The sequence below is a fragment of the Peromyscus eremicus genome, chromosome 8a, assembly GCF_949786415.1.
Source record: "Peromyscus eremicus chromosome 8a, PerEre_H2_v1, whole genome shotgun sequence".
In the NCBI taxonomy this organism is placed as follows: Eukaryota; Metazoa; Chordata; class Mammalia; order Rodentia; family Cricetidae; genus Peromyscus; species Peromyscus eremicus.
Genome location: NC_081423.1, coordinates 15,960,449 through 16,104,627, shown reverse-complemented (window position 1 = coordinate 16,104,627; position 144,179 = coordinate 15,960,449). Strand labels below are relative to the sequence as shown.

Genomic DNA, 144,179 nt, shown 5'->3' with positions numbered 1-144,179 from the left:
GGCAACGATCCTAGGAAGCCTCAAACGTGGGGTGACCGGTCACTTACAGCCTGATTGCCGCCCACGGGAGACCCCCAGCAGTCCCTGAGGGAAGCGGAGGCTCCGGGGTTGCTGTCTGGGTTTCAATGGCAACAAGCCGGCACAAACTCTTCAACTCCGACCACAGCCCGCGGCGCCCTTGGAGGCCAGGCTCGCCCGCGGCGCTAGAAGTGAAAACCCACGCTTTTCCTGCAGCTACCAGTCCCTCGGTCTGAGAGCTCAAGCCCAAGAAGTCTGCAGAGACGCCTCCGGGAGCTCCACACCGCCGCACTAGCGTGGGTTGGCTCTAAAAAGCACCGTTTTCTCCTCGCCGCATCTTCAATCATTGCCCCACTCCACTGCCACCTGATTTTTCAAATTATCACCTCCTGAGACGGGATCCTGAGGGACCTCCAGAGCCTCCACCTCTGCGCGCGGTTGATGCTGTAGCAGTTTGCGGGCGGTCAGGGCAGGTGGAAAACGGTGTTACAGGAGCTTGGAGATGAGGAGAAAGAGGACTAAGATAAGGAAAACCACTGCAGAGGTCGGGAAGCGGCTCCCGTCAGATCCATCAAGTTGAAATCACAGCAAGTGAATGACCAAAGAGAAACTTCGCTTTGGAAATATCCCCGCCAAACGCTAGAGAAAAAGTGTGCACAGAAAAATATAACAAATTTTGAGTGCTGGCAAAAATATAAAGGAGCCCGCAGAATTTCGGGGAAAAAAAAACACATTCTACAATTTGACACATTTTTCTATAAGCATACAAACAAAATCTGCAGAGGATGTACTGCTTCAAGTCTGTGGCAGACCCTGGACCGACTAACCTGAAGGGTTCATTAAAAATGTCAGCGTTTTCTATATTACTCGGGCCTTCCACGAGCTTTTCCACGTGCACAGACTCATGGGACAGTATACTTACCACCCTGTTGATTGTATTCCAATTATCATGTCTCAATTAAATGGATCGCGGTCAACACTTGACCTGCATACAAGGCCCCTGAGTCCAGTTCCCAGCACTGGACAGAAACAAGTCGACTTTAAAAAATAAAAAAGCCTTGAGTAAGGCGACTGGCATACTAATTCCTCTCTTTTCACATTTGTTGTTTGGTTTTTAAGATGCGGTAACTATTTTTAAAATAAAGATAGTCACCGGTCCGACTGTTTGTTTTATCTATTGCTAAGGAAACCAACCCAGCGGGAATATGGTACAGGCTTCCTCTGCGGGTGTAGGAAACAGCCCAGATTGTTCACGCTCACAAAATTCTTTGGAAAGAGAGATGTTAACATTCAACTTTGGTTTCTTCCTTTGGATATTTTTCTTTTTTCTTTTTTTCTTTTTCTCATATGTTTAACCACAAAGAGAAGGACTTAAGTTTTTTTTTGGTGGTTCTGTGTGGTGAGCATATCTCCTCCGGGAGCCTAGGACAGCGGTGCTGAGCAGCAGGAGGGCTTGCAAACACTGTGGTCCGGCTTCGGCAGCTCAATCCGGCTCTAAGCAAAGGCAAAGAGGGAGCCTGTGAGAAAGTGGATTCTGAAAATGGTGTTCCTGTGGGTTCAAGAGTAGCCTCTGGAGAAACATGACAGGTAGAAGAATCTAGGACTAGTGGCCACAAAAGTTCCCACCATAAATAAGGGGAGCCACGCATGATATATTTCTACTTACTGTACCCCAAGATAGGGAAGAGACAGTTCAATCTCTTTTTTTTAAAGATTTATTTATTATGTATACAGAAGAGGGTGCCAGATCTCATTACAGATGGTTGTGAGCCACCATGTGGGTCCTGGGAATTGAACTCAGGACCTCTGGAAGAGCAGAGAGTGCTCTTAACCTCTGAGCCATCTCTCCAGCCTGAGTCAGTTCAATCTTGTTATTAAGACTCTAGATCTAGCTGTGGCTTATCAGGTGCCTAGCGCTCCCCACCCACCCACCCAGGGACTGATGGACAAACAGGCCTAAGTTAGAGGCTTCTAAACTCTTCCAGTCGGGGCAGTACCTGGGTGTGGAGGGAGGGGGGCAGGTGACCACACCCTTCTGACCAACCTCCTTCCCACTCAGTAGTGGAAGGTCACCACAACACCCTCAGGTGCACTGATAGATGCTGGCAGTTGTCTGTCAGTGACCTTCAGGTGGGCTCTTGGGACCAAAGGCCACTTCAGGGAAAGGCTGGAGGGCAGCTTTGCTGGAGGGTGGCTGGGATCAGATCCTGCTGGACAACCCCCCCCCCCCCTCCAACACACACACCCTTCGGAATCCTTTCTGATCCACATGAAAAGTTCACTGGACAGTCACTTAGGCTCTCTGCCACAAACTACACTCACCTTTGATTTTTAAAATTCCAGGAGAGGAAAAACACATACATTTACATTTTTAACAGGTGCCTCCTAGGATTCTGGTCCAGATATTTCCACAGCCCTAAAAGTACAAACAGAACCCCGCTTTCCTGGAGTTGCTATAGTCCACTGCGATGTTTAATTCCAGATGCTTCCTCCAGTCTTCTTCCTTCGAAGCTTCCTTTAACATTTTGTTAATCCTTAATTTAAAAAAAAAAATCCATAAAGTACAACACGAATGTAGTGGCTCACACCTATTATCCCAGCATTTAGGAGGCTGGGGCTGGAGGATTGCTGTGAGTTCAAGGCCAAGCTTGGCTACAGAACACCAAACAGCAATAAAAATGGGTAGTGATGGTGGAGGACACATGTCATCTCAGGACTTGGCAGGAGATCCAGAGCTCAAGGCCAGCCTTGTGAGACTCTGTCTCAAAATTAATTAATGATTAATTAATAAGTGCTGGTGATTGGTCTTGGTCGGTAAAAGGTGGTTGGTTGCTAACGTGCCTGAGGATCTGAGTTCATGCAAGGAGCGAGCTAGCTAGCTCCAGTAAGTTGTCCTCTGACACCTCCCCCCTACACACACATAAATGTTAAATAAATAAGATCCAAACTATCAGTGTAGCTCGGTGGTAGAGGGCTTGCCTGCATACACAGGGCTCAGGAAAGGAAAGGGTCCGCCTGCGGCTTGTTTAGATATATATGATGTATCACAAAATGTACCCATACTGACAGATACAAATTGAACTCTTTCTCTTATGTCTGCAGTTCTATTGGGATAACATGATTTTTAACCTGTCTCCAAGATAAATATACTGGGTTGTTTTTTAAATATTTTCATTCTTAAAAAAAAACAAAGTGCAAAGAAAGCATTTTATTTGCATACACGGGTGTATCTGCAAATAGATACTGGAAGTGAAACCATTCCTTCAAATGGCTTGTGCATTTTACGTGTTGACAGAACCAGACTGCTCCGGGGAGGGTTTTCAATTTACTCTTCCACACTGAACCACACAGACTGAGCAGAGACCATCAAACCTGAGTATCAAGCCCAGGCATCAGGAATGCTAGGCCAGCAAGTCCTCTTCCATTCAACTATGTCCACAGTACAAATCAGTGTGCACCTTTTTTTTTCCTAATTTTGCTCAGCTTTATCACTTGTTGGGAAGCTAGGGATGCCAAATTTTTTACATTTGTCAATCTGATATATAAAGTATTTACCTCTCTGATATAGTTAACATTTGTTTACTTTTTTCCTTTTTATTTACTTTCTTACCTTTTTTTTTCAGCAAGGTTCTACTACTCTTGGCCAATTTTCCAATTGTTCTGTTAGGTAATTTTCTTATTGAGTACCAGAACTCTTTCTGTGTGTATTATTAAAATTCATAATTTTGTCATGTATTTCTAGCATTTTCTCTCTGGATTATTTTTTCTTTGGTTCTATTTATGGTATTTTGGGCAATGTTTTTAATGCCTCATTCACCCTCAAAAATAAGCAAACATTCCAAATTATTAGCCTTATCATGAATACCACTTAGAAATCACCATGTGTCTGTTGTGTGCAAATTCAGGTGCATGCGTGCCATGGCACACTTGTGGCGGTCAGATGACACCATGGGTTTCTAAGAATCACACTCAGGCTTGCTCGGGGAGCACTTTTACTCACCTGGTCAGTGTGAGTGAAAGGGTAGAGAAAATCAGAACAAATACCCCCAAGGGAGTTGACTCTGGGTCAATTTGGAAGCAGGTGGGAGTCGTGACTTCTCTTAGACAGACACGCAGTCCTTTACCAGGTGGACTGTGCCTTCCTTCTCTGGCTTTCGATTCTTCCTGTTATTGGGATAACTTTGCACAGATGGCTGAAAACAGCACCCAGGAGGGAAGGCTCTCTGCCTGGCTCAGCCAGCCTACAGCCTTGTACCTTGGGGTAGTGGAAATCAAAAACCGGGCTAGCAATCAGGACCTCCACTATATGGAGTTAGTAATCCCTGATGACTAGAAAGCACACACCGTGAGTTTAGCACGAAAGGAAAATCTGGCAACTTTTTTAAAAATCAAGAATTGGGCTACAGCAAGAACAGAATATTACAGGAAACTCAGTCCCCACTGGCGAAGGACAGGATTGAAAACAGAGAGAAAAGAGGAAGGTTTTCCCAGTCCATGCAGGCAGGAGTGGACTGGAGAAAGGAAAAGGTGAAAACACCCAAGAGTGTTTTCACTAATGACCTAGTAAACAAAAAACGGCATAAGCACACAACTGAATAGTATTTAGCTGCTAAAAAGAAGAAAGTGCTGATTAATGTCATAGAGTGAAGGAACCTGGGTATCAACATTCTGCCAAGTGAGAGGTACCAGACAGAAGAGGTCACATATTATATGATTTTGTTTGTACGAACCACTCAGGAGAGGCAGATCCTTAGAGGGGGGAAGTAGATTAGTGGTGACTGGGGAGAGAAGGGGGGAGGGGGAAGGTTGCGGGTTTCATTAGAGGGAGATGAAAATGTTCTCAAATTGATTGTGGTGTATGGTGAGTGAATTAAATCTCAATAAGGCAGAGGGGAGAAAAGGAAGTAGTTACACCTCAAATCCTCTCTCTCTCTCTCTCTCTCTCTCTCTCTCTCTCTCTCTCTCTCTCTCTCTCTCCCTCTCTCTCTCTCTCTCTCAACTTTGTGCATTCTCCTTCTATAGGACAGTGTGGCAGTGTGAGCGGGCGACTTGCTTTTTCCCCCCATTGATAAACAGGAAAACATGCCCAGCTCTAGAGTCAGCGAAGTAACCCCAATGGCCATCGATGCTTCCAGTCTGAGTAGCCTGGAGCACGTCACTCCCTCCTGTGACCTCATTCTCTTAGCCAGGTAGTCTGGTAAGAGGACCCGCGACGCACCTCTGAGGGTGCTGGCTACAGCAGCGAGGAGGAGGGCTGGGTACCTGCAGCCCGGGCTTCCCTCGATGCAGAGCCGGGCGGCCCTGCGCGACCAGCGGGAAGGAAGCCCAGGCCAGGCCGGGAGGCGGCCGCTGCTCATCCATCAGCCGGACGAAGAGCAGAGTCGCGCTCTCGGACCTCTGTTTGCTTTCTCGCCAATTATTGCTGCGCCGCGGCCCCTTTGTTGATACAGTAGTCCGAAAAAGTGCTAATGTTCATTTATCAGGGGGCCCGCCGGGGACTCCCTAGAGTTGCGATTCTTCCCAAAATATAAACACGGGGCGAGCGTCCCAGACAGAAACCCCCATCTGTTTCCCCGGCGCGGGCCAAGAGAGCGAGGCGTTGTTGAAGATAAAGCTACGGATAACGCCGCCTGTCTCCAATGGACGTCTCCCCGGCGCATTAATGACATTCCGGGTGATAGTTGCAGCTTATCTTTCAATTAATCATATATACCTTTCGCGGCCGGCGCTGCTGATTGCAGGAAGGGGCGGGGGCCGCGGCTTGGGCCCGGCCGATCGCTTTTCAATCAATAATAATTTATTTACGCAGAATGCGCTGGAGTTACCCCGGAATTTGACTAATCCTAAAGCACCAAGCCTTTAAAAGGCAAAGAAATAGCCCCACAGATTTTCGCTGTCTCCTCCAGGCTCCTTTTTGTCTCTGCTCCCTCGGCTGAAGGTTGTGTGTTTGGCCAAGTGCTTCCTAGCGACCAGGTTGAGCCAGCCGCCCTTGGGGAGAAAGACGCACCCCTAGGGCCCCAACCATTGTAACTTCCGTCTAAGTAAAATATATATTACATTATATATATTAATATACATACATATATTCCTTTGGTACTGGCTTGAAGACAGCCAGGACTGAAGGCAAGTTTGGAAAGTGCTCTGGACAGCTCTCTGCGAAGCCCCCACGGGTCACCCCAATTCTATTTTGTCTATTTATCTCACTCTGTTCCACTTCCTCTCCAGAGAGAAAGGCCAGAGTCTTTTCACCAAGGTTGTAGGGGGTGGGAAAGTCACTAATTTTGTTCAAATTAGAAGGGTTTTCTTCCTTTTTCTTGACACATGACCCACAGATCTGTCAGCTCTAGGAGCCCTTATATCCAAAAATAGGTGACAAATCCTCACCATCTTGATTTGCAAAGGAAATGCCCCTCTTCTTCAGAACTATCTTAAAAAAAAAAAACTTAAAACAGGGATCCCCGGATGCAACCCCGATGTGTACCCCCCCCCCATTAAATGGTAATATTTCAGGCGTCGGCTCACACTAATCTTTCAAACTGTCATCGCGATCCGAGGGCCAGCCGATTCACTTAACAGGGCTCCCAGGACCCTCGCCCGAAGCTGTTTTCAGCAAGACATTTAATTGAATCGGATGTGGCTCGTTTGCCAGACGTCACCGCCTGGGTGATAGGCATCCCATCTAACCCACAAAAACCAATCTTCAAAAGCAAGGAGGGTCCCCAGCTAGGTTTCTCAGAGCAGTAACTGTAAAGTGACCAAAAGCCACAGCAAGATGAAAAAACAAAACAAACAAAAAAAACCCCAGCAAAGTTGCAGATTGACCAAGGAGAACTGGGGGTGGGGGGGGGAGGTGTGGAGGGACAGAGGTTGGTGGTTTTTGGGCCCCCACATCTTTGGAAAGGCTTCCTCTGCAGTTGGAGCTAGCAATTTCAGAAAACTATGCCGCCCTTGGGTTGAGATCTCATGATGACTGCCCAGTCTGGCGCTGAAGGCTGGAGCCTGGAATTGGGTTTCCTGGGCTGTCTGCTTCACAGTCTGCCTGGAGCTGGGCCCTCCTTTTCCCTCAGCTGAAGGCCCAAGGCCCTGGGAGTTTGGGTTTGATGAAAGGCAGGGAAAACCAGGCCTATGCTGGCTTTAGTACGGCCTAGATGGTTGCCCGTGCCCTCCAACAGGTCACTGTCCTGCAGGAGGGACAGTTTCCATTCTGTACTGACACAATTTTACCCCTCTGGGCTTTAGACTCATGACTCGGGAGTGGCTTGTTTAGCTAACCTTTGACCCTACACCCCCACTACTTTTTCTATTCCAAGAGCATCTTCTGAGGTGGCCAACTAGCCCTCCATATCCTTCGCCTCCCCTGCCCAAGCTTGTACAGTGTCAAGCCTTCCCATACCTTTGATGGGTAGCGTTTGCCTGGAGGCCCTGTGCCTTCTCTTCGAGATTATAGCTGCATAAAGCTCCAGTCTGCTGCGTGCAGGGGTCTGGGAAGACCCCAGTGTCCCTTAGATCCAGGCAGTTCTCTTAGGACAAGACTTGGGCTCCTTAAGCCCTGACAGTTTTCAGACAGAAGCACCGTGGGACTGAAAATGCCCCTCCACCTGCTCTGTGGAGTGGAAGCCTTGGTAGGCCCCCAGGGGCCTGGAGCTAGAAAAAGTCCGGGGATCTTGTTGGTGGCCCAGGAGGAATGGGAAAGACAGCTGCTGGAGAAGAGGGACAGACACCAGAAGACATCTCTTCTGGGAGCTGAGCAGAACCTGGGTCGGCTCCCTGGCTGAAGAGTCAGTTCCCTGGTGAATGGTTCTCCCTGGAGAGGCGCTTACACAACGCAGTCTACTTCAGGTGGCCCCTCCCACCCCACAATAGCCACTTCACCTTTCCATTCAGCCCGACTTGCTCAGAACCCCTTAGGGCCTGCCTGGACTCCTGGGTCGAGATGGGTCCTGCAGGTCAAATTAAATACTCCCACCCCCAAATTCCTAAATTGGTCTGTTATCATCATCCCAGAACAAGTGTCTCCTGGGAGCTAGCTTCTCTTCCTAGTCTCCGTCAGACTTCGGGAATCAGCATTTTAGTAACAGTCTTGATCCCTGTAAATAACCCCCCTCTCCTGGCTTTCCACCCCATCTTCACTAGCCCACTCGGTGATGGGTGCAGAGGAATATTTTTCAAACCTCAGACCCACCCCAACCCTGAGCTTAGACCCAGCTCAAAAGAGTCGGGTATTTTCTTTGAGTGAGTCTCGTTGGGGTTTTCAGGCTAATGCGCAGCAATCTCCTGCAGGGGCCAGAGACTCTTCCAAATGTGTCTCGGCCCCTTTAAAAAGCTGGGCAGGATTTTTTCCCCCAACCCTATGTCTATATTAGGTGACGCAGAACTGCCCGTCGCTCCTGTCATCGAGGCCCCTGGCCCAATGGCAGGCTGAGTCCCCCTGCTCGGTCCTGCTCCCGCCTCTTCTGCCCCTGGTGCTCCGCGCTACCTGCTGCCCGGCCACATCCAGGGCAGAGAGGCGGGTGCGCGGGCGGGCGGGCGGCGGGCACCATGCGGGGAGGCTGTCCCCGGGGGTGGGCAGCGCCACTCTCTGCCGCCCACCTGGCGCTGTGAGACGGGCGCCGCCACCATGTTCCCCAGCCCTGCGCTCACACCCACGCCCTTCTCAGTCAAAGACATCCTGAACCTGGAGCAGCAGCAGCGCAGCCTGGCCGCTGGGGACCTGTCCGCGCGCCTCGAGGCCACCCTGGCGCCCGCCTCCTGCATGCTGGCCGCCTTCAAACCCGAGGCCTACTCCGGGCCCGAGGCGGCAGCGCCCGGCCTAGCAGAGCTGCGCGCGGAGCTGGGCCCCGCGCCTTCGCCCCCGAAGTGCGCTCCTGCCTTCCCAGCCGCCCCCACCTTTTATCCTCGTGCCTACGGCGATCCTGACCCGGCCAAGGACCCTCGAGCAGATAAGAAAGGTAAGGAGAACCCAAGTCCTTCCTCTCTGGAGTCGCTTTCATGCCCAACTCCCTGGGCCAAGAAACCCTGGCCTGGCAGAAGCACATCTGGGCTGAAGGCTGGGCGCGGGGAGTTTGGAGTCTAAGATCCAGGCTGCCCAGTATCTTCTCGCTCCGCAGGCAAGTTCAGTGGAAACGCTGGAGTTAGGGGGTCAGGAAAAACAGAGAGAGAGAGACTTAAAAATATTGGTTTTGGCCTACAGAGCCCCAGTAGGTTTGGGCCTTGCTCTTGGATCTGTTACCAAGTTAAGCTATCTAACAATTTGCGGTAGAACAATTGTTCGTATCAGAGGGTTAAAAATCTCTTTTGGATTTACGCATATTTTGAGATTGAGAATTGCTAACCAGAAAGTTTAGCCCGCGGGTCCTGGGCCTTGCGGAGCCCCTTTGTGCCAGAAAAGGAGTCTGGGAACAGGGTCGTGGTTTTGAGATGCGATGCTGTAGACCTCAGGAGTTGGATGTGGCTTTGTTTCTTCCAGCACAACTTCCAGGCAGGGCCAGGCAGAAATTCTCTTCCGGGAAATATTAGAAAACACGTAACGAAAGAAGACGCTGGGGAGGGGGGAGAAGATTCCCTAAGGTGGCTGTATACAAAAAGTTTTAGAGCTGGGGAGGGTGTCTGGCCTGCTTGCAGAAGGCAGCGGCACTTGGGGAGACCCAGGCGCAGCTCCGAGTCTGTCTGGGAAAAAGACAGAGGGGCCCAATGGCTTCCCTGAGCTAGGAAAGCATTCGTAGGTTTTTCTAGGGGCAGAGAGAAGGTCCAGGAACATCTGAGGAGCACTAGAATTGACTGCCACCGACTCGGATCCTGCAGGACCTGTGTAGAGGCCTCTGCCTCAGTCCCCACCACAGTTACTGGGAGGTCAGGAAGTTGCACAAACAGCAGCTGGCAGCCCCACTGGGAACCTCCAAACTCACACCTTTGGGTCTTCTAGATCTTTAATTGTTTAATTAAAGAAGCTGACCACCGAGAGTCAAACCGAAGTATCCCTGATGTCATTCACCCCCGAGCATCGTTATGATTGTATTTTCTTTGCATCCAGAAAAGCTAAGTCACAGACTGCCTTTAGAACGCGAACTACCCGGGGCGGGGGAAGGGGCAAGATTTCTCTTGTTTCGTTTTGTCCTGCAGCTTGTAGAGTGTCTACGCCACTTAAGCTTTCTCCAGATGCGCGATTGCGCCAACATCGGACCGTACGAACCCCGGGCACTCGGCGGTGAGCCGAAACCAAGCTGGGCGCCCCACGCAGGACAGGGTGGCATCCCCACCAGAGCCCGGAGCTCCTGGGCTGGCGGCTCAAACCGACTATCTCTCTGCCTCCCCTCCCCTTCAGAGCTGTGCGCGCTGCAGAAGGCGGTGGAGCTGGACAAGGCCGAGACGGACGGCGCCGAGCGACCACGCGCGCGGCGGCGGCGGAAGCCACGCGTGCTCTTCTCGCAGGCGCAGGTCTACGAGCTGGAGCGGCGCTTCAAGCAACAGCGGTACCTGTCCGCGCCCGAGCGCGACCAGCTGGCCAGCGTGCTGAAGCTCACGTCCACGCAGGTCAAGATCTGGTTCCAGAACCGGCGCTACAAGTGCAAGCGGCAGCGGCAGGACCAGACTCTGGAGCTGCTGGGGCCGCCGCCGCCGCCCGCGCGCAGGATCGCGGTGCCCGTGCTGGTGCGCGACGGGAAGCCCTGCCTCGGGGACTCGGCGGCCTACGCGCCCGCGTACGGTGTAGGCCTCAACGCCTACGGCTACAACGCCTACCCCTACCCCGGCTACGGAGGCGCGGCCTGCAGCCCCGGCTACAGCTGTGCCGCCTACCCTGCCGCGCCCCCCGCCGCGCAGCCCGCCCCCACCGCCAACGGCAACTTCGTGAACTTCGGCGTCGGGGACTTGAACGCCGTGCAGAGTCCCGGGATGGCGCAGGGCAATTCGGGCGTGTCCACACTGCATGGCATCCGAGCCTGGTAGGAAAGGGACCTACTCCCACTTTTAGAAGGGCGATGGCTCCGGGGAAGGAAGGGCTCCCAACTATGACCTGTCCCTCGGATTTCACAAGCACCCTGGTGCTGGCCTGGGAACTTTCTCCGCTCCATCCCCTTTGTTCCCCGGTGCGTTGACGCAGCCTGGTGTCCCGGCCCCGGGAGTGCTCTTTCTGGGCCACCGGCACCCCCGACGGATTCCACAATGGGACCCGGAGTCCGGGTGCGCGGGCCTAGAATCCCAGAGCCTGGGCCCGGCGCCCGGGCCCTGGTTGCCTTGCCGCCGCCCACCCACCCGTATTTATGTTTTTACCTGTTGCTGTAAGAAATGAGAACCCTTTTCCCATTAAAATGAGTGCGCTGACGCCCCACGCGTGCTTCTTTTAGGATTTCCCAGCGCAGAGATCGCCTCCAGGTCTCAGGCGTAGGCTTTCACTGGACAAATCCATAGATCCTCTACCGATGAAAGTTAACGCACCCAGCACCCCTCGCTAGGCATTTTCTGAGGTCCTCGTATTTTCCAAGGGGCAGCCTGTTTTCAAGGTTAGCTGCGGAGGGCGCCATAGGTTTTATAACTTAGCTGTGAGCAAATAGATGTAGCCCAACCGGTCAGCTTCTTCTCCCTTCAGAGCGGGAGGGCGCCTAGGGAGCACAACCTCAACTCCTTAAACCCTAATCGCGACCAGCACCGTTGCTGGACGTCTTATTTAACGCCACAGCCCGTTTTACAGATGGAAGAGCCAAGGACCCTTGTCTAGGTTCCCCTTGACTCCACTCCTCATGGAAGCCCCTGGGGGTCCCCTGTCAGCTTCAAGAGCTTCCCAGCAAAGCTGAGCACAGAGAACGAACCCAAAACGGTGGGAGATGGCTGTGAGTGTTGGTGCCTCCAGAGGGAGACCCTACAACCTGGTCGGCACCTTCCCTCAGAATGCCGCTGGTTTTACTGTAGTTCACACAACTGTGATTGACCAGTGTAACCGCTCTGCTGTTCTTTCCAGGCGAGAAAACAGGTTTGGTGAAATGGGGTGAAAACTGACAGCTATGGGGCTTACCCATTGCGCCTCAACTTTTTATACCAGGGCTCAGACTTCAGCTTCTCTGTCCCCAGCGTTAAGGGCCAGATAACTAACCTCATCTTCGAAATCAGGATGGGGTCCTGGCTTTGTCCTCTCTCTGCTCTGGAGCAGTGGCTTTTCAGCAAGGGCCAGGCCCAGCGCCCAGATATGCAGCCTCAACATTGCTTGTGGAGTTTAGGACCGGAGCTCTGCAGTGAGCCCGTGATGCCCAGGCCTAGAGAGGTTGGGTCAGGAACCAGCACTTTGCGGCTGTGGAAACCAAGCGGCTTGCTTGCCAGTTCACCTTCTAACCCCATCGTGGAGGGGAGGACTGCACGCCTGTCTCTTAGGGTCCTAGAGAATGCGATGCAGTTGCAAGCAGACAGTTGCCCATGGCAGGGCTCTGGGCTGTGTGAAGAAAGAAGGGTACACAGAGTGTGTGCCCTCTCCCACACCCGAGACAGTCAGCACAGCCTGTAGACAGGTGGATGTATTCTGCTCAGCTGCTAGCATTCCATTTCCTGGGTCTAAACTAATCCAACCTTCAGCGGCCACTGCTCCGGCCCCAGGACACAGTTGTGGATCCCACCAACTAAACTGACTTGACACACGATTGTTTTCCTATTTTCTTTGTAACTCGTCAGTGAGGCTATCAAGTGTGAACTTTGTAGGTGACAACCTCCTGTCACAGTGTCAAAGGCCGGACACACCTGCCAGTGTGCACAGACACCATGTGCACGTTCAGGGTCCCTGCTGCTGAGTGCTAGGCAGTGTGGTTCCATCTCTCAAAGGGATGCCCTGAGGCTTGTACCAGCTCAGGTAGGGCAGCACTCACCACTGATCAGCCAGGGAGGCCTAACACACAGTCTAATTCACAGCCTGGAAAATCCTTCAGAAATCACCTACATTCTCACTTTTACAAAGATTAAGTTTTGCCTCTCTGGTTCTTGCAGAGCCTCGGACCTCTGCAGTCTCTTTCATCTTGTATTTGTGCGCAATAACATCGGAACAAGATTTTTTTTTTCCATTTAACATTATACATCACCCCTGCTTTCCCCACTCCCCCAACTGCCAGAGGTGGTACCCAGAGCCCTTCACACACTGGGCAAGCACCATGCTGCTGAGTCACATCCCCAGCCTTGGAGAGTTCCAGGAAGTCTCTTCCTTTGCAACCCCTCTTTCAGGGGTCAGCAGAATGACACCTTTTTGTTTGTTTGTTTTTGGAGACAGGGTTTCTCTGTGTAGCCCTGGCTGTCCCAGAACTCCTCCATAAACCAGCTAGCCTCGAACTCAGAGACCCACCTGCTTGCAGGGGTTAAAGGCATATGTAAACCACTAGGAGCTCAAGAGACCTGTGGCTAGCTGACGCCAATGACAGAGTTGTCCAAAACCAGACTCTGGGGTGGGAGTGTAGGGGAGAACGCTTCCTAGACGGTCTGCAACCTAAACCGTTTTCCCTTGTGTTCAATGGTCAAGGTCACAGCTTCTCTAAAGGAGAAACTGCAAATGGCCCAGAGCCCTGATTCGAAGCTTGGGGGGGCTGTTATCTAGTAAAGATACAGCTGGGCGGTTCTCGAGGCTCACAAACCTAGCGCAAGCGAATCCCAGGCCTCGCCAGCAGGCTTCTTACTCTCATTGGCCAGCAACCCAGTTTTCTAAGCCCAGTGGAGAAGCACTGGGTTTTCAGTCCCAGCTTCAAGGCACTCCTGGGTCAGGAGTGTGCCAAACTAACACACCGCACACCACCCCCGACATTCAAGTAGGTTTTCGTTGTTTTGTTTCTCAATTGTTGTGTGTGCAGGATAAGAAAATTTAACCAGGACAGAAAACATGGGAAGCAGGAGGGGCCTGTGAAGAGGCAGAGTTCAGACATGGGGAGGCTCCGGAATGGCATCCGTCTTGTGCCACAGGGGGCAGTGGAGAACACAGTGGGATAATCCCATTTATTTAAAAAAGAAAGAAAGAAAGAAAGAAAGAAAGAAAGAAAGAAAGAAAGAAAGAAAGAAAGAAAAGAAAGCCGGCGGAGGTGGCACACGCCTTTAATCCCAGCACTCGGGAGGCAGAGGCAGGCGGATCTCTGTGAGTTCAAGGCCAGCCTGGTCTACAGAGCGAGTTCCAGGAAAGGCGCAAAACTACACAGAGAAACCCTGTCTCGAAAAACCAAAAAAAAAAAAAAAAAAAAAAAGAAAGAAAGAAAGAAAAGAAAACACTCAAACAGACCATGCACAGTTTAAAAACATTCTGAGAAAAACAGTAGCAGTAGAGGAGGTGAGCTCCTGGAATTGAGCTCCAGCAGGTGAAGCCAGGCCACTGCTCCTGGGCACACCAGTCCCAATGTTTGGCCAGATTGGAACACTCCCTGTCTTAATTAGAATAGCCCCGCCTTCTTTATTAACATTATCATTACTGTTTTGTGTGTGTGTTTGTATGTGATGTTGTTTGAGTGCAGATGTCACCACACACATGTGGAACCCTGGGTTCCAGGATGCAGCTCAGGTCCTGGGCCTTGCCCTCCTGACCCTGCTTCTCTTTTTGCTTCAATTGCTCCAGAAGCCGACACCTGGTTGTGTATCTGAATACCAGTATTTAGACAAAGAGAGGGGCCCATCAGCCCCAGACCAGAGAAGCACCCACATGTGGCCCCTCGGGTCTACAAGAACACACCTTTCCCTGCTTTCCAAAGTATTTCTCCCCAAACTCTCCTCACCCCCAGCAGGTCTTGACTGGAGACAGCAGCCCATGGTCCCCATGTCTTGTAGACTGGGCTCCCGGAGAAAGGAGCCTGTGACCTAATGTCATTTAGTCACAGAGATGACTATTAGCCCTCTTCATAGTGCTGGGGAAACAGGTGAAAGTCATCTTGCTCCCTCCCAGGAAGGAGCAGGGACTTGCCCAAGGGCACACAGCTAGAGCTTGGTTCCAAATTCCAGCAGCCCAGCTCCAGGGCTCAGGAATCTGGCACCAGTTCATGCACTGCTCAGGGCTGGTAAAACACAAACACCAAAAAGGTCGGTTAGTCAGTTAAACAACACAGTGATGAGTTAGCTCCCACTTGGTGGGAAATTTCCTCATGGGCTCCTACACACCTGGGAAGCATCTCGGGGGAGGGCATGATACTTAGGCTCCCAGATTGCTGGATTGGCAACCTAACCATCTTGCTCCCTTCTGCTGCTTTTCAAGGGAGAGTTTGCCCCCAGAGTCTTGTGAGCTGTCAAGAGACCTCACAAGCTGGTAACCCAGAGCTAGCACAATGCCCCCCACCTCTGCCCCCACTCCCTGGCCTCACACCCTCTGGTGCAGGCTGGGGGTGGGGTGGGGTGGTGATGCTAACTGCTGACTCTGCACATCTCTGTTGTCATCTTCCAAGGAGGAAAGTGACACCCAGACAAATTAAAGACATCACTGCCTAAAGCCACTCAGGTTTGAATCCAGAAGGTTCCAGGAGAACCAGCTCCATAGGCACTCCTCAGCAGTCCTCAAACTCTCCAGAAGACACACACTGCCCTGGAGTTCCTGCCTGCTCAGCTTCACAATGGATCCCTAGGCCAGGTTGATGACCAGGCGCCCTGGAGGTGGGCTCCAGGTCAGAGACACAGCCTGGTAGCCCTCAGGACCCTAGGGAGTCTCATGGCTTCACAATGAGATCCTGGAGAGAGAGAGAGAGAGAGAGAGAGAGAGAGAGAGAGAGAGAGAGAGAGAGAGAGAGGATGGAAGGGACCTACTTGCCTTGACCCAGAAGACAAAGCTAGCCCTGTGGTCTGTGCAGCCCACCTCCCGCATCAGAGACATTATCTTTGCCCAGATCCACACTGCGCCTTGGCACCCTGCAGGAAGAGGAGGGAGACCCAGCCCGTGGGGACGCACTGTGTCGGTGTTGCAAGGTCACTCCTTGTGCCTTCATTGTACAGTGGAAAAAAGTAAGGATTTCAAAGGTCTTGTCTCTGGCCCTGGCCCTGGCCCTGGCCCTGCATTTGGGAAGTAGCTAAGCCGAGGGCTGACATGACAAGCCCTCTGCTTCCTGGCACACCAGCCAGCCTCCAACTAGGCCTGACTGAACTCCAACTTGGTGAGAACCATACCTGGCACAGGTTGGCTCTGCTGCTCCTACTGTTAGAGGGTTTCTACACCGGTAGTGGGGTGAAGGAGGGCTCTCGTTGCCAGGGAGGCCCTTGGAAGCCTTGCACAACCTCACATGGGAAACATGGCTCCCTGGTGACCTTACTGTAGACACCTCCTTGCAATTGAAGAGCTTGGAGCTGGAGAGATGGCTTGGTGGTTAAGAGCACTTGGTGTTCTTGCACAGGATCCAGGTTCAGTTCCCAGCACCCACGTGGTTCACAGCCACCTGTCACTTCAGTTCCAGTGGATGATGCCCTTGTTTGGCCTTCTCAGGCACTACATGGACTGCATGCAGATAGTACACGCTCCCAATTCATAAAATAAAAATAAAATGAATTGGTTTTCCCCCATTTTCTCCCAAATCCATCAAACATGACAAGTGTCACCTTATCTGGCCTCACTGGTGACTATATGACTCCTTCCCACCATCCAGTTTCCTAACTGACTAGTACAAGCACCTACAAAAGCCTTTGGAGAGACTTGAGGTTTGTAATACATGAATGCTTGGTGCTTTATGATGCCTCTGAATGGCTCCAGATCCCCGGTAATCCCAAAGTACTCATGATGCCAGCCTACTCTGTAACTTCAGAAGTTTAGAATCGAGAGAGGAGGCTGGATGACAGTTAGGGCACTGGCTGCCCTTGCAGACGACCTGGGTTTGGTTCCCAGCACCCACATGGAGGCTCACAACTGTTTGTAACTCCAGTTCCAGTGAATCAGACACCCTCTCCCAGCCTTCGAGGGGCACTGCACTCAGGTGTTACACAGACAAATGTGGAGGCGAAACACTTGGACACATAAAATATGAGCAAAGAAGAGTTTTTTAAATTTTAGGACAATTCAGAGGAAGTATACAGGTCTAAAACTAGCCGAGATTGTACCAGGCTGCTGTGGGATGTTTTTCTGTACACTGTGAATAAGTGTTGCTCTGATTGGTAGATAAATAAAGCCATTTGGCATATGGCAAGGCAGGTTATAGCTAGGCAGGAAATTGAAGAGAGAGACAGGAAGAAAAAAAGCAGAGGGGAGAGAGACGCCATCCCACCATCCAGGGAGGAGCATGTAATGGCACATAGGTAAAGCCACGGAATATGTGGCAACATATAGATTAATAGAAATGGGCTGAGTTTAGTTATAAGAGCTAGCTAGCAAGAAGCTTTAGCCATAGGCCATGGCCATACAGTTTGTAATTAATATAAGCCTCTGTGTGTTTACTTGGGTCTGAGCAGCTGTGGGACTGGGCAGGACACAGGAAAACTTCCAACTACATTTGGTGATCGCCATTGAGCATTGATCTACATAGACATAAAAAAGCTTAAAGATTCTGAACACACAGAAACAGAGCCACACTAGGCTTTCTAGTCTCACAGTCTCATGCCAGCAGCAGCATAGAGACTTGTCTCCCAACAGCTGCCTATGAGATGGAGCTGGCCGCCAGCCGCCAGGAGCTAAGCAGCATGGTGGATTCCCACAGCAGTACACAGTGGTGTCTCCAAGCTGTGCAGCACACTGCATGGTGGATTTAGCTTTTGCTAGTACAGAAAAAAATAAAAGAAAGAAGGAAAGAAAGAAAGAAAAAAGGTTTCTATGCTACAGGCTGCTGGATGGAGGCATGGACCCACTGCCTCCCAGAGTTGGCAGAGAGCATGGCTCCCAGAGCTGGTGGTGAATTACCTCAGCCATGTTGGGAAGCTGAGGTGGACAGAGTTGGGAGCCAAAGCTGCTGCTTCAATACTAGGCACTGCAGTTTAAAGCAATAGATTCACAATAAGTCAGATTCAGGTGGAATAAACCCTAAACAGTTTACAGTGTATGTAAAAATGTATGTAGGCTTAGAAGAGAGAGGAAAGTGAATATAAACAGTTATATAAAGAATTCGTTTTAAAAAAATAAAATCTCTTAAAGAGACAGTAAAAGTAATATAAAAAATAAGTCACATAAAGATGGAAATCACACATAGACTCTGGAATATGTTGTCTTTGGGATTTTTAACTACAGAAAGACATTTGATTGTAAAGGCTGCTGAGTTAAGACTATATATATATATTTTAAAGGTATCTTGACTTCAAAATTTATGTCTAAGGATACGTTGCTTTGGAAAAGAGGTTCTGCTTTTGTTTCCACAGAACAAAATGATGAGAACCTATGGATTGCTTCCAAGCTAATATGGTTTGATCAACCAAGAACCCCTGAAAGGTCTCCAGTGACAGCCATGGCCCACATGATCCAACATCCAAAACAGCTTCAAAGCAACTGACTGAGACAATGCAGCCTCACAGACTACTCCAGTCCGGACTTGACCATAATTCTTAATTTTCTCAGGATCCTCATAAGATTACCAGCACCCCCAACCAGCAGGAAGTAGTATGAGAAGCTACTCCCAAATTCCCTAAATATTGTTTATAAATGTTTGTTTTTATTTAAAAGGGGTTGATTATAAATACAATCTCTTTCTAAAAAAGAAAAGAGGATAATATAGATATGATAGAATAAAAGGGTAGATTATTGAACCTACTTTTAAAGAGCAACAACTTGTTTAAAAAGTTTTACATTGTTATAGATTTTAGTTTATTACAAATTTAAAGTTAATTTTGTTATACTGTATATATATTTCTACTCTTGTTTAAGGTTTTATGTTTATGTAACTCATTTAAATTGTAATATATAATTAAGAAATACAGATTAATAGTTAATCATCTATGATAATCAAACTTATAATCATATTAGTTGTTTTTTAGGTATACAAAGATATATTTCAGATAGATAGGTAATCTTCAAACACTTCAAAGACCTACAGAATATGACATTTTAAATGTTTTAAAAACTTAGACTTTCCTGGACAATGAGACATAACTGCTCCTGGCAGAACCAATTTACTTCAAAGAGGAAGATGGGCATCAAAGACACTCCATATGGAGTTTATCTTCTTGGCAGAATGGCCATTTGGGCAAGAAATTGCTCTTGCCTGTACTGCTTGACAAAATGTTGAATCAACTGGACATGCAGGACCCATGGAGAAATGACCACTGAATTTGCCAAAACAAGGCAAAATGGCCCTTCAGGTTCCTGCTTCATAAAGGAGACTGTCAAATATTCTACAGGACACAGGGAGAAGTGACTAAAAAACTCTAGACCTATTGGCTGAAGATGGATACCCCAACGTTACAGAGGAACTTTGGATAACTGTCCAGGTAGCCAGTGGTGGCACATGCCTTTAATCCCAGCACTGAGGAGGCAGAGGCAGGTGGATTTCTGTGAGCTTAAGACCAGACTGGGCTACAAAATGAGTTCCAGGACAGGCTCCAAAGCTACACAGAGAATCCTTGTCTCGAAAAAAACAAAAATAAATAAATAAATAAATAAATAAAAAAGTTAAAACCTTCCTTTTTGATTAGACAGAAAAGGGGGAGTGCTGTGGGATGTTTTTCTGTACACTGTGAATATGTGTTGCTCTGATTGATAAATAAAGCCGTTTGGCCTATGGCAAATCAGGTTATAGCTAGGCAGGAAATTGAAAAGAGAGACAGGAAAAAGAAGGGCAGAGGGGAGAGAGATGCTATCCCGTGCCATTCAGGGAGAAGCATGTAATGACACATAGGTAAAGCCACGGAATACATGGCAACATATAGATTAATAGAAATGGGTTAAGTTTAGTTATAAGAGCTGGCTAGCAAGAAGCTTGAGCCATAGCATGGCCATACAGTTTATAATTAATAAAAGCCTCTGTGTGTTTACTTGGGTCTGAGAGGCTGTGGGACCAGGCAGGACACAGGAAAACTTCTGACTACACCAGGCTTTTTCTTTTGAGCCACCAACCAGCTCCCAAATCATGACATGGAGACTCCTTATTAGTTATGAATGCTCCTTTCTAGCCAACTCTATTAACTTAACCTGTTTCTCTTTATGTACATTTTGCCCCAGGGCTTCTTACCTTTTCTTACTTTCTTGCTATCTCTATGTCTGGGTGGCTGGCAGTTACCTGGCTTCTAGCTCCTGTGTCTCTGTAGCTAGAGTTTTCCTGCCTGGCTCACAGTCAGGACAAATCTCTCTCACCCGCCAGTCCCACAGCCGCTCAGACCCAACCAAGTAAACACAGAGACTTATATTGCTTACAAACTATATGGCCGTGGCAGGCTTCTTGCTAACTGTTTTTATAGCTTAAATTAATCCATTTCTATTAATCTATACCTTGCCACGTGGCTCGTGGCCTACCGGCATCTTCACATGCTGTTTGTCATGGCTGTAGCTGGCAGTGTCTCTGACTCAGCCTTCCACTTCCCAGCTTTATTCTCCTCCTTGTCCCACCTATACTTCCTGCCTGGACACTGGCCAATCAGTGATTTATTTATTGACCAATCAGCAACACACTTGACATACAGACCATCCCACAGCATGTCTCCTTTATTCTCTTCTCCTCTTTAGCCTACATTTCTCCTCCTACTTATTCTCTCTGCCCACCAGGCCTGCCTATCCTTTCTCTGCCTAGCTATTGGACGTTCAGCTCTTTATTAGACCAATCAGGTGTTTTAGGCAGGCAAGGTGAAACAAATGCAACACGTCTTTACATAATTAAACACACCTTTACACAGTTAAAGCAATATTCTGCAGCATAAACAAATGTAACACATCTTTGCCTGGTTAAACAAATATTCCACAACACAAGATAGTCTTAATAAGTGATGTGGGGAGGTCCCTATCAGACAAAAGTGCAGGTAATGAATGTCACAGCGTGACGCCAGGGCAGATAGACCAGTGAAACAGAGGAGAGTACCCAGAATCTGAGACGGGTATGTTTTTGAAGGTCAGTGGGGAAAGTGTGGACTTTCTATAAATGATTCTCACATCCAAGAACCAGCCCAGCCCAGCCCCACTAAGCCTCTGAGGATGGTTACTTCAGAGTCATGTGACTAGAAGTCTCCATAAGACTCAAACCAAATGAAAACAGGTCCCTACCTCATACCACTCACAAACACATCAGGGCTGATTAAATAGAACCTGTGCAGAATAAGCCTACTGAACATTTACAGATAATGTTAGAAAACGTTTTTAAGACCTCAGAGTAGGAAAAGAATGCCTGAAAGACTGACCACAGCATTTAAACGGAACTCCCCAAGACACCACCCACAGAGTGGGAGATGAGAAGTTGCAGTCGGAAGAACTTGGTCAGATATATATAAAATCAAAAACAGAATTAACACCCTGGATACATAGTAAAATTCTGTAACTCTTCCCTGTCATTGGAGTCTAGTCACTGGCTTCCCTGACATTAGGCCCATGAGCCTGGCACACTCCTGCCTCAGGACCTTTGTCCCAGCTGCCCCTTTACTAGGAATGCCCTTCCCTAGAGAACTGCCTGCTGAATGTCTCCCCTTTTCACATCTTTACTCCAATGTTTTCTTATCAGAAGGTCCATCCTGGGTATTCCATTTATTTTGTTTTACTTCAGACAGTGTCTCTCTATTATATAGCTCTGGCTGTCCTGGAACTCACTCTGTAGCCCAGGCTGGCCTCAAACTCACAGAGATCTGCCTGCCTCTGCCTCCTGAGTGCTGGGAATAAAGGTGTGTACCACCACCACCCTACCTAAAAATGTTTCAATTTATTATTATTACTGCATGTCCATGATGTGTGCTGTGGGCACACATGTGCCTGGTATATTTTGGGAATAATTTTGTGGAGTCCATTCTCTCCTTCTACCTTTATGTGAGTTCTGGGGATCAGGCTCAGGCTCTTGGGGCATCACTTTGTCTGCTAAGCCACTTTACTGGCCAAGAATGAATTCTTTACTCTGATTTTCAAAGTAAAAGAAACATACTTCTAATTGGTGGTAATTCTAATACTGAGGAGGCAAAAATACTATAAGTTCAAGGCCAGCCTGAGCTACATGGTGAACCTCTGTCTCAAAGAGAAAGGTGAATCAGGGAGGCCCCCCTCTGGAAATGTTTTTTTTTTTTTTTTTTTTTTTTTTTGGTTTTTCGAGACAGGGTTTCTCTGTGTAGCTTTGCGCCTTTCCTGGAACTCACTTGGTAGCCCAGGCTGGCCTCGAACTCACAGAGATCCGCCTGGCTCTGCCTCCCGAGTGCTGGGATTAAAGGCGTGCGCCACCACCGCCCGGCCGAAATGGGTTTTTTAAAAAAAGATTTTTTGTTTTAGTATGTGCATGTATGTGTACCTGTGCACAGGTATGAACAAATGGGCACAGGCACATATGAAGGCCAGAAAACATTGGAACCCCAACAGCTTGAGTTCCGGGTGTTTGTAAGCTACCTGATGTGGGTGCTGGGAACAGAACTCAGGTCCCCTGCAAGGGCAGTAAGTGCTCTTAGCCCAAGCTGATCTACCTCTCTAGCACTTCTCTCTCTCTCTCTCTCTCTCTCTCTCTCTCTCTCTCTCTCTCTCTCTCTCTCTCAATTTGTTTTTGTTGTTGTTGTTGTTTTGTTTGTTTTGTTTTGTTTTTTGAGACAGGGTTTCTCTGTGTAACCCTGGCTGGCCTGGAACTCACAGAGATCTGCCTGTCTCTGCTCCCAAGTGCTGGGATTTTTTGTATAGTTTAAATAATTTTTTAAACTATACAGTTTGCTCATCCTGCTTTGCAAATTGTCTCCCGCCCTCTGTCCTGGAATTTGTTCAACACGGACTTCCTGGACACCGCAAAGGACATGGTAGGCCCGTGTTCTCATCAGGGACTTCAAAAGAGGGAGAAAGTTTTGAGTCAGAGACAGAGTGTGACTACAGGGGCTGGGGTTGGAGTCGCACAGCTGGGAGCCATGACCTCACAGAATCCAGAAAGTAGAAAAGGCAGGGCAGCTTGTGATACCTGGGTTTGGGCTTCTGGCTTCCAGGACCGTTAGGGTCATGAATTTGCCTGATGCATCACGACAGTTTGCGTTAAGAGAAAGCAAATCCTCCCCTTTCTGGTCTGTTCGCAGGGCAGCCCGGGTGATCTGCTCAAAGCCAGCATCAGCCAAGTGTCTTCTGGTGCTTGGATGGCCAAGGCAAGAAAATCACTCTCCTGGGCCCTGCCTCAAAAAACCAAACCAAGTCAAAGAGTGACAACCCCACATCTCACTCCCTGCATGAGGGAGGACCCCAGCCCACCCCCCCACCTCCCCATGCCCACCTCCACCCCCAGCCCTGCCTCCCACTGGCAGGCCCCATTGATCACTCCTGGCCATCACCTTAGCCACACCTCAGAGATCCTTTTGTTCATAGCATGCCTTCCTCCCACTTGGCCTGTGTTCCTTCAGGACTCAAATGCCACTTTCTCAGAAGGAATGTGCCTGAGCCCTGTCTGACTGGGTTCTGAGTTCTGAGATCTGCTGCCTGTGTGCTGGTTCAGCAGCAGGCATGGGGACAGCAGGGACTGTGTTATCAGAGCTCACGCTATTTGCAGTTACAAAGAACCAGGCTGCACCAGCCATACTGCCGTGCGCGCTCACAGTCACTCTGCACATAGACGCTGTCACCCTGTTCAGTTTTTTACAGCTGGGGCTTGAGTCTCAGCCCACAGAACACAGAGAAGAAGCAGAGCCAGCAGGAATCTGAGTTGGCTGTCTCCAGAGTCCATGCATTTTTGCATACAGGTCCACGGCCTCTGAGTGTTCACTGTTGCTGGGCATACAGTAGTTGCACAATAAATATGCAGCACATACAGGGATGTGATCTAGAGGTGTCCTGTGTTTGGATGTAGTCTGTGTGAACTCCAAGTGCCATAGTCCTGGTGCCACCGTAGCAATATTAAGAGGCAGTGGTGTGGTACCTTTAAAGAATGGAGCCTACAGAGAGGGAGGTTTTGGGGTCACTGGAGACATGCCTTTGGAAGGGAATAACATAGTGTATACAGGACCCCAGTTGCCCGTGGCATCCAGCCTCACTGCATGATCAAGCTCTTGCATCTGCCATGACACGATATAGCCGGGGGGAAGCCTCACCAGGGCTGTGCCACGTGCCTTGGGCTTTCAGTCTCTAAAAGCATTAGACAAATAAACCTATCTTCTTTATAAATTGATCAACTATGTTGTTTGTTTTGAGACAGGGTCTCATTGTGCAGCCCTGGCTAGCCCAGAACTTTTTATGTAGAAGAGGCTGGCCTTGAACTCACATATCTGCCTGCCTCTGCCTCTTGAGCGTGGCGATTAAAGACTTGTGCGGTCACATCTGGCTCAACCTGTGGGATTTCATTACACTAACAAACAACAGATGAAAAAAAAAAAAAGGTGCTCTGTAGACCAGGCTGGCCTCGAACTCACAGATTTGCCTGCCTCTGCCTACCGAGTGCTGGGATTAAAGGCGTGTGCCACCGCTGCCTGGCTGGAGGGTGAAGTCTTAAGGCTGAGAATCTGACACGTTCTGTGGAGAAAGTAAGACCGAGCAGGCATAGCCACAGAGCCCACGGGAATGAAATGCCCAGCAAAGCTCCAAAGATAACAGCACCGAACTATGTGGAGCCACCTGGGGCCCGACTGCCTGCCCCAGGCCACTTTGTCTTCATTAAGTGCAAAGCCCGAGGAGTCTCATCCTGCTGCAACTGAAACCGAGTCCCTGAGTGGTAGTGTTCCCAGACAAGGCAGAGCCACCTGGAGAAGGAGGGTTTTAACCCTGACAGTCACCCTCAGAAAATTAGCGCCCTGGCCCCGCAGGAATCATCTTCAAAGCCAGAGAATTGAGTTTAAGCACACGTGAAGAATGGCTGATGGAGCCCCAACCAGATGGCTGGACTGCCCATTCTCTCGTGAGACAAGGGGCCTGTTCCATGCAGCTGTCTAAGCTGTGGGCTGAAAGCAAGACCTGGAATTCACCCGCTCTTTCATCCACAGCCTCTGGGGTCTGCGGTCTGGAGTCAAGTGCAGGTTGAGCCGCTGAGACTGTGGCAGGTGAGGCAGGCAGTTAGCCTCCGTGCCCCGCTGCTTGCTCCTCTTTCAGTCCCTAATCGTTTTAGCAGCAGCCTTGCTGTCTTCCTCGAGCTGTGCTAGCGGGAGCATGTCTCTCTAAAGGACCGGAAACGGAGCCTTTTCAAAGGCAAGGTTCCTGCTGACTACAGGCCCCACTCTCAATCCTCTCTGGTGTTAGTGATTCATAAGGGACCCTGTGGGCAGGCCCAAGCACGTGGAAGCAAACGCTATGCTGGGTACCAGAACATTCTGCAGTGAAGGAAACTCCTGACCCCTGGAAAGTGTCTGAAGGTCACAAAGCAACTTGACTGGGTACCAGAAGATGGTAAGATGGTTGCTGTGATCAAAAGGGGGTGGGAGGATCCTGCATTGGACAATCTAGGCAGGGGAGGGTGATCGTGCATTGGACCACAATCTAGGCAGGGGAGGGTGATCATGCATTGGACCACATGTCTGATGATCACCCCACAGATCCTCAGAACAGCTCTGCCAAGTGCTCCCATCAATCAGGACCAGCCCTGGTCCAGAATGGACCCTGAATATATCACCCTGTCCCTAAGAGCCACATGCTACCTTAGCGTAGGATCCTGGTCAGTCAGGTCCCCACCCTTTAATTTCTCATTCTTAGATGGATAGAAAGACTTCTTGGGCAAAGCTGTATGTGACTTGGTGAGTGCAGACTACCTTGCTGGTCTCCAGCATCACAAAGCAGCCAGGAATAACTCATCAATAGTTGAATAGGATTCACCCAGTAATAGCCCAAACACTTGGCCTTGAACTAGGCAGTGGGGCAGCTTCTTGGGTATGAAAGAGTTCTTTTTTTTTCTTTTTTTTCTTTTTTAAGATTTATTTATTTATTATGTATACAGTGTTCTGCCTGCATGTGTGCCTGCAGTCCAGAAGAGGACACCAGATCTCATTATAGATGGTTGTGAGCCACCATGTAGTTGCTGGGAATTGAACACAGAACCTTTGGAAGAGCAGCCAGTGCTCTTAACCTCTGAGCCATCTCTCCAGCCCCCTGAAAGAGTTCTTTTTAAGTAGGGATGTGTGAGTTGGCTAGGGACCTTGCTTGTGCACTCATTTCTGGATGGACAGGGATGACTGTCTGTGGGAGGCAGAGCCCCTCTATCCCCCCTAGGCACCTCCCCCAAACTCAACCAAGTACAACCCAGCAGGAACCAGTCCACTCCGTGGCTGTTGTCTGCACCCTGGCCTCTGGTTCACTGTGGCTGTTTGGTCACTTCTGTTGGTCAGTACCACAGTCAGTCCATGACATCCCACCAGCTGGAACATCAGCCCCTACCTCTCTCTTTGTGGTAGTTTGAATGTAACTGACCCCCACAATTTCACAGGGAGTGGCACTATTGGGAGGTATGGCTTTGTTGGAATGAGTATGGCCCTGTTGGAGGAAGTGTGTCACTGTGGAGACAGGCTTTGAGGTTTCCTATGCTCAGGATACTGCCCAGTGGGCCAGCTGACTTCCTGTTGCCTGCATGATGTAGGACTCTCAGCTCCAGCACCACATCTGCCTGCATGCTGCCATGCTCTCTGCCATAATGATAATGAACTAAACCTCTGAAACTGTAAGTGAGCCCCCTCAATTAAATGTATACTTTATAAGAGTTGCCATAGTCATGGTGTCTCTTCACAGCAATAAAAACCCAAGACACCCCTCTAATCCATTCTCGACACTATATTGAAAACATAGTCCCCTTAATCCCAGCACTCGGGAGGCAGAGGCAGGCGGATCTCTGTGAGTTCGAGGCCAGCCTGGTCTACAGAGTAAGTTCCAGGACAGGCACCAAAACTACACAGAGAAACCCTGTCTTGAAAAACCAAAAAAAAAAAAAAAAGAAAGAAAGAAAAAAAAAGAAAACATAGTCCCCACGATGGTCTCATTCAAACTGCCAGGGCTTCAGGTCACTAGAGCCAAGGCTCTACACCTCGGTATGGGCATGTATGGTCATGTAACACTGTCCATAGTCTTCTGGGAATACAGGAAGCAGACCACTGCTGGTGCCAGTGACGTTCAGCTCAGGAGGTGGGCTCTGCCAGTCACTGGCATCAGAAGACTGGCTCCTCTTCTCCCGTCATCTTGTTTCTCCTGTGCCATCACAGGGGCTGCAGGCCAGCAGGCGGGCCTGGGCTCTGGGCTCTACCAGGAGCGTCTGGGCTCCCTGTGCACATAAGCATGCCGAACCCCATCATGTTCCGTCTTGATCTGCAGACAAGAAGCAACCCTGTGCCACACTGAGCTAAGCCTGAGCATAGAAGACCTCAAAATCCACTCCCCACAGTGACACACTTCCGCCAACAAGGCCCACACCTCCTCATAGCGCCACTCTCTACGGGCCCATTTTCTCTCAAACCTCCACAGGATGGTAGAGTGATCAATGCCCATTCAGGCAGCCTTCAGCCCTGCTTCCTAGATGTGTGACCTTGATTAAGACCCTTGGGAGTCAGCTCCCCACCCCCTCTACAGGACTGCTAGTGGACACCTGAGGCCCAGAAGCATGTCCACAGTGGCTGTGCAAGAACTAGAAAACCACAAAATAGGTCCGCATTACAGCATCTGATCAGAATGATGAGGTCATGGACTCCACAGCTGTTTCTAGCCAGCAACTGGCCAGTGTGATCAATTCTTACAGTGAGGTCTGCCTTTCTGTTCACTCCTCTATTGATACCCCCGGGTGCCTTGGCCACATTTAACACACCTGAAAGGTATAGTGGACCAGCGTGGGCTGAAAGGGGTACAGGTGGCAGACCCAGGTCTGTCATGTGAGTGCCACACGCTGGAAGGGGGCTGGGGCCTCACTGTGGCTTTTATGTTCTATATTTACCACTACTGGTCCATCTGATCCCTGTCCAGCGCCTGACTGGCTCCCAGGGCATCGTTATCACAGGGCTGGACGCCTTATCTCCCAGCAAGGCTCAAGCGACATTCTGCTTTCAGGTTGGAACGTCCACAAATCAGACTTCAAATGCTTTCTATGTGACAGCCTATGCCCAGCAGTCTTCTCCCTGGTCCCTCTCATGGTGGTCTCCGCCCCTCCACTGTGGTCTCACCGTGGTCTCCGTCCCTCCACTGTGGTCTCACCGTGGTCTCCGTCCCTCCACTGTGGTCCCCTCACCTTGGTCTCTGTCCCTCCACTGTGGTCCCCTCACCTTGGTCTCCACCCCTCTGCTGTGGTCCCCTCACCTTGGTCTCTGTGCCTCCACTGTGGTCCCCTCACCTTGGTCTCTGTCCCTCCATTGTGGTCCCCTCACCTTGGCCCCTGTCCCTCCACTGTGGTCCCCTCACCTTGATCTCTGTTCCTCCACTGTGGTCCCCTCACCTTGGCCTCTGTCCCTCCACTGTGGTCCCCTCACCTTGGTCTCCACCCCTCTGCTGTGGTCCCCTCACCTTGGTCTCTGTCCCTCTACTGTGGTCCCCTCACCTTGATCTCTGTCCCTCTACTGTGGTCCCCTCACCTTGGTCTCCACCCCTCTGCTGTGGTCCCCTCACCTTGGTCTCTGTCCCTCCACTGTGGTCTCACCTTGGCCCCTGTCCCTCCACTGTGGTCCCCTCACCTTGGCCCCTGTCCCTCCACTGTGGTCCCCTCACCTTGGCCCCTGTCCCTCCACTGTGGTCCCTTCACCTTGGCCCCTGTTCCTCTACTGTGGTCCCCTCACCTTGATCTCTGTCCCTCCACTGTGGTCCCTTCACCTTGGTCTCTGTCCCTCCACTGTGGTCTCACCTTGGCCCCTGTCCCTCCACTGTGGTCCCCTCACCTTGGCCTCTGTCCCTCCACTGTGGTCCCCTCACCTTGATCTCTGTCCCTCCACTGTGGTCCCCTCACCTTGGTCTCTGTCCCTCCGCTGTGGTCCCCTCACCTTGGCCTCTGTCCCTCCACTGTGGTCCCCTCACCTTGATCTCTGTCCCTCCACTGTGGTCCCCTCACCTTGGTCTCTGTCCCTCCACTGTGGTCCCCTCACCTTGGCCCCTGTCCCTCCACTGTGGTCCCCTCACCTTGGCCCCTGTCCCTCCACTGTGGTCCCCTCACCTTGGTCTCTGTCCCTCCACTGTGGTCCCCTCACCTTGATCTCTGTCCCTCCACTGTGGTCCCCTCACCTTGGTCTCTGTCCCTCCGCTGTGGTCCCCTCACCTTGGCCTCTGTCCCTCCACTGTGGTCCCCTCACCTTGATCTCTGTCCCTCCACTGTGGTCCCCTCACCTTGGTCTCTGTCCCTCCACTGTGGTCCCCTCACCTTGGCCCCTGTCCCTCCACTGTGGTCCCCTCACCTTGGCCCCTGTCCCTCCACTGTGGTCCCCTCACCTTGGTCTCTGTCCCTCCACTGTGGTCCCCTCACCTTGGCCCCTGTCCCTCCACTGTGGTCCCCTCACCTTGGTCTCTGTCCCTCCACTGTGGTCCCCTCACTTTGGCCCCTGTCCCTCCACTGTGGTCCCTTCACCTTGGTCCCTGTTCCTCTACTGTGGTCCCCTCACCTTGGCCCCTGTCCCTCCACTGTGGTCTCACCTTGGCCCCTGTCCCTCCACTGTGGTCCCCTCACCTTGGCCCCTGTCCCTCCATGTGGCTCAGAGGGGGCTTTCGGAGAAATTCCTCCTCTCAACCCACTCTCAAACCGTTCTTTGGTTCTCTGAACTTTCCCCACAAAGTGTCAAATACTGTCAAAAAGGTGTTCTACTAGTCCCGTGATGAGACACCCTAGGATCATTCTTCTGAAAGCTCATACCTCCCCCAGGAGCCACTGCAGACCCTCTCCAAGCTGAAGAATGCTCCCTGGTCCATTGCAGACACTCCTCAAGCTGAAGGATGCTCCCTGGTCCTCTGCAGACACTCTCCAAGCTGAAGGATGCTCCCTGGTCCTCTGCAGACCACACTCTAGCTGAAGGATGCTCCCTGGTCCTCTGCAGACCATACTCAAGCTGAAGGATGCCCCCTGGTCCTCTGCAGACCATACTCAAGCTGAAGGATGCTCCCTGGTCCTCTGCAGACACTCTCCAAGCTGAAGGATGCTCCCTGGTCCTCTGCAGACCATACTCAAGCTGAAGGATGCTCCCTGGTCCTCTGCAGACCATACTCAAGCTGAAGGATGCTCCCTGGTCCTCTGCAGACCATACTCAAGCTGAAGGATGCTCCCTGGTCCTCTGCAGACACTCTCCAAGCTGAAGGATGCTCCCTGGTCCTCTGCAGACCACACTCTAGCTGAAGGATGCTCCCTGGTCCTCTGCAGACCATACTCAAGCTGAAGGATGCCCCCTGGTCCTCTGCAGACCACACTCTAGCTGAAGGATGCCCCCTGGTCCTCTGCAGACACTCTCCAAGCTGAAGGATGCTCCCTGGTCCTCCGTAGACCATACTCAAGCTGAAGGATGCTCCCTGGTCCTCTGCAGACCATACTCAAGCTGAAGGATGCCCCCTGGTCCTCTGCAGACCATACTCAAGCTGAAGGATGCTCCCTGGTCCTCTGCAGACACTCTCCAAGCTGAAGGATGCTCCCTGGTCCTCTGCAGACCACACTCTAGCTGAAGGATGCTCCCTGGTCCTCTGCAGACCACTCCATCATCTGTCATCCCTCCCTAAACTCTGCTCAGATGGAAGATGGGTCCTGCCCAATGGTAACTCCTCACAGATCTCAGCAATGGAACATAAGCCTCCCTTGAAAGGGTTGCCTTTGAAGGACTTTGAAGATCCCAGGAGCAGGGAGCAGAGGAGATCTTGGCAGGATCCATTAAAAGGATCCAAGCTCAGCACTAGGAAGAAGACAGAAGCAATGAGAAAGCCACACTTCTGCTGGCCAAGGACCTTGGCTCCCCACCAAAATGCATGGCTGTGGGTCCAGAAGAATGGGCCAGAGAACAAAGGTCCAGGAACAACGCCCTTCTTTCTCATTGCAGCTGAGGGCCTGCACCCTTTCCTCACCTACTCCTTTGTTGTGCTTTTGGTCAAAAAGGATTCGTGGAGGACTGGGGGTGTGGCTCAGTGGGTAGTGTATCTGTCTGGTATGTATGAGGCCCTGGGTTCAATCCCACACCCATAAAACTTGGTTCATACCTACCAGCTTAGCACTCAAGAGTAGAGGCAGGAGGATCAGAAAGCCAAGGTCATCCTCAGCTACACAGAAACTTAGAGGCTAGCCTGGGCTATTAGAGACCCTATCTTAAAAGAAAGAAAAGAAAGCAACCATTGGAGGGCCTCCACTGGCTCTGCTGGCTCTGCTCTGGGGTTCTGGGTGACTGGTGCAGAACCCCACCATCCCTCCTCTCTCTGCAGACCGTCAGACCAGCCTGAGTTCACATCCTGCCAGTACTGGGAGCGGGGAATTGTGGTCCCCAAATATCTGTCCATGTCAAGCTCCTAGAGCCTGTGAATGTGTCCTTCTTTTGAAGGGGTCTTTGCACGTGTGATTAAGAGTGCTGAGATGAGGGACTGGAGAGATGGCTCAGCAGTTAAGAGCACTGGTTGTTCTTCCAGAGGACCCAGGTTCAATTCCCAGCAACCACATGATGGCTCACAACCATCTATAGTAGGATCTGGTGCCCTCTTCTGGCATGCAGGTGTGCATGTAGAGCACTCATACATACATACATACATACATACATACATACATACATACATACATACATACATATATGTAAAAGGAACGCCGAGACGAGATGAGGTCCTCCTGCCCTACCCAGGGACTCTAAAGCCAATGTCCACTGTCCTTATGAAGGGTCCACAGAGGGAGCTGTGAGGCAGGAGCTACTCAGAGGAGACTGTGGGGGACAGCAGAGACAGTGAGGCAGCCACCAGCAGCTGGAAGGGGCAGGAAGGCTCCCCCCTCAGATTCTGTGGCTGCAGCACAGCTGTGAACATACCTTCCCACCTCCTGTCTTCAGAGCTGGGGGAACATACACTTGGCCACTTGGTGCCAATCTGTTAAAGGAACCTAGCCAGCTAACACACTGGGCTAGACAGCCCACCTTCCTACAGAGTGAACTTGGGACCACTCAGCTACATGAGCTAGCGCTGGATGGTTGGTGCCACGTCTAGCCTTCGACAGGACAGGGCTTCAGGAAAGGCCTTTCTGTTGGAAGCAAGGCTACTCTTAATGGGTTTCTAAGTGGGGCCCTGCAACCTGAAGACACAGAGCTACACTCACCTACCCCCATCTTTAAGGGCTACCTGTGGGGTACTGTCAAAGGCCTTTGGACTCCTGGACAAGAATGAATTCTTAGAGGGTGAAACATCACATCCTCAGCATTTAAGTCAAGTGACCTTGTCTGCATTTGGGCATGTGCCCTGACCAGCACATAGTCAGCCTGCCTGAGGAAGCAAACGCCAGCATCCAGCTGATAATTTTACTTAAAAATATTTTCTATGTGCTTTGGTGTTTTGCCTGCCTGCATGCCTGTGTAAGGGTGTCAGGTCCCCTGGAATGGGAGTTACAGACAGGTGTGAGCTGCCATGTGGGTGCTGGGAATTGAACCTGGGTCCTCTGGAAGAGCAACCAGTGCTCCCAACCACTGAGCCATCTCTTCAGCCCCCTATTTTTAAAATTCATATTCATCTGAAGTGACTCCTGCAATAAAATGACATACTGCTGTGCCCATAGGTCAGTGTCTGGCTCAGCCATCTCCAGAGAAGCTTCTCCTTGCAATGGATCGGAACTAACACAGAGACCTACATCTGGTGCAGAGAGTGGGAGACTTTGGAGCACTCAGTCCTCAGGGCAGGATCCATGCAGAAGAGCAGGCAGAAAGAGTGTAAAGAGCCAGGGGTGTCTTTCAGACACAACAGGATGGAATCACATATGAACTCACAGAGATGGTGGCAGCCTGCACAAAGCCTACAGAGGTTCAAGCCAGATGCGGTCCCAGCACTGAGAGGAGGAAGTGGACCAGGTTCCCACCCCTAATGAAGAAGCTATATGCAGAGGAAAAAAATCAGTTTTCTCCAATGGAGTCTCACTGGGTATATATGCCACAGCTCAGAGCAGGCCCCGTGCCCAGAAGTAGTTAACAAACACAAAATGAACTCAATGGCAGTTTTGTAGATGTTTTGTCTGGACAATTTTTGTCTTATCCGTCTTTTACTTACTTACTTTTATTTTCATTTTTGTGTTTGTGTATTTCTTTTTGTTGTTGTTGTTTCACTTTTGTTTATTTTAAAGAGAGAAAAAAAACGAAGTTGGGTGGGTAGGGAAGTAGGGAGTATCTGGGAGAATTAGGGGAGGGGGAAACATGATCAAAGTATATGAAATATGAAAAATATTAATAAAAAGAGTTTTAAACGATTTTTTATTTTTAATTATGTATGTGGGGGTGGGGTATATGCATGTGAGTGCAGATGCCCCCAGAGGACAGAGCAATCAGATCCCCGAGGGAGCTGGAGTTATGGTGGTTGTGACAGACGCAGGTACTGGGGATTAAAGTCTGGTCCTCGGCAAGAACAACATTCTAGTTTGCTTTCTGATAAACACTATGACCAAGAACAACTTAGTAGAAGAAGCAGTTTATTGGGCTTACAGCTTACAGTTCACCATTGAGGAAGCCAGAGCAGGGGCTCAAGGCAGGAACCTAGAGAACCTAGAGGCAGAAACTGAAGCAGAGACCACAGAGGAATCTCCTTATTGGCTTGCTCTCTGTAAGTCACTCAGTTACCTTTCTTATATAACCCAGGACCACCTGCATACAGTGGGTGGAGCACCCCCACAATTATTAATCTTGAAAATGTCCCATAGCCGTGCCCACAGGCCGGTCGGATGGGGACAAAGCCTCAGCTGAGGTTCTCTCCCCCAGGTGACTCCAGTTTGTGTCCAGGTGACAAGAACTCTCCAGGTGACTCACCTGGAGAAGCAGTAAGTGCTCTTAACCACTGAGCAATCTTTCCGCCCCCCCCCCCAAAAAAAAATCATTTTACTTAAAAACAACTGTAGACTCATAGCAAGTTGCAAAATCAGCTCATAGGAGTTTGTGTTCTTCACCCAGACTCCTTCAGTGGTATATACAGAGTCGTTGTCTTAGTCACTGTTCTGTTGCTGTGAGGAGCCACCATGAGCAAGGTAACTCCTGAAATTTAATTGGGGGCTGGCTTACAGTTCCAGAGGGTGAGTCCATGGTCTTCATGGTGGGAAGGGACAGGCATGGCGCTGGAGCAGTAGCTGAGAGCTTTACAACCTGATCTGCAAACAGCAAGCAGAGGGGTGGAGGGAGGGAGGGAGAAAGAGACTGGGCCTGGTGGGAGCTTTTGAAACCTCAAGGCCCGACCCTCACGACATACCACCTCCAACAAGGCCACAACTCCTAATCCTTCCAAATATTTCCACTCCCTGGTGACTAAGCATTCAAATATATGAACCTATTTTTTCATGGTGCCCTCTCCAGTGTTATGACCTATTACCCCTCCCCCACCACACACATGAGTTAAAATCTAGGACCTGCATCTGAGAGAAAGCATGCAATATCTGACTGAGTCTGGTTTACTTTGCTTAACACAACAACTTCTGGTTCTGTCCGTTTTCTTTCATTTTTCCACGTGGCTAAATAAAATTCCATTGTATATATCACCACATTTTCTTATCTATTCATCTATTGATGGACATCTTGGTGAGTTCCATTTACTGGCCGTCATGAACAGTGTAGCAATAAACAAGCCCTCTCTGTGGTAGGATTCAACATCCTTTGGGTGACTATCCAGGAGGGGTCTAGCTGGGTCATATGGCCATTCTACTTTTATTTATTTTTATTCTTACGTATGTGTGTCTGTGTGAATGCATGCCACATGTCAGGTGCCAAGGGAAGCCAAAAGAGGGGGCCAGATCTATTGGAGCTGGAGTTACAGGCTGTTGTGAGCCACTTAATACAGACACTAGGAACTAGGTTGGGGCCCCTGAAAGAGCAGCAAGTAACTTCTAATCACCGAGCCATCTCTTCAGTTCCGGGTCATTCTATTTTTAGTTTGTTTGTTTATTTATTTTAGTTTTTTGAGACAGAGTTTCTCTGTGTAGTCCTGGCTGTTCTGGAACTCACTCTGTAGACCAGGCCTGGAGCTAAGAGCTATTCCTGCCTCTACCTGGGATCTGCTGGGACTAAAGGTGTGAGCCACCACCACCACCACCACCACCAGGTATATTTTTAGGTTTTTTTGAGACCGCCACATTGACTTGTACAGTGACAGTCCCACGCCCGCAGCGATGAATAAGCACTCCTCCTCCTCCGCATCTTTGCCAGGGTTAGTTTGATTTCTGTTGTTGTTTTTCCTTTCTCTCCTTTTTAAATTTAAATTTTATAAAATGGAGTTACAGATGTTTGTGAGCTGCTGTGTGGTGCTGGGAATTGAACACAGGACCTCTGGAAGAGCAGCCCTTGCCTCTAACTCCTGAGGCATCTCTCTCCCCAGTTCTCATTTGTTTGCTTGATGTTAGTCATTCTGATTGGGGTGAGATGGAACCTCAGAGTGATACTTTTATCTGTATCTCCCTGATGGCTAAGGATGTTGAGCACCGTAAAGAATCTTTATTGGCCATCTGTGGAAGTTTGGATGTAACTGGCCCCCATTAAGCTCATAGGGAGTGGCATTATTAGGAGGTGTGACCTTGTTGGAGTAGGTATGGCCTTGTAGAAGGAAGTGTGTCACTGTGGGAACAGGCTTCTCCTTTTCTCAAGCTTTTCTCAGTGTAGAGTCAGACTACTTTATGTTGCCTGTGAGTCAAGATGTAGGGCTCCCATATTGCACCATGATGATCATGGACTCAACCTCTGAAAATGCAAGCCATCCCAATCAAATGTTTTTCCTTTATAAGAGTTGCTGTGGTCATGATGTCTCGTCACAGCAATAGAAACCCTAACTAAGACAGAAGTTGGTACCCAGGAGTGGGGTATTGCTGTGATAGGCCTGACCATGCTTTTGTTTGAAGGAATATGGACCTTGGTACTGTGGATTAGAAAAGCAGTTGAACACTTTAAGTGCTGCTTAATGGGCCATCCTAGGAGGAGCGGGGAAGACAGTGGTGCTGAGTGTGATCTGATGAATTGCGGGGACCTGGCTTGAGAGTTTGAGAAGAGAAGAATTTTAGTATGTTGCCTAGAGATCGTTCTTGTGATATTTTGGTGAAGAATCTGGCTGCTTTTTGCCCTTGTCTGAAAAGTGTGCTTGAGGCTAAAGTGAAGAGTTCTGGATTAATTGTGCTGGCAGAGGAAATCTCAAAACAGCCTAGTATAGACTTGGTTATGTCATTATTACTGTTAACTCTAATGAAGATTTATAATGAAAAGGAGCAAGTTGAGAAAGTAAAAATGTAAAATGTAAAATTTGAGGAGAAAAGGAGCACCAGGAGGTAGAATGAAGTTCTGTGTTCAAGGAGATAAACAGATTAAGAAATGCAATATTGGGAGTGGTGACCTCAGGGCAAGATCCTACCAGCTAAGTTTCCAACTTGTGAAAAGGAATTAAAGAAAAGCGTAGAGCTGGTGTGGTGGTGCAAGCCTTGTATCCCAGCACTCAGAAGGCAGAGGCTGGAAGATCTCTGAGTTTGAGGCCAGCCTGGTCTACAGATCCAGTTTCAGGACAGCCAAGCTTAGGCAGTGAAGGAAACCATCAAAACCAGTGAAGATGTAACTGAATGAGGGGGCCATGTTCTAGCCCCAGCAAGCAGCAGAACTTGGCAGCTTCAGCCACATGGTTCTGGAGTTCAGGATAGAAGAAAGGGACTATGGAATCTTCCTCTGGGACGAAGGAAAGCCACTGAGGCCAGTCATGTGTCAGCGTGTCCCTGAATGGAGGTCTAGAGAAGCCATTTCATGAAGCTGAAGTTGAAGCCTGGATTGCCTTGGTGACCCCAAGATGTTGTAGATGCCAGAGTCATGGAATACCAGCTAAGGAAAGCTGTTAACAGGGAGTGGAACCAGTCCAAGAGAAAGAAATGTGTTGCAGTCAACAAAGCTGAAAGGAGTTGGAGATCTGAAGAGCATTTTTGACATCAGACATGGAGATGCAGAGTTTGGAATTTGTCCAGCTGGTTTTCAGTCTTGCCTTGGTCCAATATTTCCTCATGATACTCTCTTCCCTCCATTTTGGAAAGGTAATGAATATCCTGTATCATTATATGTTGGAAATACATGATCTATTTTTTTTTATTTTATAGGGGATTACAGTTAAAAGAATGCATTGATTTCAGAATAGAATTTGAATTTTGGACTTTTAAGTAAGTTGGAGACTATTATAGACTATGGGGACTTTTGAAGTTGAACTGAATGCATTTTTGCATTATGATATGGTTACAAGCTTATGGGGGACAAGGGAGTGGAGTGTGGTAGTTTGAATGTAATTTGCCACCATAAGCTCATAGAGAGTGGTACTGTTAGGAGGTGTGACTTTGTTGAGTAGGTGTGGCCTTGTTGAATGAAGTGTGTCACTGTGGGGGATGAGCTTGGAGGTCTCATATATACTGAAGCCCTGTCCAGTGTCTCAGACCACTTCCTGATGCCTGCCAGTCAACATGTAGAACTCTTAGCTCCTTCTCCAGCACCATGTCTGCCTGCACATCGCCACGTCCTGCCATGATGATAATGGATTAAACCTCTGAACTGCAAATCCTCCCCAGTTAAATGTGTTTCCTTTATAAGAGATGCTCAGGGTGTCTCCTCACAGCAATAGAAACACTGACTAAGACACCATCGATGACTCTTCTTTTGAGAATTGTCCATTCAGGTCATCAGATCAGGCACTGACTGGATGATTTGGGGGTTTTCTGATATTTAATTTTGGAAGCTCTTTACATATTCTGGATATTCACCACTGTGTAGAGCAGAATTGGCAGAGGCTTTCTGTGGCTCTGCAGGCTGTGTTTTCCTTCACCTGGCAATTGTCTCCTTTGCTGCACAAACATTCTCTGATTTCATGTGCTCTCACCTGCCGGCTCCAGGAGTCAGTTTCCATGCTGCTGGAGTCCTCCAGAAAGTTCTTGCCTGTGTCTTGAAATGCTTTCTCCAAGCAGTTTTTGCATTTGAAGTCTTTAATTAAAGGCTTTGGTCCATTTTTAGTTATTTTTTTGTGGCGGGTGAGAGATATGACTCAGTTTCCATTCCTTTGGCTATTTGGGGGTTGTCTTTTGTGTTTCCATATGAACTTTAGGATTTTTGTTTCTAGCTCTGTGAAAAATGTCCCTGGAATTCTGATGGGGTTTTGTTGAATCTGGAGACCACTTTCAGCAATATAGACATTTTCATAATTTTCTGCTGGCTCATGGCTGCTCATTCATTTTGACTCCCACTTCCCATTTCTAAGTAAAGTAGCACAAAGCTATCCCTGGGGACTCACAGAGTCCTGGGACGCCTGTAGAGCACTTCCTACCTCCTAACGTATTTGTCTGTCTTAAAAGTCAGCTAGGCTGTTGGTCCTGAAAAGCAAGTGTGACCGTCCTCTTCTGTCTTCAGGACCCAGCAGTGTCCCGGCTGCACACCCACCAAGAGTGGGATGGAGTAGGAGGAGGAGCAGCATGGAACGAGAGGAGCCACTCAGGAGCTCACGTGTCTGCAATCACACTTGGTCCTCTAACCAACCCATCTTCTCCACCCTCAGGGTGGAGGCAGAGGTGGCCAGAGGTGGTGGCCATTCTTTTTGTTTGTTTTTACAGCGGCAATGCTGATGATTACAGACTGCGGAGTTGATCCAAGACAGACATGGCTGACACCTTGAAGGACTTGTCTTTGTTTGTTTGTTTGCTTGTTTTTCCAAGATTGGGGTTTCTCAGTGTAGTCCTGGAACTCACTCTGTAGATCTTGAACTCAGAGATTCACCTGCCTCTGCCTCCCAAGTACTGGGATTAAAGTCATGTGCCACCACTGCCCAGCTGAAAAGACATATTCTTTTATTCTTTTTTTTTTGGTTTTTTTTTTTTTTTTTTTTTTTTTTTTGGTTCTGTAGACCAACTGGCCTGGAACTCAGAGATTCACCTGCCTCTGCCTCTTGAGTGCTGGGATTAAAGGTGCATGTTACCACCACCTGACAGGTGACATCTATTCTTGGTTGTCAAGTTGACTAATCTAGACTTAACTAAAACTCAAAAATCTCACCTGTGAGAGATTTTTACTTAATTTGAAGGGGGAATATCCACTCCTAATTCAGATCTTTGAGGTGGGAAGACCCACCTCTAATCTGGGTCACACTTTCTGCTGGAAGCCTATGTAAGGACATAGAAGAAGGGAGTTTTTGCTCTTTGCCTGCTCGCTTTCCCCTCAGTAGAAAGTCCACTCACTTTATTTAGGGATACCCTGGCAGCAAGCAAGATTACCAGGGAAGGAGAAAAGAACTTCACAAACGGCATTATAATTTTTACCCTTCACCTCTCACACAATGAGAAAGCTGGCATACACTGGGCTGCTCTGTTTGGGCCTTTTCACTTAAAAATGTCTACTCCAGGTGTATCAGTCGGAGTCTCTAGAGGAACAGAAGCAGTAGGTCGAATACATACTCTAAAGGGCCTTTGTCAGATTGGATTCTATAATACAGGCTGCCTGCACACTGGAGAGGCTGAGAATCTGGTAGTGGCTCAGTCCACAATCTGGTGCTGAGGGTCTGGAGGATTCCCAGAGAGCCACATGGAGTCCATGTTGGAAGCTGAAGAAACTAGGTTCTGATGCCAGTGACAGAATGCAGCAGTAATAGCAGCAGCAGCAGCAGCAGCGCAGATGCACTCACCAGCAAGGAAGAAAGTGGGTAGGCCAAAAAGCACAGTATTTTCCTGAGATTTCTTCCTATCTGAGTGACTCCTAGAAGGTTCTGCCCATACTGTGCCTCTGCCTCAGTTAATCCTTTCCCAGGAATTCCCCTCACAGACTCACCCAGAGGCATCTTAGCTGATCCCAGATCCAAGTCAAGTCGATGGCCAAGATTAAGACCATCACAACTGGTCCCGATTCCTCTCCAATTCCAGCATCTTCCTCTTTATCTAAGCACATTTTCCTCCAGATGAGAAAGGAGAACGAGGCCATTTGCTTTTGTTTAAAGGTATACAAGTGACATAAGCGGCTGGCTGTGAGCGGCTGCTAAGTTTGTCCTGTGATCCTCCCGGACCCCCAGACACTGTACTATCCAGAGGTGCTCTAGTCACAGACAAGGACACCACAGCACAGAGGGTAATTTCTTAGCTCTGGGGACACAAGCCAGGGAGAGTACAGTTAGGACTCAAGTCTCCCTGACCATGTTACCATGCCCATTTAAAGAGCCAAATGCATAAACATCATGCCCAGTGCTCTGGGCCCCTGGATGTCTTGTGTAGCCTGAGCCCGCTGCTGGAGGCTGCAGAGACAATGGGGTGATAACACCCCCCAGCCCCAGGCTGCAGCCCTTCATCCCTGACAGCACCGCCAGACCGTCTATCTCTTAGATAGCTACAGCTATTTTTATTCTGTCCTTGCTCAAGCGCAGCTTGGGTGAAGCTGTGAGTAGAGGCCCAGGGAAGACCACCACTGGCCCAGGGAAGACCACTGTTAACTCAGGAAGAAAAAATAATTTGTATTGCTATCTAAAAACAACAACAACAATAACAACAACAACAACCCTTTAAGCCGGGCATGACGGCACACATCTTTAATCCCAGCACTCGGGAAGCAGAGGCAGGCAGATCTCTGAGTTCAAGGCCAGCCTCGTTTAAGAAGTGAATTCCAGGGTAGCCAGGACTACACAGAAACCCTGTCTCAACGCCCCCCAACCCCCACCAAAAGTCCTTTAAAAATATTTTTGTTCCTTAAATCACCTCTATATTGAATTCCATTGCAGAATCCTCCTCTGGGCATTTGAGGTCTCTACACCTGGCAGCACAATGGACCCAGAAAGGCTGGATCAGTAGCAACAGAACAAAGTCTTGCTTCCTGGTTTGGAGAAGATGGGGTAGGTGAAGGAAACAGAGACAGTGATGAAGGAGAATGTGACTGTCCTCCATGCTTCCAGGATCTCGGGCCAGGCTATAAATTAAATTAGAATAGATTCAGAGGAGAAAAACCACACCTACTTATGTACATGCACACTAAAGTCCTGCAAAATGAGACAGCAATTGACGTTTCTCCAGCATCTGAAAGGTTAGGCAGGGGGAGGGTGGAAATGGATGGTGATTTTTGTTATTTTGTATAGATAGCGCCATTCAGAGAGTAAGGTGTCTGGAGTGACCTTCTGCCAACACAGATGTGGACTGAAGTCCTTTTCCTTCTGCCAACACAGATGTGGACTGAAGTCCTTTTCCTTTATAGAGGTAGATGTCTTGTGAAAAACAGCTTTCAGGGCCTCCTGAGTAAGTGACTTCTCAGCATGATCAGCTCAACATATGCCCTAAAAGTTAATCTTTAAATTTCTTAAGAGTGCCAGGCATAATAGCACATGCCTTTAATTCCAGCACTCAGGAAGCAGAGGCAGGTGGATCTCTGAGTTCAAAGCCGACTTGGTTTACAGAAAAAGTTCCAGGACAGCCAGGGCTACATAGACAAACCCCTGTCTCAAACCAAACAAAGAAAAAAAAATTAAAGATTTATTTTATGTGTATGAGTGTCTAGCTTGTATGTGCCTGAGCCCACAGAGGTCAGAAGAGGCCTTCAGACTCCTTAGAACTGGAGTTACAGATAGCTGTGAGGAACTGTGGGTGTTGGGAACTGAACCCAGGTCCGTTGCAAGAGCAACACTGAGTCATCTCTTCAGCCTCCAGAAAAGTCTGTCTTGAGTAGCATATTCTGGTCTCACACATGCACATTTGGGATGGCAAAGCCTTAGCCCTAACAGGATCCAGAAGAAGTGTTAGGGAAGACAGAGCTGGGAAAAGGGCTAGGTGTGGGGCGGGAGAGAGCCAGGAACAGAGATGCCTGCGGGTCTTGAGCTCCTCTGAGAAGAAGGCCGAGCTGTCCTAGAACTTTGGACTGTTGATGCTCCTCCAATAAATGACCAAGGCTGTGGTCCATGGACCTCGGCTTCGAGACAGTGCAGGAGAAAGCAGAGGCAGTGAGATCTTAGTGGGCATTTGGGGTGTTCAGAAAATGAACAACAAAAAGTGAGAGCTGCCAGAGAAGTGGGAAAAAACCAAGATGGTGTGCCATCTGAGGGTTGGTTAGGCTTCCCAGGTGCCTGGGTGGCTGGGTGGCTGGCCCTCTTCTGCCAGCTGCACACTTTTTTTTAAGACAGATCTTCATCATGGAGCCCTGCCTGGCAGGGAACTCAGCATGTAGACCAGACTGACCTGCCTTTGCCTCCTGAGTGCTGAGATTAAAAGTGTGTGCTACCACACCCGGCCCTGACCACTGCAAACCTGCCCTCTCTCCTCCACCCCAGACACTCCTTAGGCTGAGTCCCTTTTCCCTGTACACTCACAGCTCTGTGCACTCAGGGCCCTGTGCACTCACAGCTCTGTGCACTCAGGGCCCTGTGCACTCATGGTTCTTCCTTGGTATCCTAAGCAGTGTAAATGCTAGAAAAATACTTGTCACATTGCACTATCCAGGGGATAATGACAAGTAGTCTATACATATAATTTTTCTTTTTTTAAATGTAAAGTTGGCTGAATCTGCAGATGGGGAACCCAAGGATATAGAAAGCCTGCTTCATTTTCTGACATAATAAATGAAATATTTAGTATATACATCACTTATCATCTGTTCACCCTCACCACATACTACAGCTCCACGATACATTATGTGGCATAGAACATGTGATCAGCAAATGCCTCTTGAATGAATATTCCCTTGAATATTCTGCTCTGGATTTTTAACACCATTACGATCTGCCAATCAAAATGTAGTGTATGAGCTTGTCTTGTTTAATCAAATATTAAAGGAACTTATGGAACATATCCCAACCAAAACACAGGGAGGCCTTACACATTTAGTTTTTTTCACCCCTCCCCCTTTTTAAGTGTGGGTGGGGAGAGATTAGAGTATTTCAGTCTATGGAGACATCACGTCTACAGGAGTGCAGAGTGAGTGTGGACACTGCCCCCTCATGGCTTAGTGTGGAAGGCCGCTTTCTGTACAGCTAATTGGGTAAGGAAGACTTAGACGGCTGGTGGGGGATCAAGATGCATGCCTGATGACTCCATAAATAGGCCAAATCAGACTGTTTTCAGGAGGCAAGTAAAAGGAATAGAGTGTCCAAGGGAGACTTTTAGGGAATGCAGAGCCCACGTTTCCATATTGTGAGGATGTCGACAATTAGTGGGAAGAGCAATGTTCAGACAAGAAAATCCCCATTTGATAATATCCACCTGCAGCACTTACAGCTGGAATCCCGGCAGGAATTGCCCGTCAGTGCTGCATGCTCCGCTTCAACTATAATTTGAGTGCATGATTTGCACCAAGTGCCTTTGGAGGCCAAGAACTATTTAAGAGAGAGAGTAGTAATCCCTCCTATACATACCTTATCTATGATTTTGCTTCTCATGACTTTAGCTATCCATGGCCAACCACAGATGAAAACATAAAATGGAAAATTCCAGAATGGACCAGCTCACGGGTTTTTAGTTGCACACCATCGTTAGTAGAAACCTCATGCCGTTCTGCTCCACACTGCCAATGATGGGACCAACAGTCTTCCCCGCATATGCTCTCTGCCCAGGCAACCAAGCCACTACCGCCACAGGAGGCTTCCCAGTCATTAGACTGACCGCTCAGAGCTGGTGTGTAGCATTCAGTACCATGGGGCAGTTGCTTCCATCATCCACTGTGCCACCCACACCGACACCTTTCCGTTCACAGTGTACTCAGAAAGTCAGTCTGGTGTATACAGCCAATGCCACATACTTGGTCCCAAGATGATCTGTCCCTTCAGCAGCAGCAGCTTTAATTCTTGGTATCCGCTGCTCAAGCAGGTCCAAACAGAACTGTCTTTCCCTGGCGGCTTCTGAGGAAGGCCTGCTGCTGCTGCTGCTGCTGAAGGACCCCTCAGGGTTCAGAGTTCCCAGAACTTGTGAAGCTGGGTGAAGGCTCATAACAAGGGAGCTATGCCCGCTACTTCACCTTTCCCTTTCATTCAAACTGGCCCTGTGTGGACTACCACTTTCACTGTGCGGCTGGGGACACTGACACAGAAACATAAGGCAATCTGCTTGGGGCTGTGTGGTTTGCACGCTCTGAGAACCAGTTCCAGGCCTGTGCCCTCCACTTGCTCTCTGCCTCTCAGGCAGGAAAAAGAACAAGACTAGTCAAGCTGACAGCCTGGGGCAGGGACACCTCCGGGGCTGGTCTAGCTGGGAGCCTGCACCTGGCATGGACAGAGTTGGGCATCAGCAGTACTGGCTTCTCCCTCTGTCTGTCACATTTAATCTCGACCTCCGAGAGAAAGGAGCCAGCAAGCTCCTCAGTCACCATGATGCCTCAGGCGCTGCCAGGCTGGTGGGAGAAAGACCATCTGAGCAGTTTCATATGCTGGTGTGGGCGGCTCCAATGGAGGCTGTGTGTAGTCCCTCATGCTGACACCTCCCTTGTGGTGGTGTTGGAGGGAGCATGTCAGCTTTACAAGTGAGTGTGTAATGTCTGGCAATGTCTAGGAACCAGTCTGGGGCAGCTGTTCCACGCTTCTTTAATTTTCGTCCTGTATTTATTTGTGTGTATGTGGGGGCATACATATGCCACAGCTGCCTAACTTCCCAGAGCTGGTGTTCTCCTTCCACCTGTGGGGCCTGTGGACAGATGCGGATCATCAGACTTAGTGGGAAGTACCTCTACCAGCTAAGCTATCTCACTTGCCCTCGATAAATTAAAAACATGAACGTGTACGAGTGTTTGCTTGTATGTTTATAAGTGCACTATGTGCCTGCCTGGGGGCCTAGAGAGAGCATCAGATCCCCTAGAATTGGAGTTAGAGGTGCTGTGAGCACTAAGTGGGTACTGGAAACTGAACTGGTCTTCTAAAAGAGCAGCAAGTACCATAAACACCGAGCCCTCTTTCTGACCTCAGTAATTCCTTGTTGAATAAATAGTCTACGCTCATGTCCTAGGAATCGGGACACGATGAAGCACAGACGTACGTTCTCAGAGAGATGTCCTGTAAAATCAAACATTTCTCACTCCATTAAATAAAGGAGGTTTATTCGGGGAACAGTCATGGGCTGTCTTCACCTTCCCCACCTCCCTACCCCCAAGGCTCTTCTCTCCACCAGATCTAGCATTTACACCTCAGGACCTGAGGGAGGAGGTGCATCAAACCCCGGAGTTGAAATGCTCCCTGTGGCAGCCACAGTGCTTGGCAGCTGAGTGGATGTGGACTGCGTCTGTCCCGAAGGCTTCCTTGTCCTCTCCTCCACTTGCCCTTCCCAAGCAGCTTCTTGAAGGAAACTGGGCTGCTGTGCTCCCCTCCTTCGGGTGCCCTGAGCAACAGGAGAGAACTCCGGGGAGGAGCAGCCCAGCTGGGCGCCCGGCCAGTCTTGAGAGCCTCGTCCTGAATCGGAAGCGCAAAGGGCCATAGCTGGTAGCTCTTGCTCACAAAAATGGAAAGAGGCGCTTCTTCACAATATAGAGGACTGTAGCAAGGAACAGGGCCAGGGCAAGGAAGATAAGAAGTTTGTCCGTCAGTTCACGGCGGTTGTATTTTGTGATGAGCTTCCGGCCCAGCTGGATGGTCCCCGACATGGACTTAAACTCTTCATTTGCATCCAGGAGAGTTCGTGAAGAGCTGACTGCAACAGAAGGGGAAGGAGACTGATTCAGACTGTGCCACCTGAACAAGGAAGAGCTCAATATACTGTCTGTCTGTCTGAGTGTCTGAGCCAGGAGGGTATAGGCGCATGACAGTTGATTGCTGCCTGATGTGGGTGCTGGGCACCTCTTGGGTCCTCTTCAGGAGCAGTATTTGCTTTTAACCACTGAGCCATCTTTCCAGCCCACTTATCATCAGCTTTTAGATATGCTGAGCTATCCTCATGGATGATGTCTGGACTAGAGGACAAATAAGGGTAGAAATGAAACAAGGTGGCCGTGACACCCATGAGAACAAGGTGGTAGGTTCAAGAATTTACCAAACCTTGCTGTCTACTTTGGTTGACCTGTGAAATCTTACAAAGAGCAAACTCCTTTCCTGTTTCCTACAACTGAGGGGCGGGCCCCAGAGGGACAAATTCTCTACAAAGGAGCCATGGTGGGAAGGCACTTAGCAAGATTGTGGTGTTCTCAAACAGCCTCCTCTGTGGCCTCTGGCTGGTACATTTAAAAGGAACTCACAGTAATCATCTTGCAGTGGTCCCGATTCCCAAACCTGCCTGGCAATACTAAGCCCATGAGCCCATGCTAAAAACCAGGCTCCCGGACCCCTTGCGAGCACTGCTGACAGACACCATCTCCAGAGAGGCCGGCCATTTCTGCTTTTCACACGAGCCTAGCAATGCTTCCTCTGGGAGGCACTGACGACACACGCTGTGACTAGCACAGCTGCACAGCTGAAGGAGAGGAAGAGCAGCATGCCCCTCCCTGGGAAAGACCAACTGTCTCATCTGTCCTAAGGCACACTTCAGGTGAGGAGAGCCGGAGGGCTGGGCAGAGGTGCCAGGGTATGCATTCTGGAGCAGCTCCTACTGCTTACCTAGAGTCTGCATAGCCTCTTCGCTCTGCTGCACCTGCTGTGACATCATCCTGCTGATCCCCATGAGGCTCTCTGTGATGGTGCTGGATGTCTGCGCCAAACTCTCTTTGGTAGTTTTCCTGAAAGTCCAGAGGAAGGAGCAGAAGCAACAAAAACCTAGCTTGCTACAAAAGTACCATTTTTAACCCATGACATTAGTGCTTTTTCTGTCTGTGCTTTGATATAGGGTCTCAAACTGTAGCTCAGCCTGGTCCAGAGAGTAAAATGTCTTCATCTCAGCCCACCTCCCACCTGTGAGTGCTAGGATTATAGGTAAGTACCACATAGCCAGCTAGTATACATTTCTTTCTTCCTTTTTGGTTTTTTCAAGATAGGGTCTTACTGTGTAGCCCTGGCTGTCCTGGAACTGGCTCTGTATACCAGGATGGACTTGACTCACAAGCATCCACCTGCCTCTGCCTCCCGAAAGCTGGGATTAAAGGCGTGGACCATTACTGCCTGGCTTGCACATTTCTAAAACATCAGTCAGTGTGGCTAAGGATATATGTTAAATCTACATCCTCTAGCCCTGCTGGAAGGAAGGGAAACCATGCTGTTGTTTGTAAACCAGTTTGAACTAAGTATGAAAAGACTCAGAAATGTTCAATCACTCCCAGAGAACTTGTTCAAAGAAACCGGACACAAACCTGCCTTGATGCCTCATACAATACTGAAAAGATGGAAATGCAAACACACCAACAGGGCTGGTTAATAACATAGATACTATGCATGTGCAGTTAAAAGAAGAGGCTTAAAATTGTCAGGGAGAGGGCTGGAGAGATGGCTCAGCGGTTAAGAGCACTGGCTGCTCTTCCAGAAGTCCTGAGTTCAATTCCCAGCAACCACATGGTGGCTCACAACCATCTGTAATGAGATCTGGTGTCTTCTTCTAGCATGCAGGCAGAACACTGTGTACATAATAAATAAATCTTTAAAAAACATTGTCAGGGAGGACTTGGAGTTAGCTCAGTGGTAGAGCATTTGCCCTTCATGCATGAGGCCCGAGGTTCAACCCCCATTACAATAACAACAAACAAACAAACTCCCAAAACCCAAAACCAACTTTAGTCAAATTTAGTCAGGGCTGGGGACTCAGTTGGTAAAGTGCTTGCCTAGTATGCACGAAGCCCTTGGGTGGGTCTTCAGAACAGCATAAACTGGGTATGGAGGTACATGCCTGTGAGATCCAAAGTTCAAGGCTATCCTCAGCTACACAGCAAGTTTGAGAGCAGACTGGGATGTATGAGACCCAGTCTCAAAAAAGAAAAAAAAATACTTCTGCAATAAAATGTTATGAAAACAAAAGGCCACCTCACATGTTATGTTACCAGATGTTATGTTACCAGAGCCCACAGGGACAAAGGGAAGATACCTTTGCCTTAAGGGGTCTCCTCCCTGCAGAAGTTCTGCTTTCTCCAGGTTGTCGATGGCAATTTTGCAGGTAAGATTGGCTTTCCGCCATGAGGTCTGGTTGCTGGAAGAAGAAGGGTCACACATGAGGTCCTGGTGGCTCCATTAGGCTGCTAGGCCTAACCAATCGCCCTCCCTAGTGTGACTGAGTTCAACCTTACCTCCCTCCACTTCCTCTTCTTGGTAGCCCTGGTAACTACTTTAGCACAGGTCTTGACATTTCCTCTGAATCTCTGGAAGATGTTTCCAGAATACTCTGTCACTATCCCTTTCCTGCTAGGCAGCTGGGAGACTAGGGACATGGCACTCTACTAGACACAGACCCACAACAGCTTTAGTTCCTGACAAGTGTCTGGGTGCTGTCCTTGAGAACCATGACCTAGCATTCATTCCTCCTCCATCCGTAGCACTGGAACCACCACTTATCCTATAGTGCTGTTAGAACCAACACTCCTCCACAGCTTGCTCTTTTCTGTCTATTTCAACCAGTCTTAGGCACTACAAATGTCACAGGGCACCGTGACTGGCCTATTTACTCCCATTCTTCACCTACTTCTTTACAAGCAATAGCTCAAACGTAAGCAGCACTTGAGATTAGCAGTCCATTCTTCACTGACAGACAGAAAAGGCCAACCATACCCCTTTGACAATCAAACCCATGCTCTAGAACTCTCATACGCTAGCTCAAATCGACTGTGCTAAGGCCTAGATGGAGTACTTAACTAATAGGGTGGCTTTCTTTAAATTAAAAAAAAAATGTATGGGTGTATGATTGGGGTAGGGGGTGCATGCCATAGTACATGTGTGGAGGTCAGAGGACAATTTTGTGGAGTTAACTTTCTCCTTTTTTTTTTTTTTAAAGATAGGGTTTCTCTGTGTAGCCCTGGCTGTCCTGGCACCCACTTTGTAGACCAGTGTGGCCTTGAACTCACAGAGCTCCTCCTGCCTCTGCCTTCCTAGAGCTGGGACTAAAGGCAGTTTTGAGATAGGCTCTCAGATGCCTGCACAGCACCTACCAGCCCATTCCACACCTGCCATTTCAAACAATCAATTACATCTTCAAACTGTTCACAACGGTGTTCTGCAAGGCCCAGGGGTGCAGAGCTGAGTGCCTGTCTTCAAGGAGCTCACTTTTATTAGGGAGGAAATATTACACAGTATGACAAACCCGATAACCCGATAACCGAAACTACTGCTTCAAAGGTCATTCCCTGCTTTCTTTCCTCAAACCTTCAATGCCACACCAGGAACAGCCGTGCTTTGTTTTACACCCACACTAAGCTGACCATGTTTGGTGCAACTTACTCCACTGCACACATGCAGTCCCAGTGAGTTCATGCTCACAATCTGAGAACACTTGGTGGCTTAGAGAGCCATCACCAATGTGCCAGGCACACTTGCACCATCCACTCCCATGTCTTTGTCAGTCTCTCTTAACAGCTGAGTGGTAGTCACCAGCTGCTGTTAATGAGTCTGCTACTGCAGAGTAACGCATCTCAGAAAGGAGACCACAAGCAAACAGCTGTGACAAAGGAAAACCTATGGGAATTCTGATGCAGTAGAGACTACTGAGACGGCCTCGAACACAATGGGGCTGGAAAGGTGTGTCTGCAATAACAAGACAGGACTTTCGGGTTATAGTACAAAAGTCCAACCTGAAGGGAGGAACAATAATTCATGCTGCCAGACATTGTTAAAAAAGTTATATTCCCTGGTTTAGAGACTAAGAAATGTCACATACTGCTTTATAATCAAAGATTAGCATACAGCTGCAATGTCACCAAAATCTCAATTCTAACATAAACTTATTTACATTTTAGTACATCATTGAGATAACACCACACTGAAAATTAAATTTTGGTCCATCTTGAGTAGGCTCAATTCCTGTGAGCTTTCCTCATACCAATTATTCTTGAATAAAATTTACCCTGTATTACAAAAATACCCTGTATTATAATCGTGTTTTTAAAAGTTTACTTTTTATTATTTGAATTGTGTGTGTGTGTGCGTGTGCGTGTGTGTGTGTGTGTGTGTGTGTGTGTGTGTGCGTGTGCGTGCGTGCGTATACTGCCTATGAAGGTGAGGGGCATCAGATCCCACTGATAAGAGTTAAGGGTTACAGCAGTTGTAAGCCACCTGACGCGGGTGCTAGGAACTGAACCTGGTCCTCTAGAAGAGCAGTACACATTTGAAACTGCTGAGCCATCTCTAGCCCCCAAAAGTAATTACATTGTTGCTTTCAAATATATAAAAAGTGGGTGTAGGGGTGTAGCTGCATTGGTGCTGTGCTCATCTAGCATGCACAAAAACCTGGTTTTGACTCTAAGCACCACATAAACATATGGTGGCACATGCCTGTAACCCCAGCACCTGGGAAGTAGAAACAGGAAGATCAGAATCCAAGGTTATCCTCAGCTACATGTTGAGTTTGAGGCCAACTTGGAATACAAGAGACCCTGTCTCAAAAATAAACAACAGAACCAGGGCCGGGGTTAGGGATTTAGCTCAGTGGTAGAGCGCTTGCCTAGCAAGCACAAGGCCCTGGGTTCGTTCCTCAGCTCCGGAAAATTAAAAAAAAAAAAAAAAAAAAAAAGACCCAGGGCCATCGGGATGGCTCAGAGGGTAGAGGTGCTTGTCTGCAGGCCTGATAAGCAGAGTTCCAACCCCTGGTCTCATTAAACATCAAGAAAGAGCCGGGCGGTGGTGGCCCATGTCTTTAATCCCAGCACTCGGGAGGCAGAGCTAGGTGGATCTCTGTGAGTTCAAGGCCAGCCTGGTCTACATGAGTGAGATCCAGGACAGGCTCCAAAACTATACAGAGAAACCCTGTCTTGAAGAAAAAAAAAAAAAAAAAAAAAGATTAAAATATCAAGAAAGAACTGACTCCACACACAGCTTCCACACCTACAAAATTTTAAAACACTTGAGTATATACAGTACAGTGTAAGGTTAACTCTGCAAACATATAAACACCATGAGCACTGTAAACACACACAGCTCCAAATGTCCATGCAGACTCTACTTATCTCCCTTCCCTCCTACATTTGAAACTTACTGATCTAAAGAACTTTCAGCCTGTGTGTGTTAATGACACCACTACATCACCATTAAGCCAGGTTTATTAGAGAAATACATGTACAAGCCTCCCGGCCAGCAAGTGACCCAGCAGAGAGGGCTGTAGGTTACCCTGCCTACCTGAGCATCTGCTTTTTGTGATTCTCCACTTCCTGAAGTAGAAGCTGCTTATCCGACTCCTTGTCTTGCTCCCTTGCTGATTGCTCAAGCTCCTGGAGAGGAAACAGCTGTTAGCCAGAGTGCTTCTGTTTCTAGCAGGGACACACAAAGACAACTGAAGCATCCTTTACAACAGACACTTGGGAGTGGGAGGGAGCAAGTCCAAAACAATCAAATACCCTTTGAAAACATACAGGCAAGTGTGCGAGAAAGAGAAGGAAACATGAGCAGTGCAAAGGTAAGCAGGCAACGGTGCTGGAGTGGTCAGCTCTAGCAAGGCTGCCCTGGCTGGAGCAGGCGTTACCACTCCTACAGCCTTGAGACTGCCTAAAATAAAAACAACACAAAACACAGGAGCCACTGATCCCAATGCAAAACCAGAAGGATACCACACTATTACATGTTTCCAAAATTGCCCACTTCTGTACCTACTCCAACAGAGCTTTGAGGGTTTGTGAACATAACACTGAAGCCTAAGGCCACCTGAGGCTGACCTTGAACTGAAGGCATCACAAACCCAGGACCCGCAGACGCTTCCAGCAGCAGTAAGACAGTCTGGGGATGTCCACTCACCAGCAGAGCACAAGCATGGACACTTGTCTGGTTTATTTTGTTTTGGTTTTGAGGGGGATGGCTGGGGGTGAGTGATGGACTTTGGGTAGAGGGATGATTTATCTTTCCTGAGCGGTTTGAAAACCGAGCAGAAGAGAAATGAACATAAACAGTGTCCCCAGACTTGTGATAATCCTTGGAGACTGAGAGATGTGCTCTGGTCCAGGCTGCAGAGGCTCCAGGAGAGACGTGCAGAAGATGATGAGCGCACATGATTCAGAAAAACCAAATGCCAAGGCAAGAGTTTACCATGAGCAAAGGACAGCAGACGTGACCAACAGTATCAGACCTAAGATAATGGAACTGTCATACACACACTGTAAAGATGCCACACCACCTCATGCCTCAAGTCCTATTTTTAGTTTACAAATCACAAGTTCCACTTTCAAGCAAGCCGTAGAGCTAAAACATCAACATATTAGTTTATCCAGATAACAATCTACTCATTCCTACATAAATTTGCATATGCTGGTTTGGAACAAGCATGTGTCATTTCAATAGCTCAGAAATTACTTCCAAGTTTATGCCCCCCAAAACTGCTAAAGAAGAAAAAAGAATAACTGACTGTGAATTGAAAATATATATATATATATATAACTGGACATGGTGATGCACACCTTTAATCCCAGCACTTGAGGCAGAGGCAGTTGGATCTCTGTGAGTTCGAGGTCAGCCTGGTCTACAGAGTGACTTTCAGGATAGCCAAAGCTTCATAGTGAGACCGTTTCAAGGAAAAAAAAAAAAAATGGGGGGAGAGGCAGTGCAAATGTCACCAGTTATAAGAACGAAATTTTTTGTTTGGAATTCCCATTCCCTACAGTGCAGTGACTGCACAAAGAGCCTTGTGTTCTATTTTTTGCTACATTGATCTCAGAGGAAGACTGGGTGAATAGGAAGAAGGGAGATAGAGAGAAGGTGAAATGTACAGTTTCCTTAGAAGAGGCTGCTTGGGAGTTGTCACAGAGAACCTGACATCTCTGGAGAAATGAAAGGTGTACTGTTACTCTCCAATCCAGCTGAAGAGACACAAACGCAAAGACAGACATTTCCACACGGCCAAGCCTAGCACCAACTATGCAGGAAATAGCATACTCAGAAGCCGCAGGCCAGTTCTCTTCTACTCACACACAACCGCGTCGAAATACACAAGAGACGTTCACTGAAGTGCTTTCTGTGTTTTCAGGTGTACAGAGTGTGTGTGAATGCTGAGGAAATGCAGATGGGGGCTAGGACAGGGCTAGTCATGCACTGGCCTATCACCTTGCTAGATGCCAGCAACACGTCTATGCTTAAGGAGAGGTTGTAAGCAGGGGTAAGAGCATAGTAAATATGTAAATGTATTGGCGAGGATATTTACCTAAAATTAGAAAAGATACACATGAAGGTACTTATGCAACAATGGTAGTTAGGAGTTGGAGAGCTGAAGAAAGGCATTTTAAGAAAACAAATTAGCTCTAAGAATCAAAACAAGAAGTGGCCCAAATGAATGCCTGTTGGTAGAGAAATGGCTAGAAAAAATTACAGCTAGATAAGAAGGCTGGGAGACTGCTCAGGTGCAGGTCCTCCAGACACAGGTAGGCTTAGAGACTCAATGCTGTGGCACGTCCACTCCTAGAAGGGGAAGACACTGCAAAAACTATCTGTAATCTTGCAGAAGACAAACTTCGGGAAGACGTGTAACTAACAAATCAGAAAGAGTGGCACAGAGAACAAATAAAGGCCATCACCAAGACACATAACCAAGACGAACAGCTGTGGACACACACACATACACACACAAATATAACACATAGGAAGCCATAGTTTTCCAAAGTTCCGATGGAGGAAGCAGTGCTGGAGAGGGCAATCACCTAGGCACAGCAACAGTGCTGAAATTCTAAAGTCAGCTCCAAAGGCAGAAATCACCTCATCTGAAAGTGCCTTAGGAAGGGAACACCAAGAAGCGCTCTGGAAGCTGTCCGACCTGCTAACTTCCCACCAGTTTTGGAAGAGATCATCTGCTAAGGAACCCAAGAGTTGAACGATAGTTTTGGGACATTGTCATTTACCACACACAGCAGAACCAGGTGGTTCTAGCCCTACCCAGCGATGGGCAGATTTGTAGCAGCCGTCTCTGAGGGCACAGCAGTGGATGGCTCTGCTGCTCACACGGTTCCTTCTCACTTTGAGAGAGCACTCACACCATAGTGAAAGTCAGGTGTGATAATGAGCACATGATGGAAGCTGTGACTCCAGAAACCATAAAGGGGTCACTGCAAAATAATCATAGCATGGAAAACACCCAGGACATGTTGGTTACACACTCAGGCAGGGAATGAGTGCATAGGTACCAATCTTTGTTAGTCCAGTCACCCTCGATGTAACAATGTTTACTGCTGCCTCCAGGTAAAGAGCCTGGTCAACTCTCAAGCCAAGGCTAGTCTAGGTCTAAGCTCTCATCCCGGCTACCCACCCTTTAGCTAGGAGAGGTTTGGAGCCTCACTTACCTGTATCCTGTGCCGTAACTGTTGAAACTTTTCTTTCACCCTAGTGTTCAGTTCAGTGAGCTCGCTTAAGGGTCCAGAACAATCTCGAATATCCTAGAAGACAATGAAGAGATGAGGGGCCTTTCTCCAATCAGTGACATGCACAGGGGAAAAGCTGATTTAGCCCACAACTGAAGTTGGCCTAGCTCTACCTCGTCCTGCTCACTGCTCTCCTCTGCACAAAAGCAAAAACATCATTATCACTTTCTTCATCCCTCTTAAGAGTAACACCGAGCAGAATACATAAAAGCAGGCTGGTCGCGCAGTTCAGTGGTACAGCACTTGCATCGCATGCTTGAGGCCTTGGGTTTCATCGTCAGCAACACACACACACACACACACACACACACACACACACACACACACACAGAGTATGTATTATACGTGTGTAGATAAATAAGTAGCTAGATAAACTCAACCTTGACTGAAAAGTCTAACAACGTGCTATCCAGCCACTATGAAAGGCTTAAGCAGTTTACATGTTCAACAAGAACGGGCATCTAAGAGATAGTGTGACTTCAGATCCTTCAACTCTAAAATCCCAATGCCTAAATCCCTGGTAACACGTAACAAAAATAACTTAGTCTGATCTGTTGCAACTCATAATGTTTAAAGATACTGAGAATTTGCTTCTGAAAAGAAATTCAGAATCACTAGAGCCAAGATTTAGAGCAGGCTCTAGACTTAGGCAACTATATTGAAATCCTGGTTACATCAACTTATTAGTGCAATCTTGAAAAACCTAAGTTCTCTGTGCCTCCAATTCTTCATCTGACCTAACTCAAAGTCATATTTCTCTGCATAAAATGCTTAGACTAGCTGGAAGACCATAAGAATGCAACATATGAGGTTATGCTTACTTAAAAGTAACCACAAGAACTCAAAATCTGCATCAAGTTTCTTCACTTATTCTCTAGCATAAAATCACACTTCCTCGCGGCATAGGATAAACTACCTATGGTATGGTGTTGGTCTAGTTTATCAGACAGCACTACTCCCCAACCTGTTTTTGACATGGGCTCATGCATCCCAGCAACCACAGACCATTTCTGCAGCACTGGGGATGGAAGCCAGCACCAGCTAGGCAAGCATTCACTAGCAGAGCCACACCCCCATCCCCTCTTCACTTGCTGTCAGATTGTATTGCGAGTCTCTTGAGTTCTTTGCTAAACTCAGGAGCCATTTCTACATTCAGTACTCTTGCCTATGTTAACTTTCTTCACTACTGTTTCCTACTTACACCTGCTTCCAGACAAGCGCCTCACTTCCCCGTCTGTGAAACCGAGTATGGAAGCTCTAAAATGCTTTTCCCTGGCTGGCTTTCCCCGTCCAGGTCCTAGTATGGGCAATGCCTGCCTTCTGACCCAGGACTTGGCATTCTATCTGATTTCTTCATTCAAAAAATTACAACCACGGTCCAGGTTACATTAGCTCCGTTCAATGACTCCCGTACCAGGCGGCCCTGGGTACCCTCCGGGCCCCTGAGACAGGGAAGTGGGTGTAGGAGAGCGATAGGGGAGGTGGCAGGGCGGGGCTACCGCCGAGACAGCGGGTGAGCAGGCTAGCCCCGGACCTTGGCTGTACTGCCAGGGGACAGGAGAGGGGTATGGGGATACCCGAGAGGCGGGCGAACTAACAGTATGCACAAGAAAAGCGCCTCTCCCCAGTGATCCCGGGGACCCGACCGAATGGCGCCCAAGGAACCGGCCTGGAGCAGTGCCGCCTGCCTGGGAAGCTGTGCGAAAGTTCTGGGGAACATCAAGGCAGCTAGCTAGAGGCCGCCGGAGGCCTAAGAATCTGTACCTGGATAAGCGCCTTCACCTCCAGGTCGAATTTGACAATCTCCTGGTTACAGATCCGAACGTGGACGTCCTGGGGAGCCGCCATGTTGGAGACGCGGCTATGGCGAGCGAAGGCGGCCAAACTTGAGCGCGTTCGCGTGGCGCCGGCCTGCCTTCTTTCCGTACTTCTCCGAATGTGGCGCCGGGAGATCCCGTGCAAAACAAACCAGGTTGCCAGCCCAGACCTGGGTTTTTCCTTGACACGTGGAACACGCACAGCTTCTCTCGTCGGCTCCTACTAAATGGAAAAGTGAAAGTGATTATGAAGAACCATTAGGGTTGGAGGACACAGCTCATTTGTTGATGGGCCTTCCTGGCATACTACGTGGCCTTGGGTTCTGACCCCAGTACTAAAGAAACAAGAACAAAAAAATCCGCTCAACAATGGTCATTTCCATCTTTCAGGCACCAGCTACTCTAGTGATTTTTTGTATAGGAACAAAAAGTACCAATGAGGATGCCACTAAAGTTGCATTTTTTTTCTTTAAAATTTAAAATAAAATTTGTACGGTAAGAATGAATTATGGAGTAAAACCAAAATTTGTCCAGGTGTAGAATTCAATGCAGATCACTAGGACACCTCCATCAATACAACCACGGCTCATATATAGAGCCTACATTGCCTTCCTTACACATTTCTATGGCTCTGATGTTGCCCTTTGTGTAAAATTGGATTACAAGTATCTAGCGGGAGTGGTTTTGATTGTGTCATGTGGTTTTGATAGAAACAATGTCAGTGCAAACTTCAAAGAAGGGCAGCACTTTTTAAAATTATTTCTTAGTAAGTCCTCAAGAGCACTGGCCACTTCCCCTTCCTTTCTCTCACCCTGAGGGACTCTCCAGGCTCTGGATTAATGTTTTTCTCAAACTGCACACACAGCCCCTTAGGAGGTGTAGTCCAAGCCCGTCTCCACACTTGCCTATGTTCCTACAGCACCCTGCACCACTTCCTAAGAGGTGCTCAACACCTCACTGCCAGTAACAAAGGCCTGGATTGCAGGCGTGTACATCATCAACCCTGCCAGTGTTCTCAGAAGCTAACATGATCATCAGTAGCATCACTCCTAAGGCTGCCTGGAGGGTTGATAATGTGGTAAACTCAATGCCTGCTAGTTGCTATTCATGTAGTACCAAGCAACACTGAGAGTCCGTATGTGCAGGCATTTCTACTCGGTGCTTCACTTGCATGGTCACATTTGATTAGTTCCGCTACAGAAGTGGGAAGAGGTCAGAACAAATGGAATAGGAGAAGGGTATGTATATTTTATCTTCGCTTTTCAGAGGCAGGGTCTTATGCAGCCCATGCTGGTTTCCAACTGCCTGTGTAGACAGACAACCTTGAACTCTTGATCCTCTTGACTCAAACTCCCAAGTGCTGGAATTACAGGTGTTCATCACTGAAGCTGTCAAGACATGCATTTTAACTTCACACAGCTTTCATAATTCTTTTTTTTCTGGGTATGGTGGTGTGGGCCTTTATCCCAGCACTCAGGAGACAGAGGCAGGCAGATCTTTGTGAGTTCCAGGTCAGCCTGATCTACATGGTGAGTCCCAGGGTAGCCAGGACTAGAGTTTTGAGGCTCTGTCTTAAAAAAACAAAATAGAAAAAAAAATTCTCTTCATAGTGGTTGTATTAGCTTACACTGCACCAGCAAAATGACAGAAATGCCCATCTCCTTTAGCCCACCAGCATGGTATACTAACACAGGGAGTCTTACCATCCAGTCTGTTTCTCAAAAATGCCTTTATTTTGCATCTCTCATAATGAAGGAGACTGAGAAATGTTTCAAAGCTATCACATTTACTTTGCTCATTTTTCTACTGGGTCATCAATCTATTCTGTATTAGTTTCCAGGAGCCCTTTTTGTTATTAGTATTCTCGTTGCAAAATTAGCAGAATTCTGAACTTTGCCTATGGTACTTTCTAACCTCAAAGATGATTTAAAATTTCAGTATGTCTTTATTTATGACTCCTGGACTTGGGTCTATGTTTAAAAAAAAAAATCCTTCCACTCCCCAAGGATTTAAGATTGTCCACATTCCCTTCTAGTGCTTATAATTTTTTTCAAAAAAGACCTATATATTTACTCATTTTGAAATATACATTGGCTCACAGTGTGAGATGCAGAACCAACTTGACATTTTCTAGGTTACTCAGTGGCTCCAACACTAGACAAGGGCCCAACATTTTAACCTTGGTTCTGGATGCCACACTGACGTGCTTTTTCTTCATATATTTGAGTCTATTTCTAAACTCATTATTTTAATCTACTTGCCTGTCCATTCATGCACTAAATGGCAGTCTTTATATGGAGTCTTCTGATAGGATTAAATATTTGATTTATCCTCTCCCAGCCCCAACATGTTTCAGCTATTTTTTTCTCCCAATTTTAACACACTCTTGGTTTATTTTGTTCAGATGGTATCACATTTTTAATGTGACTCAGTATCAGTTAACTTTCAGCTGGCAGGTCCTGTTCTGAAGCCTGCTGTGTATTCTAATTCACTCAAGTTTCTTCTGTGCTCTTCACTGTAATCTCCATTCAGTTTTGTACATTTTCTGTTCTTTATTCCAATCACCATTTTAAGATTAAAAACATTTAAAGAAATAGATTGGCATTCAAATCACTGTAATGTTCTGAGTACAGCTCTCCATTTAGGACACTGGAGAATCCCCCAAAGGCAGTACTGGACAGATTTTCGGCCTTTGGACCCTCACCTACCATCCTTCTTGCTGAAATTCCTATGCAATCAAGCAGCCTCTGGCAGCCAGAGCAAGCAGCTCCCCATGTCTCTACTTTCCATGATACTTTGTTCCAATAACACAGCACAACTCTGCACCTTGAGCTAGAGGCTGTCCTGAAGGGGCAGGTGCACAGCCTGGTACCCCCCCCCCCTCACGATTGTTCCAACCCCATTTTACTCCTTTTATTCATGTCTTTGTTGACTACACTGAATGGGCTTTGGATCTTTTTTTACCTTCAGATTCTAAGCATGTTATTTCCCTTCGACGTGGACGTTCTTCTCAATATTGCTCATGATTTGGCCTGGTTCATCTGAGATGAGTAGGAATTGTTCTCAGAGTGAATCAAGCAGACTGGAGTGTGAACTGAACCTCTATTACCATAAGCTGGATGTAGGGCTAGTCCCTTCATCTGAGCACAGTTGGACTCCTCTGTAGAAGGGACAAGGTCACCAGCCTCACTGGGCATGACAGTAGTAGCCAAGTACTCTTAACAGGACAACAACTAGCAAGGCTTATGGGGTGCCACCTCTATACCTAAGGACATCTACTACTTTCTAATTTTCAATCTTTTAGCTGAATTAGGACAGCACTTCCCAATTAATGTTTTTCCTTCAAATTCTTCATTGTACTACGGCTGAAGAATTCACCAGTTGATACATCTCATTGATATTGTGGAAGACCCAGCTCCCCTGGCTCCTCAGAGTTCCCAACACTGTATGAAGTAAATCTTCAACAACAATTGGCCTACAGGAAAACACATCTAACTTTGCCCTTTAAAAAAAAATGGCCTCAGTATCACTCAAATAAAGAAAGGAAAAGTCAAGTCTTATGTGTCTATGTGTAGGCCAGAGGTCAACTTCGACTGTCATCCCTTAGGTGCTGTCCTGTTCGACAGATGGGGGTCTCTCATTAGTTTAGGCATGCTAGGCTGTGGGCCCCCAGGGATCTATCTCACCTCCCTGCTGAGGATACAAGTATTTACACTACAACTTACTATTCATCTGACTGCTGGGGATTGAACAAAGGTCCTCACACTTGCCTGGCACTTTAACAAACCTGCACCTCCACGGCCCTCATCCCTTCTTTAACACTGCTACAGGATGTCCTACCTTCAACTTTTCTGCCATCCTGTCACATGCCACTCCCCTTGGTGGACTGATTCTGCAATGATCTCTATCAATCACTCTGTAACCAGCACCTACCCACACATCCTGGCAGAGTAGGTTCTCAACAGATGCTTGCTGCTAAAGAACATCCACTCCTATGCCCCCCTCACCCAGTCAGGTCTCCCTGGTTTAGGCCTTAGGCATACAGCTCCCTTAGCCTGAAGACTGTTTTGATACTTTGTTTTCTTTGGAGAAATCCCTTGTCCAAATTATCAAAGGACAAACTAAGTATAAACTATTGTTTACAAAGAAAGCAAATGTCTCAAGTAAATTTATGATACAGCTAAATTTCACTGAAATACTAAAAGCCCAGCTTATAGTGTCAATAACCCTTAGCTCTCTGTGCACCAAAGAGGCAGCACAGTTGGCTCCCCTGCTCTGTGCAGCTGGAGACTTCTGAAGGGCAGCTTGTCTTGAGGAACGGATGGCTGCTGTGTTGCAGGCAACAGAAAGGAGAAAAGACAAAATATGAGGCAAACGATTCAAAACCTTTTCTTTTCATATTTTTTATTTTAAATTACAAAGGGTGCTGCATACACTGATGATTCTGTGTCTGACTACAAGTGCTGACAGGTTAGAGGGTGACAGAAAACAAAGCGACTTGTGCATGGCCTTCTCCTGAAAGGAAAACTGCACGACTATTAACCAACGTTGAGTCATTTTTAAACAGCTCATGCGTGAACAAGATACAATTCTTTCTAGACAAGGGACAAGACTGAATCCAATAAAGTGTCACAGCTCCAGCTGGGGGTGAGGAATAAACAAAACTATGGAGTATTTATGATCATATCACAGACAGGATCCTAAGCGCAACTATTTGAAGAGGCTGCCAAACCATAGGCACACACAAACACTTGGTATTCTTGCCCTTCTGTGTTGGCAGCTCTGGAGTCACTGAACCACAAATGCTACGCTATAGAACAGACTCTAGGGCAAGAAGACAATAGCAGGCAATGGAGTACAGTGTCATCAAACATGTGGAAAGGCTGATACAGTACACATACACAGTTTTGTTATTAAGTTCTGGAAAAACAAAGGGCAAAGGGCAAGACACAGAATCAGTCCCACTCCCGGCACCCGGAACTGAGTCAACTTCAGCAGGTGTTTACACTGTCATGGAAGAGGCAAGCCCGGTTCCCACTTGGCACACGGAGACATAAACCTGGGTGCTCTTCACTAGCCACTGACTCTTCCATTCCAAAATACTATCTGGAAGTAGCTTTGAGGTTCTGTTACCTTGTTACCACCTCCAAAAGTCTCTTGAAAACAAAATGGCAATTTGGCATAGTGCAGTTCCTAGGTGTCATTTCTATTTCTGTTTACTAAGCACGGGGACTATGCTTCAACACATAATCCCACCTGCCTATGGAAGTGTGGAACTCTCAGTAGTACATTTCATCCCATTCCCCCAACATGCTTATTCCTTAAAACGAAACCACCATCCTTACAGCTGACATTCATTGTTACATCCCACTGTATTTGAAATATTAAAAAAGACAAAAACAAAAACCATGAAGTCATCTTCTCATAATGCCCTTATTAAGATGACAAAGATCACGAAAGAATCCACAAGTATTACGGCACTGTGTGAGACTCATTTGTCACGATCCAGGGAAGAACAAGACTGCAGTTCTGTGCAAAGTTGTGCAAGTGGTCGCAGTTCCATGGGAAATGGTATTCCACAAAAGACTCCACTAGAAACATAGTTGAGACCTTTTCCATTAACACTGAAATTCAATGCATTCTCAAAATTCAAGTTTCAAGATTTGGAGAGATGCTAACATTCTGTCACATAATTAATTAGAAAGTAGATGAACAGAGTTTTAGGAAGACTATATAAAGAAAAGGAACATGAGTTTTTTTAATTCTTGCTGAAGGCAACTTGAATTAATTTCTTAGGAAGTTAACTAAATCTTAGCAGCTAAAGTATTATTTAAATGTATGGAATAAAGAAAAGCACATCCATTCTTGACATTTTGGTGAATAAACTAACAGCTTTATTAATGAAGGCAAACAGATAATTGTATGAATATTGTATATAAAAGAGAAATTCATACCAATAGCATTGTATTTCAAAAGTACTGTACTTCTGTTTCTTTTAAAGAGACTTGTCATCTGTTTTAAAAAACAAACAAAATGGGTACTCTTCTCCCAAAAAGTTCTGGAAAACAAAATAGTCACTTTCAAGCAGATGAAATGAACACACCTTTCTGTAATGCAGACTCTTGCTAAGAAGCAAATGAAGTCAAGCATCAGAGAGACGCATGACAACTTCACAAAAGCCAGAGAAGGGATGTAGCAAGATTATTCAAAGATCATTCAAAAGTGGTCTCTCATACAAGTATAAAATAACTACAAAGAGAGGGAACTATGGAACCACGCCCATCTGAAATCCTTCATGATGCTTCTGGAATAGTTCTGATTCTCTTACGAAAAGGACAAAGTTAAGGTTTGGGAAGCAGGAGGGAATGAAGATGTTTCATTTAAGTGTACAAGTAAGGCACAAGATCAAGCCACACCCAAATCTCTCATGAAAGACGCGGAAAGGACAAGAACCCACACATGGTACAGCACAGCAGGCAACCACACTGACAGAAAACTCACACACGACCTGAACAGGAGCAGCCCGGCAGCGTGCTCGCATGTGGGCACAGACTAAAGAATCCAGTGTATCTGAAACCAGGAAGCAGAAGGTTCGTTGTTACTTTTTTACTGTAGTAGTACTAGAGTCAGTTTATGGTTGCTTTTGGAACAATGGGTTTATCTGAGGAGAATTCACAATGCCTTCACTTAAGGGAAGGTTCTGGACTTCATGAGCTATCTGTATACCATGTATGAACACAGAAAACTTTTAGACAGCTCTCATTGTAATGATTTCCACCCAAAAATACATGCCACGATTTTAAAAAACAGAACATGTACAACTGCTGGGGATTTTACGTACTCATGAGAACTGTCTGTGATACACTAGGTGTAGGTATTTTAACAACAATAGAGGAAGCAGATCATTACTGGCATTAAAAGTACAACCATTTCTAGACGGTTTTAAATGCCACAGAGTCCCCTGGTTAAAATGTAAAGCTGCACAGCTTGCCTATGTCATCTTAAACAGCAAGAGGATTTAACTTGCACTCTACATTTTACTGCCAGGTTTTATTTAGATCAAGTATCGCTGCAGCGTTCTGACCAGCCCAGGTTTAGCAGCAAATGGCAGGAATCATATAAAATGCAATTTTATAACAAAGTGCTTTTCTAAGATATACATACATATATAAATAGGTACAAAATAAAGTGTCAACATTAAAAAGCTCAACTATTTAAAGGCTTTCAACTATTTAACTTAAGTAGTACATATCAAACACTGAAATGCACGGGTATGGAATCTACTAAACAGATTCAAAGTCTTTTGAAATGCAAGACCAAAAAATCAAATTCTGGTTTGCAGACAATAAAAGGGTATCAAAAAACCAGAATTCCTAACAGGGCAGCTATAAAGGGGCAATTTTATAAACTTCAGCAACTGAATCGCTACTATGAAGCGATGTTCACTTGACTGCAAAACTGCCATATCTGGAACACTTTCAATTTACCAGATATACACTGTCAAGACTTCATATACTTCCATTTGTGAACCTATGCTTTGTTTCTCCCATCTAAAAAGTAAAAACCTGAATTCTACTAAGCATGAGATGTGAGCTCATTGTCTGTTAGGGTGAGTGCACTAACAGGTACATTTCCACCAAACATATGGGAGCCTTGTCACAGTTCAGCTAACATGTCAAGACAATTCTTGGATTCTTATGCTTCCTGATGTCAAAGAGGCAAGTAAGACACATTTTTGGATTGTTACTGTGTTCTAGAATTGAACCTTCATGTGCTATAGCTTACAAATGGGGAGAGGGACAGAAAGGAAAAGAAACTACTGTGAGGACCGAGGACAACTACTTTAGTTCTATCAATGGGTAATGGAGAAACAGCAACTATGTCTTCAATTTCAGGTTTTTCTTCTAGATATGCTTGCTTTTACTTTTTAAGCCACCAGTTTTCATAGTTCCAAACAAGATTTGAGATAAAACCATCAAGAAAGACAGAAGGCAGGACCTGTGGGAGGTTATAGCGCTGCCTTGACATAGGAGTTTCTCACCAAGAGGTAAAGCTTGAGCACAGTTAAAAACTGACTAATACAGCCGCTTACGTGAGCAAAGAAGAGCACCTAAAACTAAACGTGTTCATGTTTCTCAAGTCTAGAAACTACAGAAGATAAGTCACATGTAAGTCTGAAGAAAATACCTGTACAAAAATATAAAAATTTATAAATTTGTTTTAAGCTTGTGTTGATCTTTGAAAATATTACATGCACAATAATACATCAATTGGAAAAGTGGCAACTAAAGTATTAGATATTTTTAGCTTTTTTCTTTTTATATATATATATACATAATACAATAAAAATAATCTGTATTTTGGTTGTTTGGTGGAAGTATACTACAATAAGCTAAATAAACTTTAATTTTCAAAGTCAAAAACTATTTTATCAATAGCTTACTAATATGAAATATATTAAAATTTCCTACAATAAGTGCAGAAATAAAAGACACCTAAATGGCCACCAACTTATCTATCATGGAAGCAAACTAGAGGAACAGCAAAATAATATTTGTATGTATGGATGCTCCTTCTGTAGATAATTGGACCCAAACAGAAATAAAATTCACAGTTGAGTAAGATCCCTAACCCTGACCTTTTAAATGTTTTCTCTTTTTTTTTTTATACATTCATACAGTATCATGTAAGCTGTGCAAAACTTTACTTAGACTGGCAGTCTGCCATACCAGTTGCATTTGTCTTTGGTAGAAAAAATAAAACAATCGCAATAATGTGCAAGTATTTTCTTCCGGTCAAGTACCGAAATAGGAGTTTTCTAGAGCCATCTTTTTTTGTTTGTTTTTTGTTTTTGTTTTTTATACAATACACAGACTCTGTGGCATATATCTACATTTCAACATAGTCCTATATACATTCAAAAAATCTGAAAAAGAGTTGGAACAAAAAGACATTTAAACCCCATAATTTTCTCATCTATATATCTTGTTTTCCTCATTAGGGTTTTCATCATACAAAATATTACCAGTTTTAGAGTTTCCCCAAAATACAAGGCACAAAGAATATGCTTTTTTCTTACTTGCACAGACAATTTTATATATATATATATGTATTTATATATATCATATTGAGCTCTAAAAATAAACATCTAAACATGGTACACACAATGAATGCTAGGTGCGCCATGTACAAGTGAGATTAATGGCTGTGAAAAATTAGAACAAAAAAGCAGTCATTCTAAAAACAATCTAAATGGACTTGGAAAAAAATGCTTCCTCGGTATTTCTGTGTGGTTCAGAGCATAAACCCGCCTTAATACTTAGCATTATACTAATATATTCATTCTTCCAAAATGTTTTGCTTTAATAGATGTTTACAATCTGTACCTCACATTTACTTAACATGTGAGCTTCCTTTCCAATGCCAGCAGCAGGGTCACTGGTTTATGCTCTGAAAATGCAATAATCAAGTATTTTGGATCATGCTTCACTTATGCTACAAGTTCTTAAAACAATGTAACCTAATTATAAATGTTTACATAATGCTAATTGACATGCAAAACAGAATGAAAATTTACAATGGATAACGTGACAAAAACAGACATTTCTGACCAGTGGTCCAATGAGGCTGATTACACTTTTGATGCTGGTATCCTTAGTCCTACAAGGCCTCCAGTGGGGTTGCCTTCAGCAGTCTTCCCTAACACTTGGTTAACAAATTCTGAGGTTTGCCCAGCGACTGGGAGACCTGAAGAGAATAAAAGGCACACTTTAAAATACAAATATGGAGAGGGCATAAAGGACAGGGAAGAAGTCTGAAACAATGAGACTGGCCCCCAAAAAAAGCTCCACTACTTGCTGCTGAAGCCCAGAAAACCATCCTACATGGCAGACTTTATCTCCTAAGGAGACCCACACCAAGAGTCATGAAGCATTGTAAAGTGGTAGATGACACGCAGCAATACCCACAGGAACCCTAGGCCTGCTGGCAGGTACTGTTTCCTGAGCCTATGAGTTTGCCTCCTGTGTCCTTCAAATGTTTGGACCTCACCGTGTTCTGTGGTAGATACACACACAACTACAACTACAAGTATGAAAGATACATCTGATTTCTAAAATGACTGTATATAATTTAAATTCCTTTTTCTTTATTTTAAATAAAAATGAATGAATAAGAAAAGGTAGAATAGTAGAGGGAAAGAAATTAGGAAACACAGCCCAAGTATGCTGACTTCTCCATCCTATTATTCATCTTGGATAGCCAGGAAAATATTTAATGTTAATCCTTAAGCAGGTATAAGAATTTTTTTTAAGTATGAAAGAAAATGAAACTAGGCATGGTGGCACATGCTGGATATCCCAGAACTCAAGTGGTTAAGGCAGGAAAATCATGTGCTCGAGGCTAGCCTGAGCTACATAGTGAGACCTTGGGTGAAACACACACAAGAAAAATAAAATGGAATGGAAACAGAAAACACTGATTTAATCACTGATTATAAGACATATAACAAATTATAAAGATATCGATGCCACCTTAACTATTCAGTCAAGGTCAAGATGACCACTAATAGGACAAACTCACACCGTGCTCTTGGCTAATGGAATGGGAGAGTTATGTAAATTCTTGCCAAAAATGTAACTTGGGCTCAACCAGTGAATCACTTACTGCAAAACCATGAGGACCCGAGTTAGACTGCAACCATGTAAAAAGATGGGCTTGGTGGCATGTGTTTATATATCCCAGAGCTACAGAGGTGGAGATAGGAGGATCCCTGGGGCTTGCTGGCCATCCAGTTTAGCCTAATCTGTGAAACCAGACCATAGTGAAAAAAAAAAAAAAAAAGGTAGATGACTCCTGAGGAAAGATATCTGAGTTTGACCTCTGGCCTCCACACAGCCCCTACAACATATGCATGTGCACTGTGCATATGTGTGCACCTAAACACATTCACATACACACACACACACACACACACACACACACACACACACACACAATTTCACTACACCTTAAATGAAGAAACAAATCCAAATGTTGGGACACTTAAGAGAACCAATTACTTAGAATTTTCATTTAAAAAGAAAAAAGGCTGAGAAATAGAGACAAAAAGAGATATAATTAAATCTAATGAGTCACTCTCAAATAGAACACACACACACACACACACACACACACACACACACACACACACACACACACACACACGATGTAAAAGGATAACTGAGCAGGCAGAGGCATATAAGCTTGGGTTCCATACTGGAGATCACAGCAGTGCTCATACATTTAGATATACTGCTGGGACTGTGGCTAAGAAGATATACTTGCTGGATGTAGTCCTGCACACATTTAATTCCAGCACCTATGAGTCAGAGGCCAGTCCGGTCTACATAACAAGTACCAGGACAGCCAGAGCTACATAGAAAGACCCATCTCAAATAAAATAACAACAACAAAAAAATCCTTGTTTTTTTAAGAGACATATGCTGAAATAGGAATAAAGAATCATGATATACTTACAAGTTAACTCCAAATATTCTCCCAAATACACAAAGGAACAGAAATAAAACAAATAGAGTAAAATATCAGCCAATGGTAGAATGAGGTCAATGAAATACAGGCATACACTGTACTATTTCTTGCTACTCTTCCACTGTAGGATTCGAATCCTAAAAGCAAATGAAGATCTAGTAGTACTAACTTCTATTCAAACATAGAGCACTTAAAAGCGAAAACAAAATAGGAGGTGAAACTCAAAACCCATTTATGAGAGCCTTTCTCAGATGCATTCAGAATTTACGTGCCCACAGGCAAAGAGGAAGACAACATAGAAAGGAAAGGCGACCTGATTAAGAACACGAGTCAACAAAGCATACTTGGGAACCTTGACAGAGAACAGAAAACACATTTTTCAGATGCCCACAAAATACCAAACTGTAATAATATATTTTGGTAGTTAAAATCTCAACAAATAGTAATACTAGTAATAAACCAGAAGATCTAGTAAAACCAAAGTACTTCCTATCTCTGAAGGAATTTTATTTTATTCTTTTTTTTTGAGACAGGGTCTTGTGTAGCACAGGCTGCCCTGAACTCTCAATGTAGCTAAGGATGACCTTGAACTCTGATCATCTTGCCTCCACTTCTGCCTCTATGATGCAGCTTCCAGGAGGTAAACACCATAATGGAGTGGGATTCTGTGATGATAACAGCTGTCTAGAAGTAACCAATGTTTCTGCAAGCAACCTCTAACTCATCCTCTCTAAGCCAAATAAACTTACTGGTTCACCAAGATGGATTTGTGGGAAATTATTACTTTGTTCTGTTATTGGTGCCCATCTAGCTTGAATAGGTGTTATTTCATGTCTCTCCAGGAAAAATGCATAAAATATATAACCAATTGATCCAAGAAACAAAGAACAGCACAACACACATGCATGTACACACTTATGTATGTATGTATGAATGAAAATGGAGCACCTACCATGGGTAAACTACTACTTTTGCTCAAATTTAGTAAATTTAAGGTTCTGGAGGAAGGAGAATTTTCTAGACTATATAAATGATCAAACTGACTCAGAAGAGGCTGCAATGTACATCTTTCTATAAAAGAGGTATAAGACTTCCAGAAGAAAATGTCATTAGCCAAAGAGCTTCTCCCAAGTGTTCCAAGCAAAGAATTAATTAATATAAAGAATAACAAATAACAACTAATAACAATTAATATAAAGAATTAATAACAAAGTAATTAATACAAAGAAACCCCAAACACATCTAACTTTATAGAGATTCTGGGATGATAGTTGTGAGGCAATTGTTTATTTACTCATCTTAATTTTGTTATGATGACTTTTCCTTGTATTTGATCAGGATGGTATTGAACACATGAACTTAAGTAATTATGACCTCCACATTTGTGGTAGTAGAGACTTATTTCCATTTCTCCACATAAAACAACAAGTAGCCAGGCATGGTGCATACCTGAAATCTCAGCCCTCCATGACTACATAGCAAGATCCTGTTCTCAAAAGAACAAAATAAACTCCACAAAATCTACCGCTGGAAAGCTGAGCTACTCAGGAAGTTGAAAAAAGAGGATCACTTTGGCTCAGGAGTTAGAAGTCCCTGGTGGAGACACACCTCTGTCAACTTCCTCTCTTTGAGAAGAGGTCTCCTTATGAAGGACAAACCAAAAGGAACCAATGACTTGAGAATAAAAAATCTGAAGTAGTTAATAGGTAATTTCATGGAAAGCACAGGAGGTCATCAAGATCTGGAGATGAAGCCATAGGGATTTTATTCAATTAAGCTGTAAGCATTGAATAAAAGAAAGATGTAAAGAACATTTAAAAAAAAATGGCCATTCAGAACTCTGCCAGGTAGCTGCTGGTAGCAAGAAGCACTGGTACTAGAAGGAAGGGCTGGGAATGAAACTGTTAAGAACGTTGGAAACGTATGAAAGAACGAGATGGACCAGACAAAACAGCACAGAGACTGCAGAGAGCAAGCTGACATTCACTGAAAAGGGAGGCCTCCATGAAGCCAGAAACACTAGTCTGAACCTAGCCAAATGGACACTGAAAGGTGTTGAATGTACACAGTAAAATTTGTCCAGTTGTAAAGAAAACTGAAATCATGATAACCATAGGAAAATGGATCTGTTGAGCATTGTTAAACAAGGTAACTCAGAAAGCCAAAGCCTCATGACTGCATGTTAATCCTAGCTTATGTCTATATGGATGTATGGGAGTGGGGGTGAGTGGAGGTACTGGCTCTGAAACTGAGAGGAGGAAAAGAGGGGTTCAGGATGTGGGAGAGAACAGCAGGACACAAACAACATGAAAATGGAAAAGTAGCCATGAGCAGTGAGTACAAAAGGAATGTGAAAGAGGAGGAGGGAGGAGGAGAATCAACAACAAATCTGTTTGAAAATGTCCTAACAAAACCTAGTATGTTGTTTGTGCTAATTAATTTTATTATTATTATTATTATTATTATTATTATTATTATTATTATTTTGGTTTTTCGAGACAGGGTTTCTCTTTGTAGCTTTGGAGGCTGTCCTGGATCTCACTCTGTAGACCAGGCTAGCCTCGAACTCACAGAGATCCGCCTGGCTCTGCCTCCCAAGTGCTGGGATTAAAGGTGTTCGCCACCAACGCCCAGCGCTAATTAATTGTTTAAATAAAAAATTTTCAGGCTGGGTGGTGGCGGCGCACACCTTTAATCCCAGCACTCGGGAGGGAGAGCCAGGCAGATTTCTGTGAGTTTGAGGCCAGCCTGGGCCACAGAGCGAGTTCCAAGACAGGCACCAAAACTACACAGAGAAACTCTGTCTCAAAAAAACCAAACAACAACAAAAAAGAAAATGACGTAAGACATGAAAGAGGAAGAGTAAGATGGCTCAGTGTATAAAGTTACTTGCCACCAAGACTAAAAACCTGGGTTCCATTTATGGATCCCACATGGTGCCAGTTGTCCTCTGACCACCACACTCATGTCATGTCATGGGACACACACACACACACACACACACACACACACACACACACACACACACATATATACAAATAGATAATTATAAAAATAACAAAAGACATGAAGAAGGGAGGACTGTCTGAGTTTGAGGTCAGCATGGACTACATAGAAAGACCCTCAAAAAATGGAAAGGAGATGGTAAGATGGTTCAGTGGGTAAAGGTGTTCGTTGCCAAGTCTGACAATCTGAGTTTGATGCCTAGGACCCACATGGTAGGAAAGAGTCACTCCTCCAAGTTGTCCTCTGTCCTGGTAGACACAGAACACAGAAAATAAAAGGAAAATTCCTTAAGTTAAAAAAAATAAATAAATAAAAGCAGCAAGAAGAGGTGAGGCTAAGCCTTAGGGGTGGTCGTCTTGCTGAGCGTTATTTGAGACCCTGACTTCCATGTCCAGAACATGCATGCATGCACTGTAGTAGAATATTAAGGTGTGTTACTTTGGTTTCTGTTACATTTGTTTTTAACTCTGTGAAGCTGTGTTACTGTGCCCGTCTGAAACACCTGATGGTCTAATAAAGAACTGAACGGCCAATAGCAAGGCAGGAGAAAGGATAGGCGGGGCTGGCAGGCAGAGAGAATATATAAAGGGAGAAATCTGGAAAAGGAGATCTAAGAGGAGCCAGCAAAGGAGGAGGACTCCAGGGGCCAGCCACCCAGCTACACAACCAGCAAGCTACGGAAGAAGAGTAAAATTTACAGAAGTAAAGAGAATGGAAAAAGCCCAGAGGCAAAAGGTAGACAGAATAAGTAAAGTTAAGGAAAGCTCGCTAGAAACTAAGCCAATATAAGGTCGGGCATTCATAAGTAAGTAAAAGCCTCTGTGTGTGATTTACTTGGGAGCTGGGTGGCAGACCCCCAAAAGAATGAAAAACCAACAACCGTGCACACCCACACATACATCCCCTACACACACAATATGACATGAGTACTAAAAGAAAGTGATAATGAAAAAACAAAATGAGATAAAAAGGTTCAAGAAGAAGTGACAAAGAGCAGAGATTAGCAAGGGAGATCTGACATACAGGTGCTCAGGTGTCCCCAGAAGAAAGAAGCAGGGCAAAGCCAAGTAACCCAGAAACCGAGGACTCTTACATATCTAGGAAAGAGTAACAAACCACCCACCAAGAAACACTAATTCAGGGATCAGCTCTTTAACAAAAATATTTTATGCCAGAAGAGAAGGAGAAATACCATCAAGATAGTCAGGGAAAGAAAATGTGTGCCAAGCACTTTGTAACAGGTCAAACTGTCTGTCTAGTGTAAGGGAACACACACTTATGGATATGCAAAAGCTTTCAAATTAAAAACCAAAAAGTAAAAAGTATGATATTTTATGATATTAGGTTCTCCCTCAAACTAACACATGAAAACTGGGATGCTTTAAAGAAAAAGAATACTTGGAAGTTCTTTGAACAAATACATAAAATCATCCATCTACTTAGGTCAAGTAAACTGACTTACTGTTCCTGCATGCAATTTCACAAGCAGCAGTGACTGTCTAGGACAGTACTTGTTTTTGGACCTGCTTTTCATCTGAGACTGTTTTTGATTGTACTCAAGATGAGCACCAGCCTTTTACTGTGACATGCTTGGGGCTTTCTGGGACAGCAATACACTGTGCAGCACTCAGGAAGTGTGATCTCATGGTGATTCACTCTTACTGCAGCTCAGCTCCTGGCCCTGTAGCATCTCAAATTTACGTCCTAGCTATTCCTCCCACAAGCCACCAACCATCCTGGCCTCTCTGCTCCTCTCCACGGTGTACAACCTGGTCAGGGATGAGAAGCCAGATGCGTAATTTGTTAGAACTCTGTAAAATACTGAGGGTGACAACTCCCTAGCAAGAGGTGGGGGTAGGGGGTGGATGGGGCAGGAATGAAGGGGGAGAGCACAGAGAACATCAGAGTTTCCTTAAAATGAAAGACCTTCTCGTTGACTCTGGCACCACACATCACAAGCTGTGGTTATCTAATAATGTTCTCCTTACCGAGCGTGTCTTTAATGAGGATTTCAAGTTTCTGCCCCATGCTGGGTCCTCTCTCTTCTCTTGGATTCTGAACTCGGTTTACAATGTCTTGTTTGATGGAGTTGATTACAAACAATAAGTTGTCTAGAAGACAAAAACCAACATAGAATATGTCACTAACGTGGGAGAATTTGCTTTAATTGTGTAGTAAACTCTATTACATTAAGAATGGAAGGGCTGTGCACATGGCTCAGGGGTCGCACACTCACGTGACTAGCATGCACAAAATCCTGGGGTAGATTTCAAAACATGTAAGAACAAAATAAGAAAGAAAACAACAAAATAACCCAGAATATGAGGAGTGTCAAAAATATGGGTTTTCTTGGATATGATGGTACAGACCTTTAACCCAACACTCACAAAATAGAAGCCGGAGGATCTCTGTAAGTTGGTGGCTAGCCTGATCTATATAGCAAGTTCTAGGCCAGCTAAGGCTACAGAGTTGAGACACTCAGCAACAACAGAAAAAGAAAGAGAAAGAAAAAGAGGACTCCTAGGCTCTCATACAATTCAGAAGATCTAAGTAAATCCAGGAATCTGTATTTTTATAGATACAGAAGGATTTCAATGTGCAACCAATGTGAAAAACACAGATCTACACTGTGCACAAAATATAAGTGAAGGGAAATAGTCAAGTCAGTCAACCACACTGGCTAACCTAGAAACACAATTACAACAAGCAAGACCTGACCATGAATTAGTGCATGTCAACAGTGGTGTCATTTGTCTAAGGGACCACAGATCTAGACAGTCACTCTCATAGACTAGAATGACTGACAGTGGCTGCAGTAGTATTTGCTCTGCCTATGACCTTGGGCTACATGGTCGGAAGGAGGTGGTGCTTCTTGCCCCATAGGTGACCTCTTAAAAAGAAAGGAAAAGAGGCCCCTGCTTGCTGCTTCCTGGTGTGATAGGACAGCCAGGTGGATTAGTTCCCAGTCAGAACAGAGGATGAGTTCAGCTGTTTACTGGGTTCTGTGTTCATGAGTGTATTTCCTCAATTTATATCCTAATAAATTCCCTAATACTCCTTAAACAGACTTCCGTGGATTTCTTGTTTTAAGTGGGTATGTGGCTTTCTGAATAGATAAATGCAAATGAGGAGAGCCAACCTGGTGGTGGCTCACACCTTTAATCCCAGGACTCAGGAGGCAAAGGCAGGAGGATCTCTTTGAGTTCCAGGCCAGTCTGGTCTACATGGTGAGTTCCAGGGCAGCTGGGGCCATGTTGTCTCAAACCCTTTCCCCCCACAAAAAACAACAAAAGAGGAGGAGAGTTGTAGTGAGTAGCTTTTCCAGCTTTGACCTGGAAAGTACTACCACCATTGAGGCTTCAGGTAACTGTCACGCCTACCTAGGGCCTGCCCCGAGGCGGGGCCAAGACAGGAGCCCTTAAGACCCAAGATCCGGATGTGCTGGCTCTCTTGGTTCCTGGTAATCCTGGATGTTGGATGGTAGACCGAGCGAGCAGAGTTCTCCGGAGACCACCACTGGAGTGCACTTCACCTCTCCTGGACCCTGTAACCTATACCTTTACTTGTTGTAAGTAAAACCCCCAAATAAACCTCCCTTTTAATTACATGGAGTTGCCTTAATATTTCCACCAATAGAGAGCCAAATGTGTGCAGAGTTCAGGAAGGAGACTATGCAAACCAAGGAGACAAAGCGAAGCTGAAGGCTGGGGTTTACCGTATTCAGTGTTGAGGCCCCACAACTTCACTTTATTAGCTTCGTACTGGGCTTTCTTCTTTAGCCTGCAAGCTCTGTGAAAGGAAGAGCTACTATTAGTTCATTTTCCTTTTAAGAGATGTCAGAATAGATTTCCTTAAATAAGAAAAAAATTTTTAAAAATGATAGTAGATAGTAGCAAAAATTTGCTACTAGCAAACACTTCTCTTTCTTTGTAATTTTCTTCTTTTTCTTCTTTGTGTGTGTGTGTGTGTGTGTGTGTGTGTGTGTGTGTGTGTTAGAGAGCGAGAGTGTGCATGAGTGTACAATAGAGAGAAAGGAGAGGAGAGGAGAGAGAGAGAGGAGAGAGAGAGAGAAGAGAGAGAGAGAGAGAGAGAGAGAGAGAGAGAGAGAGAGAGAGAGAGAGAATGTATGTGTGTTCAGGTACATGCTACAGCGCATGTGTGGAGGTCAGAGGACAGGTTTTAAAAGTTGGTTCTCTTCTACTGTGGGATCTTGGCACTGCACCTGGTTCATGAGGCTTGTTAGACAAGTTACTTTTACCTGCTGAAGCCATCTCACTGGCACCCATCAGGCATTTTTTCTTTTCTTTTCTTTTATGATTTATTTTTATTTACACGTATGTCTGTATGAGAATAAAGCCTTATGTATGCAGGTGCCTGCAGAGGCCAGAATAGGTCATTGGATCCTCGTGGAGCTGGACTTACAGAAGTTGTGAGCACCATGTGGGTACTAGGAACAGAACTTATGTCCCCTGGAAGAGCAAATGTTCTTAACCTCTGAGCCATTTCTCCGGCCCCTAAATGTTTCTAACAGTAACTCTAAGTGTCTTGTTTACTGATGTTTATCAAAGAACTCAATTATAATTATAAAGCACACATCACCATTTATCCAAATCAACTTTTAAAAATTAAGCACACATTCAAAAACTAAAGCTGTTATTAAAAAACTAAAGCTGCTTATTAAAGTGACTTTTAAAAAATTAAGCAAGCAGCAACAGACAACACCCCAACTGTTGGAGATGTGAAGCAAGTAGAGTCCTGTCTATCGTGGTGGGTGGAGAACAGTTCTCAACCACTCTGGAAGACAGCAAAATGGATAGTTTTTTTACAAAGATAAACTATATAGACCTGGGCATTTATCCAAAAGAAATGTAAACTCATACCCACACAAATACCTGTAAGTCAATGTTTACAGCAGCTTTATTCAAACATGCTAAAAATTGGAAGGAACTCAAAGGTCCTTCACAGCTGGAAAGGAGATAAATTGTATAATATTCCTATAAAGACTGACTATTCAGTAATAAAAGAAACAAGTAGCCCATGTGACAGACTCAGACAACCCAGGTACATTCCATGTGACATTCTGGAAAAGGACAGATCACTGTGAGACACTGTTAATAATAATTAAAAAAAAAAAAAAGAGGAGGAGGAAGATCAATGGAGTCTTGAGATATGGCTCAGCAGTTCAGAGCACTGGCTGCTCTTCCAGAGGTCCTCGGGTTCAATTGCCAGCACCCATACAGTATCTATGGATCCAACACCCTCTTCTGGATTCTGGGAGCACCAGGCCTGCAAGTGGTGTATGTGTAGGCAAAACACCCATACACACAAAATAAAATAGATCAATGATTATGAAAGGCCTAGGGTGAGGGACTTGTTCTTACAATTTTCTAAGGTGATGAAAATGTTAATATATCTCATGTTGACCATGTTGGTGGTTATATAGCTGGGTATGTTTCTCAAGGTCATAATAGCATACTTAAAATGGATGATTTTTACTATTCATATACTTCAGTCAACCTGACTTATCAAAAATAAGCAAACCTTTTAGACTTTTCAGTTATACCGTAATACAATGCACTAACTCTGTTTGCCTCACCCCCAATACTTTTTCCTAAAAGCATAAATGCCATCTTCACTTAAAACAACAAACCTCTCCCCAAGAGCTATTTAGTAAATAATTTCTGGAAGTCACCTCTTCTATAAAATCTCAAGGTCTAATCTTACCCCCTAGAGACTACTCACATGGGTGAACATCATTAGAATTTACCTGGAAGCCAGCTTATTTTTTTCTTTCCTTGACCTTGGCCGGGCTGTTAAGGGAAGCTCACTGACTGGAGTCAGGTCACTAATCACTTTATTCAGCTTTCGTAATTCATTACCAATCTGGAGCAGTTTTTTAGGGTTTGGAGTCAGGTCTTCCACATCAGTTCTCCGTGACTTCTTAACTGCATATTTCCCTACAGATCATTTGAAGGGAATTTAAAGATCACTTTAGTGAATGAGACATGCAATTTCTATAGCTGCCACCACCAGCCACTTTTCAGTTTAGGTGCCCTGGCACATTTCAGGAGACACAGAACGTTTAACTTCCTAACTTAGAAGAAGGGCTAGCTCTCCCTCTGTCTAGTCCTGCTGTTAGAAAAATGAAAGGGCCCTAGGGATACAGCTCAGTAAGTGGCAGAGTAACTGGCTAGCATGCACGAAGCCCTGGATTAAACACTGTCTCAGTGCTGCTCTCCTCTAGGTCTGAACCCCAGGATAACAGTCCTAACTCTGCACACCAGGACGAAGTATCTGACATCTCTGGCTGGAACAAGAGTTCAACTGTACACAAAAATCCAGGCAAATTACCTAAACCAAGTTGTGATTCTGGAAACAAGTTTTCAGACAAAAAGGGGATCACCCTGTTTTAAAAGCTCTTCTTCAGCTCCCTCCCTCCCTCCCCTCTCTCCTTCCCATCTCCTAATTACCCCAACCCAATGAACCCCAGGGCCTCATACATACTAGGTAAGCATGACCATTGAACCACACCCCAGTCCCAGCCCATTACTTTCAAGTATCATAGTACACCCAATGGCTTTCCTAAGACTCATCACAAACTACCTGGAATTATTTACTGGACTTTACTTTTTCAGTTCTGATTTTTAAAAAAAGTCTGAATATAAAAATTTCCTGAGAGGTCGTAGAGTATAGATCTGGGACTAGGAAAACAAAGCCCGAGTAACAGACAGACTGGGGGCCAATTCTTGTCTTCCAAAATGCTCAGCAAGTGAAGTTTATGGCGTGAGTGTGCACTCTTTACTGAGTCATTCATACCTTCCCTCTGCCTTTTTGGCAGCCTACTTGGTAGTAATGTGAAAACAGAAGAAATTGTATTTAATCACAGCTTTCTGGATTCACAATTCCAGTCTTGATTTACTGTCCTAGGTGGCTTTGTCCAAGCTAGAGTCATTAGAGAGGAAGGAGCTTCGGTGAGGAAATGCCTCTTAAGATCCAGCTGTAAGGCATTTACTCAATTAGTGATCAATGGTGGAGGGTCCAGCCCATGATGGGCAGTGTCATCCCTGGTTGGTGGTCCTGGGTTCTATAAGAAAGCAGGCTGAGCAAGCCATGGGAGGCAAGCCAGTAAGCAGCACCCCTCCATGGCCTCTGCACCAGCTCCTGCCTTCAGAATCCTCCCATTTGAATTCCTGTCCTGACTTCCTTCAGTGATGAACAGCAATGCAGAAGTGTAACCCTTTCCTCCCCAGCTTGCCTTTTGGTCATAGTGTTTTGTCTCAGCAGTACAAACCCTAAGACATCTACCTAAACCATAAGCTTCTCCTGATTCCTATAAACTCCCCTTCTCCGCTCTTTTTCCACAACCATGTGTCCTTTCTTCCCCTCTGCTTTTCTCCCCATCAACTTTTACAATTCAGTCTCCCCATTAAATTAAGTCTGGGGTGGATGAAAATGGAAGAGAGTGACGAGGAAGGTCTGCTTTCTCCCCAGTGTGTTACAGCAGTCTCTTGGCCATTTCATAGAGTAAGTGGAGGAAGAGGGGATCAGAAATGATGGCTCTCCACACTGATGGAAGCTATATGTAAGAAAAAGCTCTCTTCGATGCCCTCTCCAGTTGACTATAAAGGGCTGAAAACCCAAGCACATTAAGCATTATGGTTCATTATCTCTGTTTACAGTGACACCAGACAGGTATGGTGGCATGTACCTATAGTCCTAGAATCTGGAAGAATGAGGAGGAGGGATTCAAAGTTCAAGGCCATACTGGGCTACACAGTTAGAGGCAAGTCTAGGCTACATACGAAGACCCCATCTCAAAGGCTCAAAAAATACCTCCACATACTAAAAAAGAGAAATGAGCACTAAATATTTTTGAACCCCTCTTACCATGATGTAAGCCATTTTTCTGGTACATATTACTTGGCAAGGTGTCTCGGTTCCACTCAGATGGCCTCAGAATCCTTTCTTGCTGTGATGGTGTAAGTTGTTCACTGTACTCCCAGAAGTATCTTCTTTTCCCTCTCTTCCGAGAAGATACGGAAGCCATTTCCTTCAAGTCCTCTACAGAGTCGTTTTCATAGCCTTAAAAAAAAAAAAAAAATGGTCCCACAACGGTCAAGCTCCATACATTCAAAAGTCTCTCAGAACAAACAAAAAGATCCTCTATCTGTAACTTGAGACGTTTTCTTTCATTGGAAGCATCATCTAACATGTCAAAAATACTACATCAGGTTTATAAAGTCCAGTATGTAAATCTCAAACACATAAATATCTAGAAATTAATAAACATATAACTACACAGCTATCTGACGTGAGCTTCCCTTTGATTTTTGGAAGTTAGCATGAGATACTGCAGTATCTTCACATGAGTAAGAAGACAATTAAATACAAATGTAGGAATCAAAGTGCCATTATACTAAAAAACTAATAAAAAAAAAATGGTACCAGGCACCACAATAGAAATGTAACTTCGCTGATGTCTGACTTTTTACCAATCAATTACACTGGATGTCTCTATAAATCTGTTCAGATGATGCAAAACCTGGAAGAAATGCCACCACTTGTGATACACATTGACCTTTTCACAGAAGTATTCACATATATGTGTATAATTTGAATTTTTGGAAAGTTTAATGATGCTGTCACCAATGGAAAAAAGTACCCCAGTTTACCACGTTGATTTGGGGTTAGACAGAACTGGCCTGGAAGAGTTCAAGTTCATTTATTCCATGTGTACAAGAGCAATGCACTGTATTAATTATGTAAGGTCATATCTACATGAGGTTGGTTATAGAAATTAATAGTCTGTAAATAAAAAGGTGCCATTATTATAGAATGGTACTTAGATACTGCACTGTGATTTCTGAATGTCTGCCCACAAATAGCTGTGCACACTGCTACAGTGGCATCCCAGTTTCATAAGCAACAGTGATTTTCCACCTACCTTTCATTCTATTCCTTTTGAAAAAGCAGAAATGACAGTACCCAACCAGGCTAGCAAATAAATGTACAGATCCATTCAGGTCATTCTTTAGTAGACTTGGTACTTCTTCTACAGGCAGTAAAGGGTATATCTCTTACTAATGAGAAGTTCCAGAAAATACTTAATTCTGAGCTGCTGGAACTATTGATCAAAGTTAGTATAGGATGCCTAGTAACCTAAAATGCCTTCAGAGAATGATTATCATAGATGAACTCCACAAGGCAGTGGAGGTAGGTGCCAAGAAAAATGACCATATCTTCCTTCTGAAACATGACTTTGGAACTATCCCTAAAAAGTGATGACACCTGTTCATTGGGGGAAATCTTTGAATGTTAGAATTTTATCAAGGTTTCTTCAGAGTCACAATCAGGAGAGTATGATTCTATTTACATAAAGGCAGAAGTAAGGAGACATACTGGCTCTTGGGGGTTTGGGTGGAGTAAGGGTATGACTATAAAGGAACACGAAGGACTTTAGGGGGTAATCAAAATACTTTCTGTATCTTGTTTGAGGGGTTGTTACATGAATGACTACATGCATTTGTCAAAACCCATATACCCAAACAAGGTACTCTTACAGAGAACAACCATAAACAGAGTCGGTTTTGCTGTATAAAAATTGTACCTTAAAAAACAGGATTTTAAAAAGAAGTCTAGATTGTAACACAGTGCTTAGGCACTTGTTTGGTATGTGTGAGGCTGAGGGTTTATACTCCAAGAAAAAAAAGATGAATTTTAAAAAAGATGAATTCAAAGATTAAAAAAGATAAATTCAAAGAGCAGAATGTGTCTGAGCAGTGGTGCAGATAAACCTTGTGCTTTATTCCTCACATTTATAGTGCATTCCTATGTGGCTAAACAACATAAAGAATGTAATGTTAGGTTTTTTTCCTTTTCTGACCCTCCAAGAGTGTAGACATCTATCTACAGATAATGAAGCTGCATGGGCTTCACTTCACCCCTGACCAAAATATGTCACAACCATTATAGAATATCTGTTTCTTCAAAAGCAATGAAGAACACAGTGTGACAATGAACCTTAGGTTCTTCTCTTTAAAAAAAAAAAAAGGTACATGGGCAAGTAAGATGGATCAGTGGTAAAGGCACTTGCTGTCAAACCTGGGTTTGATCCCCAAGAACCATATGGCAGATAGAGAGAGCTGACTCCTACAAATTGGCCTCTGACCTCTACATATGTGCTGTGGCATGCCCCACATACACAATAAATAAATGTAATAAAAATTTTTTAAATGTACACAAGCTAAGTGTGTTGACATATTTACTTGTGTATATATTTTATTTCAGATTAAAGGATTTTATCTTGCTTTACTTATCAACCCATCTTTGAAAAAGAGGCAAGGGTCATATTATGCCACCAAAAGAGGCATTTTTAACTGGCACTTGCTTCACAGTAGCTACACAAAAAATTACTGACTCACAGAGATCACACCCCTCTCCCCCAAACAGACAGGTAGCCAAAACAATCCTGTCTGCCTACCAGCACCATCCATAAGCAGTATTTTACAGAATTTTACTCTAGTCCAAAGCATAGGGGCAGATTTGAATCCACTTCCTCAAGCAATCCCCCTTTCCCTCCATATTTCAGTATGTTCCCTTAGACAGCATCTACCATGGCCAGTCTGCATAATTGCAAGGCCTTTTAACTCACTCAATACTCATGCAATTCATTTGACATCTCTAAGAACCTGAGAGGAAGAGATTGCCTCAGTTGCACAATCTAACATGATGAAAGAGGTCTGGCATAATTAGCAGAATTAAGATGAGTCAGGTCTTATGATTCAAGGAGCCTAGCTCTGAGTCCATGCCTCACTCCCTTACCTAACTAACAGACCGAGTGATCTAAAAGTCTTGCTCATTTAATCCAGTCACGACAATGTTTATTTCTTCCTCCCACATAAACCATTGGATTATTAGGTTTACTTATGTGTACAATCTTTTCCCAAGGAACATTTTAGGATGCCAGCTTTCTGTGGTGACATTTTTGTTGTACTCTAATAAAATTTGCCTGATGATCAGAGGACAGAGCCAGCCACTAGATTCAACACAGAGGTCAGGCAGTGGTAGCACACACCCTTAATCCTATCACTTGGGAGGCAGAGATCCATCTGGAGCTCTGTGAGTTCAAGGCCGCACTGGGCCTACATGAGACTGATCCAGTCTATGAGAGAAAAAAGAACCAGGCAGTGGTGGCACACACCTTTAACCCCAGTATTTGGGAAGCACACATGCCATTAATCCTAGCACTAGGAAGGTTGAGATAGGAAGTGAAATGGCTGGGCGGAGAAAGGCATATAAGGCATGAGGAGACAGGAACTAGGCCTTTTGGCTGAGGACAGGAGCATTTGGTCTGAGGATTTGTGGAGACAGGATTGGCTGAGGAGTTGGCAAGGTGAGAAGTGGCTGTGGATTGTTTCCTCTGATCTTTTAGCTTTCACCTTGATATCTGGCTCTGGGTTTATATTAAAAGACCATTTAGGATTTGTGCTTTCCGACCCAACCTTTTCTAGTAACGTGTCCCATAAATTTATCACCACCCCACCCCCAACTCAACAGAGTGTCTCCAGCCATATGCTTTTCAATATAAAGGCCACAGTGACCAAGCAGAATGCAGATAACATGACATGCTCACATCACTGGTCTAACATTCAGGGCCATTTATTTTTCTCACAAAATATGCTCTAAGGAACACATTCCTGTAACAGAAGTCTCCCCCTGCCACCCAAATCAATCTGTGGCCAACTTGTACAAAACCATGATTCTGCATTATAGAGACTCACAGAGGTTTCCTAGTGAGAACTTACTCAGGGTCCGAGAATCTGAGCTTGCTTTATCTAGCAGGGCTGCATAAGGGGATGATTTGGCCACGGGCATGGTTACCAGGTATTTGGAAAAGTCTATACTTGGCTGTGCGATGTGCTTTGATCTAGCAAGGGGGAGGTCTTTTGCCCCACCCCTTGACATTGTTATAAAAAGTCCTTTTGAAGAGGCAGATGGGACTGTTGGGTTTTGATCCAGGTCCTCCTGAAGCTATCCTGTGCTTCTGTCTCCTCTTTGCTATCTTTCTATCTAAAAGTTTCTTATCCCTCTCTCCTCCTCATAGGAACCCTTTAAAAGGTGGCCTCCCACAGATGGTGCCAGAACTAGGGACTTGGGTACAGAGGAAGTAAGTGGGGGAGGAATCACCACGGAAGCAGTTGGACATGTCCTGTTTTGTGTTAAGATTAAGGTGGTGGTATTTTATTCTTCGGGAGCAAAAACTGTATATAGAAAAGTTAGGCTGCAGCAAGTATCTCTATCTAGGTTTCTCTCTTTCTCTCTCTCTCACAATTTCTATCTATGAAATTAGGAAAAATTGTAGGGTTTAGGTATAGGAATATTGTTTAGGAAGAAACTTAGGGTAAGAGTAGAATTTCCCTAGTGCTGGACCTGAAAACAGTGTCCAGAAACAAGCAGCCACTGCAGACTTAGCAGTCTGAGAAAGAAAAGCCGCTATGGGACAGGGAAATAGTAAGCATATGGTATAGGAATATTGTTTAGGAAGAAACTTAGGGTAAGAGTAGAATTTCCCTAGTGCTGGACCTGAAAACAGTGTCCAGAAACAAGCAGCCACTGCCGACTTAGCAGTCTGAGAAAGAAAAGGCGCTATGGGACAGGGAAATAGTAAGCATATGTTTGTATATTCGTTTGTAGAAAGTTTGAAAACTAGAGGAGTTAAGGTAGAACCACAACAAGTACAGAGGTTCTTGGAGTTTGTAGAGGAACTGTGTCTTTGGTTTACAACTATGGGACTGTTGATGCAGATTCCTGGGGGAGAATCAGAGCCAAAATGCAACAATATTATAAGGAACATGGGACGGAAAAGATTGCCGCGGAAGCTTTTGGCCTGTGGGCATTAATTCAGGACAGCTTAGATCTAAGTCCCAAGTGGCAGGGAGAAATTTTCCGAGGTGAATACGGGTGGAACAAAACCCCCTGCTCCGCCAGAGCTGCCACTAGATGAGAACACTTTTACAACATCATTCAACCAGGGTCAGTTCCCTCTTGTCCATGAAGCCAAGTTTAAGGAACAGAAGTCTTGGGATGAGATAAGGGAGAAACTGAAGGGCTTGAGAGACTTAGTAATTTCTCTTTCTCAAAAACTGGAGACTCTTCAGATCTCTCCTCCTCAGAAGGGTACTCATCTTCCTTCTATGGGGTGGAATTAGGGAATTAGACTCACCTGGGGGATCATTTATCAGAATGGCAAAGTTGCCCCTAATTGCCTTGGTGCAAAAACCTCCTGGAACATGGCAAACCCTCACTATTAATCCTGCATCTCCCCTCAAGCTAGTATTAGGGAAGCAGCTAGCAGAGGGAAGGAAGTGCAAGGCTTTCCAACGTTCCCATAATTGAGCAGCAGGATGTCAAGGGAAATAATGTGTGAGTGCATGTTCCAACTGCTTTTAAACAACTAAAATAATTTAAAAACAGCCTGTAATCAATATGGCCCAACGGCTTTGTTCACACAGTGTTGTCAGAAAATGTTGCTTTGGAAGCCCTGCCTCCTGGGGACTGGAAACAGATGGCCAGAGCTTGCCTGTCAGGTGGAGATTATTTGTCATGGAAAAGCAAGTTTGTGGAGCAATGTCAGGCCAGAGCTGAAATAAATAAGGTCCAGAAGATTCCCATTACTTTTGATATGCTTGCCAGAGAAGACCCTTATCGAGAGACAGGTCAACAGTTAAATTTTGATATGGCAATGTATGCTCAGGTTAATGCAGCTGCCAAAAAGGCCTGGAATAAGCTTTCATCATCTGGAAGACAGACTGAGGATTTATCAAAGATAAGGCAAGGGCCTGATGAATTGTTTCAGGATTTTTGTTTCCAGGCTAATGCAAACAGTAGGCAGGTTAATTGGACATTCAGAAGCTGGACTTCTGCTTGTTAAACAGCTCACCTATGAAAATGCTTATGCTGCTTGTCAAGGTGCTTTAAGACCTTTTAGAAAGAAAGAAAACTTCTCTGACTATATTTGACTTTGCTTGGATATAGGGCCTTTGTACAATGAGGGGATAGTCATGGCTGTGGCACTCCAGGGAAAAACAGTCAAGGATGTTCTTTACCAGCAAAGAAATTATGGCTCTAGGCAAGGGAAAGCTGTCAGATCACTGTGAAGTTGCTTTGGGTGCGGACCAGATGGGACAACATGTCAAGAGGTGTCCTGAAAGGGGAAAAAGCTTAAGGGATATCAATAAGGAATGTGGGTTGTGCCTTAGATGCAAAAGAGGGACACACTGGGCTAGCAGAGGTCTATCAAGGACAGATACCCAGGGGAATCCATTTCAGGAAACAGATGGAGGGGCTAGCCCCAGGCCTCAACAAAGTAGATCTTTGGGGTAATTCTGTAGTCAGGCTCCCAGCAAAGCAATTTATTCAGGACCTCTACAGAGCAACCCCAGGTAGTGCTGGATTAGATTTCAGCTCTTCCATCTATACAGTTTGACTCCTGAAATGAGGATGCAGGCACTCCCTACTGGTGTTTATGGACCTTTGCTGGAAGGCACTGTAGGGTTATTGCTGGGAGAAGTACCAACATGCAGAGGGGGTCTTTGTTGCTCCTGGAGTAATTGACGATGATTATGTGGGAGAAATTAAGGTAATAACTCATTCAACCAAGGGAATTTCTGTAACAAAGACAGGCCAGAGATTTGCAGAGTTAATTTTAGTTCCTTAGATACAAACAAAAAATCCAGTTAAAAGGGATGAGAGCCCAGCGGCAGTGGCGCACGCCTTTAATCCCAGCACTTGGGAGGCAGAGGCAGGCGGATCTCTGTGAGTGCAAAGGCCAGCCTGGTCTACAGAGTGAGATCCAGGATAGGCATCAAAACTACACAGAGAAACCCTATCTTGAAAAACAAACAAACAAAAGGGGGGGGATAAGAGAGGAGAAGCTGGATTGGTTCATCAGATTCTTATTGGCTACAAGCCATAGGTCCATAGGATCCAGAACTCACTTTGGTTATAAACGGAAAAAGTTTCTCCGGTCTTTTAGACATGGGTGTGGATCTGTCTGTTATCCTTGCTAGTCAATGGCCTTCCAAGTGGCCAAGATGGAAACTATTACACAGCTGAAAGCGTTTGGTCAAACTCAGAGTCCTGAGCAGAGTAGCAATGAACTCTCCTAGAAAGATGAGGAAGGTCATTGTGAGATCAAAATGAGCCATAGTTACTGAAACAAGTCAGTCCAGATTCCAGAAACCAGGAAGTGTAAAAGTACAGAGTCACAAGGTAGTCACAAGGTAATGCCTGCCAGACTATGGAATGTCCTCTCCCTGGTTTCCAGGGTAACTGAACATAAAAATGCCCCCACCTGAGGGCAGCCAATGAGAAATGGTGGTGGGCAACCACTCCCTTAGAAGTAAGATTAAGCCATGATTTCTAGAAAGCCCCTAGAAGCGAGCCAATCAGAATTATACCCGTACTAGCACCCCTAAACGATGTAACCTTGTGATTTTTCCCTTCAAAAACTGAGTTTGCAGACAGGCGGGCACTTCCTCCAGCCTCCACTGCATTGGATGTATTGGACGAAGTCCCTGCCTAGGCTTGTATTGCTTTTGGATATCCCAGAATTAAACCTTGCTTTTGCATTCCGGCATGCTCGTCTTTGGTGGTCTCTCTGGGGGTTGCGATCTGGGCACAACAAAAGATGAGGAAGGTCATGAAGTAACTTTTTGGCCGTACATTTTCCCTCACTTGTCTTTCATAGTATTAGCGGGACCAGCCTTAATATTATACATCCCAGGAGCTCAGGAGAGAGAACTACTAACGGCAAAGACTATTTTCAGGAAATAGAATCTCAGCATACCGAGCTCTATAGTCCACTTGCTTTAATTCCTCTGGCATAACATCCTTTATACACAGCTCCAGTTCTGTTTCCATGTCTAGCTCCTTTCTTGCCTGATTTCTCTCTATACTTATCTATTGCTCCCTCTAAGTTCTATCTTAATTCTCTCATCTTAATTTTGCCTCATCTTGGTCCTTTTCAGCTTGTTCTTACCCAACTAGTATTTCCCCATCTGGCTCTTTTTTATCTTTTATCTCATTTTTCTAGTACTCTCTTCTAGCCCTTCAATCTAGTTCTTCCCCATCTCAGTTTGTTCCTCGTAAGTTCTTACCCGTCTAGTTTTTTCATACTCTTTTCTCTTCTTTGATCTCTTCGTGTCCTGGAAGTCCCAGTATATAAAGGGAGGGTCCAAGCTAAATTGTGTAAAGCTATTTACTTAACGTCCACCTCACCTAGGCAGTGTCTCTTTGTGGAATTTACCTTAAGTCAGGAGACTTGCCTGTGGGCTGCTATCACTGTTAGTCCTCGGAAGTTGGGCGCCCCCCTGGGTGGTGTTTCCTGTAGTCCTTGAAAGTGGCTTAGGGAGATATCTGATTCCAAAGAAAGCCTTGCCCTGAGGCTGTTCTCCAAATACCTGGAATGTGTATGTCCAGAGAGTGATCAGTCCACAGTTAGCCCTTCTTAGGGAAAAGTCAATTGGGAAAACTATGAAGGCACACATGATTTTCATAACAGAATACAGCTGATATATAACAAGCCAACTAACACCAAAAACTCCTTGGGATTTGGCTTTCTCTGGAGGAATTCCCTGATTCCTCTAGGTAGTGACTTTGCCATAACCAGCTGAGTTCTTATGATATATTCTTGTGGCCTGCAGCACACTTGACTGTAAATTTGTGGAGTCAAGCTGTTATGAGCCGTATGGGAGTATATTTATATAGCCCCAATACAGTCATCACTAAACAAAAGGTTCCTGACCAGGAGTTGGTAAAAAATAGTGATCGTCAAATGTCATCTTTGCTCCCTAAAGAAAGGGCTAATAGGGATGGATTAGAGTATTTTTAGGAAGGGTTATTAAGCAGCCTGTACTCCATGTAGATCTTATAACTTGGAAATCTGACTATCCTGTGTGGATAGATCAATGGCCCCTCAACAGAAGAAAAAATACAAGTTGTCCGGCAGTTAGTACAGGAATAGTTGGATGGTGGCCATATCGAACCTTCTAATTCTCCCTGGAATTCTCCGATTTTCCTGATTAAAAAGAAGTTAGGGAAATGGAGGTTATTACAGGATTTAAGGAAAATTAACGAGACCTTTGAAGCCTGGACTGCCTACCCCTACAGCCATACCAGAAGATACTTAGAAAACTATTTTGGATTTAAAGGATTGTTTTTATACTATCCCTTTGGCTCCCCTAGATTGTCAAAAATTTGCATTTAGCACTCCCTCAGTTAAATTTAAAGAGTCAATGGAAAGATTTCATTGGAAGGTTTTGCCCCAGGGAATGGTCAATAGCCCAACACTGTGTCAGAAATTTGTGGCTCAAGGTATCCAAAAAGTTAGAGATCAATTTCAGCAAGTTTATATTATTCATTATATGGATATTTTGCTTGCATATAAAGATGAAGAAATTTTGCTTGACACCTTTTGACAGCTTCAACACTGTCTTACTTGTGTAGGGCTAATTATCGCTCCAGAAAATGTAAAGACAGCCACCTTTTCAATATCTAGGATATATATTATACCCTAAGGAACTAAAGCCTCAAAAATTGGAAATAAGAAAGGATAGATTAATAACTTTAAATGATTTTCAAAAGTTATTAGGGTACAATCAATGGTTGCGACCTTATTTAAAATTATCTGCCAGTGATTTGGAACTTTTAACTGATATTTTAAAAGGAGATAGTGATCCTAATTTGCTCAGACAGTTAACTGAAAAAGGTAGACAGGTTCTTTTGCATTGATATTGAATGCTATTCAATATCAGCAAATATGTCATATTAATTATTATCTATCCTGGCACACACATTATCTTGTCCACTAGACATACTCCTACAGCAGTATTATGGCAAAACAGTCTTCTTTTATGGTTACATCTTCTTGTTTCACCAGCTAAAGCATTAAATCAATATTATGAAGCCGTAGCTTGTTTGGTACAGAAAAGCAGGATTGAACATAGATGTTATTTTGGCAAAGAACCAAGTGTGATTAGTGTTCCTTTTACAAAATAGCAAATTGATTGGCTTTCTCAAAATAATGATTCTTGGGCAATTGCCTTTTCTCGGTTTCTAGGTCAAATTGATAATCAGTTTCCAGCTGATGAATTGTTACAATTCGTTCAAATGCATTCATTTATATTTCCTAAGATTGTGACGAAAGATCCCGTAAAAGATGTTATGCTAGTTTTTACTGATGATTCTTCCAATGGGAGGGCTGCTTACGTTGTCAATGGAAAAACCTATGTAGTACAAACAACCCCAGCTTCAGTACAGATAGTAGAATTACAAGTGGAAAATATAGTATTTCAGTTTCTTGTAGACAGTTCATTTAATTTACATACAGATAGTCAATATATGTATAGAGTTCTTCAAGTTATAGAAACTGTTCCATGCATTGGGACTAGTAATAGTCAAGTTAGAATGCTGTTTGAACAAATTCAAGATGCTATTCACCAAAGAAAGCTACCATGCTTTGTGGGTCCCATTAGAGCTCATTCCAATCTTCCTGGTCCTTTAGCTGATGGTAATGCAACAGCTGACAAATTAACACAGATAATTGCGTTATCCCAAGTAGAATTAGCTCAACAGTCACATGCTTTTCATGATCAAAACAGCAAAGTCTAAGAAAGCAATTCAATTGTACCAGGGAAGTTGCTCAACAGATAAACAATGTGGAGTGTGTCCGAAATATTTTCCTGTACCTCACTTGGGGGTAAACCCTCAAGGTCTTCTTCCTAATCATTTATGGCAAATGGATGTCACTGATATTGCAGAATTTGGCAAGTTAAAATATATACATGTAACCATTGACACTTATTCGGGACTTTTAATGGCTAGAGTGCAACATGGAGAAGCTACAAAACATGTAATTGCCCACTTCCTGAAGTGTTTCTCCTATACAGGGATACCAAAAATTATTAAAACTGATAATGGTTCTGGATATAGTAGTAAAGCATTTCAGCAATTTTGTTCCCAATGGCAAATTGAGCACCAAACAGGCATTCCTTATAATACTCAAGGACAAGGCATAGTGGAAAGAGCTCATGGCAGTCTCAAGATGCAGCTTCAAAAAATTAAGAGGGAATTGTACCCTCAGTCACCACATAATGCACTGACTCATGCTTTTCATTCTGAATTTTTTGAATGTAGATGTCCATGAGCAATCTGCCATGGATAGATTTTGGCATGATGGCACCTGAGTGACTTTTGCTCAGGTGAAATGTAAAGGTCCTTGCACAGGATTATGGAAGGGTACTGACCCTGTTTTAATATAGGGTCAAGGGAATGTTTGTGTTTTTTCACAAGATGAAAATGAAGCTCAATGGCTGCCTGAGAACTTGGTATGGTGCATGGAACAGAGGAATGTCAGCTCTGATGACACCGTAGCTGCTGATGCTCCCCCAGAGGATTTGGAGTGAGAGCAGCCAAACCGGTATTCCTGACATTGATGTTCTATCCTGCAGTCTGGGGAAATGAGGAGACTAAGGGGGCCCCCCAGAATGCTAAGAGTTTGGGACAAAAGGTTTTGTTGTTATTTGGTATTCAAGGACTAAGATTGTAAAAGCTGTAATGAAACGGAGCCTGGGGCCACACCACTTCTGATTCTAGTGGCTAACCAATGCATAGCTCCTTTAAGAGATGGTTCCTAATTCCTAAAGAGCTCTGTAGCAGCTCAGTTACCTTGACAACCACCTTGACCCTTGGGCAGCTCTCCTAGGGAAAGCTAACTGAAAGTGCTGCTGTAACTGAGAGTGAAGTTTCAGCAACGCTTGTTTGAATTGTTGTATTCAGGAGAACTACAACGATTTTGGGTAAAGGGACCACCCCCTGGCTGGCAACTGGCTACTGGACACACTTTCACCATGGCGGTGTGCCACAACTGGCTCCATGATAGCTGGGAGGGCCTGTCGGGGAAAGTGGTTCAGGAATGGGGGGGGGGAGGGGAGTTGGTTACAGCCCCTGGCATTGGCACTCACTGAATCCCGGGGCCAAGGGAGTTGAATATAAAGATTCAAGAGCCACTGATGAATTAGGCTCTGATTTCAAACTTTCAGGGGAACTATAAGACTGTTAGAACTGACTTTTTGAACTTCGAACTTCAGAAATGGAAGTTTTGAGTTCACCTACAATTTTAACTGTGCTGACTCACAATTTATGTACCCTCTGTCTTGTTGGAAGAAAATGTAAATAATTCTGTTAAGAGATCTTTTTTGAATGTTTGCTAAAGTATGCAAAGTAATCCTATAGAGTTTGCTTTTAAATGTAAGTTTGTAAGAATTGTAAATATGTATAGTAATATTCATACTAGTTGTAAATATGTATAGTAATACTCATACTAGAATTATGTTAATCTTTTGATATTGTGGAACCATGGTTTGGTGAAGCTAAGGGAGTCTTTAAGTTTGATATAGTTGCATCAGGAGTTTATTGATTTAAAAAAAGAGCTTGGCACAGCTAAGGCTGTTATAGACATCTTAGACCCATCCTAAAAGGACATTCCACCTTGGTCATCCTCTACTCCTTTGCTGGGAGGTATGGCAGCTCTAGGGATTGCTGTGGTTGTTCCAACTACTTGCAAGCTCTTAGTAGGGACCTGAGTCAGAGCTGAGTTAAGCTCTGTACTCTGCCAGAGGCTGGTAGTCAGACATAGGTAAAGTTCTTCTTGCTAGCTGCCAACCTAAGACAGAGTATGATTGATTGATAGAAAGTGTATCTCTATGATGGGTAAATCTGATTAGGGAAGAAGGATGACTTAAGACAGATACAAATTTGCAGGCAAATGGATGGAACTAGAAAATATCATCCTGAGTGAGGTAACCCAAACCCAGAAGGACAAACATGGTATGTACTCACTCATAAGTGGACTCTAGATATAAAGCAAAGAACAATCAGACTGCAACCCACAAAACCAGGGAGGCTAGCAGTGGGGACCCTAGGATGACTGTGGCTTATAATAAGTTTTGGTTTTACTCAATTACTGGGCAAGCCTCAGTGAAACATTTCACTATTAGGATAAGAATTTATACTATCTCAAGCTGATAATAGATAGATAGATAGATAGATAGATAGATAGATAGATAAACAAACAAACAAACAAATAAAATGGGAAAAGAAAAAAAACAAACAAAGAAAAAGATTGTATTGTAGAACAGGGACTTGTATAAATCACGACTGTGGTAACTGAATTTTACAGTGCTGGAGCTTAAAAAAATTGTTAAAATAAAAAAAATAGACATAGATACAATCTATCTGAGGGGTCTGAGAGGCCTTTTAATATATTAAGAAGGAGGAACTGTAGAGACCCACAGAGGTTTCCTAGTGAGAACTTACTCAGGGTCCGAGAATCTGAGCTTGCTTTATCCAGCAGGGCTGCATAAGGGGATGATTTGACTACATATGGTTACCAGGCGTTTGGAAGGGTCTATACTTGGCTGTGTGGTGTGCTTTGATCTAGCAAGGGAGAGGTCTTTCACCCCACCCATTGGCATTGTTATAAAAAGTCTTTTTGAAGAGGCAGAAGGGACTGTTGGGTTTTGATCCAGGTCCTCCCAAAGCTATCCTGTGTTTGTGTCTGTCTCCTCTTTGCTACCTTTCTATCTAAAAGTTTCTTATCCCTCTCTCCTCCTCATAGGAACCCTTTTGTAAAGTGGGAGCTGGCCTTTGTGTATATTAGGTATTAGTTATATGGAAATTAACACAATCCTTGCCTTAATGGAATTAAGATGGAACCTTGGGCCTTCTGTATGGTATGCTGTGGCTAACTCTACCATGCTTCCCAGCTTCTCTCAGAGTCAATAAAGGCCAGCTCCCACACTGCATCTCTAGTTGGCCAAGCCACACAGCACATAAACTTATGAAGAGACTCTGAGAGAGCCTGGTATAGTGTTGCACACCTTTAATTCCAGTACTCAGGAGTACTTTAATCACAGTACTCAGGCGGGCAGATCCCTGTGAGTTTGAGGTCAGCCTGGTCTACATAGTGAGTTCCAGGACAGTCAGGGCTATAGAGAGGCCCTGTCTCAAAAAATAAAGATGATAATAAAAGAGAGAGACTCTGAGAGAAGCTGGGGAGGCTGCTCCATGGTAGAGTTAGCCACAGCATACCATACAGAAGGCCCAAGGTTCCATCTTAATTCCATTAAGGCAAGGATTGTGTTAATTTCCATATAACTAATACCTAATATACACAATGTCTAACATAAAACAGATACTAAAACGTGTTTTGATAAATGATGTCTTGATTCTCTTCTCTACCCCTCTTGTTTTTTTGCTATATCACCATAATGATCTAACTCACTCCTTGCTGCTATGATACAAAGGAAGTTAAGCTTAGAGTGGTGGTGTACACTTTATCCTTGTACTTGGGAAGTAGAAGTGAGAGGATCAGGAGTTCAAAGCCACCTGTAGTTATAGGTCAGCTTGGACTATAGTAAATTGTGTCTCAAAAACAAAACAATGACAACAAAAAGGAAGTTAAAAACACTGTATTTACTAAAATTCAAAACACATATCTCCAGTTCATACAGACTACAGGTAGGGTCAACTGTGAAAAATGCTCAGTGAGAATTACAAAATAAGCTCTCACTTTTAAGAGAATGAGTTCTTGTTCTTGAACCATGTAATTTTACAACCCCAAACAGTTGTGGCCAGTCTACAGGATAGGCTCTATTATCATTAGGCAGCTAGTCCAGAAGAGGGACTGGAACTCTATTTTGCACCTATCCTGGAACTTGCAGGCTCATCAACTGCAGCCATTTGCCAAAAAATAGCATCTCAGGAGCTAGTCATCACAAAAGGGCCTTTATGACCCTATCACCCAAACCCAGACTAGTACTCTGACAGGAGTATAACTAGCCTTATTTTATTAATTGAAAAATGTCTTCCTATTTCTCACCCACAATTTACTTTTGCACCCCTCAAGTTGCTGTTTAAATCTTTCTTTAAGAATAATTTGCACCAGAAATTGTTTTAAAGCCCAAATATCTTCTACAAAATTGTGTTAATTTTATGGTTCGAGTATGTCATTCACTAACATCTAGAGCACTGCCCAAGCAATACTAACTAAAAGAATCACTTCAAGTCAACTGAAAATGAATGTATCTAAATGCCATATTTATCCAGACACTTAGTAGTGTTATTACTGAGATCCAAGAAGAGAACACATCTACTAAGTGCCAGCTAATGCATAAAGCCACTGCCTAACTGCTTAAAAAGAGCAATCTCACAACCAAGGGTGGTATGCTATGTGACCATACAAATTACTAATCTTATATTCTCTGTATGAATCAAAATTCTGAGAAAACGGAAATGATGGTATAGGGATTGAGAGTGATCAGTTCACCCATATCTCAAAAGACTGAAAATGCAAATCTAATATGGTGAGCATACCAGCATGGTCTGTTAGAACCTCCAGGGAATAAACTGGGAAAAGCTAGAAGATATCTATCTGAAGCACTGGATAGTGGCTGCAAATCTGTAGTCTAACAGAGAAGTAACACAGAAACTTAAAAAGCAGAAGAGGTCCTTTCTCATCTTCCAGCCATAGTAGAACTGGTATCAAGAAGCAGTCTTCTGCAAAGACCCTTATGGGGAAGGCCATCACATTGAAGGCTGAACCCTCAGACATTATGGAAACCATAAAGTCCAGGATAAAAAAGAATTCTTCCTAATCAACAAAAGCTGATCTTTGTTGGTAAGCAACTCCAAGAGTGGTGTGCTTTGTCTGACTACAACATTCAAAGGATTCTACCTTCTTCTTGTGTTAAGAAGCTAAGAGAAGAAGCGTATACTACTCTCAAAAGAATAACCAGTTGGGTGGTGGTGGCACACACCTTTAATCCAAGCACTCAGGAGGCAGAGGTAGGAGTTTGAAGCCAGCCTTGTCTACAGAGTGAGTTTCAGGACAGCCAAGACTACACAGAGAAACTCTGTCTTGAAAAACCAAAAACAACAACAAAGAATGACCATAAGAGAAAAAAAGTTAAGCTGGCTTACTGAAATATTACAGGGTAGATGAAATGGCAAAATTAGCTGCTAAGAGCCCCTCGGATAAATGTACTTCTGGAGTTCTCATGGCCATTCACTTTGACAGACACTACTGTAGCAAGTGTTAAATACACAAAGAACTGACAAAGAGTGAGGTGGGGGAGATTATAGATTGCTCAGCCCATGCAGTTGGCTGCCAAGCCTAACTTCCCTTAGTTTGATCCTTGAAACCTATACATTGGAGGAAGAAAACCAACTCCACAAAGTTGTCCTCTGACCTCCACATATGCACACAGGCACACACACCTACATACATATGCAAACACATACCTTATATATATGTATATACACAAAATATGTGTGTGTGTGTATATATATATATATATATTTAATGCAGAAGATGGGGTTAACAGTGCGGCTCAGTGGCAGAGCATTTGCCTCACCAGAGAGAGCTAAAGAGATAGTAAAACAAAAAGTAGAACAGGAAAAATATAGTCCACTTTAGAGGGGCTGGTGCCACCTGGGGAACTAGTAGACTGCCAGGGAAAACTTCTCTTATTCATTACTTGAAAAGGACAGCCCAACACCATCTTAAGACCAAAGCAGCAAGACACAATTTTTTAAAGTTCTTATTTATTTTTACTTTATGTGCATTGGTGTTTTGCCTGTATGTATGTCTGTGTGAGGGTCACATCCTTGAAGCTGGCATTACAGACAGTTGTGAGTTGCCATGTGGATGCTGGGAATTGAACTTGGTTCCTTTGGAAGAGCAGAAAGTCTCTCCAGCCCCGCAAGATGCAATTTTTTTTAACTTTCTTTTTTATTTATTCTTTGTGTCTTTCACATCATGCATCCCGATCCCACCCATCTCCCGTTCCCTGCCATCTGCCCTCTGTCCTTGCAACCCCCCCCCCCACAAAATAAAACAAAATTAGAATTTAAGGTCAAAAAAATGGGGGAAAAAAGCAAGGGGAAATTGTGTCATGGAAGCTGCAGTGTGACACAGTGAGTCATACAGTAAACCCCTTTATCCAAAATCTTTACATGCAGGTGTTCATTGCAGAGAATCATTGCTTTGGTTCAAGGTCACTTCTCTGCTACACTATTAACAGTGGGCCCTCACTGGGACTCTTCCTGGACATCCACTGCTGTCTTGTGTCGTGGAGATTCTGTAGCCTTGGGTCTGCAGGACTTCCCCGCCCCCACACACCGGTGCTCCAGCAGATCCAGCATTGCCTTGGCTAGTTCACCCCTTGCAAGGATGAGTAAGGAGTGGGGTCAGTTCTCCTGCTTTCATATCCTCAGGGCCAGTTCTTCCACACCTACACCTTCAGGGCCAGCTCTACTATGTTGCCCAGTTCAGGTGTAGGGGCCACTCTTCTGAGTGCTCTAGTTGATGAGGGGCAAAGACAGCTCTCCTGCTCTTAAGACCTCAGGGACAGCTCTCTCACCTGAGGTAGAGGGATTCCCCCTGCCCTATGCCACCACATGACAGATAAGTAATGGGGATAGCTCTCCCATCTGCCTTAGGTATTGACTGGTGGGGGAAGATGCAATTTTAAAAAGACCCCTGAAGAGTCAAAAGCTTGCCTAGCCAGGTGCATTGGCACATGCCTTTAATCCCAGCACTGAGATAGAGGCAGGCGGAACTCTGTGAGTTCAAGGCCAGCCTGGTCTACATAGTGAGTTCTAGGACAGCCAGAGCTACATAGTAAGACCTTGTGTCAAGGGAAAGAAAAAAAAGAAAAACAGCTTGCCAACCCAAGACCCTTGGTGAACCATACTCTTGTAAAACACAGGATAAGAGTTACCAGATTATATGCTAACACCTGAAAAGCACACTGAAAATGTGAGAAAGTCTGTACTTTCCACAAAGTACTCAACAAGGTAGAAACATAGCTGGAGACAGAGCTGGCAAAGGAATACAGACATAGGTTCCAAGCAGCCTTAGATACTGGTAGAACCATCCAAAGACAGACCAATGACCTATGACCCTATCTGTGAAGGACTACTCAGGGTGTAATAGACATCTGGGAGAGCAAGAAGGACCACTGAGCATTGAGACTGCAACCAGCAACCAGGGGAGACTGCATTCAGACTCTACACCCCACCAAGCTCTCCCTGTTACATTTAATACTTCTTTATTCAATACCCAGTGTCAATTTAGCAAAGTTAGTTCTGCCCTTCTGTTGTCTTACTCCTATTCCTCCAATCCCCTTTCTCTCCGCCCCCCGCAAGCCTATATTCTTTGCCTTTTTATTTTCCAATTGGTAGGTTTTCCCAAAGAATACAGGTTAGCCTGATTAGCAGGGTCTCCTTATCTCAACATTATCTGACTGCATTTCTTTTCTTTCTTTCTTTCTTTCTTTTTTTTTTGGTTTTTCGAGACAGGATTTCTCTGTATAGCCCTGGCTGTCCTGGAACTCACTCTAGATCAGGTTTGCCTGGAACTCAGAGATCTGTCTGCCTCTGCCTCCCAAGAGCTGGGATTAAAGATGTGTGCTATCACCACCTGGCCCTGATTGCATTTCTTTTTTAATTTATTTATATTTTATATATGAGTGCTCTGCATGTATACTTGCATTAACAGAAGAGGGCATATCAGATCCCACTATAGATGGTTGTGAGCTACCATATGGTTGCTGGGAACTGAACTCAGGACCTCTGGAAGAGCAGCCAGGACTCTTAACCACTGAACCATCTCTCCAGCTCCCTGACTGCATTTCTTTATCTTTTCATTCTCCTTTAGATAAAGTGCCTCACTATGTCCTTATTTCGCCTTATCTATTTACTTTTCCTTCCTCTGTTTTTTTTTCTGTATCAACCCAATACTAATCACTAACACTTATTTTTCTATTTCTACTCACCTGACAATAACTAACATCTTCATCTGTCATGCTGTCAGTGTTCCTTTATTTACTAAACAATTAGAGCTTAAGGGGTGACTGTTTCTTGGCTATTACTGTAAATTCACAGTGGGCCTATATTTTGCTAGTGATTTTTTTCCTGTAGACAGTATTTTATTTTCAGAAGTGCACCAAACAACAGTATAGCAGAGCAAAATGACATCTCAATCCTATTTCAACCTAATCTCTCTCAACTGTTTTAAACACATCTACTGGAAGAATCACTGATTTAAAAAGAAAAAAAAAATCAACCAACAACCTAATCCCAGATGCATAAATCCCAATGTAAGAATATGAAAACAAAAAAGGCCACATGATCCCTCCAAAATTTCCAATCCCACAGTAATGTCCTCCAATGACCTTGAATTAGATTAAATCCCAGACAAAGAATTCCAGAGAACAAGCATAAGTATGTTAAAGGAACAAAGAGGATATAAACAAATTCCTGAATGAATTCCAAGAGAACACAAACAGCTAAATGAAAAAAATAAGTCAACACAGGATAAGAATGCTGGCTAGTTTTTAAATGATAAAAACAGGCTAAAGAAATTTATGACCACTAAATTAGCTCTACAGAAAATACCTGAAGGAATGCTCCAAACTAAAGAGAAAGATAAATCTCATGGAGGGATCTGCCAGCCTTATAAGGACACATATGTTTTCTCATTTGGGCTTCCTAGATTTTACATAGATACATAAAATCATGTATGACATGAAAATACAAGTGATACTAGGGGAATAAGGCGAACTAATATAGTTCCTCATGATGTGGTGAACACTAAACATAAAATTTTTTGTTGCTACTTATTAACAGTTATTTTGCTACTCTTATCAATCATAATGTAAATTATCTGATATGCAGGACATCAGACATGCTATTCCCAAAGGGGTCATAACTCAGGTTGAGAACCGCTGTAGTAGGGTATGAAGGGACTATACTCAGTATATATTCTTGTGTGTATATGTGGGAGACAGAGGGAGAATATGAATAAGAATATCAAAGAACTATAAACAAGGATTGCAAGTGCACCACATTGGTAAAACATCTCTATAGCATATGTAAGTCCCCAGAGGTTTGTTCTCCAGCACCTCAAAACTACATTCAGACATCCAGAAATCAACAAATTCAGTAAATCCTTACCTACCAACACTCAATGAAAATACAAAGTAAAGTAAAGTGTGGTATAGAAATGCCTCTAATTCAGAACTTGGGAGGGTGAGGCAGGAGGACACAAGCTCAATGCCAGACTGATATATACAGTAAACTTCAGGCAAAAGAGACACTGAAGTGCAAGTGAGATGGAAAGGTGGTCCATTGACCTGGGACAGACTTTAAGCAACAAGCTATCACTAAAGACAAAGAAGAGCTGTGCATACTGATAAGAGGAGTCAATTCATCAAGAAGTCAGAAAACTTGTAAATCTACCCACATCAAAACACTTAATTAGGGGGCTGGAGAGATGGCTCAGACGTTAAGAGCACTGACTGCTCTTCCAGAGGTCCTGAGTTCAATTCCCAGCAACCACATGGTGGCTCACAGCCTTCTGTAATGAGATCTGGTGCCCTCTTCTGGCCTGCAGGCATATATGCAGACAGAACACTGTATACATAATAAATAAATAAATAAATAAATAAATAAATAAATACATACATACATACATACATACCACCTAATTATATAAAGCAATAGTAGCATTACTGACAGGAAAAAATGCGTAATTTAGTGGTGAGGGGCTTAAATACTCCCCATCTTTGCAAATGGATAGATTGGAAAGAATGAGTAAGGACATAGCAGACTTGAACAACATTAAAGCAAGATGGATATACACTGAAGCTTCCATCCCACAGCAGCAAACTACACATTCATTTAGAGAATAGAGAGCATTCTCCAGGACACACTGTTAAAACTAAACTAGTCTCATAAACTTATGATGAAACATAAGTTTTTTTTTCTTCTGACAATACACACACACAAAAACCCAAGACAACAACAACAAAAATGTTCTAAGAATTTCTTTCCCAGGCATCATGATACTTCTTGTCTGTAATCCCAGCATTCAACTGGGTATGACAGGAGGTCTGACATGAACCTAAGAAAAACCTGTGCTACATAGCAAGTACCAGGCCAGCCAGGACAATACAGCAAGACCTTGCAGAAAGAGGGAAAGCAGGAGAGAGTGAGGGAAAGCAGGAGAGGGAGGGAGGAACAGATAGGTACTATAGAACAACAGCACAGATCAACTGAAGATAGTTTTCCTTTTAATTTTTTTTACACAAGTGTAGAGAATTGCACATTAAACACACAAACGTTATCTGGTTTAGGAAGAGTTTGAGTAAAAAGTACCTCAAGTTTAATGTGGAGGAAAATAAAGGAGAAGAAGAGGTGATATAGAGAAGGAAAAAAGAGGAGGTGGGAGAAAGAGTAGGGGGAGGAAGGAGGAGGAGAAAGCAAGGAAGAGAAAGAGCAGAATGGAGAAGGCCATAGATCCACCCCAAATAAGAAAACAGATAGAAGAAAACACAGGGAAAGTTTCTTGATATTGATCTGGGAGATGAAGATCTTAGGGTGGACTCCACAAGCATAGGTGATGTAAAGAGAAACAGAGGAATGGGGTTTTATCCAACTAAAAAGCTTGAGAACAACAAAACCAATCAAAACAGCAAAGAGACAGCCTATAAAACAGAATATATGCTAACAGTATATCCAATATTGAGTTACTACCCAAATAAGAACCCAACTTACAAACAGGATAAAGGACCTAAACAGGTATGTCTCAAAAGATATCCAAATGACCAGCAAGTATATGAAAACATTCTTAATACTAGTAATCATCAACAAAACACAAATAAAAATCAGAGAGACACTATACCACACTGGTCACAATGACTCATCAGAAGTTGGACAGCAACTGTTGTCAAGGAGATGGCGAAGAGAGAACCCTTGTTTTATTGTCAGTGAAAATGTAAACTGATACAGTCATTATAGAAAGCAGTTTGGAAGTTCCTCAAAAAAATTGAAAATAACCTGGCATGTCAGCATAAACCTGCAATCCCAGGGCTCAAGAGGCTGTGTGGCAAGAGGACTCCAAGTTAGAGACCAGGCAAGGTTACATACTTCAGTGCCAGTACAAAGTAGATTGCCAGACCCTTGCTCAGAAAAGGCAAGCCAGAGGCTAGGGATATGGCTCAGTGGTACAGGACTTGTCTAGCACATGCAATGACCAGGGTTTGATGCCCAGTACAGAAAAACAAAAAGAAACCAAGGGCTACAGATACAGCTCAGTGGCAGAGTATAGTTGCCTTCAGACTATACTTGCTCAGCACAGAATACACAGGTCCCGAGTCTGAGCACCAGCATCTAAAATAGCTAAATAAAAATAAAAATACCAAATGATCCAACAATCCTACTTCTCTGAAAAGATGTCTGGAGAAATGACTCAGTGGTCAAAAGCACTTTCTGCTCTTTCAGAAGACCTGAGTCTGATTCTCAGTATCCATGGCAGGTGGTTCACTGTCTGAACTCCAAGTTACTCCAGGTACTCTGACACCTCTGGCCTCTGAAAGCACCTGAACTCAGGTGAACCTACACACACACACACACCACACACACACACACACACACACACACACACACACACTCTCTCTCTCTCTCTCTCTCAAAAACAATTTTAAGATTTATATTTTATATTCATGAGTATTCTGCCTGCATGTATATATGCACACCACATGTGTGCCTGGTGCTCAAAGAGGTCAGAAGAGGGCACTGGACCTCCTGAACTGGAGTTACAGATGGTTGTGAGCCACTGCTTGGGTGCTGGGGACTAAATCCGGGTCCTCCGCAAGAGCAATGAAAGTGCTCCTAACCCCTGAGCCATCTCTCCAGCCTCACACAAAAATAATTTAAAATAATAAAAATAAATCTTTTTTCTGGTTTGTTTTAAAAGGCCAGATGTGTAGCTTTAGCTTCAGCACTCAGGAGGCAGAAGCACAGAGATCTCTTGTGAAGTGGAGCCAGGCTAGTTTGCACAGTGAGTTCAGGGATACATAATAAGATCATGTCTCAAAAAATTAATAAAAAAGAAGAAAGTTCTTGAAAGCTACATGCACTCCTAAATTCACCACAATACTCCCTAATATCTGAGGCAAATGTAGACATACAAAAACTTATGTATGCAAATATACACAATATTACTTATCCTTTAAGGCTTACATTTATGACAAGTAAATTTACTTGTTATACCAACTAAAGCAGCACAGAGAAAGACAGATTGCAAAGTCTTCATATGTGGAATCTAAAGTCAAACATATAGAAGCAGAGAGCACGGTTGCCAGGTGCTGGAGACCAGTGGGCATGTGAGGTGGTCAAAAAGCAATTTCTGTTTTGAAGAATAAGTCTAGAGATCTAATATACAGACATGATAGCAAATGTAGTTAATACTATACTCCTTAACAGAGTAGAAAACAAGATAATTATGTCAAGTGATGGATGTTAATTAGCATGTGATAACCACAATGTAATAAATACATCTGAATATCATGCTGTGTATCTTAAATAGATCTCAATGCAGAGGCACAGAGTCAAGGAAAAGCAAAGTCACAACCAAGATGGTATGAGAGCACAACCATTGCTTGCCTTGAGACACTGACATTTATTGACCCTGGGATCCGCCTGCTCATAAGCACAACTGGAGAAGGTACTTCCTTCCCCACATTTCCATTCCCCTTACTTATCTATCCTCTCTGTATTTACACTGCCCTTAGCATGTGACCCTAATTCTATACAACAATCTAACGCTTAGATCTTATCTGCCAGACTTTAAGGGCCACACCTGAACAAGGGATGGAGCTACAGAAACTACTCCTACTATAAATACCCAGCCAAATGTCCTTTAACATCTCAATGACGATTTTATCAATGTACTATGAGAAAAACGATCCTGGCAAAGAGGAAAGACAAAGTAAACCAAAGAAAACTAAGTAAACCAAAGGGAAAAAAAAAGGTATAAACCCTTTCCCTCCATTTTAAACTTCAAGTACTTTTTACTTACTTAAAAACTACCCAAATCAAACAACTTGTGGTTTCAAATGCATAAATCTAAGCACCTGAATTTAAAAAAATTATTGAAAAGGAAAAACTCTTTCATGATAAGAGAACTTTGGAAGGATGTAGCTCAATCGTAGGCTTACCTAGCATATGTGAAGCCCAGGGTTTAACCCAACACTGCATCGGCCACACCCATACCCACCCACTTGTGCGAGTGCGAACACACACACACACACACACACACACACACACACACACACACAACACATATAGGCACACATATACAGTGCTGCACTACCTATGACATGGTTACTGTCCAGTTTCAGAATAATGCCAATATTTAGAGTGCCTGAAATGCCAGCAATCACCATTTTAAACAAAAGGGCTCTTTGATAACTTACAAAGTTTCATTTAAACTGGTTTTATGCAGAATTATTAATATCAAAACTAATTTTGAAGCAAGTAACTTTTGCTGAAACTTGAAAAGCTTCACTTCTTTGTGCATTTTTAACTGTGTGCCACTTGGCCATAACATTTTTATAAATAATGTCAGCCAATAGTGGCTACAGCCCAAAATGTAAATGCTAAAATGAAGCAGCTCCCCACAGAGTCTGTTTTTTTCTCTTTCATTTATATGCACTGTACACAAAATGAAGCATCCGCCTTCATGCTCTTCAAACTGCAGCATGAACTTTCTCTTCTTCTTTTTTTTTTCTATTTGTTTTTTTAGAGACAGGGTCTCACCATGTAGTCCTGAGTGGCCTGGAATCAACTATGTAGACCAGGCTGACCTCAAACTTGTGGGGATCTTCTTGCCTCTGCCTCCAAGTGTTGAGATTATAGGCACGCACCACACCTGGTATAGCATATATTTTCTTAATAAAATACAGCGAACACAAGAAAAGGCTTGCCTTCAAACTGTCACTCAGTAGGCTTTTGTTAGCTATAAGCATGAGGGATATGAGCTGACATCCCTTGGTTCACTATTCTATATACACCTATCTTAGCCACAGTAGAGGGGCACAAGCAAAACAGGGCATTGTATTTTAAATCTTCACGTAAGTGTTCAAGAGGGTGGCAAAGAAGGTCATTTAACAAAAAATAATTAAGAATAAGCCCTCAAAGAATCAAGATACAAATTATGACAGAGGCACAAATGATCATAAGTATAAATAGCAGCTTTTAAAGCTATGTGAATAGAAAAAGATACTTTTGATGCAAATAAAGACATAAAGTTACTTAACCCCTAAACTAAAATAAAGCAACCATCCAAAAAGCGTTCTATTTCAAACAGTGAATAGGAAGGTCAATTTAATAAGCTGTGAGAGTTATACCTGGTTCAGAGAATGTGTCGCTAATATCATCATCTCTGTCATCCTCATAATCCTCTTCTTCTTCTTCCTCCTCATCATTTTCAGAAAGCTCATGCTCACTGCCAAACCCTTCATCATGGTCTTCATCATCAATATCATCTTCATCATCCTCATCATCTTCAGGACTGCATTTGGTCGGGTGTTCTCTCATGTCGTCAGAGACAAAAAGAGAATAATTGTGCTCTTCTTTTTTCTGGGATGAATCTGAAACAGAAGTGCTGGCAGAAAGGTTGCCACTCTCTGTTGTGGCAACTGACCCAGGGCCACCCTGGGGCAGAGGACTAAGTAATAGTTCCTGGGTTTCTCTGAAAGGCAAAGCAGGTGTAGCATACCCCTGACGAGGCTCCATTCCCCTTCTCTCCTGTCTCTTAGCCACAGCTCCACAGTAGCAGGTGTTCTCCTTGGCTGCATCTGTGTGTGCCTGGCTCAGCAAGGGCCGGCCCTGTTGCACAGGGTTGATCTTGACCTTTGCTTTTTTTACATAGTCTTTACATTCAACATGAAAATTCACCTTTTCATTATGATACATGTTGGTCTTCACCATGATCTGTGTGCTTGAAGTAGGTTTACTCGCTTTTTGGACACAGTCTGACGATGGGACCTCAGCCTGAAGTGTCTTTGAAGAACACACAGGGGCAGCTGCTCTACTTGTGATCTTTTTACTAGGGAATGAAGAGGGCAAGGGATTTTGTTTGACACTGAAGAGTGAATCAGGATAATAAAGGGAATCAGAAACAGACTGAGAGTCCTCACTATTAAGCTGGGCCAAGGTTGGAGTTTTACTTATGACCTCTTCATCTTGGTAAGGGCTAGAAAAGTCATCAAGACCCAGGTAATCCACTTCTTTTGTCCCCCAGATGTCACAGCTGGTTAGTTTGGTGTACTTAGTTAAGTCTTCACAGTATGTATCCCATTGTTCCCAGTTTGAGGTTAAAGCATCCTCATTATCCAGGACATCTGTGAAAGACTCCAGATTTTCAATGTCTTTGCAGTCTTCCAAAGAAAGGAAGTTGTCTCTAGGATTCTGTTGATAGTTCATCTCTCTATCCTAAGGAAGGTTTAAAACGGGAAATCACATACCATGCTTTAGGAAGAAAATATTCACCTCCATCCATACCTGCAAATATCAAAACAAATACTCTACCTCTGGTCTGTTTCAAGATAAAGTCTACTGACATGATACCTTCCCCTTACATCTATACGGGAAAATACATTCTTTGAGAGACTAAAGTATGGGTCCAAACATCAAAGCCTCTTGTGATCTTATAAGCTCTCTTTAGAAACTAACTTCAAGCAAGAAGCAAGTATTGAAGACCTTACCTTTATCACAGAATACCTCAATTTAAGGAGGAAATGAAATATGAAAGCAAAGAGACCAGAGAGCGCCAAAAGTTAACTGTAAAATTGTAAAACCTTGTATAGAACCTAGGTAACAATTCTTGGCATGGGAAGTCAGATATTCCTCATGTACTACAAAGATGTGACTTTATAATGTAGCAAAAAAGCATACGTGGAGTGGTAGCACACACTATTAACCCACTCAGAAGGGAGAAGCAGGACTATTGCTGTGGGTTTGGGGCCAGCCTGGTTTACATAGCAAGTTCCAGGCTAGCCAGGGTTACATGGTAAAACTGTCTCAAAAACAAACAAACAAACAAACAAAAACAAATAAATAAAATGTAGTTACATTCTACAGTCATGGAAAAAGTTGAGCCCTAGTACACTAACACAAAAGGCTACTTATCATTTTTATTTTTAGAAAAAGCAAACTCCAGCTGAAGAGAAGGCTCAGTGGGTAAAGGCTCGATGCCAAGCCTGACCACCTCAGTCCAACCCCTGGGACCCACATGATGCAAGGAGAGAACTATCCTCAATTATCCTCTAACCTAAACACATACACACAGACTAAATAAATGTGGGGAAAAAGCAAACTGAAGGATACAAGTATACTATCCATCCACAGTAAAAAGCATATTCAAATGTTTACATATTCATGGTATCTGCTAGCACTAGTTACACTTTTTTGGGAAAAACTGAAGAGTAGAGGCTCAGAAAGGGAATGGATTTTCAGTTTTCCAGTTTACTTTGTTCCAATGAATTTTTAGTTTGCATTTATTTTATGTTGGACTGTGTGTGTGTCTTTGTATGTGTTGAGTAGCTTCACTTAAGTAATTTATATATACCATATCCCACTTTTATAGTAGAATTCAATTGTTCTTCATGAATTCACATATGTGCACTCAAATTCACAATTTCTAGCATTTCTGTGTTATTTAAGTTACATATAATTAAAATTATATTGAGGCTATAAAAATGGCTCAGCAGTTAAAGAGTTCTTACTGTTCTTCTAAAGGAACCAAGCTAGGTTCCCAGACTGCTGTCTGAAAGCTCACAACCACTTTTAACTCCCAGCTCCAGGGAGATCTGACACCTCTGGCCTCTTTGGGCACCTTCCCTCATGTGCACAGTTAAAATATAAGTTATTTTTCCTCCCTTAGGCTAGGCATGATGGCACAAGCCTTTAATCTCAGCCCTCAAGAGGGCGAAGTAGGCAGAGGTATTTGTAAGGCTTGAGGCCAGCCTAGTCTACATAGAAAGTTCCAGGCCAGCCAAAGCTACAAAGTGAGAGAGATCCTGCCTTAAAAAAGAAAAAAAGAAAAAGAAAAAGAAAGAAGCAGGGCTGCAGAGATGGCTGCAGTTAAGAGCACTTGGTGCTCTTGCAAAGGACCTTGCTTCATTCCTAGCACCCACATGGTGGCTCACAAATGTCCAATTCCATGGAATCAGACATCCTCTCTGGCCTCTACGGGCACTGCATACATGTAGTGCAAAGTACCTCCTGACATAAAATATTTTTTCCTCTTGGGAATTTTGTGTCTACCTCAGATACTTGGAGTAACTTGGGGCTACTTATCTGTCTTACCATCTTTACCATACGTCTTGTGTATGCATCATTCCTTAATGTGTGAGCTAGAAAGCCCTTTAGCAGTTTAGCATATCATACACACACAGCTTACTTTCCTCATGAACAACTAGACTTGACAGATAACCTCTTCACATGCTACTTTAATCAATTTGGGTATCTTTCAGAAATTACTAGACTAAGTCACAAGAATCAAACCTGGCCCCTAGTCACATCCTTTTCCTTTTCTTAAAACCTGATCTGTATGGCCCCCACAATCCTTCCTCAGCCTCTCAGGTAATGGTTTTAACCGTGTGAGCCTCCATATCATGTACATTATTTTCTCTTTTCAGATATTTATAAAAAAAAAAACTCTACATCATCATTTTGATCCCAAGTCAATTAAAACTAAAACCAAGAAAAGGTTGCTTACCAGCTCATACATGAAATCTGGATCAGAACTGTTGGCTAAGAGATCTGTGCTCATCAGAGTCTGTTCTGAAAAGGTGTGGCTTCGAAAGGCATCCCCAAAAGGCGGGTCCATTCCGCTTACGCTGGGCTACAATAAAACCATTTTCACTTTAGGAGGTTAAAGGCAGCTTCAAGTCCAACTTACTACACATATGCCTGTCCTTATTCCAGTATGTAATTTATTTCAGTAAATAATTGTCTCCTTTGTAGCACACACCAAGGGCTTTAACTAGCACTGAACATGGACCTCTACTACGAGGAAAGCAGCCAAGATGTATAGAAAAAAAAATCAGAACAGAAATTCTTAACAACAACTTCTAAAAATTGAAGTTTGGTCACTAGAGACAGTATACAAGATTGGGCTATTTATTTTTTAAGCTATATAAACATTTCTTAAAATCCTTCTCTAACAAGACTGTTCTAATTTCCCTGAAGCACAGAATGTTCTCCTGTTTTCTTAGGGCTGAAGCAGTAGTAAGTCAGATTTAAACTATATTCCTGAGTCCAATGTCTTACTTCCCCAAACAAAGATAATTTGGGTATCTTTTTATAATTTTATTTTGGGGGTGAGAGAGACATGTGGAGGTCAGAGGATAACTTGCTGAAGTCAGTTCTCTCTTTTTATCATGTGGGACTAGGAGACTGAACTCAAGCCAATCAGGCTCCCCGGCAAGAGCCTTTAATCCACTAGCCACCTTGCCAGCCCCATTTAGGTATCTTCAGTCCAACCAACAGGAACAACGTAATAGCCTCCAAACTTTCTAAGACACAGCTGAAAATGTGGGCTTCATCTCCTGGTTTCTCTCTCTCCTTTTTACGTTTCATCATCTATCCAAACCACTTCAGCCGTACACCCCTGGCTCAAATAAAAGAAAAGCCACACTCTGAACTCTAACTGCAATAAAGAAAGTGAGAAAGACTAGAAACACTCTTCTTACTCTCCCACGAGGTGGTGCAGCAAAGAGTTTTATAAGGCATTAGTAGTCTATGCACCTACTTCCTCCTTACACACCTCCCACCTGATCTGCCTTTTCCATGTTCCCCTAGGTACTTCCAAATCAGCTGGTTTGCTTTGCTTTAGTTTCCCCAGACCTTCCAAAACATTGGAGTCTTTCTTCCTAAAAAAAAAAATGTTTAAGAAAAAAAGTTTTAGAGCCCTAAATCAAGTAGTCAATGAACAGCAAATCATACCTTGTTTAGACACAAACTCTAAAAAGGAACATGTGGTCCTTTTGTCCCAGACCTTGGGATGGACGCCGCCTCTGGACGCTGGCCTCTGGTCTTTTAAGTATCAGTTACCAAGTCCTTTCTCTAGACTGCTGCAAAGTCACCAAACCATCCTAACAATTTTTTTATCCCTGTGCCCAAGGGCTAGTCCTGTTCAGGACCTCCTTGGAGTCCTAACTGCTCAGTATTTCTAGATTTCTTTCCAGCACTCAAACTGGGGGTGGGGGTGAAAATTAACCATAAAAAGAGAAAGGGGAAAGTTTGGATAAGAAGAATGGGGACAAATAAGCTTTCCAGTTTTTATTTCACTGATTGCCTCAAACTCAAAAAGAGACCAATTAAAAGGAGTTGTCTCAGCCTGGTGTGGAACTGTGTGCCTATGATTCCAGCATTTTCAGGGCCAAAGCAGGAAGGTTGCTAAACTGAAGCCAGTTTTACAGCAAGACCAGGTCAGATATACACATACATACAAACATACACACACACACACACACACACACACACACAGAAAGGGGGGAGCGGGAGAGAGAATGAGAATGAGAATATATACCACTCTTGGATATATGTGTATGCTTCCATGTGTGAAACAGAATCACCACTTCTGAACTGTTGTAAATGGAAAGGAAGAGTTGGGAAGCAAAATATCAGAATATCAAAAATGGGATTTGGGTGGCAGATTAAATTTCTAGATAATTCATTTTGTTCTCATAAAGAGAGCAGATTTAGCAACTAGCCTACTTACTCACCATGCTCCTTGTGTCAAGCTCATTGAAATCTTCAAGGCTACAGCAAACGAGGAACAAGAGAGCATGTACTCACATCTAGGTGAGGACAGAAATAAGCTGTCTTTGAAGCTAGTGTGTCAAGCTGTGTTAAGATGCAGAAAGGGCAACACTGTGCCCTTTCTACCACACAGAAAATCAAACCGCACACTACTCCACATGTCATTTACCTGAGGCATTTCCAAGCCCAGATCCTCTGAGTCCAATTCCAAACTTCTTCTTTTTCTTGTTTGTAAATTCCTTTCCAGCTTTACTTTTAATTCCAAGATCAAAGATGATTTTCACAATAAACAGGTTTTCCCAGAATGCCTTCAGTTCAATTGCTTGGGTCACCACTTTTTTAAAAAAATAATTTTGTAGTTCTGTCAAATAACAGAAAGTAATTTCACTGAGCTCCATTGAAAACAAGTTGACCTTTCAAAAGAACATTAATAAAAAACACTGTGCTTTAAATAAGTCTCATAGTTGAATTTTCAAGAATTTAGTTTCTAATATCTACTATTCTGAAATATACCTTTTAACATTGCTTATTTCTGAAATAAGGTTGGTCAATAATCAATTAGCAGCTGAAAACAATGGCATACACTTGTAATCCCAGCATTCTGGAGATGAGACAGGAAGATCAAAAGGTTGGGCTATCCTGAGCTACCAAGGTTTTAGGCCAGTCCAGGCTACTCAGAAAGACTCCGTATCAAATAAGCAAGCAACTAAATAAATAACTGTAACACTCTTTTAAAAAAACCTTAAAGCCAGGCGGTGGTGGCGCATGCCTTTAATCCCAGTACTCGGGAAGCAGAGGCAGGCAGATCTTTGAGAGTTTGAGGCCAGCCTGGCCTACAGAGCGAGATCCAGGAAAGGCACAAAGCTACACAGAGAAACCCTGTCTTGAAAAACCAAAAATCAAAAAAAAACAAACAAACAAACAAACAAAAAAACCCCCAAAAACCCAAAAACCCCAAAACCAAAAACAAACACACTTTAATATATCCTCATCTTTTCTGTAATTTGGAAGAGATTTTTAAAGTCAAGCCCTCATTCCCTTTATCATCTTGTGAAGAAACCCATCTTAACATTTTACTGTAATGACTGCGAAAGTGATCTACAGTTTTTATCTCTTGTAACTCTAAAACTGTCATGAATAAACAACAGGAGAATTAAACATCACATCTGTAAGTTCATGAACATAATCTTTGACTTATACATAAAAGCTGACCTTAAAGCCGGGCGGTGGTGGCGCACACCTTTAATCCCAGCCCTCTGGAGGCAGAGCCAGGTGGATATCTGTGAGTTCGAGGCCAGCTTGGTCTACAGAGCAAGATCCAGGACAGGCACCAAAACTACACAGAGAAAACTCTGTCTCAAAAAACCAAATAAATTTTTTTTAAAAAGCTGTCCTTTAAAAATTACTGTTCTAGGCTTTAAGGAGCTCTCTAGTTACTACCCAGCCTAGTGCCCCCATGAAGTATACTCAAACTATTGCCCCAAAGAAAGAAAAAGTTACTCCATTGTTAATGGCTTCCATGTGATAAATGGGACAAGAACTACTTTGTACAGTATTTCCAAGGGTTGGGTTAAGCTGACCGAAATCACCCGGCATGGGATCTTGAAGAGGTGGATGCTTTCTTTCCTTGCTTATGAAGACTTTAACGGAGAAAAAATGAAAAGCTACACCCACCTTCATCTTCTCCAAAAAGTAATTCTCCGAGTATGATCCTAGAACCATCAACATCAACCTGCATGCATTAGAAATGCAGAATCACAGGCCTTAACCTTACCACTAGAACATAAACTGAAGGGGTGGAGCTCAGCAGTGCACTTTCATATGCCCTCCTGATCTCCCTAGGTTAAGAATTAGTGTCCTGGTCTTGCTCTCATTCAGTCCAGACACAATGTCACTTCTTAAAAAAAAAAAAGGTATCGTTTCTTCAACTGAACTGCCTTCTGCAGTTCTCACATTCAGGAGATTAGCGGACAAGAGTGGAACACTGTTCAAAGACTGATTGCCTCAACAAGTGAGAGTGGAGGAGGGACACTAACTGTTCTACTTAATTAGGCTAATGAACTGACAGCCATTTGTATTTCCTGGATGTCTGCTGGCCCTTCCATAGCTGGCTCTCAATCCTACTTATACTGGTCCAGCTGAGGAAACACTTGCAACATCTACCGAAGGCCCAGAAACAGTCAACAATGCCTCTCAGTCCAGTCCACAGTCTAAGGTGGCAGTTCTCAATCTGTGGGTCACGACTCCTTTGCCTTTGGCAAATCTCTATATCCATAAATATTGACATTATGATTCATAAAAGCAGCAAAATTACAGTTATGAAGTAGCACCAAAAATAATTTTATGGTTTGGGGGTCCCCACAACATGAGGAACTGTATTAAAGGGTCACAGCATTAAGAACGTTGAGAACCACTGGTCTAAGGAGATAAAAGATTATGCACACACCTTACAGACAAGCTTTTGCTCAGGTAACCTGATGAAATCCTACAGGTATGCAGCCTATTCCTACTCTCACTCTGATTCCTGTGGGAAGAAAACCATGTCATCTTTTCTAGACATATTATTTAGCAATTCCTTCATGCCATGCCACTCAACTAAATGGACTAGTAAAATATTGGCAGTCTACATAACCTGAATATGGGGATGTTACTTTCTATAAAACCTGAAATTTGCTGTTACAAGCACCAAGGTTGGAAACTGTGGGAAGAATGAAGTCCTAGTCAACACATACTTACTGGTGTCTACTAATGATGCTACCCTAATAGCCTGGTCTAGCAGAGAAGCCAGAAAAGGGCAGGCTCTGTTAGTCACAGTTTTTACTTGCACATTACACAGCACTGGGTGATAACAATTTTAGGTCTCAGTTTTGTCATTTCTAAAGTGGGGGGGGGAAGGAAAGGAAAGAAAAAGAAAAAACACATAATTGGTACAATGTTATGTCTGTAATGCCAGCTACCCAGAAAGCCTAAAGCAGAGGCCAGCTTGGGAGACATACAAAGCAACAGACTCCAGCTCAGAGGGAGGGAAGAAAAGAGGGAAGAAGAAAAGGCAATGGAATGCATGAAATAAAAGCAAAAGGAAGGACTATTTAGATGCAGGAATGGAATAGAACACTGGGACAAATGGATAAAAACAAAGTATAATTACACATATATACAAAAGTGGTTTAATGAAACTCATTTCTTTGTAAGCTAACTTTAAAGACTAATTAAAGGGCTGACCAGATAGTTCAGTGGGCAAAGACACTTGCTTCTCAAGCCTGAGTTGCATCCCCAGAACCCATATAAGGTGGAGGGAGAGAAATTAATCTAAAAAGTTGTCCTCCAACATCTACATGTATTCCTTGGAGCATGTGCATGCGAGTGCAAACACACACACACACACACACACACACACACACACACACAGAATAAAAAATGTTTTAAAAATTGAAAGCCAAGAATAGAGCATGGTGCACAAAGCTTTAATATCAACTCTTAGGAGACAGAGGTAGGCAGATCTCTTTGAGTTCAAAGCCGGCCTATCTACATAGTGAGTTCCAGGCCTGCCAAGGCTACACAGCCAGACCTTGTCTTAAAATAAAATTATGTCTTATCTTTTACATCTGCAATGCAGGTTATTTTTCCTTAATTATGTAACAAGGGTGGAAGAAAAGTTACAGGTATCTATTATATAGCAATTGCCATCACACAGCATCTCCTATAATGAGACACTGCTCTAAAAACTGTATCATCTAATGAGTAGCATATACAAATAGGGCATTAGTGTCTGTTGAGTATCAAAAAAGCCCGGTTACTTAGATGATAGAATAACACTAAGGAGGAAGGTCTAACAACTTGCACTCAGGGAACCTTTATACTTTATTGGCCTCAAAAAATTCATATTTTGCTCAAATTTTTTTATACAAAAGCAAGGGTCGTAATTCCCCAAAGTGTGATTAAGAAATCCTTGTGACAAGGTGTAGTTACTCAACCAAAGGACTGTTAGGGTTTAGAAAACACTAACAAAGCCACCTACTATCATTACTGCTGAATTTTAAGGAGCTGCTGTGCACTGTAAATCTCAAGAGCTGAACACAGCACATGCCATTTCCCCAAGTTGTTCATGAAATCTTCCTCCCTGACCCAAAGATTGCTTTTTCCAGATAAAAGGCAAACAAGGAAGTGGCTGAAGTTTACCAGTCACTCCTCCTTTTGCTCACAGCACTGGCTCACCAGTTTTGAGGCAAGTTGTGTGCATTTATCAGGGGAGACAAAACTGGACCATCAGCATATTTGCCAATAGAGTTTCTGTACCCGGGCTTTTAAAAAAAACTATTCAGCAACATTTTCTAGGTATCATAATCAGAAGTCAGCTCTGTGAGGCAGGGAGGTGGGGTCAGTAAATGATGAGCAGCAGCAGTACCTGAAGAAAAAGATATCTCTAATTTCTTTAACAGCCTTGCCAGGTCTTGCTGTGAGGTTTTTGGTTCTCTGAACACATGCTAAGGCTTACTATGGATGTCAGACAGGGCAACAGATAAAGACAGTACACACAATCAAAAGACAGCTTACAAAAGCTCATCCCTAGCTCCATGCAAACCATTCATCATAAATGACTTCAAAAGCAAAACCCAAGAGCTGACTGATGAGCTACAAGCCCCTCTGCCCCTGAAAGTTTTGGCTTACTTCCTAGTCACATCAAGAAACATAGAAGCCTCTTTATAGACTAATTGAACCGTGGTAGCTCATGCCAACAATCCTAGCACATGGGTAGCTGAAGCAAGGGGATCATTGTTCAAGTTCCAGGCTAATCTGGGCTATATAATAAATCAGTCTCAGTCTATCTCTCAACATAAAAAAGGAAAGAAACTGGCCAGGCAGTGGTGGTGTACACCTTTAATCCCAGCCCTTAAGAGGCAGAGCCAGGAGGATCTCTGGCTCTGTGAGTTCAAGGCCAGTCTGGTCTATAGAGCGAGATCCAGGACAGGCACCAAAACTACACAGAGAAATCCTGTCTCAAAACCCTCCCCCACCCCACCCCCCAAAAGGAAAGAAACATGCACACACATACACACAAAACCCTCTTTATAAAATGAAGTATCCTATGAATAATTAAGCAGATACTACACATGACAGTCAAAATCCCTTTTTATTGCAGTAGTTTGGGCCACTCACTCCTTTTAGTAACTCGAAAATAGCTCCTCACAGTAGTAAACTGCCTTCTGAGTCATCTAACATCACCAGAGCAATGTTTAAAATTTCTGACACACCCAATAGAATAGCTATTATGTAAAAAATGGAAAATAACAAGTGTTGAAGAGGACAGGAATAATCAGAACCCTCATGAACTGCTGGTAGAGATGTAAAATAGTACAGACAGTAAGGGAGAGTCTGGCAGTTTCTCAATAAGTTAAAGGATTATCACATGATTCGGCGACTCTATTCCTGACTTAAAACATCCACATTCATAGCAGCATTAAACACAATAGCCAAGAGGTGGAAACAACTGAAATAGCCATCCATGTATACACAACAGAATAAGGATGAATGCAGTTCTAACGGACATTACAACAAACCTTGAAAACATTATGTTAAGTGAAATAAGTCTGATACATAAAAGGACGACTTATGATTCCACTTACATCAAGTGCCTAGAACAGAGAAATTTCATAAAGACAGAAAGTAGAACAGAGGTTACGAGACACTGACTAGGAGCTGTAATTTAATGGACATTGTTTCTGTTCAAGATGGTTAAATGTTTGGAAACAGTTAGTGGTGATGGCTACACAACACTGTTAATGTACACACTTAAACATGGTAAAATGGTACCAGGAATGCTGGCTCATGCCTGCAATCCTAGCACTCATGAGGCTGAGGCAGGAGGATGGCCACAAGTTTGAGGTGAGCCTTGACTACACAGCAAGTAACAGACCAGTCAGAATCACACAGTGAGAACCCATAACAAACAAACATGAAATGCTTTCATATATATTTTACATTTCTAAACTGTTGCTTTTTAATTAAAATTTTACTGTAAAGAACATGAAAATAAGAGATATCACAAAGCAAGATTAGATAGACCCAGAGTCCATCCATCTCAATGAACTTCTAAAGTTAGAGTAGCCACACTGAAGCTGTGAGGTTACTTTGGATTTACACTTTCACAATCCACAATCTACACACACACACACACACACACACACACACACACACACACACTGACAAAGTTAAAATTAGAAAGACAATTAACTTTATATCTTTTTTCATAAATCATGTGTCCATTACTTAAATTCCATCCTTTCTCATCACCTCATCACATATTTGCCCTTTCTTGATCTCCTTTCTACATGTTATACTTTACTCATATGTACATTATGTGTATATGCACACACATGCACATTATAGGCTAGGAACTACATGAGAAACATAAAGATCAAAAGGTCATTTGAGTAGCCCAAACAGCACTGAGCCACTGTGATCGTTCTGCACTCTTGCCCCGTAAATCCCTTTATTGTACAGTCAATTCAAGTCTTCTATTAGCATCACAGAGTTTTAAAAATGTAAGGGCTAAAATGTAAGTTGCAAAACTAGGTTTGCAACCCAACATTAAATAAGAAGAATGAAAGTTACATTCTGCTGAAAGTCCTGAGGACCTAAGAGTATCTAAGTTTTGCTGTGGGATGTTCTGTATGGCAAATGTGTTGCTCTGATTGGTTAGTAAGTAAAACACTGATTGGCCAGTTGTCAGGCAGGAGGAAGTATTGGCGGGACAAGGAGGAGAATAAAGCTGGGAAGTGGAAGGCTGAGTCAGAGACACTGCCAGCCACCACGATGACAAACAGCATGTGAAGATGCTAGTAAGCCATGAGCCACGTGGCAAGGTATAGATTTATAGAAATGGATTAATTTAAGCTGTAAGAAGTTAGCAAGGCCATGCAGTTTGTAACCAATATAAGTCTCTGTGTTTACTTGGTCGGGTCTGAGCCGCTGTGGGACTGGCAGGTGACAGAGATTTGTCCTGACTGTGGGCCTGGCAGGAAAACTCTAGCTACAAAGTTTCAAAAGTGCTCTCTCTTGGGGCTAGAGACATGGCTCACTGGTTAAGGGCACTTGTTATTACACAGGTTCAATTCTCAGCATCATCCTTCACTTAACATCTGTGGGTATCAGGGACACATACTGTGGACCGACATACATGTAGGCAAAACACTCATACACATAAAATAAAATAATCTTTTTTTAAAAAAAGCGATCTCTCTCTTTTAACTGAGGTCTTAAAAGACACAAGACTTCTCATACTTTTGTTCAATTCCTTTGGAAGGCTGGGCAAAAAAAAAAAAACGCCCTTTTAACCAATAGGGAAGACACTAGCACACCTCTCTAAATTAATCTAAGTTAGATGGAAAGACTACTTCTTATTTCTCAAAACTATTGACTAGAAGACATTAGGGACCCTCTGTCAGATGTGGAGTTGGTGAAGATCTTTTCCTGATCTCCAGAATATATCAAAAACTCAAGAAACTAGACATCAAAATACCAATTAAAAAACGGGCTATAGAGCTAAACAGAGAATTCTCAACAGAGGAATCTCGAATGGCCAAAAGACATTTAAGGAATTGTTCAACATCCTTAGTCACCAGGGAAATGCAAATCAAAAATGACTATAAGATACCATCTTACACCTGTCAGAAGAGCTAAGATCAAGAACACTGAAGACAGCTTATGTTGGAGAGGATGCGGAGCAAGGGGAACACTCCTACACTGTTGGTGGGAATGCAAACTTGTACAGCCACTTTGGAAATCAGTATGGTGGTTTCTCAGAAAATGGGGAATCAATCTTCCTCAAGATCCAGCTATACCACACTTGGGCATATACCCAAGGAATGCTCAATCATACCACAAGGACACATGCTCAACTATGTTCATAACAGCATTATTTGTAATAGCCAGAACCTGGAAACAACCTAGATGCCCCTCAACTGAAGAATGGATAAAGAAAATGTGGTACGTATACACAATGGAGTACTACTCAGCAAAGGAAAACAATGACATCATGAGGTTTGCAGGTAAATGGATGGAACTAGAAAATGAGTGAGGTAACCTAGACTCAGAAGGACAAACATGGTATGTACTCACTCATAAGCAGATACTAGAAGTAAAGCAAAGGATAACCAGACTGCAACCCACAGCTCCAGGGAGGCTAGCTAGTAAGGAAGACCCTAGGAAGGATGCATGGATTGCCCAGTGATAGAGAAATGGATAAGATCTACATGAGCAAACTGGGGGTGATGGGGGTTAATGGAGGGCAAGGGACGGGGGATGAGAGCTTAGGGGAGCGGGAGATTCGAGCTGGAATGGGAACAGAGTAGGAGAGCAAGGAGAAAGATACCATGATAAGTGAAGACACCATGGGAACAGGGAGGTCCCCAGGAATCCACAAGGATGACTCCACCATAGACTACTGGCAATAGTCGAAAAGGTGCCTGAGCTGACCTACCCTGGTGATCAGATGGCTGAATACCCTAACTGTCACCATAGAACCCTCATGCAGTGACTGATGGAAGCAGATGCAGAGATCTATGGCCAGGTCCCAGGCGGAGCTCCAGAAGTCCAATTGATGATAGAGAGGAGGGATTCTATGAGCAAGAGATATCGAGACCATGACTGGAAGAAGTACAGAGACAACTAGCCAAACTAATGGAAACACATGAACTGTGGACCAATAGCTAAGGAGCCCCCATGGTACTGGACTAGGCCCTCTGGATAAGTGAGACAGCTGTTTAGCTTGAACTGTTTAGGGGGCCCCCAGACAGTGGGATCAGGACCTGTCCATTATGCATGAGCCAGCTTTTTTGGAGCCTAGTGCCTATGGTAAGAGACTTTGTGCAGCCTTGGTGCAGGGAGGAGGGGCTTCAACCCGCCTTAACTGAATGTACCAGGCTCTGCTGACTCCCCATGGGAGACCTTGCCTTGGAAAGTCGGGAATGGGGGGGTGGGTTGAGGGGGAAGGCTAGGGAGTAGGAGGAGGGAGGACAGGGGAATCTGTGGTTGGTATGTAAAATGAACAGAAAATCTCTTAATTAAAAAAAAGACATTAGGGGCATTCTTTAGCTTGGGTTTATGCATTTAAATTGTTCCAGAGGACAGGGCCATGGAAAAATTCTTGACAGAAGCAGAGAATGTATTTCTAACTCAGCTACTCTCAGTAATCACTATGGGCAAAATATTCGGCTTATATTTGTACTGCTGTTTACAGATTCAAAGCACAAGATAGACTCTGGAGATGTAACAGGAGTCAGTGTTTTGGTAAAATTATCCAAATTCATCATTGTCCCTCTGCCATCTATTTTACACTAATTAAAAAAAAAACAAACCACTTCAGCAAGAGGAAGAGATCTGCCTAAGGTCATTAACTAAATGATGTCTCTCAACAAACCAACCACCACAGACGTTCTACGCTCAATCCCAAATTTCCTTCAGCTTCCGAATATGCATGCATGTACCTACTATCTTCAGCTAGGGTATCTGTGCTAACTGTGCTAACACCTTACCACCTCACAGACACTATGCCAGCAACTCCATCCAAATGTTCCTACTCCAAAATAGAACCATCTCTCTCTGACAGTCAGATGTGGAGGACTGATCTCAGATTCAACTCTTCCCTAACCATTTTATTAATTTATGCTGTGGATTTTATTATTATGAAAGATATACCAACCACTTACCGGACACTGCACACAAATACGCCTTTTTAACTTCACTACCCTGAATCATTCTAACATTTGCCTATACATTCCTCTATCTAGGTCTTAAGCTTCACTTTTTTGTTGTTATTTTAAGACACGGTTTCATTGTGTAGTCCTGACTGGCCTGGAACTCACTATGTTGATCAGGCTGGCCAACTCACAGAGATCCTCCTGCCTCTGCCTCTCTGGGACTATAGGTGTATGATACCACATCCAGCCCTATTTCCCTAAAGAAACTCAGGCTGGCCTTGAACTCAATCCTTCAGCCTGTGCCAGTTGAATGCTAGAATTACACCTAGCATGAAGCCCCATTTTGAAGTTATTCTCCCTTGCCTGCCAGACCTTCGTAACATACCCCTAAATCTTCTGTAATGTCTAAAATATTCAAGGTAACAAGTGAAAGAATCTTCCCAACCCTATCTTCCACTTTAAGTAAACATGAATATTAGACTGACTTTACCAGTTCCCTGGCATCCTTCAGGTGCTTACAATCCAATTTCACTCCCCTAAGGCTCTCCAACAGTGAGTCTTTGGCTTGTGTATTTTTGCTCACGTTTTCCTTCTTCCTTGCTTTCACTGACAGTGACATCTCTGAGACTAATCATCATATTCCTTTGTCTATTTCACTACAGTTCTAAAACTAATGCTTTTTTGTGGGACAGAATTGGGCAGCTTGGCTGACAATGAATGAAAAATCTCTGAAGACCACAGATCCTTGGGGACAATGAGTCAGAAGTAAAGCACTCTTCTTACTCAATGAGGTCATTAGAAAGAAGTCTGACATTCAATACTTACTTACCGAGCACAGCACTCCATGTGTGCCAAGTATCTTACAACAGCTTCCTAATTTGTCTTAAAAACACTAGTATCAGATAGTAAAAGTATTAAAAGTTGAACTCTTTTTTTATTTCCCAGAAAACTCTGTATGAATGAGTTGATTTTAGAGACCTACAATAATTCTTGTTTAGGGAGGAGAGGATAAAGGAATATGATTTAAAATGTAAACAAGGTAAGTAAAGGTTTATACCTTTAATCCCAGCACTCAGGAGGCAGAAGCAGGTGGATCTTTGTGAGTTTGAGGCCAGCCTGGTCTACAAAGTGAGTTCTAGGACAGCCAGGGCTAACACAGAGAAACCCTGTCTCAGAAAAGGGAAAAAAAAGGTAAAAAACCAACTCAATCCAGGCTTTGAACTGACATAAATGTCATTTATTCAAACTGTTTAAAAGAATCCATCTCCCTTAACAGTTTTCTCAATTGTTCTACAGAAATCTATAAAACACAAGAAGAGAAACAGTATGATTAGAAGCAGCAGCTTAAAACCACACACTTGCTGGTCCAAGGTGCAATGAATACAGAGTATGCACCAAGACCAGGAAACTCTTGAAGGTACCCTCCCAACTCTAGTACTCCTGTCCCCAGAGACTCAAGGCTGCTCTTCAAAACTCACTGTTCCCTTCTGTCTGGGATTTCACACCTCTTCAATGATGAAACAGGCTGTATCATAAGCATGACACTAAGGAACAAGGTCGGTAACAGGTTATAGACACAAGGCTAGAGGAACTATGGAGTGAAATTTGTAGTCACCTCTTTTCAACTCAAACACAAAAGCTAAGTGTTGTTTTAGCTTATTGCCCAGAAAGACTTCTATAAGAAGGAGATTCTAATACTCTGCTTATGATGGACATAATGACCTGGCGGTGTTGGCACACACCTTTAATCTCAGCACTTAGGAGGCGGAGGCAGGTGGATCTCTGTGAGTTCGAGGCCAGCCTGATGTACAGAGTGAGTTCTAGGACAGCCAAGGCTGTTACACAAAGAAATCCTGTCTTGAAAAAGCATGTGTGTATACACACACACACACACACACACACAAGATGGACATAGTAGCCTAAACTTGCCATTCTAGCACTAGGGAGAAGCAGATGCAGAGGCAGCAGCATGATGATTTGAAGCCATCTTAGATTACTACTGAGTTTCACAGTCTGGCTTAACACAACAGTCTGGGCCTCTACCAGAGGTCTGTGTTTGGGTTCCAGAATCCACGTTGAGTGGTTCATAATTGCCTATAACTTCAGCTCCAGGGAATCCAACAACCTCTTTTGTCCTTCATCAAACCCATACGCATGTGGCACACACAGATAACATACACACACAGGTAAAAAATAAACCTTCAGAAAAAAAAATGGGCCAGTGAGGTGGTTCAGTGCTCATCTGTTCTAAGAGGACCTGAGTTTGGTTCCCAGAACCCATGTCAGAAACCTTACAACCACTTCTAATTCCAGCTCCAGAGGTTCCCATCCCATCTTCTGGCCTCAGTGAGCACATAGCACATACATGATACACACATGCACACAGAGACACATATACATTTTTTAGATCCTAAAACAACAGCAACAACAAAATCTAGAAATAGTGGCTCAAGCCTATCCCAAAGCTCAGGAGGCTGAGGCAGAAGTACTGCTCAAAGTTGAAAGTTAGTCTTACACAGTAAGTTCTGGGACAGCGGCTACAGAGCGAACCTTGTCTCAAAAAACCAAAACAAAGCAAAGCTCAAACAAAGACAACCCTAAGAACTACCACACAAAAGTTTTTTTCCTTTTTGGTTTTTTAAGTCAGGGTCTCTCTACACAGCTTTGCTATCCTGGACCCTCTACGTAGAACAGTCTGGCCTAGTCTTTCCCCTTTTTATAATTTTTTTTTCTTGTTGCTGTTCTTTTTTCGAAACATAGCCTCACTATTACATAGCCCAATCTGGCCTCAAACTAATGATCCTTCTGCTTCAGCCTCCAAAATGTTGTGATTACAGACAAGCACCACTATGTCAGGAAAGGGTTCTATTTCTTAAGTAAATATTGGGAATATCATTCCAGACACTTACTTGCCCTTTTACTTGCTCTCTTACTTTGTTGGGATATTGTGATTCTGTGATTCAAGTGTATAGCCAGAACACAAAATAGGCCATCAATAAATGAAGGCCATTTCCTCAGATTCCTTCTTTGGTATTTAATCAAGTTCCCAGGATTCTGCTGTTATAAAGATATAAACCCAAACCGAGTTCAAAATCTAATTCCCAAACTTATCACAAAAACTCAGCTGCCTGGAATTAAAGTGAGTAAGGGATACTCAGAGCTGAGACTGGTGGCACAGGCCTATAATTCCATCTTCTAGGGCAGTTCTCAACATGTGGGTTATGACCCCTTTAGAGGTCTTAAGGGCCCTTTCGAAGGGATGGAATAGCAGATATTCTGCATATCAGATATTTATATTACAATTCATAACAGTAGCAGAATTAGTTATGAAGTAGCAATGAAAGTAATTTTATGGTTGGGGTATTAAAAGGTCGAAGCATTAGGAAAGTTGAGAAACACTGTTCTAGGGGATGGGTAAAGGAGAACTGCAAGTTCAAGACACAGCTCAGGCACTCAAACCAGGTATCTCTCAAAAAGTTTAAAAAAGGGGCTTGGAGTATATATACCTCAGTAGTGGAGCACTTGCTACCATGTAGGAGACACAGGTGCAATCCCAGTTTGCAAAAGATATAATAAAATACATTTACTCAGGCCATTCAAGGTTATTTACCACTCTTGTCTCAGCTTTCTGAGGGTCACTATGAATTATGCTGGCTCTATCAGCAAAATGATCTCGGGATTCACAAAACAGTTCACAAACCTGCCAGCTAATCATTTCTGTAACATCAAAGAATTAGCATGGAGATTACAAAGGAAAAGAGCCTCTTCACTACTATTACTGCTCCACAACTGCACAAGTCCTAACTTTTTCTTATAGTTACACTGGCTTCACCACAGATTCTGGGCAACTCAAATCTATAATACTTAAAATAGTTTCTAATAAATGGAAAGTTTGATCTATGCCATACTTATCTCTAAAAGGGTCCAAATAAACCAAAGAAGCGAAACAGACTATTCCAACTGTCAAGAAAACATAGCACTGAACAGAATTAGCAGTTAGCCAAGAAGAAAAAAAAGCACAGAATAACCAGAACCCGGTCCCAATCATCCTTCAGGCAGGTACTCAATACTCTTAATACCTCTACAACCAGAAGAATAAAATCTATTTTTAGTAATTTGTTAGCTCTAAACTTGAAGATCTGGAATCAGCAGGATGGCTCAGCAGGTAAAGGCACCTATCACCAAACCTCACCACCTGAGTTCAACCCCTACAACCTACATGCTGTCCTTTTACCTCCAGATATGTGCCAAGACGAGCTCATGCAAATAAAATAAATAAAAAGTTAACTTTGGGATTTGGAAAATAAGCAAGTTATTATGCTCAGCTATTTAAAAAGGGGAGGGGGTGACCTAACTAATGCATTCGACCAGAAGAAAGTACATTTCAAAGCAGAAGACTGGGCTGAGGATGTAGCTCAGTGGGAATGTAGCTCTGCTGGTAGTCTGAGTGCTTGCACAGCATACATAAAACTCAAATAAACCAGACATGGCAGTACACGCCTGTAATCCCAGCACTAAGGAGATACAGGCAGGAGGAGTTCCAGGTTCAGCCTCAACTACATTGTGAGTTCAAAGATGGCCTAATGCATGTGAGACCCTGTCTAGAAAAGAAAGAAAACTGAAAGCAGAAGTCAAAGTTTGAAAGCAGAAATCTCAAAATGGACCATAGCCAGATTTCAATGCCCACAGAACACTTCTGTTTAGCTCCCATTCAAGGGTTGTTTGGTTTTGGAGGGTTTTTTTTGTTTGTTTTCTGGTTTGTTTTTTTTTTTTAACATTTTAAAAATTTAACTGCCAGCACTTAATTTGGAAATTTCAATCACATTTCTAATTCCTACTATCATTCTCTTGAAGGTAAAAAAATCAGATCTAACCACTCTGGGTACATACTCCCAAGAAGATGACCACTGAACCTTAGTGAGACTACTTCCTCCAAACTAGGCTTCCTGGTTTGCTCTACTCTCTACCCAGACCATTCACGCATAGGCTGCTAAGCTGACAGATGCTCCAAACTACAGATTTTACACACAGTCTATTTATGAAGGTAGCCAACTCCAGGAATTTTCTCTCAGTAGTTCTGCAGGGATGCCAAGTAAAAGGTGGCTAATGTTAGAAAAGCTTTTTAAAAGACTAGCACAGCTGGGTAGTGATAGTGGTGCACACCTTTGATCCCAGCAATTGAGGGGCAGAGGCAGGAGGATCTCTGAGTTTGGGGCCAGCCTAGTCTACAGTTGAGTTCCAGGACAGCCAGGGCTACACAGAGAAACCCTGTCTCAGAAAACTAAAAAGACTAGTACAAAAATGTTTTCACCCACCATTTACAACAGCCTAAAACCTGAATCAATTCAACAACCATCTACTGGTGAGCAGAAAATCACTGTGGTATAGCCACAGAATAACTGACAGGACCAAACACAGGTCATCTCAAGAGCATGAGAGATCAGACTCAAAGGACAATGTAGTGCATAACTTCATTTATATAAAATTCCACTGCTGACCATAACAAGACAAACAATTTCATGCCTGGGACCTGTGGTGAGGGAGGAGGGCTAACCACAAAGGAGACAGGCATTGTACAGTGATAGGAATATTACAGATTTAATCACAGCAGTAGCTAGATGGTAGTATTTATTAAAACTCAAAATTCTGTGAACTTTTTTTCCTTCTTTCATTTTTTTTGCATGGGCAATACTGAATCTGAATTAAGTTTCACCTATGTGACATTTGTTAATAATACTGATTTTAAAAAGGTATCTATCTGGGCATAGTGGCACATGCCTGTAACCTCAATATTCAAGAGACTCAGGCAGGTGTATTGCCAGGAGTTCAAGGCCAGTTTGAGCTACAGAGTGTCTCACACCAACCTGGGCTATATTATGAGATCCTGTTTCAAAAAGCAAAATAAGGTGGGTGTGGTGGCATACTTCTTTAATCCCAGTAATCAGAAGACAGGTGGATCTCTGGGAGTTCTATGCCAGCCTGGTCTACATAGTGACCACAAGGCTAGCTAAGGCTACAGAGTAAGATCCAGTCTCAAAAAAAATTTAAAGTTAAAAAAATGAAGGCTGACTTGCCACCAGGCTTGATGATCTGAGTTTAATTACTCCAGACCCACATAGTAGAAAAAGAAGTGACTCCTGAGAGTTTCCTCCAAAAGCACACCATTGCCTATGTGCACACAGGTACACATTCATAAATAAATGCAACAGAAATAAAAGTCAATTTAGAAAGAGTAAAAAAAATAAGTGCAACAGAAAAAAAAATTAAAAAGCAAAATGAAATGAAAGAGTAAAAGTAAAACCTTTTAAGAGTGGAAGAAATGAGGATAAGGGTCAAAATCACAGGTATCTGGGTACCTATAAATCAAGAAAGAGGCAAAGAGGTGAGTGGGTCAGACCCTAGTCAGAGACTAAAAGCCAAATGTAGTAGAACATGCCTAAAATCCTAGCACCTGAGAGGCTGAAGTAGGACAAATGGCACAAGTTTGTTGCCCATCTGGGGTCACTGTCTCAAAAAAAAACAACTCTCTCTCTCTCTCTCTCTCTCTCTCTCTCTCTCTCTCTCTCTCTCTCTCTCACACACACACACACACACACAGAGAGAGACAGACAGACAGACAGACAAACACCGAATAGTGACATTGTAAAAGGCCATCTGACTTTAACATTTTTTATAATATTCCTTTGTATGTGTGAATGCACAAATAAGTCAGAAGAAATCTTGTAGGAGTCTGTTCTCTTTCCACTAGTGAACTGAACTCAGGTTATCAACCTTGGTGGTTAGCATCTTTACCCACTGACCCATCTCCTCAGCTCCCCCAGCCTCATTTGACAACATTGATAGAATGCTAGAAGTCTTGCTGTTTTAAGATATGCTGAGTCTTTGTTTAAAGAGATTTATTATTTTTACATGTATGAGTGTATGTATGCCTGTGTTCCACATGCAGGAAGTGCCTGCAGCAGCCCGAAGAGGGTGTAGGAATCTCCTGGAACTGGAGTTACAGATAGTTGTGAGCTGTCATGTGGATGCTGGGAACTATATGGGGTTCCTCACCAAGCACAGCCAGTGCTTTCAAGCCCCTCTACATTAATCTTATAAACAGAAGTACATCCCTAATTCTCCTCTATAACCATAAAAACTTTTTAAAAAAATGTTATTCTTGTAGTGTTTCAAATCCCTCAGTGAATGGCAAGTCTGTGATAGAGAAGGTTGCGGGTCCATTAGGAAAAGCAAGCAGCAGCAAAGGAGGAGTTCATTTAGAGTAGCACCTCAAACCCTCAGACACAGTATTATACTCAAGAAGGTACATGGAGACACCCAAGCAACCCAAAGGGTAAAACCTGCAAGCTTGACGGACATGGTAGTGCATGCCCACCACTCAGGCAGGTAGATCTCTGAGTTTAAGGCCAGCCTGGTCTACAGAGTAAGTTCTAGGACAGCCAGGGATACACATCGAAACTCTTGTCTCGAATAAATAAAGGATCAGCAATCTTAGCCAAGCACTGTGACACAAGACTTTAATCCCAGTACTCAGGAGGTGGAGGCATTTGGACATTTTTGAGCTCAAGGCCAGGCACAGTTACATAGTTAGACCCCATCTTAAGAAAGAAAAGATATTTAAGTGAAAACACAACCCTGTAACAGAAGGTATCAAAGCACCATTGGTGTTGAAAGGACAAAATGGGAAGAAAAAAATTGAATAACTGGAATTGGTAGATCAACATGAGCTTAGAGAACTGCTTACAGACTCTGGAGGGAAAGGTCATGAATTTGGTGAAAAGCAGATAGGACACGGCTAGTGACGGAACAGAACAGTACTATAGTCAGGAAGTAACACGCAAGTCCTCGGCATCTCTCCTAGTTTACTTTGTCCCACAAGTATGAATCAGAGTAGCCAGCAAGAATGATTCTGCAGACACGGCAAGACGGCTCAGTGAATAAAGGCACTTGTCACCAAACATGACAACTTGAGTTTAATCCTTAGGATCCACACAGTGAAAGGAAAGGATTGACTCCTGAAGTTGGTGTCTGATCTTCATGTGCATGCTGTAGCACATGTGTGCCTGTACACACAAACAAATGCAATACAAATGCAAATTTTCTTTTTGAAAAAGAATTTTTGTACTTCTCTTCCCCTAAGAAAAGGGACCATGCTATAAAAATGACCAATTATCACAAACCAGATGTGGTATGGTGGCACACGCCTTTAACGCCAGCAATTGGGAGGCAAAAGAAAGCAGATCTCTGTGAATTCAAGGCCAGCCTAGTCTACATAGAGTGTTCCAGGACAGCCAGGGCTATGTAGAGACACTGTCTCAACCCCCACTGTCCCCCCCAAATACCCAATTATCACAAATCAATAAAATACAAGGCTCTTGTCAGCATGGTAGTGAATGCCTATAATCCCCCACTGGGAAAAGAGAGGTAGGAGGATCTGGAATTCAGGGTCATATTTCTGGCCACTTAATGAGTTTGAGGCCAGCCTGGCCAAAATGAGACTCTATCTCAAAAAAACAAACATCACAGAACAGCAACAAAACAAGTTGTAGCCCAGGTTGGGCAAAATAATGAGTTCAAGGCCAGCCTGGCTAAATACCAAGACTTAAGTCTCAAAAAGAAAAAAAAAAAAAAAGCACCTTTAAAACAAACAGAACTATACCAATAGTTACTTTAAACAGTTTCAAAACATCTACATAGATATAAAATTCTAAATTAGGATGGTGCCTTGTGTTTCCACAGTGAAGCTTTTCAAGGCAGGAGATACTTACATTAGGCTATTGAGCCAATACTGTCTGAAGTGTGTATTTACATCCTCTGCAATTCCCTACCACCTGAGCACTTCAAACTCAACCAATATCTTCAAACAGAGGTTATCAATAGGCTACCCGTAGGCACAGCTTGCTCTTGAAAAAAAAAAAAACAAACAAACACAAGAACCTACATTCTCTATGCTGTCTTCTTATCAGTCATCACCAAACAAACTGCAGAGCTGAGCAGTCATTACAGAGATTATTAAATATTTACTACTTAATCCTATGCAGTAAGAAGTTCAACTACTCCTTTCCTGGGATAATTTAGAACTAACAACTGTGCACTATGGCATATCCCTATGATTCCAGTAACAAGAGGCTGAGGCAGGAAGATTGTGGCCTTCAAAGCCAATTTGGGCAACACAGAAAGACCCCACCTCACAGGACCAAACAAAAACAGTGCAACAAATTTATGACCAAGAATGTTTACCTTGGGATGAGACATTACTGAATGTGGTAAAAGTCAGTGAGACCTTTCCCCAAATGGCCAGGTACAAACCTAAACTAATGAATCTCAAAATCTCATCGCCAATCTTGACTAAAAATTAAGCTTAAAAGCTAACAGTGAACTCTGTTTACTATTTTAAAAATCACTACTCTGTCAAGTGTAGTGGCTCACATTTTTAAAATCCCAGCACTCAGGAGGAAGAGAGACACAGACCTCTGTGAGTTCAAGCCAGACTTTTGCTCTAGAACTCAAATAGGTTATTTTCTTCATCAAAGTTTGTTTTCAGTTTGTTATACAACATTCAGTATGACAAAGTAAATGGAGAACCCAAAATTGGTCCTGGAAATATCTTTTTTCTATTCTTACTATACTAAAAATCCAGAACTAGTCACAGTGGTACTTGTCTGTAGTCCAGCACGGAAGAAATACTTGAGGCCCTGGAGTTCACAACTAACTGGCCTACAAAGTGAAAAACCCTGTCTCAACAACAGTAACAATTCTTTAAACCCCAAAGCTTACTGATTTACTTACTTACAATTTTTTAAACCCCAAAGTATATTAAGCATATAAAAGAATTTTAGTCAAAATAAGTTCTGGTTATTTATTTGCCATTCTTAAGAAATTATTACATAAGCAATGAAGCCGAGCGGTGGTGGCGCACACCTTTAATCCCAGCACTTGGGAGGCAGAGCCAGGCGGATCTCTGTGAGTTCGAGGCCAACCTGGGCTACCAAGTGAGTTCCAGGAAAGGCGCAAAGCTACAGAGAAACCCTGTCTCGAAAAAACAAAAAACCAAAACAAAAAAACAAAACAAAACAAAAAAAAAAAACGTAAGCAATGAAAACTGCCTTGAATAAGTATTGTAGGTATCAGTGAAACAATTCTTGCTTGGTTTTAACTTTAGCTATACCCTTTTATAACTGATTATGCCATTATAGCAAATTGTGACTTAGCAATACAATATTAAGTGATGAAATATAGGGCTAATATTTTATTTACTATAAAAATTATACTTAGTGGGGCAGTGGTGACACACAACTTTAATCCCAGCACTTGGGAGACAGAGGCAAGGCAAATCTCTGAGTTCAAGGCCAGCCTGATCTACAGAGTGAGTTCCTGGACAGTCAGGGCTACATAAAGAAGCCTGTTTCCAAAAAACTAAATAAATAAATATTATACTTAATTTTTTAAATATATCAAATAATCTGAGGTTATATTTTTACATAGTTTTAACAAAACTGAGGATAAAACTAATACCAAAGTTAATGAATAATTTATTTACCATTTAAGATTATTCTTCAGCTCAACTCTCGAAGAGCATCTTGGAAGATGATGTATCTACAGTATGTTCCTACTCCTAAGTGCTTAAACAAAGATGTATCAATAGCCTGGTACCTTTGACAATATGAATGTGGTCATAGGCTATAAGCTCACACTAACAGAAGCTTAAATAAGCATTTAACAAGGCTAACATGGTGCCAAAACAATCACAACACAAATAAGTGATTTTCTAATTACATATCCACACCATTTCCCCCTTGGATGTAGCTCTCGGTTATTTTAGATTAGAGAACACTGAAAAATAATATTTTAAAATACAATCAAGTGACAATCATTTTACCAGAGATCACATGATTTACAAAGAACTCTTATTTTCTGCTTTTTAAAAGTCAGGCCTTGATCCTCTTTCTCACCTGCTGGTACTGGAAAGACAAAAAGTCCTAAAGACCTTTCAAACCTAAATACTTTTCTCACGGATTGGTTTTCTCATGAAGTTGATGTATGTCAGCTTCCAATTTATGTGAGCAAGAGAGGCAAATTAAGACTCAGAAGCACAGGAGCCTGATCTCTGGAAGGTGTCCACATGAAAAAAAAAGAAAAAAAAAAAAAGAAAACCCCGCCCAGCCCTCTACTTTCTCTGCTTTTCCAGACCCAGTTTTCTCTTTGCAAAACCCAGAAATGCAGAAGTTCCTCTGATTGACTGCCTCTACCCGAGGCCTGGTACAAAAACAGACCGCTAAATACCCAAATACCCCCTCTTAAGGGAATTATAAGACTCAAGCCCGCTCAGAAACAGCAGAACGACTTGCTTTCTTGGGTTAAAGGAGGGCGATTACAGGGTTTGGCGGCAGGATTTGTCAAGCAGCGGAGGGCCAAGCAAGCGAGAGAAGCCAGAGACTAAGCTCCATCTAGTCCCAGGAACCGCCCCCCTGGGAGGCTAGACCGCCCTAGGTACTTCCCAGCCACCTCCACTCGGGAGTAGCAGAGCCGGGTCGGGCTCCTCCAGGTGGCTTCCGGGTCCGCTGGGACTCCAGCCGACACTCGGCCCGCCCCCGGCCGGGCTCTCGGCCCTGAGCCCCGTCTCCGCCCCGCTCAGTGACCCCCCACCCCCGTTCCCTCCCATCTAATATGGCCGCCCCGCCCGCCCCACCCCCGGCACAGCCTAACTTACTGGAGGCCCGCGGCACCGCCTCCCTGCGCCCATTGGCGCAAGGGCCTCCGCTCGCCTCCTCCATTGGACAGCATCGGCCGCCACTCGCTTGCGAGGGCTCCGCCTCCGGGCCGTTCAAGCTGCTTAGAGAGGACATATAAACAAATCCCGAGAGGGAGGCCCCCGTCGCCCGCCGCCTCCTGGGAGGGGCCGGTGTGGGGGGGAAGCAGTGGCCCTACGAGGCCCCTGACCGGAGTTCGCCTGGCCCGCGCCTCTGCCCCTAGCCCTCCGAGCGCTAGCCGTGCCGGCCTCCCTCACACGCCCCTCTCCTCCCCTCCTTCCCGGCCCCTCCCACCCGCTCGCCGCTCTGACAGGCCGGTTGCCGGCAGCCGCGGCCCCCCGCTCCGGGGAGCGCAAAGGGCCGGACCCTGGAGGGGCCGGGCGCCCGTCCCCGCGCCCGCCTTTTATGTAACCGTCGGCCGCGGAAGCAGCCTGGCCCAGCTCGCACCGGCGGCCCCGCTCCGCGCGCTCTCGGCCCGGCGGCCCCCGCCCCGCTCGGCCGGAGCCAGGCACCCGCGCCCCACGCCCGCAGCCCTCCGTCGCCGCACCCCGCCCGCCCGTGCGGACGCTCGGCACTCACCTGAGGCTGAGGGTGGCTCAGGCGCTGGGTTCGGCCGCGCTACCGCAGCCGCGGCCCCTCTCCATGCTGCCTCGGGTTTGTTTTGTTTATGTCCTTCCTGACGGGTTCCCGGAAATCGCGTGACTCGCCCCCCTCACGTGGGCCGCGGCGAGGAGGAGGAGGGAGGCGGGGGCCCGCCGCCCGGGGCCAATCGCGAGGCGCCCTGAAACCCGGCCAATCAGAGGCTCGGCCCGGCCGGCGCCGTGTCACGTGGTGCCAGAGGGGCGGGTTGCCGGGGAAAACCAGGAAGAGAGGGCGGAGCGGGGGCTCCCGAGACTGCTGCTGAGCGTGGGCGTGGGCCGCCGGGAATGGCGAGCTGCAAGCTCGCGTTCGTGCATGATGTTCTTTTCAGAGGCTTCCATATTCAGCCTGTAGGCTCAGAACTAAGATGAGGCCCGAGGTGTCCGAATGCTCACTTTACAGTTTAACTGAACCACAGGGGACTAAAGGAATACTAGTTAGTTAAGTGGCTGCATCAATATTCTGTTTCGTAAATGACATCTCAGTTCCGAATTGGCCTTATTCGTCAACTAATATTTATTAAGCCTGAATCCCCAGGCCCTGGATCAGCGGCCTGCACCTTTGAGATAGGATCTGTATTCAGCTGTACAAACTGCTACTAGATGCTCTCTAGACAAGCCTGTCTAACCGGTGATCCTGTGATTTGCTTAGGACTCTTAATCCTGTTGATAGTTTGTTAGATGTGTAGTATGTGGTTGGTTCATTATCTCAAATAGTTCTCCTAACAGATACATTGCAATAAGAGAACCATTTTTCAAAAGGAAAAAAAATCTCAGAGGAATTAATTGTTCGAGGAAATAACGTACCTAGTTATCACAGCCTGTGTTTCCAGAATTCTCTTTGTACTTCTGGGTGTGGGGTTACAGGTCTGCACCAGCACACACATATGAACACAGAAAACGTATTTTCTTAAGCGCAGGAAAGAAGATTAAAGGACAGAGAAACTTCAACAGATTCCCTCCAAATATCAGTACCCTTGGGAGTACCCTCCATTGAAAACGTGGCTTCAGAGCTGGGGATAGTGGTTGACCCTTTTGATGCCACCACTCAGGAGGTGGAGGCAGGAGGATGTGGAGTTTATTCTTAGCTACACTGAGTTGCAGGACTGCTTCATGAGACCAGGCCTCAACCCATCCTTACAACCTCTTAAAAATAGAACCATGGCCCCCAACACAAATGCATAGATCCAGGCAAGTATCAAATGTCACAATCATGGACTAGGATGGGATGTGGTGACACACGTCTGTGACTCCAGCACTGGGAAGCCTGGGGCAGGTGGATCTTCAAGGCAAGCCTGAGCTACATTGTGATAGTCTCCCTGTTTCAATAGCAAGCAACCATGAACTTGGGAATGAATAAGATTTGCTTAGATCATGAGCCTGAAGGAGGTTGAGTGGGACTAGCAAGGTCACTCACTCATCCTCTGCCCTCCATGCCAGACATATAGCCAGTCACTATATTACTTAGTAACAACCTGAATCCTTGTTTCACCACGTGTGAAACAGAACAAATTATCTAAACTTGATGAATCTAAATTTCTACCTTTGTAAAAATGGAATTGGTGTGAGAACTGAGTGAAATAATTCACACAGGGTTGGTAAAATGGCTTAGTGAGTAAAGTACATGTCACCTGAATTTGAATGCCAAGAATGCAAAAGCTGGGTGTGTATCAGGGACATCTGTAATCCCAGCACTCCTGCAGGGAGATGGGAGTCTGAGACAGGAGAATCCCAAGAAACTCATGGGCAAGCCAGCCTGGCACACACAGTGACGATGAGACCATATCTCAAACAGGGTGGAAAGCATGTATGGACATCCAAAGCTGGACACCATGACAAATGTGCATGCCCACATGCACACACGAGTGCAAGCATGCATACACACACATTGTATACCCACATGCAATAAAATAAAATACATACAATAAAATAAAAAGATAGCTTAAAAAATGAGTCATATATAGCACTTACCAGAGTGCTTGGCATATAGTTAGCACATGATGAACAGCAGTAGTATTAGACTATCTCAAGAGCATCATTTAGAAGACCAGCTCTAGACTAAACAGCAAGTAAGGATAACTCTAGACAACTCAGCAATTTAACGGCCACTAGACCAGGCCAACCTTAAACTTGTGGCAATCCTGCCTCTGCCTCCTGAGTACATGCATTACAAGAATAAACCACCATATACCACCATATTAGGCTAAAGCAATTTTTGGAGCCCAGATTAATAGGTAACTGTAGATGCATAGGAAGAAAGTAAAGCAGTAGATCTCTCCCCTAGAATCCAAGCACACAGTAGGACCCCAATACCCAATGATTCGACGAGTATTTACTACATGGGAACTAAACAGATTATAATTATCTTGTTAAGTCTGACAAACTTTCCCCATGAGGTGGAATAGAAAATTGAAAAGCAAATAGAAAAAAAATTGGCTTGAGAAGTTGGAGCCACATCCCTGGACTGACTTATGTGATGTTCATGCTTTAAATTTCCAGAAGTTTCCCCCTTGCTTATCCTCTCAGAGTGCCATATTTGGAAGCTTTCCAGCAGATGGATAGCCCTTCTGTTATTATACTACCTTTCAGACATAGGCATTTGCATAGCTACCAGGCAGCAGACTCCTATCCTATCACAAGGCTCTGCCATTAGTGGCACCTGCTGATAAGTTACACTGTTGTGCAGCCTTTGTGTTTTCTGTTGTCTAGGAAGGGACAGAGTTTTGTCCAGTGGAGACTTTCCATCAAAGTCTGTTACTGACTGTATCCTGCTCTGAACTGAATGAAATCACAGGCTCCTGATTGATCTGGGTTTCTTTGGGCTTTCTGCAGCCAGATTCTACCACACAGTTGGCAGAAAGACTCAGGGATAGTGCTGGCTTGAGGATTGGGAGGCTTTTATTCTAGCCACGAAGTGGTGGCCAGCTGGCATTACCCCTTCCAAAAGTGTGTAACAACGCTCCTCGGAAAAAACTCATGTAGTAAAACAGCCTGAATCAGAAAAACAAGACTTTACACAACGATGAGACAATGATACAAAGTAAGAGATACAGAGGATGTCACTAAATTCCTCAAAGTAATTTATTGTTCAATAGGTAGCATTCAGATATGGTATAACATTCAAAAGCTCCAAAAGATCCAGGCATGGTTGCTTGTGCCTCTTTTCCAGTAAGTCAGTCTAGGCTACATTGTGAGTATGTACCTTGTCTCAAAAAATGAAAGTACAAAAGTGTTTCTGGTGACTGTGAAGTCGTTGGGATTTGTGGAGACTTCCCAGGTGTTCCCCAGTATACACAGACATCTCTCTCACTTTAAACTTGAATGTGCAGAGGGCTGAAGCAAGTGAGGTGCTTGACTCCAGGGCTTTGAGGCCAGCCTGGGGAACACAGGGTGTCCCTCTTTCAAAAATAAAATGATTCAGGGAATGGAGGTGCACACCTTTAATCCTAGCACTCAGGAGGCAGAGGCAGGTGGATCTATGTGAGTTCCAGGCCAGCCAGGGCTACACAGTGAGATACTGTCTCAAAAACAAACTAACAAACTAACTTTGGCCAAGACCCTAATTTGAGCTATAATATCCAAGGTGACCAGGGTTCTAGATTGTTCCCCATAAGAAATTTAGACACAGCAGATCGTGCTTTATGATCCTGTATGCTCTAGCAGAGTGCCCAGCCATGCATAGCTGTGCTGGCAAGAGCAACTGAAAATTTGGATGATGTGAAAAACACAGAAATTGTTTTTAAGAAAAGTTGTCAAATGCTTTGCATTTTCTTACTATTTTGTTTGTTTGGAGACAGGGTCTTATGTAGCTAAGCCTGGCCTTGGACTCCTGATCCGCCTGCCTTTGCATCCCAAGTGCTGGGATTACAGATGGGCAACCCCACACTCAACCCTACATTGCCTTATGACCTAAAGATTGCACTGTGTGAATCCTCATTAGAACAGACTGAGTCCTGCTTGCTGATTCTGCACACATCTTTTTAAGTGTCAACCTTTTGGGACTAAGTGCTTTTTCTCTGGACAACTTGAGACTGTGGGATACAGTCAGGAGTCGCAGCTTCAAAAGTGAGAATAATTAACTCGAAGCTGGAAAATCTCCAGGAAAAGCTGTGTCCCTCTGACACTCAGCACTGACTTTTCCCTGAGAAGATGACAGTATTTCTGAGAGGTGTAAAAGAGACTCATTGATGCTGGCAATTGGATCTCATCCCTCATTCATCTCATCTAAAAAGCATTCTTTGGGTTGGGGGAGATGTTATTCTCACTGTGATCTCTCAACTGGACAGTGTCCTTATGTGATAGCTCTGAGCCTCAGTTTCTTATTTTTCCCTGAATACACCAAGTTCAGCCCCCAAATACCCCATTATTTATCTATCCTGATTTCCCAGCCTACCCCATACTCAGTACCAGGCCTGCCATGATATAGGGCAGATGGATCTGCCTATGAGCAGATTAAGATTGTGGATCTGATGAGCAGATTAAGATCCAAACCTTATCCCATCTTCCAAGGTTCAAGACCCCTTTCTCCTCTGTGCAGTCTACTCCCCCGCCCCCAACACACTCCTCTCTGTTCCTCCGTTATCCATCTAAGCAGGCAAGTACTTAACTGCCTTGGATTGTTGGTGTCACTTCTTCAGTGACTCAAGTAGGCATACATGCTAGCATGCTGCCAAGGTACACGTCCAAGCCTATCTTTATCTAGCATGCCGCCGAGTTACACGTCCAAGCCTATCTTTATTGACAAACGAGGGAAAGGAAAGAAGTAGATATGTTTGTAAAGTGCTGAATGTATACACGTGAGACACTGTCTTCGCCCTGAAGGACCTCAGAACCTAGTGAGGGAGAATGAGAGAATTCATGAGAAGGGACCCTCATGCTGATTTGAAGAGCAGGACACAGCCCTCAATGTTAGCTTCCTTGGGCAAATTGCTAACCCATCTGATACTCCATCCCTGGCCTCACAGGTTGACCTTAAGGACCGAATGAAGGACTCTGGTGCATAAGAGGGTCTCTCATCTCTGCCTCTCTGGGAGGAATGCGACTAGAAACTTCTTAGACGAGAGCCAGTAGAAAAGAAAAATGTCTCCTGGCAGAGAGGCAGTGGCAGGCAGCTGGGATTGTTCTCTTATCTTCCAATGCAGCATTCTTGTCAAAATTGTTTCATCTCTTTTGCTGACTGAACACTTCTGGGACAATGAATTGGGTTTTTTAATTTTGTTTTATCAGTGCTGAGCTGAACATACAATGTTCGGATCAGTGGCTGTAAGTGATAGCAAATCAGGAGGCCAGGGAGTGAGAACAGTCTAGTGTTTGTTGTAGAGAGACTCCCTACACACAGGTATAATAAGACTTCTGTTGGTGAGGCCAGAGTGGGAGGATGAAAGCCGAAAGCAAAGGGACAGATGATAAGCAAGAGGCAGGAACCCAGACCCGAAGCCATAATAGCTTGTTGAACTAGGAGAGGAGGCGTGTTCCAAAAAAACCCAAACTGGTATAACACTGCTCTCGAGTGCAGGAAGTAAACAATTCAGAAAGGGTTCTAAGGGAAAGAAGTCATACAAAGCTAAAAGTGGAGAGGGTGGAGCTGGGGTCCTCCTCAACCAAAGGTTTGATTTAATGGAAATTTACGAAGTCACACGTTTCCCTGAGCTATAGGAAAACTCAGGACTTGCCCCTCAGCTTGTTTTCGGTTTTAGTTTTCATTCTGTTTTCCACAAAGCCTCGGCTCATGACAGTGTAATTACACAACTGCAGCAGTGGGTCACAAAGCATGACAAACAGACCCAATAGCAGTTACAGATGTTGTCAAGAGAGGCAGTGCTCAGAGAAAAGGCCAAGTCCCCTCCTCAGCGCTTAGCCCCTAGGGCATCTCTCTAGGTCCGCCAAAGACAGCCTGCCTTTCCAAACACCCCAACTGCACCTGCTAGGGCTGCAGCTAGCACCCGTCTGCCAGAGGGAGTCCCCTCTTCCCAACCTGGCAAAGGAAGAGGCCACCTCTCCAAAAGTGGACTAATGATGGAATTGACGTGGGAATTACAGCAAAGTATACAGCAGTTACCCCTCCTCCCAACAAAGGCAGCAAGGACAGGGTTTAGGCTCCTGAAAACACCACGGGAGAAGGGAGGGTCCAGTGGGGGGTTTCTTCTGTTCTGAGGGTTGTAACTGAAAAGTTGGGAATATTAGAACGGAAGCAAAATGCCCTGCTCCAATCCAGTTAAAGTCTAGCAACAGGCCTGACACATGGCAAACACTGCCTAAATGCTAGCTACTAATATTGTAATTATTATTTTGAAGTACAAAGGCTTGAACCCCATCCTAGGGCTCTGCGATGCTAGGCAAGTCCTCCAGCTCCTTTTTATTTTTAGTTTGGAACAGGGTCTCACTAAGTTGCACAAGCCGGCCTTGAACTTGTATTCTTCCTGCCACAGGCTTCTGAGAAGCTAGGAGTAAGGCATGCACCATTACATCTGGCTGTTACTACTAATAAAAATGGTTCTTAAACATTTCTGGGGGCCTACAGAAAGCCATAGACATAAGGATATGTGGATCCCAGCTAGGAACCTTGGATATGAGTTTGAGGCCAGCCTGGTCTACAGAGTGGGTTCCAGGATAGCCAGGGATATACAGAGAAACCCTGTCTGGAAAAACAAAACAAAAACAACAAAAAGCAAACAAAAAGAATCCTTGCTCAAAACTGACTGAGAGATTGAGACTGTCCTAGGTGATGCATGCCTGTAATGCTGGGACAGGAGGAGTACAAGTTCAAGGCTAGGTGAGGGTGGGAGGGTGGGGAGTACAGCCCAGTGGCTAAGCAGTTGCCTTACAAAACACATGCACAAAGCTCTGGGTTCTGTACTCAGCACCATAAAAACGGAAAGAAAGAGAAAAGCTATCATCACAAGTTTCAACACAGGGAAGAGCACCAGAGAGTCTTTGTAACTTTAAACACTTGTGACATTGCATCATGTAAGCTCGATTCCCAAAGATCAGAATTGACTAAAAAAAGTCATCTCCCTTGAGATTTTTTTCCCCCATACTAACTCTAAGTAAATGAGCATCGTTAAATAGCTCCTTCGCGCAAGACTGTGGGGATCAAATACCGGAACAAGCCTGCTGTGGTGGCTTACTCCTGGAATCCAGGCAGGATTTCTAAGCACTCAAGGCCAGATTCATCTACACCATGAGTTCTAGGCCAGCCAGGGCTACACAGTAAGACCTCGTCTCAAAACAACCAAACTAAACAAACAAATGACAGGTGTATTGACAGAGATAAGCAAAGATTGCTGTGAAAACCAAGAGGAGCCGAGTAGCTCCAGGCCAGAGCCTGGGCTCTACAAAGCTAAGTGGAGAGGAGGGAGGTGTTCCTGCACAGGGATGATGCTTCCCCCTACCCACCCCAAACCCACCCCCGACTCTAAGGGCACATGCAAGTCCCATCCTGATTCTGCCCTTCAGGGATGGCTGCAGAGGTCAATATCGTCTTGTACTTGGATGTGCAGGTTTAGGATGCCTGTGGCTACACTGTGGGAATTTCACAGACATTCATCAGGGTCTGCTGACATCATATATATAATTATACACACACACACACACACACACACACACACACACACACACACGAGTCTGTTTTATTTACTTCATAGGATAATATACATAAATTTTTTTGGCAAGGTGGAGGGGAGAGTGGTGCAGACAGCGCCTGAGCCACAGTCCTTTCAGATGGCCCTTCCTTACAGACTCTTTCCTTGTCCTGCCTCTTGGGGATGGATGCGTGAGAGAGAAGGCCTCCAGACAGCTCCTTTCCTCACACAATCATGAATATCCCTAACTTCAGCTGTCTGTGTTGGCTCCTTATCTCTAGCTAGTCCTTCTTGCCCTCCAGACCTAGGCAGCCAGCCCCAGACCCTATCCCCTGCAGACACCGGGGATGTGTCAACATGAACTGTCCATTGCTGAACTTGGCAGTGCCAAGGCTGCTGGATCACTGTGTCCTGATCTCAGTGGATATGCTGCAGCTTCTCCTCTACCAGGAACCTGGTGCACACCTCCCTGTGCTCTTCATCCCTACCCTGCATCCAAGCCAGCACCACAGCTGACCTGACAGCCATGGCCAAGGTAGCTGCTTCGCAGCTTCCATTTATTTCAGTTTACCACATCCCTGGATGTTTCCCTTTCCTGGGCCCTGCAACCTCTTCCCCAGTCAGCCTGGAGTCCTTCAAGCTTCCCCCTTCTGTGAGTTTACTACTAAAGGCCATTTATTTTTATTTCAAAATCCTTTCTCCCAATGTTAGTTTAGTGTTTTTAGTGCCCTTACTTAGTGAATGCACTTTTTTAGGAAGCACTGGATAGGGTGAGTCTGGATGAACACAAAGTAAAAAGATTTATTTTAAAATTTTCAGTTATGTGTACATGTATACGGCTGTATATGTACGGGTGCCAGCAGAGGTCAGAAGAGGGTGTCAGATCTCCTGCAGCTGGAGTTACAGGCAGTTTTGAGCCACCCAGTGTGGGTGCTGGGAACTGAACTTGGGTCCTCTGGAAGAGCAGGAAGTACTCTTAACTGCTGCACTCTCTCTAGTCACTTCCCACTCCCAACACCTGGCCCCAAAATCTTTTAAAAATAGGGGGGAGTTAATGGGGACCAAACCAAGTCTAAGCTCTCTACCACTGTACCCTCCAGCCCTATAAACAATCCTTATTATTTGTCTTCCTTAATGCACAGCACAGTAACTTGTTTACAAGACACTGTTTGCAAGCAGGCTCCTTCTGTACAAGTAGGTGCTGGAAATACCTGCTGAAAAGGTTTAGAGGGCATAGAGAGTTATTCTCAGCTTCCTAAGTCATATTCCTCAAACACCGGCTTACTTTTACAAAACGTCTACCCTGCTTGTTCCATTTTGGGGTGGCAGCCCATGGCAGTAGCGCTCTTTGGTCAGTGTGAAGACACTCTGGAAACCAAGCCAAAATCCTGATGATAGTCTAAAGAATCTTGTTTGGCTAGAAGAACACTGGGGCTTTCTTTAACCCATGTGGGACCCCAGCACATTCATGGCCCCACATTTCCACTTTCTACGTGGGCAGAATCAACATCAATGCTCCCTTTTCATCATCCCACAAGGTCACTGTGAACACCTCCACAAAAGGAAGCCAGAGAGAGGCCTCACACCCTGAAGGGTCTGAACTGCCCAGCTCAGCCAACGCTGTTCACAAGTTCTCTGTGAATCGACTGCTTTTTCCTGACTCAGAATAGTTTCTGTGTCTCAGTAAATCTGGCTTCACTTCCCCGATCCTGAATGCTTAGGGGGGAAAAGGATGTGTTTATACAGCTTAAAGGAAGTACTAACTTTTGACAACAGTCCATAAGAAACACAACCCCCTCCCCAATCATAAAAGTAATGCATGCTTTGTGACAACTTGAAAACTATACAAAATTGTCAAAGACATAATCACAATAATACTGTGAACTACTTCCTACCATGCATTTTTCTGTGGACAGACATTTACAATCTGGAAGGATTTTTCTTTAATATTGCATTATCTTTTGTTAGTAAAGTAATTGCCATTGTTTCTTTTTATTAAGTTATTACATTTGTGTTTGTTGAGACAGGGTCTCGCTAGGTAGTACAGGCTGGTCTGGAATTCACTCTGCAGCCCAGGATGGTCCCAAATTCAAGACCCTCCTATTTCCAAATAGCTTACAAGCATGCATCACACTTGCATATGTGTATGTATATATGTGTGTATATATATATTAATTTTTTTAGAGGCTGGAATGACGGCTCAGTGGTTAAGAGCACTGCTCCTCTTCAGAGGACTTGGGCTTGGTTCCTAGCACCCACATGATAGTTCACAACCATCTGTGACTCCAGTCCCAGGGGATCTGATGCTATCTTCTGGCCACTGAGGGCACTACACACACATGGTGTCTAGAAATACATGCAGGTAAAACATCCATACACATAATTTTTAAAAGTTTTAAAAGGATAAAAATAAAGATTTATTTTAATTTATATATATGTGTGTGTGTGTGTGTGTGTGTGTGTGTGTGTGTGTGTGTGTGTGTTTCCATACGTCTATATACCACTTGTATGTAGGTGCCTGAAAGGTCAAGAGGGTATCGGATCTTGTGACTGGGGTCATGGGCAGTTGTGAACTGACTGATGTGGGTTCTGAGAACGAACTTGGGTCCTCTGGCAAGAAGCACTTTTAATTTCCAAGCCATCTCTCTAGTTCCCCACACAAGCCTTTTCATAGATTACATTTTTGCTGAAGAATGTGCTGAAAAAGTAAAAAATAAATTAAAATCCCTTGAAATCATTTAAAGGTACAGGGGTTTCGATGATAATGGCTCCCATAGGCTTGTGTTTGAATACTTGGTCCCAGGTTGGTAGAGCTGTTTGGGAAGGAGTAGGAGGGTGGCCTGTTGGAGGAGGTGTGTCAGGGGTGGGCTTTGAAGCTTTAAAAGCTTCTCATCATCCCCAGTGAACTGCTTCCTTCCTGTTTGTGGATAAGATGTAAGCTCTCAGCTGCTGCTCTGGCAACATGCCCGCCTGCCTGCTGCCATGCTCCCTGCTGTGATGGTGCTGAACTCATATCCCTCTGGAACTGTACGTCCCCAGTATACCCTTCCTTCTGGAAGTTGGCTTGGTCATAGTGTCTTATGACAGTAATAGGAAAGTAACTAGTACAGAAGGAGATGTTAGTTTTGTTGTTTTTCTTTCCAATCTCTTCCAGATACAGTTTTAAACAGAACTGATCTTCTGTTATTAAATTTGGTAGCAGGAATGACAGCTTTTATTTATCCATCCTCTTGCTTCATCTGTAAGAACTATGCACTTGCCAGGTGGTTGGTGGTGCATGCCTTTAATCCCAGCACTTAGGAGACAGAGGCAAGCGGATCTCTTGTGAGTTGAGGCCAGCCTGGTCTACAGACTGAGTTCCAGGACAGCCAGCCTGGCTGTTACACAGAGAAACCCTGTCTAGAAAAAAAAAAAAAAAAGAAAGAAAGAACAATGCACCATCACACCTCCCTGATAAGCCTCTGGTCTGGGACAGCAATGCTGTTTCCAGCTGTTCCAGGTATAAATATTATTAATGTAGTATTTTGTGTCATTTTCTTTTTAAAATTATGGATTTTCTACAACTTCATCCACTTAAGTAGAAAGCTCTAGAAGGGATGCAGCAGGGAAAATAACATGTACTTGTTGCATAAGTCTTCATTTACATTGTAAATACATCTGTTCTCCAAATAGGGTTGTGGGTTATAATCATTCTAAAATGCTTAGATCTAAGAAAGCATTGACTTTTTAAGAAAGATTTACTTAATTTTATTTTATGTGTGTCAATGTTTGCCTACACATACGTTATGTGCATAATCTAGCACCTGCAGAGTGAGAAGAGTTACAGATAGCTGTGAGGCACCCTGTGGGTGCTGGGACTTAAGCTTGGGTGCTCTGCTGAGCAGCAAATGCTCTTAACCACTGAGCTGCTTCTCCAGCCCACCACTGACTCTCATGTTTTGGAAGATAAAAATCCAATAATTTATTGACTCAGCAATAATTTCAAATCTAGGTGTGGTAGCCATGCCTGTAAGCTCAGCACTCAGGGGGCTGAGGGTGTAGTTTGGGGGCAAATACTTGCTGAGCATGTGCAAGGCCCTGGGGTCCATCCATAGCAACTGGCAGGCTCTTCTAAAGTATGCCAGAAAAACTTCCTCCCTGGGGTGATATGGAGTAGTACCTGCAAGGCAGGAAGGGAGAGGTCCAACCACTCATGATCTCAGGGCTCAGGCCCACTGTACCTTTTTTTGATTTTTCTGGAACCCTCTAAGTCAAATAGCCTATCCAAAAGGGAAACCAGATAGGAAAAACAAGAAACAAAACAGTCACCTGTCCCTCTGTGTCCTATTTTAATAAAGTAGTACAGCCAACCATGCATACGGGATTGGGCCACTTCCTGGGCAAATGTCCTGTGTGTATTATAATTTACAAATCAGCCTCACCATCATTTGGTAATAGCTTTGCATAACAGAAGAGGCAGGTAGGAGCTGGCTACGTTGGCTCACACCTATAATCCCACCTCTCAGGACACTGAAGCCTTAGTCTGATACTGAGTTCAAGGTCAGCTCAAACAGAAACAGCAACAGAAAGTGTGAGGTGAGCAGAGGGCATCCCTGGCACCACTAAACAGACAGTTGAAATGGAATAGCTTAAAGAACTGGGCCTCAAGAATACCTTGACTTCCTGGGCAAACAGAACTCAGCAAGCTTCCCTCAATCTGAGCCGATTTCATTACCCCTTCACCTCAAAGCCACTGACACAGCTACATGACGGTACAGGGACTGCACCTGACCTTTAGAGGCTTGCAATCAACCTTTCTGAGAAATCTTTCATCTCCAGTTTGGCCAAAAGGAATCCCTTTCTTCTCCAGGTGTCTTGCTGCCCTGCTTCATTCACACAGGTGCCATGGGGCCTCAACGGGAGAAAGTCACAGGAGGACTGAGAGACAAAGCTGGAGGTCTAGGCCTTTCATGGCCCTTGAGGGCTCCAGAGCAAGACAGTCTACTGCAGAGCC

General features: G+C 44.3%; 3 protein-coding genes across 10 annotated transcripts; 1 reads left to right on the top strand and 2 right to left on the bottom strand.

The window, feature by feature from the left end:
- Positions 1 to 8,635: 8,635 nt before the first annotated feature.
- On the top strand, positions 8,636 to 10,962 carry Nkx2-5 (NK2 homeobox 5). The gene is made up of 2 exons (XM_059269209.1): positions 8,636 to 8,966; positions 10,340 to 10,962. Exons 1-2 carry the CDS (start codon positions 8,636 to 8,638, stop codon positions 10,960 to 10,962), a joined length of 954 nt encoding a protein of 317 aa, XP_059125192.1.
- A 34,104-nt stretch (positions 10,963 to 45,066) lies between these two features.
- Bnip1 (BCL2 interacting protein 1) lies at positions 45,067 to 56,306 on the bottom strand. Its single transcript, XM_059270249.1, has 6 exons — positions 56,197 to 56,306; positions 54,355 to 54,447; positions 51,218 to 51,309; positions 47,985 to 48,086; positions 46,574 to 46,692; positions 45,067 to 45,674 (listed from the first exon to the last, which is right to left on the bottom strand). The coding sequence occupies exons 1-6, from the start codon at positions 56,278 to 56,280 to the stop codon at positions 45,478 to 45,480; spliced, it is 687 nt and encodes a 228-aa protein (XP_059126232.1). The 5' UTR covers positions 56,281 to 56,306; the 3' UTR covers positions 45,067 to 45,477.
- Crebrf (CREB3 regulatory factor) lies at positions 56,294 to 131,713 on the bottom strand. 8 transcript variants are annotated; one of them, XM_059270241.1, is made up of 10 exons: positions 130,929 to 131,389; positions 130,171 to 130,325; positions 109,690 to 109,881; positions 107,473 to 107,598; positions 104,099 to 105,185; positions 78,672 to 78,866; positions 76,552 to 76,741; positions 74,500 to 74,573; positions 72,773 to 72,895; positions 56,294 to 56,472 (listed from the first exon to the last, which is right to left on the bottom strand). In XM_059270241.1, exons 3-10 carry the CDS (start codon positions 109,696 to 109,698, stop codon positions 56,294 to 56,296), a joined length of 1,983 nt encoding a protein of 660 aa, XP_059126224.1. In that variant the 5' UTR covers positions 109,699 to 109,881; positions 130,171 to 130,325; positions 130,929 to 131,389. The 8 variants fall into 8 exon arrangements, with proteins under 8 accessions (XP_059126224.1, XP_059126223.1, XP_059126225.1 ...); XM_059270246.1 differs by lacking the exons at positions 130,171 to 130,325; positions 130,929 to 131,389 and adding exons at positions 65,861 to 65,996; positions 131,548 to 131,706 and having other exon boundaries at positions 56,356 to 56,469; XM_059270245.1 differs by lacking the exons at positions 130,171 to 130,325; positions 130,929 to 131,389 and adding exons at positions 65,861 to 65,996; positions 131,548 to 131,706 and having other exon boundaries at positions 56,360 to 56,472.
- Between the last annotated feature and the right edge of the window lie 12,466 nt (positions 131,714 to 144,179).

Coding starts and splice junctions, on each gene's coding strand:
- Crebrf (XM_059270240.1), bottom strand. Junction 76,742..78,671: donor GAAAAATGGCTTACATCATG/GTAAGAGGGGTT, acceptor AATGATCTGTAG/GGAAATATGCAGTTAAGAAG. Junction 56,473..72,772: donor CCTCATTAAAGACACGCTCG/GTAAGGAGAACA, acceptor TTTTCCATTTAG/TAGGAGCCGACGAGAGAAGC.
- Bnip1 (XM_059270249.1), bottom strand. CDS start 56,280: ATGGCGGCTCCCCAGGACGTCCACGTTCGGATCTGTAACCAGGAGATT. Junction 51,310..54,354: donor AGTTACGGCACAGGATACAG/GTAAGTGAGGCT, acceptor TTTCCTCTCCAG/GAGCTTGAGCAATCAGCAAG. Junction 45,675..46,573: donor AGAGGCTATGCAGACTCTAG/GTAAGCAGTAGG, acceptor CTTCTGTTGCAG/TCAGCTCTTCACGAACTCTC.
- Nkx2-5 (XM_059269209.1), top strand. CDS start 8,636: ATGTTCCCCAGCCCTGCGCTCACACCCACGCCCTTCTCAGTCAAAGAC. Junction 8,967..10,339: donor CCCTCGAGCAGATAAGAAAG/GTAAGGAGAACC, acceptor CCTCCCCTTCAG/AGCTGTGCGCGCTGCAGAAG.